A 144,179-nucleotide genomic window follows, 5' to 3' on the forward strand; every position below is an offset into this window, starting at 1 on the left:
CATTTGCACTGGCATTTACGGTGAGCTTCCCGCTAGGAGTTTGCGCTGCGGCGAAAAATTTGCCACAGCCCAAACATGAAGCAGGAAACTTACTGTAAACCTGCCTGTGTGAATGTACCCTGTATGTTCACATGGGGGGGGGGGGGGGGGCAAACCTCCAGCTGTTTCAAAACTACAACTCCCAGCATATACTGACAAACCGTGCATGCTGGGAGTTGTACTTTTGCACGGTATAGTGGTCTCAAACTGTAGCCCTCCAGCTGTTGCAAAACTACATATTCCAGCAGGCCCAAACAGCTGTCTGGGCATGCTGGGAGTTATAGTTTTGCAACATCTGGAGGGCTACAGTTAGAGACCAATGTATAGTGATATCAAATTGTACCCTCGAGATGTTGCTAGGCAACTTACAGGCTTCCGTAGGATCCAGCTGCACGACATCTTCAACCGCCGATCTCCGTCGCCCGCTGCCTCCGAATGGGTAAGTGGATCTTTGGCGCCCGGTCCCTGTCGGTTTCCCCGTCCTGCCCCGCCTATTGTGGGTGGGCAGGATGGGGAAAACGAAAGTTAAACCCCCACTTCCGATCTGCCATTGGTCGTCGCTTCTGGCAACCAATAGCAGGGATAGGGGGGGTGGCACCCCTGCCACCTCACTCCTATCCCTTCAGGGGGATCGTAGGTGTCTTAGACAACCGCGATCCCCCTTATATTCCGGGTCACCGGGTCACCATAGACCCGTAACGACCTGGAATCGTGCAAATCGCAAGTGTGAATTCACTTGCGATTTGTCGCGATCGCCGACATAGGGGGGTCTGATGACCCCCCCCCTGGGCGTTTGCACGGGATGCCTGCTGAATCATTTCAGCAGGCATCCCAGTCCGATCCTCTCCCGGCGTGCGGCGGGGGCCAGAATTCTCCATGACGTACGCGTACATCATGGGTCCTTAAGTACCAGGGTGTCATGACAAACGTGTACGTCAAAGGTCCTTAAGAGGTTAAGGTCAAAATGGGCTTGGTCCTTAAGAGGTTAAAGTCATGTAGCTTGCCACTGCTGGCATTATGGAGAGAGGAAGAGAGTCAGACAGACAGTGTGTGCAGGAGCCAGAGCAGAACGATCCTGCAAAATTAAAAGAAGCAAAAAGAGCCCTCTCATATCACAAAAACCTCCACTCGCTGAGTACAATCCCTAATCTATACATCTATACAATATATTTCACAGCAAAGTAAGCACAGTCTGGATCTGTCGGCTGACCTTAAAGGGGTACTCCGCCGCTAGACATCTTATCCCTTATACAAAGGATAGAGGATAAGATGTCTGATCGCAAGGGTCCCGCCACTGGGGACCCCGCCATCTCGGCTGCGGCACCCCAGATATCCGGTGCACGGAGGGAACTTTGCTCCGTGCCGGATGTCTGGCGGTGCTGGGCAGATCCTTGTGATGTCATGGCCACGCTCCACTCGAGCCATCACGGCCACGCCCCCTCAATGCAAGTCTATGGGAAAGGGTGTAATGGCCGTCACGCCTCCTCCCATAGACTTACAATGAGGGGGCATGGCTTTGACGGCTCAAGCCTCCAGTTTCGGCGCTGCACCTGTCACTCTATACAAACGCTGGGTGCAGCAGGGAGATCGTGGTGGTCACGCCGCTGGGGACCACCACGATCAGACATCTTATTACCTATCCTTTGGATAGGGGATAAGATGTCTAGGGGTGAAGTACCCATTTAAGTAGCTCCTGTCACTTTTTGCAGAAGCCTTATTGTGCACTACACATCTCAGCCAGCATTGTTCCAGGCACATACACATATCTTTACAACTTTGGGCTGCTTTACAGATTTAAATTGCAGTGAGTGCAGCATAGTAATCTAAAGCATCTTTACTTACATTTATGAGGTTTAAGCATGCCATTAGTAAACTAACAATGCAATAAAACGTGTGTTCATTAGTTGGTTTAATGAAAACACATGTTATATTTAGCTGGTTGTAAGCTAACAGCACAATAAAAGCAAATACATTTGTGGTAGCCCTTGGGGGGGTGTTCGTAGTGGGGGTATTGTTTCGGTAAATGAGGGGTTAATGTTAACCCTATAGCTCGTGACGCCAGGCTGAGGGCTAGTATACTGAGGTAATTCTCTGGCCTATCGTCACCCTTCCCAGTAACGATAGGTGCATGTAATAAAATGACTGAAGATCCACGAAGTAGTTGAACTTTAACTTGAAGAACTTTACTTAGATGCTTGCGGTACATCAAATGAACAATAACAGTCTCAGGCAAGCAGTCTCTATATATCTCAATGGCTGACAATTGTTGCGGACCTTGAATGAAATTAAAGTCTCTGAATTTAGGGTAATTATTGCAGATCTGTCCGGATTTAGGTGATAGATAAGGTCTGGTGATCCTGCAGAGTGCTTAGGGATTGATCCACTCGCGATTCTGAATATACCAGCAGTTGCCGCAAGGCTCAGGCCTAGCTCACTGCGATAGACAGCTGCGCAGATCCTGCTCGTTTGACAGCCCGGGAACAAGAGGGAGAGCAATGGCCGCCGCTCCCTTATATGGGTAGGGGCGGGGTGAATCTGATTGGTCCGAACATCTGTCATTCACTGTTACACAGTGTGATGGGATTGATAACGTCACAAGGACCTCGAAAGGTCCTTAAGCAGAAATACCATAGAGTTCACCTAATCACGTGACCCTCAGGTCCTGCTACGCTACAGACAGGTCATTAACTATTTATAGACATTGATATCATATTTACATGCTTCCTAAGTAAGCTATTAGTGCAATAACTATCTGGATGAGAGGTGACCAGGGGTGAACTAGACAATGGGGACCCCGACGTCCTAGGGACTCTGGCTAAGGGGACCCACACACGCAGGTACCGGATAGGATACGGTACCGGGACACCACACATTTAACACACATTAGCTTTCTAAAGCACCTGTATGTATATATCCTTGGTTTATTCAAACACACATTATATTTACCTGGTTGTAAGCTAACAGTGAAATAAAAATGCCTACAGTTAAAGTGCATTAACCTTTTTAAGCGCCTGTACATATATATTCTTAGTTTAAATAAAAATAACCTTAAAGGGGTTTTCCAGGAAAAAACTTTTTTTTTTATATATCAACTGGCTCCAGAAAGTTAAACAGGCACTGCAGACACACCTGAGGGCTCAAATACCATGCATCTAATTCCTACACCGGCTGAACAGTCCGCACAAGAGCGGTGCAACGCAGGTCCCCAAGATACAATTTGAATATATTCCAAGAAGTAAAAAAGAAGACCGTGGCACTCACCAGGATGCTTCAAACGACTTTATTCACCGGGTGACATTGCAGGGAGACAACGGATAAACAAGCAGGGTTGCTACTGGACAACGGAACCGTTTCGCGTGCTTTGACACTTCAACTGGTCCTGACGTCAGAACGTTCAAAGGTACGTATTTATAACCCCTGACCTTGGTTACCATAGTGATCACATATACAAAACAATTATCATGTGAAAAGCTAAAACATACCTTAAAAACATGAGTAGCAGAGAGATAACAATAATTATAACAGTACATTCAATTCCGGCTTATCATTATCACCTACATGTTCCGGCTTATCATTATCACCTACATGTCCCATAGCCTCCAGCCTCAATATCCACCATGCTTCTTTCCTGCACAGAACAGCTTCTTTATCCATCCCGTTCTGCGCATGTTCAACTCGTTCTAAGGCCGTGAAGCGGAAGGGCAAATTCTCTCCAGAATGGGATTCATTAATATGCTGGATGAATCTTGTCGCTCCTACCCCCGTTCTCAGCGAGCGAGCATGCTCGCGGATACGGTGAAATAAAGGGCGCTTAGTTCTGCCCACATAGAAGCGGCTTCATGTACAGGTAAGGGCGTATACAACATGATTAGAGCGACACATAAGGAATTGTCTGACATTTACAATGTAACCATTAAGATTGATCCATTTACATTTAGAATTAAATTTGCAGAACGTACAAGAACCGCCGCTACTCATGTTTTTAAGGTATGTTTTAGTTTTTCACATGATAATTGTTAAGAAACATTTTGCCAATGTGAAAAATGATAATAAAAATGTGGTGAAGCAGAAAAAAAATGGAGAAACTAGGTGTCATATTGGACCGTTGGGGTTTATGATCCCTAAAGAGTTTGATGTTATTGATGAACATAATGTTTTACTATTGTGTGATTTAACAGATACTGATCACAGTAATGAGAAGGAAGTAGATGTTACTACTTTTAAAGGAGGTAATCCCTCTATGTTTAATCCCCCTCTTATACCAGGTGGTGTTATTGACATATTCAGTCAATCAGTATTGAAAGAAGTGAGAAGTTTAATTTATCCCAAACCACATAATAATTTGTCTAAAAGAGAAAAGGCGGCTTTAGACAAGCTGAGTAAAAGAAGTGATGTCATCATAACTAAAAGTGACAAAGGTGGGTCGGTGGTCTTATGGTCCACGAGGGACCATGATAATGAAGCTGATAATCAGTTAGGAAATTTAATGACTTATGAAAAGTTAGATAAAGACCCGACCAGTCAAATTATGCAGAAACTCAGATCTTTTTTACGTAGTTATGTGGAAAAGGGGGTAATTGAGATGAAAACTGCTGAGAAATTATTACCGAGATACCCTACAAAACCTACCTGGTATCTATTACCTAAGGTCCATAAGTTGGTGAGCCAGCCACCGGGACGGCCTATCGTCTCGGGGATTGGCTCACCGACTCAATTTTGATCTAGTTACATGGATTGGATTGTTTCTCCTCTCTTGAAACACATTCCATCGTGTCTCAGAGATACAGGTGATTTGATTACCGCTCTAAGCAGTTTCCGTTGGCAACCAGGGTCTGCTTTAGCTTCTATTGACGTAGAAAGCCTGTACACCAGCATCCATCACGGTGCCGGTGTACAGGCTACACGTGAATTATTAGAAAAACGGGAAAGTCAAGAGACACCATTGATTTTGTTTCAGATGCTTTCAAACAATGCCTTTGTTTATAATGGAACCTAGTACAGACAGGTAATTGGGACTGTGATGGGGTCCCTAGCCTCATGCTCCTATGCAAATATTTTCTTGTCTGTACTAGAAAGCAATATAGAGTTTTCTACCAAAAACCCATTTATTATCAAGATTAAATTGTTTTTGAGATTTGTAGATGATCTCTTCATGATCTGGGAGGGTACTGAGCATGAGTTTGATATGTTTGTTCAGTACCTGAATAATGATAATTGTGTGAAGATGAGATTTACATCCCAGTTCGGTGGAGATCACCTCGAATTTCTAGATGTCCAAATTGTTGTTGAGGAGAACAATATAGTGACATCCATTTTCCGTAAACCAATAGCCAAGAATTCCCTCCTGCACTTTAATTCATCTCATCCACCCAGCGTTAAACGCAGTATACCTTACAGTCAGTTTTTGCGTATCAAACGCATAAACAATTATTCATCTAGGTACATGAAACAGGCTGACGAGTTAGGTATAAGACTGTCTCAGAGAGGTTACCCCATGGACATCATTAATAAAGCTAGATTGAAGGGGGATAGGATCCCCAGACAGGCATTGCTAGAACCTAAACAGAAAAAATCTGAGAATGAAGAAGGAATAGTTTTCTCCTTTGACAACACTCCACTTAACAACATCGTTCGAAATGTGATACATAAGAATTGGTATATGTTACAGGGAGATAATGATTTGGAGAAAGCTACCCAGTTAAAACCAATTATTACTTACAGGAAAAATAAAACTATCGGAAATGTTGTTAAGAGTCAAATGAGAAAATTGGAGGAAGATGAAAAATCTGGTGCATGTTGGTTAGGTGATTATAGACCAATTGGTAATTTTTGCTGCGGTTCTTGTACGTTCTACAAATTTAATTCTAAATGTAAATGGATCAATCTTAATGGTTACATTGTAAATGTCAAACAATTCGTTATGTGTCCCTCTACTCATGTTGTATACACCCTTACCTGTACATGTAGCCGCTTCTATGTGGGCAGAACTAAGCGCCCTTTATTTCACCATATGCGCGAGCATGTTTGCCCGCTGAGAACGGGGGTAGGAGCGACAAGATTCATCCAGCATATTAATGAATCCCATTCTGGAGAGAATTTGCCCTTCCGCTTCACGGCCTTAGAACGAGTTGAACATGCGCCGAACGGAATGAATAAAGAAGCTGTTCTGTGCAGGAAAGAAGCAAGGTGGATTTTAAGGCTGGAGGCTATGGGACATGTAGGTCTTAATGATAAGCCGGAATTGAATGTACTGTTATAATTTTTGTTATCTCTCTGCTACTCATGTTTTTAAGGTATGTTTTAGTTTTTCACATGATAATTGATTTGTATATGTGATCACTATGGTAACCAAGGTCAGGGGTTTTAAATACGTACCTGTGTATGTTCTGACGTCAGGACCAGTTGAAGCGTCAAAGCACGCGAAACGGTTCCGTTGTCCAGTAGTACCCCTGCTTGTTTATCCGTTGTCTCCCTGCAGTGTCACCCGGTGAATAAAGTCGTTTGAAGCATCCCGGTGAGTGCCACAGTCTTCTTTTCTTCTTCTTGGAATATATTCATATTTGTATATTACTTCTATTAAAAAATCTTAATCTTTTCAGTACTTATGAGCTTCTGAAGTTGAGACTGTTCTTTTTTGTCTAAGTGCTCTCTGATGACACGTGTCTCGGGAACCGCCCAGTTTAGAAGAGGTTTGCTATGGGGATTTGTAAGTAATTATTGGACGGGGTAGAGGACAGAACACCCCTGCCAAGTACATGGCAGTATTAGTAGCCATGTAAGCCAATGAAATGTCTCACTATCTTCCAGGGGTTTTGCGGTTTCACAGGATAGCACGGCCTTTGTGGGCTGGTTGAATCATTTCAGGTCTTCTCGAGGAGGAAGAAAAGTCTGACAATGTGACGGTGAGCCGCTGTTAATGGATTTTACATCATCTAAAGTTACATGGCACGGTGGAAATGTTTGACCTAGATCATCAATGTCTTTGTTTCCCCACCTAATGAAGGATAGCACTAGCCACGAGGAGAAGTTGTGTAAGAACTCGAGTCGATGTCATATTAGGTGTGTGTATAGGTATATACCAACACAAGATTGGCAGCTATCAATGCTATCCTTGCACGGTGACATTCCCTAAAGTCAACTATAAATATACGCCACACTACAGGTGGTTATCAGCTAGTGAATGGCGGTCGTAATATAGTAAGTTTACCAATTTTTGTTGTGCACTTTAGTTTTTTATTCAAATTCTAATACAAATCAAGTTTTAATTAGTATTCACGTCAGTGCAATATCATTTGTGAAGATACTAAGAATCCCTGGTCTATGAACCTATTGAGTGTATATCACTAATCAGTGCCATCTACAATACCCCCCCCCCTCCCCAGAGGTGGTGAGGGAATGGCCAAGCTATTGTCAGGCAAAGTGGATAATAACAAATGGCTGGAGAATGTCAAGGAGGTCTTCTCTGAGAAGGAGGTGGTGTTTAGTACACATAATGCTTCAATAAAAAGTTCATTTAAACTGGTAACTAAATTATACAAAGACCATGCACGTTCCTGGTGGGAAATTCACAGCCTTGATAACTACCTGGCAAGCGATATAGTTCCAAGGGGACTGATAATTCCCATAACCCCAACTGGGAGAGTACAAACTCCAAACATAAAAGAACGCTGGGAGAAAGAGGCTACAGCCAGCTCCTTAAGGCTGATGTGAATTTTATTGGAGGAGGAGAAAATGCAGTTAGAAAATATCACGGAGAAATTAAATACAGCGATAGAGCAGATTAACTCATATAAAGGAGATCCATCTTTCTCCAAAAAAGAACAAATATTAGAAGAGAACATATCCCGATTTGTTGCCTACTTAAAGGAGCGTGAGCACCAACAGTATAAGAGGGACGTGCAAGATTTCAAGGAGAAGAGAGAATATGAAATAATTAAAAAACAGTCGGCTGTACAACAAGAAACGGACATCTCTTCCTCTGAATGTGACGAAACAGACAGTGAAAGACCACCTCCCCAAAACCCTACAGTATATACGAGGGGGAAGGGTAGAGGTAACAACAAAGGAAATGCACGTGGAAAATGTTACCAGGCTGTTTTTTTAGGGACACCAGCAACAAAACAATACCCCCTCAGGAACCGAAAGTAACAACGCTAGAAGAAAAATCGGAAAACCTACAAATAATTAATCTTACATCACGTCAATTGAGTTAAGTAGAAATTAACTTACTCAGAAAAGGTCTATCTTATGTCCCAACAGTGAAATATAATACATTCTCATGGGTTAAAGACATCAATCTATACGCCCGAAAACTCAAATGGAAGAAATATTTTGTGCAGCATGAGGCAAGAATAGCTGAACAACATGACCTGGACATTGAGGATGTTACACTATTCCAGGACATGTTAGCACTATCAAGTGAAGATAATCAGGAACAGGGATATGGACCATTTTCTACACTCATAAAGAAAAGTTTAAGACCACCCCCTCTGGGAGATTATGCACACATAGACATGTTTGTAGAAATTGTCACTCGGGAGCTCAAAAAACTAGAGACACAGACGGTCTCACATCAGAATCTGACGTATGCTGAGAGAAGGGCATTATGTGCCCTGGATGGAGATGCCTCCCTGGTCATCAAGCCATCAGACAAGGGTGGCAATATAGCAGTGATGACCAGGGAGGCATACCACAAAATGTGTATGGGTCTTTTGAGTGATCAGGGATGCTACACAAAGTTGACAAGTGATCCAACTAAAATGTTTAGTGAGGAATTTTTAAAAATACTCCAGAGAGCTAAACAAAATAACTTACTCGATGATAGAGTTTGATTACTTAAAACCTGTTTCACCAAGGATAGCATCCTTCTACAGTACCCCTGAGGGGACGGCCGATAGTATCCGGCATTGACAATCTTACTCAGGGTCCAAGCCAATATGTTGACGGTATCCTGCGTCCATTTGTGTATGCTCTCCCCTCATATGTTAGAGATACAACAGATGTGCTGAGCCGCCTGGAGGGTCTCTGCGCCGAAGACGGGAGCTTTTTAGCGTCTCTGGACGTAGAGGCCCTCTATTCATCAGTACCACACGATAAGGGGTGTGAAGCTGTGCAGCACTTTTTGGGTATGAGGGGACTGCAATACATGGCCCATAGTACTTTTATGACAGGTAAGTCCTTCCACCAGCAACGAGGTACAGCGATGGGGAGCCCTTGCGCCCCCAGTTACGCTAACCTGTACCTCGGCTGGTGGGAGGACCAAGTGGTTTTTACCGATGTCATGTCGTCATATACCGGGCACATCAATATGTGGCTCCGGTATATTGACAACATTTTTCTCATCTGGTCCTCGACGCAGGAGAATTTTGAGAAATTTGTTGCAGACCTAAATGTTAATAATCTGGGACTGAAGTTTACCCACACAATCAGCTCTACTAATCTAGTGTTATTGGACCTAGAAGTGTGGATAGCCCCAGATAAGAAAGTGATGACGACTCTTCATAGAAAAGATACTGCTACAAATACACTACTACAGTGGGGTAGCTGTCACCCACCGGCCCTCAAAAGAGGGATACCGGTGGGACAGTATCTAAGAGTGCGCTGCAATTGTTCCACGTTAGACGAGTTCAAGATTAAGGCTAATGAACTCAGAATTACGCTGCGACATCGGGGATACCCGAATAAAACTCTCAAAAAGGCATATGTGAGAGCCCTCAAAAGTAATCGAGAATCCCTCCTGACCCCCAAAAATACAAATGAGAATGTAAAAGCTAACAAGAAGCCTGAACCCCTACGGATAATAGGCACCTACGATGAAAAGTCAGAGGAAATCAGGAGAATGATTTCCCAATATTGGAAAATTTTAAGGTCAGATGACATGCTTAAAGATCTAGTATCCGAAAATCCTCATATTACCTACCGAAGAGGACGTAATCTGAAGGATCATCTGACGAAAAGTTATTTACCCCCCATTTCTCAGCCAGGGACCTGGCTGAGTAGTAAAACGGTAGGGACCTACCCATGTACCCATTGTTCTATATGTAGATACATCAAATCTGGAAAAATATTCCGCAGTGTGGTATCTGGGTGTGAGTTCTCCAATAGACAATTTGCTAACTGCAGTACAGCAGGGGTGGTTTATCTCCTCACATGCATAAGTAAAATCTACCTTGCACCAGCAATGACAACACCAGTTGAACAATATGTCAAGGGATGTGACATTTGCAACACCTGCAACCCTGGAAGAACAGAAGTTACTCCGAAGAAACACTTGGCCAAACCTTGCTACCCATTTCAGAAAATGCAGATTGACCACATGCAAATGTCCAAATGTTGAAAGTTGAGTACGTGCTAGTAGCTAATCTTACAGCAAAGACTACTGTAAGGAAACTACTAACAGAGCTGGTATGCATATTTGGAGTCCCTGAAGTAATTGAAAGCGACCAAGGACCGGCTGTCATGAGAAATAGTGTTGAGCGGCATAGGCCATATTCGAATTCGCGAATATTCGCGAATATATGGACGAATATTCGTCATATTCGCGAATATTCGCATATTCGTAATTTGCTCGTTTGATTTTCGCATATGCGAATATTTGCGTGTGCGAAAATTAACATATGCGAAAATTTGCATATACAAAAATTAGCATAAGCGAAAATTCGCATATGCGAAAATTAGCACACCAGTCTCACACAGTAGTATTAGAGCCTTCTTACACCACATAAGCTGGAAGCAGAGAGGGATGATCACTGTGATGTGTACTGTGAAAAAAAAAATGAATATTCGTAATTACGAATATATAGCGCTATATTTGCGAATATTCGCGAATTCGCGAATATGCGATATTCGCGAATAAAATTCGAATTGCGAATATTCGCGAGCAACACTAATGAGAAACTTTAAAAAATGGTGGGAGCAGACCTCCATACCCCATATCATCACGGAGCAGTGGGAAAGTTGAAAGACTTAATGGCACCATAAAGAACAAAATCCTAAAATCCAGTAAAGAACTGTCCCTTCCATGACCAGAAGTGCTGCCCATAGCTTTGTATTCTGTTAGAAACACACCCTGACAGCCAACAGGCCTAACCCCACATGAGACACTCTTGGGGGGGTCCCTAAGCTAGGATGTTACTACCCTCAGTACCCTCAGTGCAGGAAATGATAGTTTGGTAAAGTTTGTTTTCACACTGTGTAATGAGCTGAAAGTAACACATGTTGCAGTTTTAGTCTTCCATTTCAGATCCAGACACTGAACCAGGAAATCACAATCTGCAGAGTTTGTCCTCCTGAAAAGACACATGAGGGGGCCTCTGGAACCTAGATTTGAAGGTCCTTATTAGGTTCTACTGACAACACTGACTTCGGTGAAACTGGAAGGAGAATCAACATGGATACTCCTCACACTGCAAGAGGGTTCATACACCATGCTCCTGATACATTCCTTTTTCGTATAAGTGGAGTGCAAACCCAGCAACTCAATCCAACTCCACCACACTACTGGTCTAACTTGAAAATTACCTAAGAGTTGTATCCCACGTTTTGATAACTCTTCCAGTGCCCAAGTGACTACCTTTAAATTTGACTACTGTGACATTGTTAATTGTCCCGAGGTGCCAAAACAATGTCTCATGTATGGGATGAAAATTCAATATACACATGTATGTCGGATGACTACTGGGGGAACAAATGTGACTATTGGAGAGCAGTGGGATGGAACGCAGGGACTGACTGGGACTATAGACCACAGAGTGCCAATAGAAGAAAAGACAATACCGACAAATCTCTACTACAGAGAATGACAATTGGGTGTTGCGTAGTCCCCTGTGTACAGAAAACAACAATCTCCACTGTAGAGGCCACATTTAAAACAGGGACAATGTATGTGGATATTGAAGGTAAATGAAGCAAGGTAGTCCAGCAGTCCCTTAAAACGTAGATCCTTTATTTCACTTTTCTTTAAAAATACAGAGCACACACCATCCACCTTCACCTGGTCAGCAAACAACTCCTATGGACGCGTTTCGAACGCATGCGCGTTCTTGATCACCACACCACCTGTGTGTTCCTCACCTCTTAAATACCAAGTTCAAGAGGGAGGAGCACTAGCTTCAAGAAGACTTGTACAAAACACAGTTCGTGTACCTTAAAACTTCTTACAAAAACAGGTAACTATTAAAACTTACGGTATAAGCGAGAACAGAAGGAATGGACAAATTTCAGGAAGCCATAGAAAGAGACCTCATGGACTTACAAACAGAATTAAACACAAATAGTCACAAGCACAATAATTTAAGCAAAGCACACAGATTAGCTTTAAAAGACCTCCAAGAAGACAAGTCGATTGTTATTCGAATGTCAGATAAGGGGGGCATGGTAACTGTTATGAATAAAAAGGATTACATACCACAGATACAAAAAATGCTATCTGACGACCAAATATATGGTAAATTAAGTGCAGATCCAACTGCCAAATTCACCAAGGAGTTAAACATTCTCCTAAGTGAGGGAGTAGCTTTAAAAGTGCTTAGTGAGAGAGAAAAAGAGTACCTTCTGGGTGATAGTCCTGTTATGCCCATCCTGTACACCTTACCCAAAACACACAAGGGAGTGTTGCCACCCCCGATGCTCCCTATTGTATCCAGCCGAGGATCCTTGTTAGAGAGATTATCTCTCTGGCTGGACCAAATGCTTCAGCCACTTGTCCGCCGTGTGCCGGGGTACCTACAAGACTCTAGGGATGTATTGCACAATTTGAGAGATTTGCAGTGGCAGTCTGGATGGTGTTGGCTCACTTGTGATGTGGTATCGTTATACACTTGCATACCCTGGCCGGTGGCTATGAGAGCCTTAGAACATCATCTAGATTGTCACAGCAACTATACAAGCGATTTGTGTGAATTCATTAAACAGGTCACATGGTTTTTAATGTCACATAATTTTTTCAATTTTGATAACCAATTTTACATTCAGCGCAGTGGGGTGTCAATGGGGGCGAGACACTCCCCCTCATTGGCCAACCTCACCATGCCTTACTGGGAAGAGACCACCATCTTCTCAAGCCACAATCCCTTTGCCACCCATGTACAGTGGTATGGAAGATTCATAGATGACCTTCTCCTTATTTGGAGAGGAGATATGTCTTCCATACCACTGTACATGGAACATCTGAATGACAACCAGTTCAATTTAAGGTTCACACAACATGTTGATTTAGTTACAGTCAATTTTTTGGATTTACAGCTCACAGGCATACCAGGACAGACAATACAAAGCTCCACATATCGCAAACCTACATCAGGAAACACCATTTTACGGGCCAATAGCAACCATCCCACACAAACCATAAGAGCCATTCCAGTCGGAGAACTTACTAGGTTGAAACGCAATTGCACTTCACATTCCACATTCCAGGAACAGGCAAAACAATTAAAGGACAGGCTCACAAAAAGAGGCTACAGCCACAAACAATTTAATAGAGCCATGAAAATTGTCCAAAACAAAAGTCGAGAAAATCTTGTGACAAGTCAAAAGAAAACAATGTGCAATAACACAACACAAAAACCGGTACTTGCAATCACACACAATCCACATTTTAAAAACATTCGTGGTTTAATTTACAAAAACCTGCACCTTCTAAAAGAAGACGAGATCTTGGCAGGTCTTTTGGCACAAGGAGTGGCTGTGGTGCCGAAAAAAGCTTGCAATTTAAAGGATAGTCTATCCCCGAGCCTAGTCATCTCAGAAATGCAATGTGTGAACACATGGTTAAGTAACAAAGGTTTCTTTAAGTGTGGAGCAAATCGGTGCAAACTATGCGATGTTGCTAAGGTGTGCAAAGATTTTGCTGATAGTACAGAAAACCATAGATATGACATCAAACAGTACATCAATTGCAATACGACAAATGTTGTATATGCAATTGAATGCACTGCCTGCAATTTAAAATATGTGGGATGCCCTTCACATCCATTAAAAATCAGGATCCACGAGCACTTATATGACGCGGTTAAAGTGGAAAGTAATAGAAACAAATCGGGTGCATCCACACATTTTGCACAGGCACATAATGGAAACATAAATAATTTCATAGCATATGGCATTGAGAAGGTGAAGAAACCCATAAGAGGTGGTGACATACAAAGAAAATTGTTCAACCGTGAGGCCTTCTGGCAGTACACTCTGCGTACCAGAATACCGCACGGTTTAAACATACGGAGGGAATTAATGTTGCATTATTAAAAACATTTTATTCAGTGGAAATTTTGAGAATGAAATTACATGGATTTCTCAGAACCAGTACACACAATGCGATTGCTGCTAATTCTGTTGTCGGTGTAGAACACGTATAAACTTACTGGTTGATTCATAAAATACACCAAGCAGAATCAGACAACATAGATTTTCCTCCGTTCTATTAATTTTTCATGCAATAGTAAGTTTTAATAGTTACCTGTTTTTGTAAGAAGTTTTAAGGTACACGAACGGTGTTTTATACAAGTCTTCTTGAAGCTAGTGCTCCTCCCTCTTGAACTTGGTATTTAAGAGGTGAGGAACACACAGGTGGTGTGGTGATCAAGAACGCGCATGCGTTCGAAACGCGTCCATAGGAGTTGTTTGCTGACCAGGTGAAGGTGGATGGTGTGTGCTCTGTATTTTTAAAGAAAAGTGAAATAAAGGATCTACGTTTTAAGGGACTGCTGGACTACCTTTCTTCATTTACCTACAAGTTTCAAGCCTGGCCGGGCTTGGGTCCTTGCAGACCGTGGAGGAGGTGAGCTGAGAGAACTTTATTTCTTATTCATTTGTTGTGGATATTGAACCTACTATTTCAGCTTAACTGAACCTAATTGATACATCAGACCAAAGCAGGACTGAGAGAATTCCCTCCATGAGAACAACCATCCTGTATGCCAATGGTGCAAGTGCAAACCCAACAGAGTAGGGCTAACATAGAAGTCTCAGGTGAAGGATCAGTCTGGGTACAAAGAATGAACCGCTCGTCTCATACCAGTGAAGCATCCCATACCCGTTTTTTCTTTTTATCCCACCTGAACCTGAGACTATTAGGCACAATATATTCTAGGGAGAGATGTCGTGTACGGTAACAAATATCTTTTAGGGGGGAATTGATTGGGATAACCCTTATGTTTCTAATGATTGATCAATATACTAATACTAATATTCCATTACTGCTGGAAAAATACATCTGATACATACCCCTTAACCCATATACTGTACATCAGTTTGAAATATGCTCGTAACTACGATTAAGGCCTTGCCATGATGCCAATACAACTGAGATAAGGAGTAGAAAGACAAAATATCTGACAAACAGAGAACTCTGGAATTTCCCAGTAGAGAAACTTCTGCCAAGAGATTAATGGACACTAAATATGCTAATATATACGGACACAATAATCAAACAACCAATCAAAATGTAACATGCTAATTTTGATGTCATAACTAAACCTTATTCTTTGTATAATGTAAAAACTAAATGTACTTCCTGGATTAAACATAACTCTTTGGGGCAGCTACGAGTATGCTAAGAAAGAGTGTATACCAACATCCTGCCTGGTGTATATTTCCTTATGTCGACACTTAGCAATATATGGCAGCACAGTCAATCACATTTGAAAGCCTCCCCTCAGACCATCTTTAACAATGTCACAATCATCCAAAATCAACAAAATGGTCCCTGGGGATTACAGGGCAATTGTAATCAATTAACAACATTTAAGGGGTTGCCCTCTCGCGAGGAAAACCCTTTACTAGAAAACCCCCTTAAAATATACCCCACACTTAGTTAAAATTCCAGCGACATGGGTGGTCTGTATTAGTGAGTATAGATGGTTCACTAAACGCGGTTTTGCTGTTTGGCCCAGATATTTGCTTTATGCTGGGTGCTTACTGTCTAGCCACCCTTAGCTACTGGTGCTAGATCCTCATTATCTTATGCCCCCATAGTTCGCTGTGTTAAAACTGCCACTAATAGCCTCCCCAATGTTTCGCTGAACGAATCAGCTTTGTCAAGGCTAATGCGTCCTAAGACGCAGTCTACTGCTTAAATAACCTTTCTTGTGATGTCACTTCCTGTTTTGTTTCACAAATCACCTGCTTAGACATCACCACTCCCGTCTCTCGCATTAGTTCCTTTAGCCAGTTTAGTTCTAGTATGTGCGTGTCCTCTTTGCGTGATCTCGGTCACGTGATGTAAACATAGGAGCCACGGCATCGTGAGAGTTCGGCACTGATTCCATTGCGCATGTTTCTGCACTTAGACTGAATTTCCTTCTGCTGTTACTACTGTGCATGTATTAATTCTTCATTCTATGGTGAGTAATGTCTTAATATCAGAATTAGTGCATTGCTACTGCTGTAATTGTTAAATGACAACCTACAGCTATGTTTGATGCAATTAGGATTTGTAGTTGCATATTTGGAAACATTTTTTGTGTTATTATTTGTACCATATCTATTGTTTGTGCTATAACTTTCATTGTATAAAGAGACGTAGTTGTTGGTCTGCGGGGTCCACGTCTTCCCCAATATATAACTTATTCATCCAGCATAATCACAAATATATAGGGCAAATACTAAGTGCCAGGGATGTGCTTATATAAAACTTAGCTTTTAATTTATCAAAAATGCTAAAAAAGTTATTTTTAGTGTTTAGTGATGTGTAAATGATATTTGTTAGATCACTAGTATCATTGGTCTACACTGGCCTCTGCAGGGCCCAGCCAGTCCAGTGCAACCAATCACCCTAGGCGGCACATGCACACCACAGGGTGATAATAGTTTAAACCACAACGCGTTTCTACCTGCTGGTACTGAGCAGGTGTCCTCAGGAGGTATAGACAGTGATCATATAAATAATATGCTAGAGGATTGTTATATCCCTACTAGCTCCACAATTACAGCTAAAAGAAAATTCTAGCTCAATGATCAGACCGCTATCATGATAGATAATAATATCACATAAGTTAACATGGGTGCCTGTAAAAAAGAATATTTCTTCTATCCCTACAGTATTTGCTCATTCGGAGCCTATACAGCTTAGGAACCTGTGGGGAGAAATAATATAGGCTTTCCCTAGTAGTCACACGTGGTATATAGTTGCAGTCTGGGGCAATCTGCCTCCGTGATCTCCACCTGCAAAAAAATGAGGGTATCGATGTTGAACATATTCCCTGTGGAGAGATAGACCAGTACTGTGTTCTAACAGACTGTATGCAACTCACGGTTAGTTGTAAGCAGAGTGCTTAGACGCGTCCCCGCTCTCCGCTGGGTGCCGGAAGTGTCCGGACACTCTCACCTGATGCGGTGAGATGTGGCGTCTGTCGTCACTTCCGCCGGCAGGGCTGCTTTATTCAGCGCGGCGCGCACCGCCCTCTGTGACGCAACCAGATGGGCGTGCGTAACTATTGTAAACAAACACACGCCGCGCTGACACCAATGAAAGCAGATGCCGGGAGTGACAGTTAAGTTAACAAGTGAAGTTAGTGAATCCCCAACGGCGGATCCCAACATTGGTATATCACTATATTAGATCAGGTATGCTGCATAGTAGGGACTTGAATCATTAGATTTAAGGGCAAGTTTGATGAATGATGGCTCACTATTTGTACCTGAATGTGCTAGAGAGCTCATTATATTCCAATAAGGTGTGTCAAAAAAGTAATGTTTGATTAGGTTATTAGATAAGGTATTAGGGATCAGCCAGATCACGCACCAAAGCTAATTTTGTATATATTTTGTTCAGGGTGTAATTATGTAAGCGACATGGGGGGGATGGATAGCCCTATGGGGATGTTGACAGTGGTTGATGGGGCCCTAGGGAACCTATCCTTACCCTATTATACCCTATAGAGTCGACCCTAGGCCTAGGCGGGGGGGCCGCCCTAAAAAGGGCGGTCCCGCACAGGAACCTCCTACTCTGTATCTATAATACCCTCTCTAGGGGGAGGAGGTGAGTAATTACTCCTGTCCGACCTACTAAGGTCGTCCCTAACTGCCTAGTGGTCACCTCAACAGGAACACCCATGTCGCACTATAAGAAACAAGCAAATTGTAATTGTTCATTTAACCCCCATGGTGAGATGGAATTCAAATTGTAGATCCATCTACACTTTTTTTGTAAGAGCAACCTATCAAGGTTGCCCTTTCTTTCTGAAGGGATTATTCTCTCAATGCCCACAAATTTGATATCACCGACTGCTCCTCCGTGTACTGTATTGACATGGATTGCTACTGGTGTATCACGTGAGTGCCGTATGTCACCTATATGCTCCAATATTCGTTTTTTGAAAGGGCGGATGGTTTTACCAACATAAAGCATAGGGCATGTGCATACAGCTACATAGATCACAGACACGGTGGAGCAGTTGATGAACTGTTTGATCCCATAGGTAGAAGTAGGGACCATTGCTGTCTTGCAGACATGTTGACAAGCGCGACAATGGCCACACTGAAAACAGCCTTGTGGTGGTTTCTGTTTGTTTAGCCACGTCTGACCCTGTAAATTCAGATTATCTAGATGGCTGTGTACCAGTAGATCACCCAGGCTTTTTCCTCTTCTGTAGGTGATCTCTGGCTTTGTTCCCACTATTTCTTGCAAGTCAGGGTCCATTCTCAGAATTTCCCAATGATGATTGATGATATCCCGTATTGGTGTTGCTAATTTATCATATGTGGCAATAATTCTGGCTGGTTGCATTGTAGCTTCTGTAGGTGGTTTGGGGCTAAGGAGCTCGGTGCGTGATCTGGCAGATGCCTCTCTATATGCCTGAGTGAGGATGTGTTGGGGATAACCCCTCTCCCGAAATCGTGCCGTCATGTCTCGGGCCTCTCTCTTGTAGTCTTTTGTCCTTGAACAATTCCTCCTGAGGCGTAAGAACTGCCCCTTTGGGATCCCCCTTTTGAGGGGGCCCGGGTGGCAGCTCTCCCACCTCAGGAGGCTGTTCGTAGATGTTAGTTTCCGATGTATAGTACTTTGTAATGTGTGGTCAGAATCAATGAAAATTTTTATATCTAAAAAGGCTAATTCTTTAGTCTGAATTTCATACGTGAAGAAAAGCCCTATATCATTGTTGTTTATAGATTGTACCAATTGGCCGAATTCTTCAGAGGTCCCATTCCACAGTACGAACACATCATCGATAAATCTAAGCCAAATCATGGCTGATTCACTGAAGTGTTCCTGTTCGTCGTGGAACAGGGTGGTCGCTTCCCACCAGCCCAGGGTGAGGTTTGCATAGCTGGGGGCACAAGGGCTCCCCATGGCAGTCCCCCTGAGCTGGTGATGGAAGCGACCTTGGAACAGAAAGTAGTTTCTGGTTAGTGTAAACTGTAATAATTGTAATACCAATTGGTTGTGTTCCTGGAATTGCGATCCACGTGCACTCAAAAAGTACTCCACGGCTCGCAAACCCACTGTATGGTGTATGGACGAGTACAACGCCTCGACGTCAATGCTTGCCAGGATAGTAGAGTTATTTACTGTTATTCCCTCAATCCTTTTTAGGAGGTCCATCGTATCCCTAAGGTATGAGGGAAGACTGAAGACAAATTGTCTTAAAATTCTGTCTATATAGATCCCCACGTTCTGCGTTATACTCCCCACTCCAGATACAATCGGGCGGCCTTTTAATGGAATTAGGCCTTTATGGATTTTGGGGAGTGCGTAGAACGTGGGGATCGTTGGTGAGATAGGAGACAGAAAGTCAAATTCTTTTTTGTCAATCAGTTTTTTCTGAAGTGCTGTATTAAGAATCACCATTAATTCCCTACAGTATTGTGAAGTGGGATCAGAGGGGAGAATCTCGTAAGTGTCCTTGTCGTCTAGTAATCTCTTTACCATTCTTACATATTTGGGTTTGTCCATAAGGACAACATTTCCACCCTTATCAGACGCTTTAATGACCACTTTGTCATTTCTTTGTAGTTCAGTCAGAGCACATCTTTCAGGGTACGAAAGGTTATCCCTATGTCCCGTTTTGACAGAGATTCCCTTTAAATCCCTTAACACCAGTTCAAGGAATACATCAATACATGAGGTGTCGGAGATCGGAGGAAAGAGTTTACTTTTCGGTTTTAGGGTAGTGAAGGGACCTTCACCCTCCGGATGATCACTTTCATCCAGAAGTCCAGTTAGTTGTCTAGCAACTATTAGATCCTCTTCGGAAAGACCATGATCCTGACAAGTGCGTCGATCTTTTAGTTTAAAGAACTTATGCCACTTTAATTTGCGGACAAAGAGGTTAAGATCCTTGGTCCACTCGAAAGGATCATATCTTGCCGAGGGGACAAATGAAAGCCCCTTATATAATACCTTAGTTTGAATATCAGTTAGGACCATACTGGACAGATTAATCACTTGAGTTTGAACTGAAGATGTTGGTGATGTTAATGACGATATTGGGGTCTGTGTGGAGGGGGTTCCTGAAGTTGGTAGGGGTCCCTTTCTAAAAATATGTTGTGAGGACGATGATGAGGAGGAGGGTTGGTTTGGGCCACATGTTGGGGTCTGATTATTATATGCTCCCCTAGAGTCTCCCCTTCCTCTACCTCTTCTGTTTCTACCCGTGCCCCGTTTAGGTCCTCGTCTGCGTGATTGAGCACTCGCCTCAGATTGATCTGTGTCTGAAGAGGTTAAGTCTGTTTCGGTGTCCTTTGATTGTGAGTTTTTCTCAAGTACACTGTAGACTCTATTTTCTTTGAAATCCTCCAAATCTATAATGTATTGAAAATGCTTGCGTTGTTTGAGTAAATATTGAAATTTTTCTATTTGATTCTGTAGTTGTGTCTCTTTGTTAAGAAAGTCAGGGTCTGTTTTGAAACGCAGAACAATTTCTTTTTGTTCTCGCAGTTTATTAGAAATTTGTTCAAGGTTCAGTTTTTCTGCCTCCAATAGAATTGTCATAAACCTTAGAGACGAAGCAGTCGCTTCAGTCTCCCACTTTTTAAGAACCACTGGGGTTCTTAATCTTTTGGAGGGTAATATGGGAACCCGTAGACCTCCAGGTACAATGTTGCTTTTTAGATAGCTCTCACATCCCTGGACCTCCCAGAAGGATGTAATATGTTGTTTATATAGATTTGTGAGTTCTCTAAAGGCAGACCGTAAGGACGGGGTAAACTTGGGCTGTGTAAAGCTTGCCTCTGAAAAGACGTCCCTAGCTTCAGTCATCCAGCTATTAGTATCCAATGCTGTATTGATAAAGCCCGCCATGGAGGTAATCAAATCAAAATTGTATAAAGAGACGTAGTTGTTGGTCTGCGGGGTCCACGTCTTCCCCAATATATAACTTATTCATCCAGCATAATCACAAATATATAGGGCAAATACTAAGTGCCAGGGATGTGCTTATATAAAACTTAGCTTTTAATTTATCAAAAATGCTAAAAAAGTTATTTTTAGTGTTTAGTGATGTGTAAATTATATTTGTTAGATCACTAGTATCATTGGTCTACATTGGCCTCTGCAGGGCCCAGCCAGTCCAGTGCAACCAATCACCCTAGGCGGCACATGCACACCACAGGGTGATAATAGTTTAAACCACAACGCGTTTCTACCTGCTGGTACTGAGCAGGTGTCCTCAGGAGGTATAGACAGTGATCATATAAATAATATGCTAGAGGATTGTTATATCCCTACTAGCTCCACAATTACAGCTAAAAGAAAATTCTAGCTCAATGATCAGACCGCTATCATGATAGATAATAATATCACATAAGTTAACATGGGTGCCTGTAAAAAAGAATATTTCTTCTATCCCTACAGTATTTGCTCATTCGGAGCCTATACAGCTTAGGAACCTGTGGGGAGAAATAATATAGGCTTTCCCTAGTAGTCACACGTGGTATATAGTTGCAGTCTGGGGCAATCTGCCTCCGTGATCTCCACCTGCAAAAAAATGAGGGTATCGATGTTGAACATATTCCCTGTGGAGAGATAGACCAGTACTGTGTTCTAACAGACTGTATGCAACTCACGGTTAGTTGTAAGCAGAGTGCTTAGACGCGTCCCCGCTCTCCGCTGGGTGCCGGAAGTGTCCGGACACTCTCACCTGATGCGGTGAGATGTGGCGTCTGTCGTCACTTCCGCCGGCAGGGCTGCTTTATTCAGCGCGGCGCGCACCGCCCTCTGTGATGCAACCAGATGGGTGTGCGTAACTATTGTAAACAAACACACGCCGCGCTGACACCAATGAAAGCAGATGCCGGGAGTGACAGTTAAGTTAACAAGTGAAGTTAGTGAATCCCCAACGGCGGATCCCAACATTGGTATATCACTATATTAGATCAGGTATGCTGCATAGTAGGGACTTGAATCATTAGATTTAAGGGCAAGTTTGATGAATGATGGCTCACTATTTGTACCTGAATGTGCTAGAGAGCTCATTATATTCCAATAAGGTGTGTCAAAAAAGTACTCGTCCATACACCATACAGTGGGTTTGCGAGCCGTGGAGTACTTTTTGAGTGCACGTGGATCGCAATTCCAGGAACACAACCAATTGGTATTACAATTATTACAGTTTACACTAACCAGAAACTACTTTCTGTTCCAAGGTCGCTTCCATCACCAGCTCAGGGGGACTGCCATGGGGAGCCCTTGTGCCCCCAGCTATGCAAACCTCACCCTGGGCTGGTGGGAAGCGACCACCCTGTTCCACGACGAACAGGAACACTTCAGTGAATCAGCCATGATTTGGCTTAGATTTATCGATGATGTGTTCGTACTGTGGAATGGGACCTCTGAAGAATTCGGCCAATTGTTACAATCTATAAACAACAATGATATAGGGCTTTTCTTCACGTATGAAATTCAGACTAAAGAATCAGCCTTTTTAGATATAAAAATTTTCATTACATAGTTACATAGTTACATAGTTAGTATGGTTGAAAAAAGACATACGTCCATCAAGTCCAACCAGGGGATTGAAGGGAAGGATGTAAGGGGATAAGGGAAAGGGATGTAGTTTTACAATTCTGCATAAGCTTTAATGTTATTTTGTTCCAGGAATGTATCTAACCCTGTTTTAAAGCTGTTAATTGTTCCTGCTGTGACCAGTTCCTGAGGTAGACCGTTCCATAAATTCACAGTCCTCACGGTAAAGAAGGCGTGCCGCCCCTTTAGACTAAACCTTTTCTTCTCCAGACGGAGGGAGTGCCCCCTCGTCCTTTGGGGGGGTTTAACCTGGAACAGTTTTTCTCCATATTTTTTGTATGGGCCATTAATATACTTATATACGTTTATCATATCCCCCCTTAAACGTCTCTTCTCAAGACTAAACAATTGTAACTCCTTTAATCGCTCCTCATAGCTAAGATGTTCCATGCCCCATATTAGTTTAGTCGCGCGTCTCTGCACCCTTTCCAACTCTACAGTGTCCCTTTTATGAACAGGCGACCAAAACTGAACAGCATATTCCAGGTGAGGCCGTACCAATGCTTTATAAAGGGGGAGTATTATGTCCCTGTCCCTTGAGTCCATGCCTCTTTTGATACATGACAATATCCTGCCGGCTTTGGAAGCAGCAGCCTGACATTGCATGCTATTCTGTAGTCTGTGATCTACAAGTACACCCAGATCCTTCTCTACCAGTGACTCTGCCAGTTTAATCCCCCCTAAGACATACGACGCATGCAAGTTATTAGTACCCAGATGCATAACTTTACATTTATCCACATTGAACCTCATTTGCCAAGTGGATGCCCAGACACTTAGTCTATCCAAGTCATCTTGTAACTTATGCACATCCTCTATAGACTGTACCGTGCTACAAAGCTTGGTGTCATCTGCAAAGATAGAAACAGAGCTGTTAATACCATCCTCTATATCATTGATAAATAAATTAAACAGCAGCGGGCCCAGTACTGAACCTTGGGGTACACCACTAATAACCGGGGACCAATCAGAGTACGAATCATTTACCACCACTCTCTGGGTACGATCCATGAGCCAATGTTCAATCCAGTTACAAACTAAAGTTTCCAAGCCCAAGGACCTTAACTTACCTGTCAGATGTCTGTGAGGGACAGTATCAAACGCTTTGGCAAAATCCAGAAACACTATATCCACAGCCATTCCTCTGTCAAGGCTTCTACTCACCTCTTCATAAAAGCAAATTAGATTGGTTTGACAACTTCTATCCTTAGTAAACCCATGCTGGCTATCACTTATAATACTATTATCCCCTATGTATTCCTGTATGTAATCCCTTATAAGTCCTTCAAACAATTTACCCACAATGCACGTTAGACTTACCGGTCTATAATTGCCTGGCGAAGACCTAGAGCCCTTCTTGAAGATTGGTACCACATTAGCCTTGCGCCAGTCCCTTGGCACAATACCAGACACCAGAGAATCTCTAAATATCATGAACAAGGGTACAGATATTACTGAACTTACCTCTCTAAGAACTCTTGGGTGTAGTCCATCCGGCCCTGGAGATTTGCTTACATTTACTTTACTTAACTTACCTTGTACCATCTCTACATTAAGCCAGTTCAATACATTACATGATGTGTTACCAGCACTGACCTGGCCAATGTCAGCTCCTTTTTCCATAGTGTATACAGAACTAAAGAACCCATTCAGTAGCTCCGCCTTCTCTTGATCGCCCGTGACAACCTCCCCATTATCATTATTAAAGGGTCCTACATGCTCTGTCCTTGGTTTTTTTGTATTTATATATCTAAAAAAATATTTAGGATTAGTTTTGCTTTCTTCGGCCACCTGTCTCTCATTTTGAATTTTTGCTGTTTTTATTACATTTTTACAGATTTTATTAAGCTCCTTGTACTGTTTAAATGTTATAGCTGACCCATCAGATTTGTATTTTTTGAAGGCTATTTTTTTGTTGTTTATTGCTCTTTTAACCTCATTTGTCAGCCATGCAGGATTTAGTTTTAATCGTTTATATTTGTTCCCCTTTGGTATATATTTAGATGTATAGTTATTTGGAGTTGATTTAAAGATGTCCCATTTCCCTTCTGTATCAGTATTTGAGAACACCTCCCCCCAGTCTATGTCCTGTAGTGCAGCTCTCAGCCCAGGGAAATTTGCCTTTTTAAAGTTATATGTTTTTGCTTTCCCCGTCTGTCTTTGTTTTCTACATTTTAAGTCAAAAGTAACTATATTGTGGTCGCTATTACCAAGGTTTTCCCTCACAGTTACATTACCAACCAGCTCTGCGTTGTTGGAAATGATCAGATCCAACAAGGCATCACTTCTTGTTGGGTCCTCCACAAACTGGCCCATAAAATTATCCTGCAATAAATTTAGGAATTTTCTCCCCTTTGTAGTTTTAGCCAACCCCCGGCCCCAATCTATATCTGGATAGTTAAAATCTCCCATTATTACCACTGTACCTGCCCGGGCGGCCCTCTCTATTTGTTTATACAGCCGACCTTCTATCTCTTCAGTGATATTAGGGGGTCTGTAGATTACACCAAATATTATTTTTTCAGTATTTCCCTCCTTTTGTAATTCTACCCACAGTGATTCCACCTCCTCAGAATCATCACACACTATGGCATCGTTCACACTGACTTTCATACCACTTCTTACATACAGACAGACTCCACCACCTTTTCTGTTCATTCTATCCTTGCGAAACAATGTAAACTCCTGCAGATTAACGGCCCAGTCATGCGAGGAGTCCAGCCATGTCTCAGTGACCCCAACTATATCAATATGTTCCTCCAGTATCAAGGCCTCAAGCTCCCCCATTAAGTTTTACACATATAGTCTCACTAATGGGATTTTCAGAGTTATTGGGGTTAATGTCATTTTTTGAGTTATAAGGGCTAATTGTTCTATTTAAGTTATTGGGGCTAATGGGATTTTTTGCGTTATTGCGTCTAACGTTGTTATTTAAGTTATTGGGGCTAACGGTATTTTTTGAGTTAATGGGGCTTATTGTAGTTATTGAGTTATTGGGGCTAATGGAATTTTTTGAATTATTGGGATTACAATTTTTCGGGCTACATTTATTTTTACAGCTGGTTTGTAACGCATGAATCTCCTTATCCACTGCTCTTAACCTCCCCCCACAGGACTCCTCTCCACCCGCCATTATGTCCTGACCCCTCTCTAACCTATCCATCCCACTGTCTGCTTTCTTTTGCTTTATTATCCTCCCCCCACTCACCTAGTTTAAATACTCAGCCACCCCTTCCACGATTCTCTCCCCCAGCACAGCAGACCCCCTTCCATTCAGGTGCAAATTATCCGTAGAATAGAGTTTGTACCCCAATGAAAAGTCAGCCCAGTGCTCTAAAAACCCAAACCCTTCCCCCTCACACCACGACTTAAGCCATGCATTTAACTCCCTAAGCTCCCGCTGTCTTTCCTGCGATGCGCATGGCACAGGAAGTATTCCAGAGAACACAACCTTAGAGGTCCTTCCCTTCAGCTTGGCACCTAGTTCCTTGTAATTATTCTTCAAGGACCTCCACCTACCATGTATTTTGTCGTTGGTTCCCACATGGACCACGACAGCTGGGTCATCCCCAGCCCCCCCTAGTAATTTGTCCACCCTTTCCACCACATGCCGAACCCTGGCACCAGGGAGACAGCAAACCATTCGGTTGAGGTGGTCTTGGCGACAAATTATTCTATCCGTCTTCCTGATTATAGAGTCCCCTACCACAACTAACTGTCTTGGCCTACCTGCGTTACCATCCCCCACACTACTAGTTGAGCTGTTCCCCCGGCTGTTAGGGAGACCAGTATCCACTAGGGTTGCCATCTCTGATACTGAGGCCCTCGCATCATCGCCCAACTTGGCAATTTTACTTGGGAGATCAGAAGCAGAAGTGACCTTCCTTTTCCTTGCCCCCTTTCCAGTCCCTCTAACTACATTAACCCAGCTCCCTACTTGGGCCTCCTGGCTAGTTTCTCCAACCTCCATTTCTACCCCACTAACTGCTTGCTCTGTAAGATTGTCAATCGCCCTCAATGTTGCATTTTGCTCCTCTAGATCTCTAATACGAGCTTCCAGGTGGGCACCATGCTCACATTTGTCACAGCGGTATTCACCCTGAAGCTGCTGCTCCAGAGATGTATACATGTGGCACAATGTGCACTGAAGAAAACCTCCAATCCTGCTGTCCATATCCTTGGTGACAAACAGCTGTTATTAACTATTAAGAAAAACTACTTTTATCAAGGGAGTGTAATACTTACAGTTACAGTGGGTCCTGCTTACAACTCCTGCTTTTTAAACTTCTGCTTATAAAACTTCTCAAATGTAACACTTAATAATACAACACTTTAGAATACAGACCCAGCTTCAGCTAGACTCAGTCAGAGCAGGGCTCACAGAGTTTCCCAGTTAGTTTTATACACCTGAGAGCAGTTAATCAATTAACCCCTCCCCCAGGTGTGCTACAGACAGGAGGGGAAAAAAAAATGCAAGGGCTATGCAACCGCTGGAGACACCCTGTTTGGAAAACAATGATCCACAGTATACTTAGCACATGAACTTCTGCTTATAAAACTTCTCAAATGTAACACTTAATAATACAACACTTTAGAATACAGACCCAGCTTCAGCTAGACTCAGTCAGAGCAGGGCTCACAGAGTTTCCCAGTTAGTTTTATACACCTGAGAGCAGTTAATCAATTAACCCCTCCCCCAGGTGTGCTACAGACAGGAGGGGAAAAAAAAAATGCAAGGGCTATGCAACCGCTGGAGACACCCTGTTTGGAAAACAATGATCCACAGTATACTTAGCACATGAACTTCTGCTTATAAAACTTCTCAAATGTAACACTTAATAATACAACACTTTAGAATACAGACCCAGCTTCAGCTAGACTCAGTCAGAGCAGGGCTCACAGAGTTTCCCAGTTAGTTTTATACACCTGAGAGCAGTTAATCAATTAACCCCTCCCCCAGGTGTGCTACAGACAGGAGGGGAAAAAAAAAATGCAAGGGCTATGCAACCGCTGGAGACACCCTGTTTGGAAAACAATGATCCACAGTATACTTAGCACATGAACTTCTGCTTATAAAACTTCTCAAATGTAACACTTAATAATACAACACTTTAGAATACAGACCCAGCTTCAGCTAGACTCAGTCAGAGCAGCATTGATTCTGACCACACATTACAAAGTACTATACATCGGAAACTAACATCTACGAACAGCCTCCTGAGGTGGGAGAGCTGCCACCCGGGCCCCCTCAAAAGGGGGATCCCAAAGGGGCAGTTCTTACGCCTCAGGAGGAATTGTTCAAGGACAAAAGACTACAAGAGAGAGGCCCGAGACATGACGGCACGATTTCGGGAGAGGGGTTATCCCCAACACATCCTCACTCAGGCATATAGAGAGGCATCTGCCAGATCACGCACCGAGCTCCTTAGCCTCAAACCACCTACAGAAGCTACAATGCAACCAGCCAGAATTATTGCCACATATGATAAATTAGCAACACCAATACGGGATATCATCAATCATCATTGGGAAATTCTGAGAATGGACCCTGACTTGCAAGAAATAGTGGGAACAAAGCCAGAGATCACCTACAGAAGAGGAAAAAGCCTGGGTGATCTACTGGTACACAGCCATCTAGATAATCTGAATTTACAGGGTCAGACGTGGCTAAACAAACAGAAACCACCACAAGGCTGTTTTCAGTGTGGCCATTGTCGCGCTTGTCAAAATGTCTGCAAGACAGCGATGGTCCCTACTTCTACCTATGGGATCAAACAGTTCATCAACTGCTCCACCGTGTCTGTGATCTATGTAGCTGTATGCACATGCCCTATGCTTTATGTTGGTAAAACCATCCGCCCTTTCAAAAAACGAATATTGGAGCATATAGGTGACATACGGCACTCACGTGATACACCAGTAGCAATCCATGTCAATACAGTACACGGAGGAGCAGTCGGTGATATCAAATTTGTGGGCATTGAGAGAATAATCCCTTCAGAAAGAAAGGGCAACCTTGATAGGTTGCTCTTACAAAAAGAGTGTAGATGGATCTACAATTTGAATTCCATCTCACCATGGGGGTTAAATGAACAATTACAATTTGCTTGTTTCTTATAGTGCGACATGGGTGTTCCTGTTGAGGTGACCACTAGGCAGTTAGGGACGACCTTAGTAGGTCGGACAGGAGTAATTACTCACCTCCTCCCCCTAGAGAGGGTATTATAGATACAGAGTAGGAGGTTCCTGTGCGGGACCGCCCTTTTTAGGGCGGCCCCCCCGCCTAGGCCTAGGGTCGACTCTATAGGGTATAATAGGGTAAGGATAGGTTCCCTAGGGCCCCATCAACCACTGTCAACATCCCCATAGGGCTATCCATCCCCCCCATGTCGCTTACATAATTACACCCTGAACAAAATATATACAAAATTAGCTTTGGTGCGTGATCTGGCTGATCCCTAATACCTTATCTAATAACCTAATCAAACATTACTTTTTTGACACACCTTATTGGAATATAATGAGCTCTCTAGCACATTCAGGTACAAATAGTGAGCCATCATTCATCAAACTTGCCCTTAAATCTAATGATTCAATTCCCTACTATGCAGCATACCTGATCTAATATAGTGATATACCAATGTTGGGATCCGCCGTTGGGGATTCACTAACTTCACTTGTTAACTTAACTGTCACTCCCGGCATCTGCTTTCATTGGTGTCAGCGTGGCGTGTGTTTGTTTACAATAGTTACGCACGCCCATCTGGTTGCGTCACAGAGGGCGGTGCGCGCCGCGCTGAATAAAGCAGCCCTGCCGGCGGAAGTGACGACAGACGCCACATCTCACCGCATCAGGTGAGAGTGTCCGGACACTTCCGGCACCCAGCGGAGAGCGGGGACGCGTCTAAGCACTCTGCTTACAACTAACCGTGAGTTGCATACAGTCTGTTAGAACACAGTACTGGTCTATCTCTCCACAGGGAATATGTTCAACATCGATACCCTCATTTTTTTGCAGGTGGAGATCACGGAGGCAGATTGCCCCAGACTGCAACTATATACCACGTGTGACTACTAGGGAAAGCCTATATTATTTCTCCCCACAGGTTCCTAAGCTGTATAGGCTCCGAATGAGCAAATACTGTAGGGATAGAAGAAATATTCTTTTTTACAGGCACCCATGTTAACTTATGTGATATTATTATCTATCATGATAGCGGTCTGATCATTGAGCTAGAATTTTCTTTTAGCTGTAATTGTGGAGCTAGTAGGGATATAACAATCCTCTAGCATATTATTTATATGATCACTGTCTATACCTCCTGAGGACACCTGCTCAGTACCAGCAGGTAGAAACGCGTTGTGGTTTAAACTATTATCACCCTGTGGTGTGCATGTGCCGCCTAGGGTGATTGGTTGCACTGGACTGGCTGGGCCCTGCAGAGGCCAGTGTAGACCAATGATACTAGTGATCTAACAAATATCATTTACACATCACTAAACACTAAAAATAACTTTTTTAGCATTTTTGATAAGTTAAAAGCTAAGTTTTATATAAGCACATCCCTGGCACTTAGTATTTGCCCTATATATTTGCTATAACTTTCACCCTGTGTTGATTTAAATCACCCAGTGGTGTACATGCAATATTAGTTGCCATCTATATACATCCTTATGATGTTGTTGGTACTATTTTGAACTTTGTACTGCTCTTTTCTTTTAAGTGTTAGTAATACTAATTGTCTCCATTCATGACAATAGGAATTGTATTTATACTTAACACAGCCTATAGACTATATTTAATAAAATATTTGTACAAAAGAAATGTTATCATTAGAACAATAGATGACAAAGGAACAGATATATTAGCAGAACGATATATATCTATGAAATATTCACATAACACGTCTCTGTACCAAGTGTCCTTTACTGATCACGTCAGGCTCCATCAGGATATTGTAACATTTAGGTAGAAACATGCAGATCAATATTCCTCCCCCTGAGGCCAATATGGCAAATATCTCTACAATGACCATGTGTTTCCCTGTACTGCTCAGATAGGCCGGGATGGCACCGATCCAGACACTGCAGAACACCAGCATGCTGAAGGTGATGTACTTGGCTTCATTATAGATATCAGGTAATGTCCTCACCATGAAAGCTAGAACAAAACTCACAGCTGCCAGAAACCCCATATAACCCAACATGAGGTAAAAGGCCAAGACAGACCCTTCATTACACTGAATGATGATCTTCCCAGGATAATCCAGGTTAAGCTCTTGATATGGAGGAGACAATGACAACCAGATAACGGCATTCAGGATCTGAAGAGATGAACAGACCAACACTACAGAATAAGGAAGCTTTACCCCCACACACTTTCTCCAGGAGCTGTCTGGTCTGGTGGCCTTGAATGCTATGCAGACTATGATGGTCTTGGCCAGGACAGAAGACACGACTACTGTGAAGAAGATCCCAAAGAAGATTTGTCTCAGCATGCAGGTTATATCCACTGGACGACCGATGAATAGAAACACACAGAGTAAACTGAACATGAGAGAGGTCAGGAGAATGAAGCTTAGGTTCTGGTTATTGGCTCTGACAATGGGAGATTTCCAGAATAAAGTGAATATTCCAATTATAAATACAGTTATAAGAGAGAATAATATGGAGATGATGGAGAAGACTGAAGAAACAACATCAGATTCATATGACAGAAACTCATAATCCCTCACAACACAATTGTTTCTTCCCTCATTTGGCCATTCATCTTCAGGACATCTCTGGCAATTTTCACTATCTATGGATAAAAAGAAGCATAGTTATCATTCTCTCCTCCTGGATTTATTTGCTGGATCAGCCTCATAGTCTGGTCAGTACTCCCTGATGTTACTTCCTGCTGGAACCTGTTGCTCTAGTATCATGTGTGGTTTTCCAGTTTTATATAAAACAGTGCACAGGAGACCCATGAAATGTCTGTCAATGTACTGCTCCATTGTGTGCGCTAATCTACCTGTGTCTACCTTAGTATTGCTTGTCCGGATCTCAATTTGTCTAACTATAATTCTTCTTGATGATTCCTTTGCTTGTTATTAGTTGTTGCTTTTGGAAATTTTGAGGGATCTACACTCCTTCAGGAAAGCCCATACTTTATAATGAACTTAAATTTGAAGAAGGTATAATCCCTTTGGACACCGAGCAATTTACAGCTTAAAAATGCCTAGTAGAGTGAGGAACTGCATGGTAGAGAGTCAGACAGATCCACTTACCATTGCCCAATTATCAGAAAGGTTCCCCTTTGTAGATAGTTTTTTAGACATCATACCAGACTGTTCCCATGTGCCTATGATGCCTGATGAATAGTGGGACTGTTATGCCTTAATTTTTAACCCCTAAGGAAGGAGCGTTTTTCTGTTTTGGCACTTTCCTTTTTTCTTCCTGACTTTTAAAAAATCATAACCCTTTCAATTTTGCATCTAAAAATCCATTTGATGGCTTATTTTTTTGCCACCAATTCTACTTTGTAATGAAATTGGTCATTTTACCCCAAAATCTACAGCGTAACGGAAAAAAAAATTGTTGTACAACAAAATGGAAGAAAAAACACCATTTTGTAAATTTAGGGGGCTTCCGTTTCTACGCAGTACATTTTTCGGTAAAAATTGCACCTTATCTTTATTTTCTAGGTTCATACGGTTAAAATGATCCCCTACTTATATAGGTTTGATTTTGTATTACTTCTGAAAAAAATCATAACTGCATGCAGGAAAATGTATACGTTTAAAATTGTCCTCTTCTGACCCCTAAAACTTTTTTATTTTTCCACATACAGGGCAGTGTGATTGCGCCGTGATCTGAAGTTTTTAGCAGTACCATTTTTGTTTTGATCTGACTTTTTGATCGCTTTTTATTCATTTGTTTTATGGTATAAAAAGTGACCAGAAATTAGCTATTTTGGACTTTGGATTTTTTTTGCACGTACGCCATTAACCATGCAGTTTAACTAACGATACATTTTTATACTTCGAACATTTACACACGCGGCAATAACACATATGCTTAGTTTTATTTACACAGTTTTTTTTTAATAGGATAAGGGGGACTGATTCAAACTTTTATTAGGGAAAGGGTTAAATTAGCTTTATTAACTCTTTAAAAAACTTTTTCTGCAGTGTTATAGCTCCCATAGGGGGCTATAACACTTCACACATTGATCTTTTACACAGATCACTGCAAAGCCATAGCTTTGCCTTGATCAGTGTTATCGGCTGTTGATTGCTCAAGCCTGAATTTCAGGCTTGGAGCAATCAATCGACGATCAAACGCGCAAGAGACAGGTGAGGGGACCTCCTGCTGCGTCCTAGGTTTTCAGGACATCGCAATTTTATCCTGATGGTCCCGATCAGCCCGACTGAGCAGCCGGGATGCTTTTACTTTCCCTTTTAGATGCGGCAATCCACTTTGATCACGCGTATAAGGGGTTAATGCCAGACATCCGCCCGATTGGCGATGTCCGGCATTAGCGTGGGTCCCGGTTGCTTATACAACCGGGACCCACCGGGTAAGATGCGCGCTCACCTCGTGAGCACGCATTATGGGGTAGATTTATCAAAACCTGTCCAGGGGGGGAAAAAAGTTGACCAGTTGGCCATAGCAACCAATCAGATTTCGTCTTTTATTTTTCAAAGGCCCTTTCAAAAATTAAAGAAGCAATCTGATTGGTTGCTATGGGCAACTCAGTAACTTTGCCTCTAGACAGGTTTTGATAAATCTCCCCCTATATCTGGGGATGCGCATATGTACGTTCATTAACGTCCACATGCGCTAAGGGGTTAAAGAGTACCTGTCATATCCCACAAAAAAGTTATGTTACCCAGTACCTAATCCTAATCATGTACATTTTATTTTCATGTATCTAGCAACTACATATCTTCCACAAATATCTTTTTTATGTTGCTCAATTGGTATGACATTCTGTGCCATGGAGGGGGCATACCCTAATTCTACATGACTCATCTTCCTCCCCGAGTCTGCTGTGCTGTGCTGGGTCTCTTCATCCAATCACTGCAGGCTGTTCTGTAAACCCCTTCTCTATGTTTTTAGACAGGAGTCTGATAGACAGGACAGAAGTGAGCACAGAGGAGTGCCAGACCAACATTTACTTCCTATGCTTCAGCTGGGACAAAGATCACGCTAAACCCGGACATGATTATGTTCGGAATGATATGGGAAACCCTAGTAGTCTGCTTTATTAAGCCATGCTTTCTGGGGTATTTGCTATTTAGTCTCCTGGGAAAAGCCTTGGTCAATGATATCTTGGCTGCTGGCAATTTAGATCCCTTAATGGTTCATGTGCAGTTGTAATATGGGATTGGATATAAGATGACTATATTAAATGATAATTCTGCTATAGAAAAATGGAGGTTCTTAGCATACAATCTGATCAGATAGTGTGCATCATAGAAACATAGAATGTGTCGGCAGATAAGAACCATTTGGCCCATCTAGTCTGCCCAATAATCTGAATACTAAGAATAGTCCCTGGCCCTATCTTATATGAAGGATAGCCTTATGCTTATCCCATGCAGGTTTAAACTCCTTTACTGTATTTGCAGCGACCACTTCTGCAAGAAGGCTATTCCATGCATCCACTACTCTCTAAGTAAAGTAATACTTCCTGACATTACTTTTACACCTTTGCCCCCTCTAAAAGAAGAAAAACTACCCCAAGAGGACATAGTTTTAAATTAAATATGCTCTCCTCCTTTACCGTGTTGATTCCCTTTATGTATTTAAAAGTCTCTATCATATCCCCTCTGTCTCTTCTTTCTTCCAACTATACATGTTAAAGTCCTTTAACCTTTCCTGGTAAGTTTTACCCTGCAATCCATGTACTAGTTTAGTAGCTCTTCTTAGAACTCCCTCTAGAGTATCTATATCCTTCTGGAGATACGGCCTCCAGTACTGCACACAATACTCCAAATGAGGTCTCACCAGTGCTCTGTACAGCGGCATGAGCACTTCTCTCTCTCTACTGCTTATACCTCTCCCTATACATCCAAGCATTCTGCTAGTGTTTCCTGCTGCTCTATTACATTGTCTTCCTACCTCTAAGTCTTCTGAAATAATTACTCCTATATCCCTTCCCTCAGATACTGAGGTCAGGACTGTGTCAAATATTCTATAGGGTTTTTCCGCCCCAGGTGCATTATCTTGCACTTATCCACATTAAATTTCATTTGCCAGAGTTCTGACCATTCTTCTAGCTTGCCTAAATCCTTTTCCATTTGGCGGATCCCTCCAGGAACATCAACCCTGTTACATATCTTTGTGTCATCAGCAAAAAGACATACCTTACCATTGAGACCTTCTGTAATATCACTAATGAAGATATTAAACAATATTGGTCCCAGTACAGATCCCTGAGGTACCCCACTGGTGACAAGATCTTGCTCTGAATATTCTCTATTGACTACAACCCTCTGTCTGTTACTCAGCCACTGCCTAATCCACTCAACAATATGGGAGTCCAAGCTCAATGACTGCAGTTTATTGATAAATCTTCTATGTGGGACAGTGTCAAAAGCCTTACCAAAATCTAGATATGCGATGTCTACTGCCCCTCCGCCATCTATTATTTTAGCCACCCAGTCAAAAAAAATCAATAAGATTTGTTTCACATGATCTCCCTGAAGTAAACCCATGTTGTTTTTCATCTTGCAATCCATGAGATTTTAGATGTTCCACAATCCTATCCTTTAGTAGGGTTTCCATTAATTTCCCCACTATTGATGTCAGACTTACTGGCCTATAGTTACTTTATTCCTCCCTACTACCTTTCTTGTGAATGGGCACATCATTTGCTAATTTCCAATCTTCCGGGACGACTACTGTTACCATTGATTGGTTAAATAAATCTGTTAACGGTTTTGCTAGCTCACCACTAAGCTCTTTTAATAATTTTGGGTGTATCCCATCAGGCCCCTGCAATTTATTTTTCTTCACTTTAGACAGCAAACGTAGAACCTCTTCCTCTGTAAAGACACATGCATCAAATGATTCCTTAGTCTTCCTTTCTAATGGAGGTTCTTTTCCTTCTTTTTCTTCTGTAAAAACTGAACAGAAGTATTCATTAAGGCAGTCAGTTAGCCCCTTATTCTCTTCTACATACCTTCCTTCCTTTGTTTTTAATTTAGTTATTCCTTGTTTTAATTTCCTTTTTTCAATTACATATTTGAAGAACATCTTATTCCCTTTTTTTACAGACTTAGCTTGTTTTTCTTCTGCCTGCACTGTAGAAGTTCTTATAACTTGCTTGGACTCTTTCTGCCTAGTCTTGTAGATTTCCCTATCTTCATTGCTCAGGTTTTTTTTTTATAATTACTAAATGCTAGTTTTTTGTTTTTTTATGATTTTGGCCACTTCTGCTGAGTACCACAGTGGTCTCTTCCTTTTTCTGCTTTTACTGACAAGTCTAATGAAAATTTCTGTTCCCTTCAATAAAGCGCTTTTCAAGTAGTCCCATTTCTCCTGAACTCCATGTAGTTTGTTCCAGTCTGATAGGGACTCATTTATGACTAATCTCATTTTAAAAAGTCTGTTTTTCTAAAATCTAAAGCTTTAGTTTTGTGTGGTGTGACTCCTTCACTGTTCTTATATTAAACCACACTGATTGTGATCACTAGATCCCAAGCTTTCACCAACTGTAAATCAAATACAAGATCCCCATTTGTGAATACCAAATCCAAAATGGCCTCCCTCCGGGTTGGCTCCTCAACCACTTGTTGTAGAGATAATCCTAGTAGGAAATTTAGAATATCTGTACTCCTGACAGAATGAGCTTTTTTGGTTTTCCAGTTTATATCTGGAAGATTGAAGTCTCCCATAATGATAACTTTTCCTTTCATTGTCATTTTAGATATTTCTTCAACTAGTAGATCATCTACTTCTTTAACTTGGCCAGGTGGTCTATATATCACACCTACACGAGTTACTGCATGATTATCAAACTGCAACGTAACCCAAACTGACTCTATGGTTGCCTCACTAACTTGTATTATGTTAAATTTAATGCTATCTTCCACATATAGGGCCACTCCTCCTCCTTTCTTGCCTTCTCTGTCTCTTCTGTATAAAGTGTACCCTGGTATGGATATGTCCCAGTCATTCCTTTCATTAAACCATGTCTCAGTAACAGCCACTAAATCTACATTCTCAGATACCATTATTGACCCAAGTTCATTGATTTTATTACCTAAACTGTGGGCATTTGTAGACAGGACTCTGAGCTTGTCATTTCTTAACCTCTGTGCTACTGACATGTTCTGGTATTGTTTCGGGGGGCAAGTGGATTTTCACTCTTTTGCCCCCCATCCTAGTTTAAATACCATGCCACTACTTGCCTCATGAAGAGCCCTGTCTGGGCTAGAAATGCCTTATTGTATGCGTAGCATCCTTCTACAAATAAAACTAAATGTTTTGGATCCTGTCAGTTCAGCGCCTCGAGTGAAGTCCAGTTTTTTCCTTGGTTCAATACACGCTACTGTTCTGCATTTGACTGCAATTTCTGCTGGTGATCAAGCTTCCGAACGCAGGAGGGACCAGGTGGCCGCGTTCTCTTACTACATTAAAGGTATACTCTGGTGGAAAACATTTTTTTAATCAACTTGTGCCAGAAAGTTAAACAGATTTGTAAATTACTTCTAGTAAAAAATATTTATCCTTCCAGTACTTATTAGCAGCTCTATATTACAGAGAAAGTTCTTTTGTTTTTGGATTTCTTTTTTTTTCTGTCCACAGTGCTCTCTGCTGACACCTCGCTGCTGTCCGTATCAGGAACTGTTCAGAACAGGAGCAAATCCCTATAGCAAACCTCTGCTGCTCTGGACAGTTCCTCATACAGAGAGAGGTGTCAGCAGAGAGCACTGTGAACAGAAAAACAAAGAAATCCAAAAACAAAAGAACTTTCTCCGTAATATGCAGCCACTTATAAGTACTGGAAGGATAAATATTTTTTTTATAGAAGTAATTTACAAATCTGTTTAACTTTCTGGCACCAGTTGATGGAAAAAAAAAGTGTTTTCCACCGGAATACCCCTTTAATGTTAATTCAGATGTTATGTATTTAGCATAACATATCAAGGAAGGTGCCATCCATCTCACCTTTTTTCTGGCTTACCATCTTTGATGATCTGCACTAGGTGTGCAACTTTTTCGTTTTTTCTTTTTCATATCCCACTACAGTAAGGTGACCTGATCAGATTGACTCTACACTTTAGAAATTTCTTTCTTGAGGTTGCACTAAGTCTACAAATTATAGGCATGTGGGATCCAGTTACTGCCTGCTTAACACTATCCTGGAGGATGGTAGAAGTGCACAACCAAAATGAATGCAGCCACTCCAAAACATACAATACATAAAAATTGGACAGCACTGTGGAAAGGCCTGGACTGACTTTTAGCTCTATGATGCTCTAGTGATGACTTAGTGGCTGCAGCTTACTGTTCTTACTAGACAGTACGTGATGATGCTTCTGTAACATCGGCCAGGTATAAGGGCATCCCTAGGCTATCCATAACCTCCACGATCTGCCCTAAATGACCGATTCTCAATTTGGCAATGGTCCCTACTCTCGATAAATTGTAGAGCATAACAATAAAGAAAGCAATAACAAAAACACAGTACATAAGTCATAGAGCAGGTTAGGACACAGGGGGTTAAACAGGCGCAGAAAAGGGAACAATAACAAGACACCGGGAATAAACAAACAGATAAAAAGAGGTTAGGCAAGCCAAGTCAAAACCAAGATAGGGACATGGTACAGAATCAAAAGGGTATAAGGGTCAGGTCACAAGCCAAAGTAATAAATGCAGAGTACACAGTAAATACAGAACAGGTACAAGAAAGAACCTTTATTACAGGCATTGAGGCCATTGGTTCATCGTCCTTGCCCTCTGATTAACCTGAGCCTTGTCACGGTAACAGATTATGATGTAGCTAAAAATATGAGAAGTTGAAACCAGAGGCAGACACATCTGTTGCAACTAAACTTTAACACCCTATATGTGCTGAGTCAAGTGCTTCCTGCCTATAGTTCTGCTTTCATAGCACTAAGGGAAAAAAAAATAAAAAAATAATAATAATTATGTATATATTTGTGGTCGGTGCTATAGCGAGCCTACCTAACTAAAACTAACTCAGCTAAGACTAGGCAGTCTGAATTGTGCCATATACTGCCGCGTAAGGGTACACCTTGGAAAATAAGAGGGCATACCTTAAAAAGGAATAGAAAAAGAGAGGGGAGGGCAGGGTGGGACAACGCGAGAGCCGTGGCGTACTGACCGAGGGGAGCCGCGACTTTTAAGAGTGAGTACCGCCCCTCCCACAAACACAGGTTAAATGAGTAAATCAATTAACCTTCGCACTTGTGGTCGGTGCTATAGAATAGCGAGCCTTCCTAACTAAAACTAACTCAGCTAAGACTAGGCAGTCTGAATTGTGCCATATACTGCCGCGTAAGGGTACACCTTGGAAAATAAGAGGGCAAAACTCAGATATCAACACACAAATCTTTATTAGGCATTACATTACAAGTGATTCAAAAGCATATTGCATCTCCACCTTCGGGTTAGGAACATAACGCATATACGCGCTGGACTTCCAGCGACCTAACTTCCTGATGACATGAGCAGGAACGCCATGACGAGAGGCCAATGCTGCTGCCCCTATCCGAAGCGAATGGCCGGATATAACTGAAGCATCGTGACCTAAGGATTTAACTAAAACACGTAAATAACGTACAAGAACTGAGGAAGTAAGAGCAGCATTATCAAACAATAACAGCGGGCTCCCTAGACTGTCGTGAACATGGAGAGCAAGTAATGCGTTGAAGACCAACACTGGACACCACTTGTGAGAGGTTTTAAAATATTTAACGTGCACCTCCTGACCGGGAAATGATGTCTTCGTGTCGCGCAACACGAGAGTGAAATCATCCGTGGCTCGCTGCAATTGCCCAAACTTGAGAAACGGTGCGGTGCTAGTTTTGCACGTGAACTCGCCCGGTCTCAGAAAGCCGTAATAACCTAAGAAGAGGGCTGCCTTTAGTGTCAAACTATTACGTAAACCAAACGGGGAGTGATCCAAGGCATCTGCCAGCTGCCTAAATAGAGACCCTGAAATGGGCTGCCTACCTGGAGGCTTTGGTACTCTGCTCTTAGCAACCCCTTTAAGGGCAGCCTTGACTGCATGCGATGTAAACAATGACGCCCTATCCGGGAACTTCAAGGTAACAAAGTGTTGTATGCCTGCCAAATAGATTTTTATGGTGTTATATGCCAGCCGTAAGGAGGAGTGGCAAAACCCTATAAAGGCTAAAAGAAAAGACACAGAAAGGAAGTCGTCATGCGGGTGAGACTGACAGAATTTGGTAAACAGATTAAAGGCCGTACGATAAACTTTCAGAGTGTTACGGGAAAGTGAACTATTAATCAAATCCTGACCGACAGACATATAGGCAATTAATTCAAAATCAAATCGTGGAACGCTGGAACCGTGCATCCTGACGGATCGGCCTCTGGCATCACCTGGAAGAAGAGTGCAAAATTGAACCTAGATAGTGCATCAGCAGCCGTATTTCTAACACCATCTATATGAGCACTAGAGAAGTGAAAATTATGCGACAATGACAACCATACTAGTTTACGCATCAAAGACATAACCTGTGGGGATGTGGATCTACCTTTGAGTAGAATATTCACCGTAGCTTTATTGTCAGAAACGAACAGAACTGACTTCCTAAACCATAGATGACCCCACACACCGGCAGCTGCAACTATAGGGTACAACTCGAACAATGCTGATGACCTGCTAAAACCTGGAGACAGGAATACTTCGGTTGGCCAAGCACTAGCCAACCAATGGTTTTCCCAAATAGCTGCAAAACCCACTGAGGAGGAGGCATCAGAGAAAACTAGAGGAGAGGCATTGTCGATACCAGGGGTGAACAAGGATACCCCATTCCAGTCAGCCAAGAACGTATGCCACATGGCGAAATCAGCAAGCGCGTGTTTGTCAAACATGACTACATCGTTTTGGCCAGGTACAGAATTCATAGCGTCTAACAACCTGGACACAAAACTCCTACCCTGTGGAATTACACGCATGGCAAAGTTCAGCATGCCGAGAATGGATTGGAGTTGTACCTTAGTCACCCTGGGTGAATTGGCAAGAACATGCATGGTCTGTCTAATACGTGAGAGCTTGTCAAACGGTAATCTGGCTTCCATGGCCTGTGTGTCCAGAATAATACCTAAAAAGGTCAGTGACTTGCAAGGGCCCTCAACTTTTTTATCTGACACCGGAACAGCCAGTTGCTGAAATACTGCTAACGAGGTCTTCAAATCTCTGGGGCACTCATTACCCGGTTCAATAAACAAAAAGTCGTCCAAGTAGTGGATAACATGGGAACAGTCGAACCTGTTTTCCAAGAGCCAGTGTAGGGACTGTGCAAATTTATAAAACAACCAAGGACTGCTTCTAGCACCAAAAGTTAATTTCACAGCAAAATAATACTTATCACGCCACCTAATACCGTGCCACTTCCATAACTGAGGCAAAATGGGCAGGAGCTTAAAGGCATCAGATATGTCGATCTTGGACAGCCACGTGTTACCGCCCATGCTCAGGATGACCGCTATTGCCTCATCTATGGAAGCATATTTCAAGTAAAATTCTCCTGCGGGGATAAGAGAATTTAAGCTAGGTGTGTGTGAAGAGTAAGGGGTGGACAAATCATAAATTAAACGTAGTTTATTGCTGAATTTCCCAGCCACCAACCCTAGTGGACTTACTCTCCAAACGTCAAAGGTGGGCTCATCAAACGGACCAATGACAAAACCCTTGTCTACTTCTGCTTGTAACAGGGTATCTACAACCATAGGGTCCCTTAGAGCAGAACGTAAATTGTCACACTCATACGTAGCAGAGGGTAAAGTAACAAAACCTGTATGGAAACCTGACCGGAAACCATTAAGCAAAAATTGAACAAAACTCTTATCTGGGTGATCAGCGGGAAAATATTCTAAACAGAAGACATCTATCACAGCTAGTCATGCTTTCGACTTTTGTGAACAACTGGACTTAGGATGGGCTCTGAAACAGACTGCGCAAACATGTAAAAGTCTACACTGGTTATAATTGCAAGACCCCAAATTGTAATTATTGCAGATTTGCGATTTACCGAGATATTTAATGGGTCTACCTAGTTTGTCAATCAAGCCGGCCTGTTTCTGATTCCTAGGCTGAAATGTGGGTGAGGACGTACCGGGAGTCACTTCAGCTGGGGAATTAACGGTATTACACCACTCGGTGGTATGGGTGATGGATTGACACCGAGAGCAAACTGGGACTTTAAGACCTGCAAAATGATTGCAAAAAATCTCGGTGTCAACCAACGCCCAATTGACTGTGTAGTTATACTGTACTAGAGCAGCCGCAGCCTTAGCTGAAAGCAATTTATGATAATCATAAAACGTGGACCCACCATATTTATGAGCTAATTCTGTTACTTTGTACAGATACATATCAAGCTCTTCACGTCTCTCTGGCCTGACTGAGCACAAGACGTCACGATAGATGGCGAACGCCATACTGAATTCAGCTAGTGTAAGCTTGCGACTTAACCTAACGTCCTTAGCTTTCAGGATCACTGACACCTCACCACAAGCAATAGTCTTGTTCTCGGAAACATTGTGAAATGCAATAAGCAAGGAAGCGAGGTTAACGTGCTTACCATCGAGAATGTCCTTCTTCAGATTAGCCGGAATGAAATGAGCTGGTGCGATATATTAGGCACGAGCATGTCAGGTCCAATCGGTAACACTGAAACCTGTGGAGTAGCAGGAACCTGAGGGGGAACGGACGTCTGCGTAACGGCATGAACCGAACCAACTACTGGGGCAGAAGCGGGAACTTCTGAATTCTTGCACTCCAAAGTGTCAACTCTAGAACACAGCGAGTTAATTAAAGTATGCAACTGCAGGATGGACGTATTAAGTGTCTGCATGGACACTTCTCCGCTGCTAGTGCCTGCTTGATCACAAAGTCCTGACTGCTCCGAGACCAATAAACAATAAAGTTCCGCCTTGCGGGCAGTGGCCGGGAACGAGATGCCTTTGCGGACGAGTTCAGCCGTCAGCTTGGGAATAGTCCAGTTGCGAAGTGAGGGGACGCTTCCCAGATCCGACGTTCTAGCGACGTTGACCAGAACAGAGGCTGCATCTTCAATGTCTGAAGCGTGAGACATTTCTGAAAATTAGACACATAACAATCAAACCCTGACACCGGAAGGCAGCAGCCCACCACAGGGAAATTCACCTATCAGCGCAAGACCAACTTGGAACCAAAGCCACGGATGCCACACAACAGTAGTGAAGGAACTAAGTCTAAAACGTAATTAAACTAGAAAGTGAAGGGTGACGTGTAGTGACGAAAAGATGTTAATTGCATGCTACGTGAGAGTCACTCGTGACAAACGAAGCCCTGGCCCAGAGACGTGGTGGGTAGGGGGTAAAGGCATACCCAAGGACGTGATGGGTAACAACTAAAACATGAATACCTGTGCTTCTCAAAGTTCCAAACAGACTGTGCCTAAAAGAAAAAGCAATAAGATCCGCGATCCTACTTAAGACAACGCCTGGAGGAACAGTTTACCAACCTTGATTACTGAGCGACGTAGGTCAACCTTGACACAAACAGAGCGCTGGACCAACGTAGAGGCTAAAGCGAGAAAAGACCACCGGAGTGAATACTGTGGGCTGAAAGGAAAGTCGTACAAAGAGAACGTCTATCATAACTCACCAACAGTGTAGACTGCACATACCTGTACGAGGATGGATATGCTAACACGACGTAGATGACAGCAGGCGTCAAGCCACTAGAACGAGTGTGGACAACTGCTGGATAAAACACACAGGCATATAACTAAACACCAGCTAACACAGACCCACACGAAGACCCAAGGACGAGTTGAGTCAGTGGGAAGGAAATGCACCGAGCCCCAAAGGCGAGATGGGGAGAACAGACCAAGCTGCACGTTAACTAATACCTTTATTTATTAACCCCCTTTTTTTTTTTTTTTTTCATACCTTCAAAGCGACCGAGCCAGGGACAAGGGAGTAACGGACTCACGAAAAGACGAACTTCGAGCCTAGACAGCTACACAACCAATGCTGAATGAAAAGATGATGCTCTAATGTAGGAGGTAGACTTCTGATAAATATACTGAAACAGAAAACATGCGTAAACTCACAGCTTGACCTAGACAAAATTATAAGGGACAACTGCATGTAGGCAACCACAAGTACCAAGGATACTTGCGACTGGGGAACTGAACACGACGACGATTAAGAACACAGCGAGGAAAGCGAAAATTAGACTAGTGAGGAAAGTGGCAGGAGCAACAAGACAAGTACTAGGTACACAGAGGGCGCCTAATTAGACAGCGAATAAGGGCTAGAGGGGGAGAAGCGAAATAAATGTATAGAAACAAGACAAGGTAAACAAACCACATGACTAAAAAAGAGCCGGCGTGGACCGTCACCCAACAGAGCATACCGGGAGACCATGACAGAGATTTTTTTTTTTTTTAGGCCAGCAGACATAACAAACATACTTAACCAGTTAACAGCGAATATCATTGCAGTACAGATACGGCCCACGTGCAATGCATCTTGGTGACAAGGCTACTAGCCGACTTAGCAGAAGAACGAATATGGTAACTACTATGACTAGCAATAAACGCCATAAGGAGACCAGACCATAACAACGAAGTAAAGCAGCAAAGGAAAACCAACAATGTGAGTTATAATATCATACCAGCAGTGGAGTAGTAGTAGTGAATCAGCAACGTATGAAGTGGGAACGTAACCTGGGAAGCTAAGCACACGGTGATTTACTAGTGAGAACTAACCGTGAACTAAGAAATGCAGCAGGGAAATGAAACCACGATATACAATTAAACTGTATAGATCAATGAAACTAGACGTCCACTATTCCACACCCCTCTATTTATATATATATATATATATATATATATATATATATATATATACACATATATATATATATATACATATATATTTTTTTTTTTTTAACAGAAGCCCCCCCCCCCCCACACAGGGAACCAAACATCATTAACAACACCTACTCTTTACTCTCCCCCTTTATTTTATTTTTTACCAAACTACAGGCACAGACTAACAACCGCAGGAAGACTCATGAGCTATAACTAAACGATTAAAAGTTAGTAGCAAGCAGCAAGAGAAAAATACATGAAATGGGAAATAGCATGGGATTTAAGAAACAACTGGGAAATAAATAGTATGAATGGTAGAATATACAGGAACGAGGCAGAGTTAATTTATAAAGGCGAAACACAAACATGTGGTAGCGACTAGCATTAGCAATAACGAGCACTGTTATCACAACATAACTGAGAAAACCTACTGAGGCTAGAAGCAACAAGCAGCGTAAAACAACAGAGACAGGAGGTAACTGCGGAACCCCATTAAAGACCTGAGCTCCAAAGACACCTCCATCTGAACCGCCCCCCCCCCCCCCCCCCCGACGTGCAGAGCCGAGCAGCCGGAAGCGTGCGACATCTGACATAAACCCAACGTGGCCACTAAACAATAAACAGCGCAGGCATGCGACAGGCAGGGTACCCAGGCACCCGACAAACAGCAAAGACATGCCCCTGGAGTGCAGAGCTATGCAGCCGAAGCGAGTGCACATAACAGCACGGGGGGTCACCACGGAGCCCAGCGAAACCTGAATACCAGCGGTAACCCTCCGCCGACACCCCCTAACCCAGCGCCTTTTACTAACCTGCGACAAAGCTTCGACAGGGGAACTTCCTCTGGTGTCTGACCTCACGGACCCAAACAACGCGAGAGCCGTGGCGTACTGACCGAGGGGAGCCGCGTCTTTTAAGAGTGAGTACCGCCCCTCCCACAAACACAGGTTAAATGAGTAAAACAATTAACCTTCGCACATATATATATACACATATATATATCAACCTGAATGTATTGTAAATTCCCCTTCTGGACATGGAATACAGTCATATTAACAGATGTAATATCCTTCTCTGAGAACTTTTCGGGTTCCTGGCAGACAGGACTCACTGCACCGACCTTTAGGGATCTAAGTGTAAGTAAATAGATAGATATGAATTTAATGTAAATTTTCTTATTTAACATTTTATGTACAAATGTATTGGATAAAAGTGAAAACATTAACAATTGTCCAAATAAAATCCCCTTCGTACTATGAAGCACCCAAAGCCTCTGCTCTGACTTATAAAGGGTCCAGAGTAAAGGATTCTAAGACACCAATGAGTCTGAGTAGATGGATTTCCACCTACAGTATGACAACTCCCAAAAATGTTTATAATAAAATGGCTCATAAACATCCCAAAAGTTAAAATATTTTCATAGTATATATTAGTAACCAAATTTCCTAGTCAATTAAAAAGAAACCAATGACAAAACTTCTGGATTTCCCAGGAGAGTAACCAAACAAATTTACAAGGGGAGAGGGGGAGAAGAACCCTACATTAATAAAAAAGAAAAGTATTTATTAGAGAAGGAGATTACAGGAAATCACCTGAGTATCACCTGCTCCAAAGTATCAAAAGTTTTTTGAGAACCAATGAGGACACTAGTCAACTTATCATTGGCCATTTTCCAATTCAGCTTGGATCTGACCAAATGTAAAGCAATAGACTGAGTCTTCCAACTTGTGGCTATGGCGATCTTGGCAACCAGGAAGATAAGATAAATACGTTTTCAATTCCACCTAGATGTCACCTGTTTTGGGACACATTCAAAAATCTTTAACTCACATGAGTTTCTCTGTGTCCCCAGTCAGAGAGATCTAACTGACCCCCTGGCTTCTATTAAAGGGGTTATCCAGGTTTTATTTTTATTTTTTATCTTGTGTGTGATGCCAAGTTATAACTTAAGCACTTTACTTGCCTTACATGTGTAAGATGGATCAGCTGCTTTTTGTACTACATGGTCCTCCCAGGTTTAGCATTTCTCCGACATCTGGATGACTTGGCTTTTTCTTGTTTTCCCTGACAAGCCAAGCCTCTGTTGACCTGTGTTGTCCAGCTGCATGTTCCGCCTCGCTGACCTTCGATGCATACCCCGCTGTCGCATGATCTCAGCAGTCTGTAGACAGTGGGGGCACAACGAAAGTTGACATGGGGGCCCATACAGCTGGACTGCACACATCATCAGGAGGCTGGCTTTTCAGGGAAGAAGAGAAAAAGCATTTTCCAGGATCCTGTTTGGCTCAAGACAACAGTCACCCAGACACTTGAGAAATGCTGAACCTGGGGGGATCATGAAATCACAAAAAAGTGGTCGATTCACCCTACACATATAAGGCAAGTAAAGCACTTAGGGCATAACTTGGCATCACAGATACAATAGTCAAAAGTTAATAAAACTTAGATAACCCCTTTCAATATCAACCCTCTGATCACCTAAATCAATTACCTAGCAGGTGAGCGGATCTGCTGTCACCTCACATAAGAGAGGAATCTAGGTGACATATATCTCCCCCCCCCCACAATCAATCCTGCATAGGTGTCCTCAGGGATTATAGGCTATATCCAAGGCCCTAGGGGGGATGGGTGGGGTGCAGATTAAGAATTAGAAATCACCTGCCCTGAATGCTGTAGCCAGTGCCCTTGTGTTGGTTGCTAGCAACAGGTTCAAGAGAAGCTATCAAGGAGAAAGGTAGGTCTTCCTAGCAGGTAGGTTATTTTCCGTTAGGTAAAAGCCCCTAATAGATAGGTAATTTTTTCCCAATTAGTTAGATTCCCCAATAGATAGATGGGGGATGCCTTCAGTAGGTAGATAACCCCCATTAGGTAAATATCACCTAGATAGGTAATTTCAGCCTGACAATAGATGCCCATAGTAGGTAATTAATTTGCCCCAGGATGCCCCATATAGGTTCATTATTTCTCACCTTCAAATAATATAATTCAAACTAAACTAGTTTCCTTTTAATCCTCTCCTTGCCAGTCATCTTGAGCGGCACAGGACATCTCTTGCAGACTGAGTGCACTGAAAATACATAATTGAATGTGGCCCACACCCAGTGGCGGATCCAGTGGGGGGGCAACGGGGCAATTGCCCCCCCCCCCCCGAGATTGCTGCCCCCCGCTCCCTAGCATGGTGGAGCCGAAGCTGTAAGCTCCGGCTCCACCATTCACTAACCTTATACACACGCTGTGCACAGTGTGTGAGCTGCGGGGATGAGATCCACTAAAGGCCGGCGCGATGGCGTCATATCATCGCGCCGGCGCCTGGAGGACCCGTCCCCGCGGCCTGCATACTGTGAGTAAGGGTATGCTCAGGGTCCAGGGGATTAGGGAAACAGGATATGCACCACTCGTAGGAGGAGGGGGGTCAGAGAAAAGCAAATATTTAATGAGGGTCTGCAGGGCAAAGCACAGGGGGCATTATATATGAAGAGCACATGACAGGGGGGCCCCCTGTCCTGTGCCCTTCACTTATAATGTCCCCTGTGCTGTGCCCCTCACATAATGCCCCCTGTGCTGTGCCACATATATAAATTATATGTGTTGGGCACAGCACAGGGGGCATTATATGTGTGGGGCACAGCACAGGGGGGCATTATATGATATAATGCCCCCCTGTCCTGTGCCCCTCACATATAATGCCCCCTGTTCTGTGCCCCACACTTATAATGCCCCCTGTGCTGTGCCCCTCACATATATTGCCCCCTGTGCTGTTCCCCTCACATATATTGCCCCCTGTGCTGTGTCCCACACATATAATGCCCCATCATGCGCCCCTCATATATAATGCCCCCATCATGCGCCCCTCACATATAATGCCCTCTGTGCTGTGCCCCTCACATATAATGCTCCTGTCATGTGCCCCTCACATATAATGCCCCCATTCTTTGCCCCTCACATATAATGCCCCCATCATGCGCCCCTCATATATAATGCCCCCTGTGCTGTGCCCTTCACATATAATGCCCCCATCATGCGCCCCCACATATAATGCCCCCTGTGCTGTGCCCCTCACATATAATGCCCCCATCATGCGCCCCTCACATATAATGCTCCCATCATGCGCCCCTCACATATAATGCCCCCTGTGCTGTGCCCCTCACATATAATATTCCTGTCATGTGCTCCAAACATATAATGCCCCCTGTGCTGTGCCCCTCACATATAATGCCCCCTGAGGGGACAGGACAGGGGGCTTTATATGTGAAGGGCACAGCACAGGGAGCATTATATGTTTGGAGCACATGACAGGAACATTATATGTGAGGGGCAAAGCACAGGGGGCATTATATGTGCAGGACGCATGATGGGGCATGATATGTGCGGGACGCATGATGGGGGCATTATATGTGCGGGACGCATGATGGGGGCTTTATATATGAGGAGCGCATGATGGAGGCATTATATGTGAGGGGCAAAGAATGGGGGCATTATATGTGAAGGGCACAGCACAGGGGGCATTAAATGTGTGGGGCATATGACAGGAGCATTATATGTGAGGGGCACAGCACAGAGGGCATTATTATGTGGGGGGAACAGGACGGGTCATAATTATTATATGTAGGGGCACAAGATGGGGCATTATTACTATATGTGAAGGCACAGAGTGTTTTGCCTTTCAGAAGTATAGTGTATATTATGAGGAATTTCTGGGGTGGTACGTTTTTTAGGGGCCACAATACATTACGGTATTTTACTCAGAGGGTGCACTGCACAGCAAGTTACATTCAGAGAATGCACTGTGTGGTAGTATTAGATTTAGAGGGCACAGTGTGTGGTAGTACTATATTTAGAGGGTGCAGTGTGTGATAGTATTATATTCAGAGGGTGCAGTGTTTAGTAGTATTAAATTTAGAGGGCACAGTGTGTGGTAGTATTATATTCAGAGGGTGCAGTGTTTGGTAGTATTACATTTAGAGGGCACAGTGTGTGGTAGTATTATATTCAGAGGATACAGTGTGTGGTAGTATTATATTCAGAGGGTGCAGTGTGTGGTATTATTATATTCAGAGAGTGCAGTGTGTGGTAGTATTATATTTAGAGGGCACAGTGTGTGGTAGTATTATATTCAGAGGGTGCAGTGTGTGATAGTATTATATTCAGAGGCTACAGTGTATGGGGGTATTATATTCAGAGGGTACAGTGTATGGCGGTATTATTTTCAGAGGGTACAGTGTGTTGTATGTTCAGGGGGTACTGTGTGTCAGAATTATATTCGGAGGGTGTGTGCCAGTATTATATTCAAAGAATACAGTGTTTGGCAGTATTATAATAATTATTGTTTTCATATAGAGGATCAGAATGCACTGACATAGTGAGGAGACATCTGGGCATCAAGTTCTGCAGAGAGAAGATTTAGCTGGAACAAATCCTGGCGGTATGTACCAGCTGAATTAGATAAGGAAAGACTATAGACGTCACCTGTAATCACTGATATCATTGTGTATTCTCCTCACTGTAGAGAAGACGTCACCTGTAGTCACGGATATCATTGTTTATTCTCCTCACTATAGAGAAGACGTCACCTGTAATCGCTGATATCATTGTGTATTCTCCTCACTATAGAGAAGACGTCACCCATAGTCACTGATATCATTGTGTATTCTCCTCACTATAGAGAAGACGTCACCTGTAATCACTGATCTCTATACTGAGGAGAATACACAATGATATCAGTTATTACAGGTGACGTCTTCTCTATAGTGAGGAGAATACACAATGATAAGACGTCACCTCTAGTCACTGATATCACTGTGTATTCTCCTCACTATAGAGGAGACGTCACCTGTAATCACTGATATCATTGTGTATTCTCCTCACTATAGAGAAGACGTCACCTGTAATCACTGATCTCTATAGTGAGGAGAATACACAATGATATCAGTGACTACAGGTGACGTCTTCTCTATAGTGAGGAGAATACACAATGATATCAGTGATTACAGGTGACGTCTTCTCTATAGTGAGGAGAATACACAATGATATCAGTGATTACAGGTGACGTCTTCTCTATAGTGAGGAGAATACACAATGATAAGACGTCACCTGTAGTCACTGATATCACTGTGTATTCTCCTCACTATAGAGGAGACGTCACCTGTAATCACTGATATCATTGTGTATTCTCCTCACTATAGAGAAGATGTCACCTGTAATCACTGATATCATTGTGTATTCTCCTCACTATAGAGAAGAGGTCATCTGTAATCACTGATAACATTCTGTATTCTCCTCACTATGTCCCATCAGAGCTGGAGTTACTTGTTAGTTCTGCAGTTATGATGGGTGAAAAAACAACTCCCAGCATCCCCTCACCACTGCTTAGGTCATACTGGGAGCTGAAGTTTTAAATGGTAAAAATTTCTTTAGCACTTTCCCATTCTGTGGCAATTGGTATGTTTGATTATTATTCTGACATATGAGCACGGCCTAAGAGTCTTAAACAAGGTTAGGACTGTATGATACATTTAATAATATTGTAAGTTCCGTGAGCAACATCTTGTTTTCTGTCCGCCAACACAAAATACTCTAATAGTGCCCCTCCCGAGACTCGACTCTGTATCCGCCCCTGCCCACACCTTAGTCTTACACTGTCATAGTACAGTACAGGAGCAGGGAGTCCTAACTGGATTGGAGTCCCCACTCGTGTACGTACAATACATAGTGTGTACCGGACCGGGGATCACCGCACTCTCTGCTCCTGTACAATTTTGAGTGGCAATGTTTACATTTTATGCATCATCACTGACTTTTTAAGGGCATACAATTTGATAATCATTTGATTGTCAGACTTTGTCCCACTAAGGATTTTCCGCCTGGGACAACAGACCCATTCACCACCCACACTATGCCACTGCCTACATCTGTCATTCCGACACTTCATGTCCCTGCCCATCACTGCTTCTTTCTGGTTCTGGTGATGAATCATCCCCGCAGGAACTGCCTGTTTAGCTAATCTTTGATTATAGTGATGTCCGGTCTCAAACAGTGATTTTCTGAGCAGGTAGTTCTAGAGGGGACAATAGGTCAATGGAAGCAAGAGGAAGCTTTTACTAAGCAGCTGTTTGAATGGCAGCTGAGCCTTTCCCTGTCCTTGGCCCTACCTCACTCCCGACACAACCTGCTTCTCCCAGCTCTGATGTGGAGCTGAACCTGGGAGATCTTGAAGCCTTCCCACCCCTGCTGCTGCCCCGCTGGTCCCTGCCGACTTATCTACAGATGCAAACCTCAGGTACCCGCTGCAGTGACAACCTCGGAACAATCCACGCCGCATAGGATGCCTCACAACTGTCTCTCCCTCCTCCTGCTAATGGTCAGTTATCCTCCCTCTATAACATTTGTAATGGTACTTGGCAGGGCTGTCCTTTGTCATCTTTCCTTTATGCTGTCCGTATGAAATATGTCCTTGTTGCCATCAGGCAGAACCCGGACATCATTACAAATGTTCTGCATCCGCTGACATCCTGATTCTTTTTGTCTCTTCCCTTTAATCTCCCTTTCTTCTCCTTTCACACCCTTACAATGTTTTCCTCTTATAGCAATTACAAGCTGAATCTTTCTAAAAGTGCGGCCCTTAACATTACCCTATTTGAGGAGACTGAGTTGCAGTTTTGAGATAATTACCCCTTTATGTGCCTAATTCTCTAAAATAATTGAACGTTCTAGTCCCTTCCCATTTTCGGACACTTTTCAGATTTTTTCCCTCCACTCTTACACTGTATTAAATCTGACCTAGCCAGATGGGAGTACAGAGGCTTCTCATGGTTTGGGAGGATTAGTATCCTAAAAAGGAATGTTCTCCCTCACTTCTTTTATTTGTTCTTTAGTATTTCAATATGTATCTCTATCTCCTTCTTCCATAGTCTCTCTGCACTCTTCTCTGGCTTTGTTTGTTTCCTAGACATCCTTGCATTGTTAGACATGTCCTTATTAGACGGAAGAATGACAGAGGCTTGTCTCTCCCAGATTGTCTTTTGTATGACTTAGCGGCAGTTTTGTCATGTGTACTCAATTGTTTCCACCTTTACAGTATGTGCATAATCTATGGGTCCACTCATGTGACACTCATGTAATCCTGAACGCAATACTTTGGATGCCTTCCATAGTGTCTGTGACGGATGCCTGCTAGCGATGCTGAAACACAGGTGTTACCATGTCACATATTTGGCTGACCTGTCCTACACCTAAGGGGAGAATGGTTATCTCCTGTCTGTGGCGGTCCCCTCACCTACCAACCCTTTCGAACTGGCTCCAGGAATGGACATATTTGCATAGGACGGAGGAGCTCATGGCAAACTCTAGAAATCTGCCAAACGCTATAAACTTTGGAGACCATGGCTCGAATTTCTCTGGTCTGAATACTTCCGATTCTTACACCTTTCCACCTAAGCCCCGTTTCTATTGAGAATGCTGCCCCTCTTTTTGCTTCCACCCTCATTTTGTTGCCCTTGAGTTTGTCTCTTCCATATAGGAGTGCTCCAGTTTGCAAGGTATCTGCAAGGATGTATGTCAGTTGTCTCCCCTCTCCTGTCAGTTCTCCTCCTTTTCTACCCCCTCTCCTTTTATCTTCCCTTATGTTTTGATTATCCCTTTCTTCACTTTTGCTCTTCCTTATTTTTCTTTTTCGTACTTTGTCTAGGAACTGTGTTGTACCTTTATTGATGATTTCCTTACCCATCCACAGACGGGCCGCTGCTATCTCCTTACAGTTTGGTATTTGTTTTTAGCCATAACCTTTGTAACACACTGGGGGGGATTTATCTAAGCTGTCTATTTCCTGCTTCAATATAGACCAACCTACAGAGGATTAGGCCGGTCTATTGTGCTCTTTATTTATGAAAAGTTGCAAGGCTCTTGATAAATTCTGGGCACGGACTTCGGGATCTACGGTTTAGATTTCTTTGCACTTTCGGCCAATGTGACTTTTCGCTATTGATAAATTCAGCACCAATGCATTTTTTCTTCTAAAATAGACTAGAATGCATCATGTTCTAAAAATCCTCTTAAGCTAAAATCGCAAAGAAAAAGTTGCACGTATTTAGACTGCAACTTTCTGTGCGACAAATTTAGATGGGAAAAACTGTCAAAGTCCTTTGATAAATCTCCCCCACTGAGTCCTTTTTCATTTTGGTGACTTTTCCTATTCTTGTTTATGAAAATGAAATAAACTTTTACTTTAAAAATAAATAAATAAAATAAACAAAAATGATTACCACTACACAACCCCTTTAAATGATCATAAAACATGTTATATACTGGTAAAGCGCTTCATGGTAACTTACTGAGTTCTGTCTCCACGTTATTATCTGGGGATTAATATCCAGCTGTTTATCTTCGAGAAAAGATGCATCAAATCTTCCGACAACCATTTCAGACGTTTTTCCTTCTGTTACCCAATTCTGAATATCTAGTCGTGTTATCCAATCTTCATTTTCACTTAAAAAAATATTTTCTTCTTTTATATATTGTGATAGCTTTAAAAGATAAACCAGGGTTGTGATATCAGTAGCAATGAATATTCCAATCTATTGATCACACAGGGTATGAATACTAATATTCACCTTTAGGCTGGGTTCACACACAGGATATCAATATGTCTTTTTCTGTCTTTTTAGCAAATAGCTAAATAGGTGAAATACAGTGTGATAAGTTAAACTCCCAAGTACAGGTCACCTGTCTAACCCAGGAAGAAGTACAGTGCCACCTACAAAAAATCAAAATAGACAAATCACCAGGTCCAGATGGCATTCACCCCTGTGTTCTAAAGGAATTAAGTAATGTTATAGACAGACCCCTATTTTTAAAGGGGTACTCCGGTGCTTAGACATCTTATCCCCTATCCAAAGGATAGGGGATAAGATGCCTGATCGCGGGAGTCCCGCCACTGTGGACCCCCGGGATCTTTCACGCGGCACCCCGTTAGTAATCAGTCCCCGGAGCGTGTTCGCTCTGGGACTGACTACCGGCGACTACAGGGCGGGCGGCGTGTGACGTCACTTCCCTACCTTCGTGTGATGTCACGCTCCGCCCCTCAATGCAAGCCTACGGGAGGGGGCATGATAGCTGTCACGCCCCCTCCCGTAGGCTTGCATTGAGGGGTGGAGCGTGACATCACACGCGGGCGGGGGTGTGACGTCACACGCCGCCCGCCCTGTAGTCGCCAGTAATTAGTCCCGGAGCGAACACGCTCCAGGGACTGATTACAAACGGGGTGCCGCGTGCAAGATCCCGGGGGTCCCCAGAGGTGGGACTCCCGCGATCAGGCATCTTATCCCCTATCCTTTGGATAGGGGATAAGATATCTAAGCACCGGAGTACCCCTTTGATATTAAGGGACTCTATAGTGACAGGGACTGTTCTCCAGGACTGGCACATGGCAAATGTTGTGCCAATATTTAAGAAGGGGTCAAAAGGTGACCCCGGGAATTATAGACCTGTTAGTTTAACCTCGGTTGTATGTAAATTGTTTGAGGGTTTCCTAAGAGATGCTATTTTGGAATATCTTGATAAAAATAAATGTATGACCCCTTATCAGCATGGATTTATGAGGGATTGATCCTGTCAAACTAACCTGATCAGCTTTTATGAAGAGGTGAGCTCCAGACTGGACCAGGGGCAATCGCTGGATGTCGTATATATGGATTTTTCCAAAGCATTTGATACGGTTCCACATAAAAGCTTGGTGCATAAAATGAGAAGGTTTGGACTGAAGGAGAATGTGTGAAAGTGGGTAAGTAACTGGCTCAATGATAGGAAACAGAGGGTGGTTATTAATGGTACTTATTCTGATTGGGTGACTGTTACTAGTGGGGTACCACAGGAGTCCGTTTTGGGTCCTGTCCTATTTAATATATTCATTAATGACCTTGCAGAGGGGTTGAATTGTAAAGTAGCAATCTTTGCAGATAACACCAAACTCTGTAAGGTTGTAAACACTATAGAGGACAGTGCACTGTTACAAATGGATCTGGATAGGTTGGAGGTTTGGGCTGGGAAGTGGCAGATGAGGTTCAACACTGATAAATGTAAGGTAATGCACATGGGGAAGAAAAATCCGGGCTGGAATTATGTATTAAATGGGAGAACACTTGGGACAACTGATGTGGAAAAGGACTTAGGAGTCTTAGTTAACAGTAAATTTAGTTGTAGTGACCAGTGTTGGGCAGCTGCTGCCAAGGCTAATAAAATCATGGGGTGCATCAATAGGGGCATAGATGCCCACGACAAGGAAATTATTCTACCGCTGTACAAATCACTAGTCAGACCACACATAGAATACTGTGTACAGTACTGGGCACCAGTGTACAAGAAAGATATAGTGGAGCTGGAAAGGGTTCAAAGACGGGCAACCAGGGTAATACGGGGAATGGGAGGACTACAGTACCCAGAAAGATGATCAGAATTAGGGTTATTTAGTTTAGAAAAAATAAGGCTTAGGGGAGACCTAATAACTATGTATAAGTATATCAGGGGGCAGTACAGAGATCTCTCCCATTATCTATTTATACCCAGGACTGTATCAATAACAACGGGGCATCCTCTACGTCTAGAGGAAAGAAGGTTCCTACACCAGCACAGACGGGGGTTCTTTACTGTAAGAGCAGTGAGAATGTGGAATTCTCTCACGGAGGAGGTGGTCATGGTGACCTCTGTAATAGAGTTTAAAAAGGGGCTGGATGTATTTTTGGAGAGTAAGAACATTGCTGGTTATGTATACTAGATTTATAGGGACAGAAGGTTGATCCAGGGATTTATTCTGATGCCATTTTTGGAGTCGGGAAGGAATTTTTACCTCTAGTATGAGGTTTTTTTTGCCTTCCTCTGGATCAACTCAACTCAATAGGGACTTATTAGGGTTATAGGTTGAACTTGATGGACTCTGGTCTTTTTTCAACCTTATGAACTATGTTACTATGTTACCAGGAGTAAACTTGACACAGAGAAAACTATGAGGAAAAGATTTGTAGCCTTTTCTGTGTGTTGAACCCATTCCTGGTTTTACCTAAAAATACTGACCAAAATACTAAGTATGAACCGAGCCTTAGGGGGCATTCATACCACTTTTGTGCAATACAGCCGCCATATCAGATTTATTGCTGGACTAAAACCATGGCAGACCACAGTTTTCAGGCCGGCAACAAAACCGGATATGGTCCAAAAACGAGCCGACCGGAGTCAATATCAGACTCTGTTTGGCTCATTCAAATTGATGGTGTATGGCGCCTGTCTGACGGGGATATGGCAGCGGACATTTGTTTTTTATTTAATTCCCCCAGTGTAAGTATTGCACAAAGTTGGTGTGAATGCACCCTTAAACATATTTACATTGTCATAACCAAAATGTATCTAGTTTATCTGTATATACCTATTGCTGGGTTACTGCTTTTTACCAGTGACAATGAAACTATGACATCTCTGGTGTTAGCTATAAGGCTAGGTTTGTATTGTGTTTAGTTTTTTTGTCACAGTGATCCATGGGCATTACGCTGGTAACACAAAGCCTACATATACTATGGCATAGAGCATCAGTTGTCGTTCATTTCACTGTCCCGAAAGGAATCACCTAGTGGCCCCAATCTGGCCGTAAGTATTATTTTAGTCAGATCAGACAATGCAGCAGACCAAGGAGTCCCTTTTTGACTCTGTTCAGGTCATTGAAATGAACAGCACCTGTTGCTCTATACCACAGTATATGTTTGCATCCCATCCCGTGACACATAACTGTAACAGAAACACTAAACAGAATGTAAACTTAGCTTAATAGGGTGACATATGACATAAGAAATGTAGTTTTTTTTAACATACTGTCAAGTCCTCTGACTAAACCTAATACCTTAGTAAAGTAATATATTTTTTAATCCTAGCAATGACAGGTAACTGGTAACAGTGATCTTAAAGTGGACCTCTCAATCGGATTTTGATGTAAAACTAAGACCATTGCTATATAAGGGCTTGTGACCCTGAATCCATTTATAGCTTTGTTTTAATAATTGACCCCTCCAGCACCTAAATATCCCACTTTCAATTGATATGCAAATTAGCCTAATAAGCCCAGGTGTGGGGGGGTTGGTGCGTTCCCTTGGCACCAAAACACCAGCAGTTCATGCCATCCACATGTTAGTGTCAGGAACCACAGAACCAGATGGAGACAATACAAATCCAACCTTTATTAAAGTAATAAAAAAAAGTCATAAAATAACAAGCTAACAGAATGTAGGGTCTTGGTCTATCACAGCCAGTGGTCAGGAGTCAAAGTGGATACTCAGGAATAACTGAAGTCAGGATATCAGAACTTAGAACCAGGATCAGGAACCAGAGGGAATGTCAGCAAGGCCAAGGCTATACACGGAAATACAGTCAGGAACCCCAGGAACACTCTTGGATAGGATGCAAGGGAAGAGGCAGAATGAATTGTAGCAGTATAAGGCAGGACGCAGCAGTAAAGGGGCTGGCAAGTTATCAGGTACCCAGGGAAACGAGGAGCAGCTTACTAGTATTAGCTGAGATGTTCCTTTCTGCTGAGAAGTAGTGGAGCAGAGGGGGGGGACCCTGATAGTTAGCAACACCTATCGGGCCTGTCAATCATGGTGGTGGAGAAGTTTACAAGCTGCCCGAGAGTAGGTTGTTTGAACTTTGCTGGGATTTTGCTACCCTGGGAACACTTCCTGAGCTTTTTTGAATATCAGTTAAAAGAGTGATATCTCAGCATTAGAGGGGTCAAAACAAAACCAAGGTATGCACGGATTCAGAGTCATAGGGGGAGATTTATTAAAGGATTTATACTTTTTTTCCCCGTCTAAAATTGACGCACAGAAAGTCGCAGTATAAATACGTGCTACTTTTTCACAACTTTCTGTTTAGAGGATTTTTAGTACATGATGCATTCTAGGCTATTTTAGATGGAAAAATTAATTGGTGCTGAATTTATCAATAACAACTTTTTGGCGAAAATTTGCATTGTGCGAAAGTACGCTGAATTGTCAGATCATACTGAAGCAGGTTTAAATACAGTCTAAATTGTAGATCCCGAAGTCCGTGCACAGAATTTATCAAGATCCGTGCGACTTTTGATAAATTAGGCACACAATAGACCGGCCTTACGCTATGTAGGTTGGTCTATATTGATCTGGAAAAAAGACAACTTTGATAAATCCCCTCCCCCCATAATCCCTACACAGCCACGGCCTTAGTTTATACACTGGATATACCTGCTGACAGGTCCACTTTAAGACCTTTCCTACTTAAGAACACAAATAAATACAACTTTGAGATATAAGTTTTTTCTTAATTTAATTTAAGTTTTTTTTCTTCCCTTAACAGCAAGCATCATGTAAAGAGAAGGCCATGTATTGCAGTATGACTCCTTAGATCAATTTGTTATTATTGATGCACAAAGGAATTCAAGATCAAAATGCAGGAGTCTTGGCACAGTTTGCAGGTGATAAAACATCTACAAGTGCAATTCTAGTTATTGATCAGGAATTATTAATTATGTTTAAATTTTGTTTTTTCTTATGTATTGGGGGAAGTTTATTAAAACTTGTGTATAGGAAAAGTGGTGCAGTTGCCTATAACAAATAATCAGATTGATTTTTGCATTGAAGAAGCAAATTGATCGGTTGCTATGGGCATTATAATCCCCCCATTATGTTATAGAAAAGTTTTTTCTCTATAAATCTTTCTTAAAAGTGAAGTTTAGTTTGTGGTAGCCCTTGGGGGGGGGGGGGTCGGTGTTGGTAATGGGGGGCATTGTTTCGGTAAATGAGGGATTAATGTTAACCCTATAGTTCGTGACGCCAGGCTGAGGGCTAGTATGCTGAGGTAATTCTCCGGCCTATCGCCGCCCTTCCCAGTAACGATAGGTGCATGTAATAAAATTACTGAAGATCCACAAAGTAGTTGAACTTTAACTTGAAGAACTTTACTTAGATGATTGCGGTACATCAAATGAACAATAACAGTCTCTATATATCTCAATGACTGACAATTGTTGCAGATCTTGAATGAAATTAAAGTATCTGAATTTAGGGTAATTATTGCCCACTCATCCGGATTTAGGGGATAGATAAGGTCCGGTGATCCTGCAGAGTGCTTAGGGATTGATACACTCACGATCCTGAATATATCAGCCGTTGCAGCAAGGCTCAGGTCTAACTCACTGCGATAGACAGCTGCACAGATCCTGCTCGTTTGACAGCCCCGGAACTAGAGAGAGAACAATTGCCGCCGCTCCCTTATATGGGCAGGGGCGAGGTGAATATGATTGGTCCGAACATCTGTCATTCACTGTTACACAGTGTGATGGGATTTGACTACGTCACAAGGACCTCCAAAGGTCCTTAAGCAGAAATACCATAGAGTTCACCTAATCACGTGACCCACAGGTCCTGCTACACTATAGAGAGGTAATTAACTATTTATAGATATTGATATCATATTTACATGCTTCTTAAATAAGCTATTAGTGCAATAACTATCTGGATGAGAGGTGACCAGGGGTGGACTAGACAATGGGGACCCAGAGGTCCTAGGACTCTGGCTAAGGGGACCCATACATGCAGGTACTGGATAGGATACGGTACCGGGACACCACAAACCCCCTTACTTAAGATAAGTCGACCTAGACGCCTGTCCCCTAAGACAGAGGGACTAGGACAGGATGATCTATAACTTTGCTATACATCCCAAGTAAACATTGAACACATCTACATTCTCCGATACTCCCACCAGTATCTGGATCAGACAATAGAAATCCATCTAGACATTGGTGCCATCTAGACACAAATGCTATCTAGACATTAACAAAGCTATCTATCCTTTAGTCTCCTGCCTCTCAGACACTTTCACCAAGCCCGCTATACATTCCAAGCCTACCAGACAACTAGGCAGCCATCCGACATATAGTCGCCAGCTCCTAAGACACTTTTATCAGCTCCCTACACATTCTTGGAGGCTAAACTGAACATTAATATAACTCTCTATACATGAGACTATCTAGACATTAGTTCAGCTCTACATACCTTTAGCGTCAAGCTGACTAGAAATTTTTATTATCTCACACATTTTATTTCTTTGCCAACAATAAGTTACCTGTAAGTACACATAAGGTAATACTGGCCAGCCGGAAGCTAGGTCACAGTAAGGGTGGCTGCTAGGGTCTAACGGCTACACTCTACTTACCCCTAGAGCACTTTCAAAACAACCTAACTAGGTTATTCTTAGAATTATGTGCTTAATTCTGTATTAGCAAGAGCACCTACTGGCCAGGCAGAGCATCCCACACACGCAATGAAAGAGAAGAAGAAGTGTACCTAACAGTGGCAGTAATTGGGTATCAATATGCTACAATTCCTAAGTGTTTTCTTAAGTGAGATATTTATTTTGATGTATGTACTAGAGAAACTTGAGGTAGTACATTTACGTTAGTAATCTAGGGTACTGAAAAGTGATTGGCAGAGCATTGAAGTGGGTTATCAAAGGTACTATGTGTGCAGGTACTAAATGTGAGTCCTGGTACCTTATGGGTAGTTTGCCCTGTGTAGTCCTTTGAGATCGCCGCAACACCACCTCCGAGTCATCAGGAGTTTCTTCACTTGAGGATTCTTCAAGAACTTCAGTCCCCGAGGGACCAGCTGGAGGGCTGAAAACGGAAGCAACATCTTCGGTTGAACTGAGGGGTTCTCTTAAGACAGGTGGAGTAGTGGTATCAATATCTGGAGCAGTCACTGGAGCAGAACTGATGTTGGGTGTAGCAACCAATGGTGGTTGACAGGGAGCAGCAGCTACTGGCAACTGACTGGGTGGTGCAACCAGTGACGGCTGGCTGGATGGAGCTGGGAATGGTACACCCCAATACATGGTAGGCTGCTGAGATGCGAACAAAGGAACGTCCATAGTGGAATGAATTCCTTCTCCCGGCACATATTCTCTTATTGGCCTTGGTGGAGGTGGAGTAGAAGTAGCAGGAGGATCAGGAGGAGATGGGCAAAGCATATCTTCTTTCAGGCACACTTTTATCCTATTCCGGTGGACCACCTGTGGCTCAAACCCATCTTTTTGTATCTCGTACACGTCCGTTTCAGGATAAGGAACCGCAGTAATGGTGTATGGCTCCGTTTCCCACAAGGAGTCCAATTTATGGGTTCTAGGAAATTTTCTGAGCCACACTTTATCTCCAAGCTGCAAGGGCTGAGCCGAAGCATGTCGATTATAATCTTTCTGCTGGCCTTCATGAACTTCACCCATTTTCTTCTTAACAATGTACTTGGCTTCCTCAATTCTTCGTTGATGCTCTGACACCCAACCTTGGGAAGCCTGAGGAGAATTGTTGAAAGGTGCCTGTAGCCCGAAGGTTCAATCTTTTGGCAATTGGCCGTGTCGGCCCATCATCAAGAAAAAGGGCATATACCCCGTAGAGCAGTGGAAAGTGTTGTTGTAAATTTCAAGTAGTTCAGGCAACAGCTGAGGCCACTCTTCGTGCTTTGAGACAGAGGCAGCTCTGAGCATCTGGATGAACACTTGATTGATCCTCTCGCAAAGCCCATTCCCTTGGGGATGGTAGGCCGTTGTCTGGAGCTTCTTGCAATCATGCAACCGGCAAAGTTCCTGGAACAGCTGGGCTCCAAAGGAGGTTCTCCGATCCGTGAGGACCGATTCGGGACACCCCAGAGGTTGGATCCAATGTCGATAGAAGAGCTGAGCAGCAGTCTTGGTGGTAAGATCCTTGACAGGGACCACGACCACCCACTTGGAATAATGATTCACCATAGTTAGAGCATGACAATAGCCAGATCGAGTGGGGGCCAGCTTCACATGATCCAAGGCAACAATTTGATTCGGCCTTTCTGTACAGATGGGATGCAAAGGGGCTCTTGCGTCCCTCCGGGGGTTCTTTATCATGTTGCACATGGAGCACTCGGCACACCATTTCTCGATGTCTCCCCGCATCCCAATCCAGTAAAATCTCCTTCTGACGGTGATCTCTGTCTTATGGACCCCGAAGTGTCCGGATTGATCATGATAGGCATTCAGGACCATGGCGGCATCTCTTCTGGGAACCACAATCTGATGTATGCGGTCTCCGGAAACTGGGTACAGGGAATTTCGGTAAACCAGCCCCTTGTGCAGGAACAGGCGATTCCTCTGCCGCCACAACCACTTCAATTCGAAGTCCCCGTGGGCCTTGCGCACCCGAGCGGGCACTTTCTTGTGGAGGCAATAGTATAGGAGGTCCCCTATAACCCTGCTTTCATCCTGAAGTGTCTTCCAGGTGGACAGATCTTCAGGGACTTTGGGAGATTCAGGTCCGTCACCCGCCTGGGCAGTTAGAGCATTCTGGCTCACGTACCTTCGGTAGAAGGGAGGTATTTCCACATCTTCCCACACATCTTCAGCAGGAGGTGCTTCTCCCGGGGCCATGCGAGAAAGTACGTCCGCTTTAATATTGGTTTTCCCGCTGCAATACTTAATGTTGAAATCATAGTTGGCCAACCGAGAGGCCCAACGCAGTTCAAGAGCTCCCAACTTAGCAGTGTTCAAATGGGCCAAGGGGTTGTTTTCAATGTAGACCATGAAGGGAGTAGCAGCCAGATAGTCTTTAAACTTCTCAGTAATGGCCCAGACCAGGGCCAGGAGCTCCAGCTTGAAGGAGCTATAGTTGGCATCATTCTTCTCAGCACCTCGAAGATGCCGGCTGGCATAGGCAATCACCCTCTCTTTGCCATCTTGCACTTGAGATAAAACCGCCACCAGACCTTCAAAGCTAGCGTCTGTGTATAAACGGAACAGCAGGCTGTTGTCAGGATACGCCAAAATGGGGGGTTCAGTGAGGAGATACTTCAGGGCTCGAAAGGCATCTTCTTGTTCTTCGGTCACTGTATGGGAAGCCTCCCATTATAATTATCCCGGGCAGTCCCTCTCAGCAATTCGGTCAAGGGTCCAGCAATTTGAGCAAAATGGGGTATCAAGCGCCGGTAATATCCAGCAAACCCCAGGAAACTTCGGACGTCTCGCACCGTCCTGGGTGTAGGCCACTCTTTCACAGCACTCACTTTGTCTGGATCAGGCTGGACTCCTTGAGCACTGACGACATGTCCCAGATAGTGCACTTGTGGCTTTAGCAAGTGACATTTGGAAGGTTTAACCTTGAGTCCATGTTGGATAAGGACTTGGAAAACTTCTTTCAGGTGATCCAGGTGTTCCTGATATGTCCAAGAATAGACGATGACGTCATCTAAATACAACAGAACTCTCTGGAAGTTAAGATGCCCCAAGCATCGCTCCATTAGGCGTTGGAAAGTAGCTGGTGCATTGCATAGTCCAAAGGGCATACTTTTGAACTCGAAGAGACCCATAGGAGTCACAAATGCTGTCTTCTCTCTATCCTCTTCTGCCATTGGTACCTGCCAGTAGCCGCTCGTCAGATCCAGTGTGGAAAAGTAGGCGGCCGATCCCAACACAGTCAAGGATTCTTCGATGCGAGGGAGAGGATAGGCATCCTTATCAGTTATGTTGTTCAACTTCCGGTAATCCACGCTAAAGCGGATACTCCCATCTTTTTTCTTCACCAGGACCAGAGGTGCAGCCCAAGGACTCTGGCTTTCCTGGATGACATCGGCCTCTTTCATCTCCACGAGAATTTTCTTTATGGTCTGATACATCCCAGGAGCCACAGGGCGATGTCTCTCATTAATGGGTGGATTGTCTCCCGTGAGAATCCTATGTTAGATCATGGTGGTCCTGCCAAAGTCTGTGGGGAACTTGCTTAAAGCTTCTTGATATTTCTTAGCCACCTGGATGACTCCTTCCACCTGTTCCTTGGGGGTATCTTCTCCTCCTATCTGTAGTTGACTCCACCAAGGTTCCGCAGAATTCTGGTCAGGTCCTCTTTGAACCACTAGTGACTTTGAGACCACATCTCTGACGTCTAAATGGTGTAGAGTAGCCACTGGGGTATACTTGGGTAATTGGACCGCAACTTGAAAGAGGTTAATAAGTCTCACTGGAACCTTCCCATTACGTACGGTTACCAGGCTTCTAGCGGCTCACACCAAGGGACAGTCTTCCAGTAGAAGGGGTTCCAAGAGCGCTTGGTAATCTTGATTTTTCACCCCGGGTCGGGCATGGCACCAAATAACTGTCTCCGTCTGTGGCTGTAGACTAACGGCTCGGATATCTTGAATCCTTACTCGACAGATTTCTACTTGATGATTCAAGAATTTATGTTCTGCTTGAAGGATTTTGAGGTGATGTTGGGTAACTCGCCGGCCTGGGGGTGACAGGTGAGGAAGAGATGCATGCAGTGCACAGACAATGTCATCAAAAGAGTGCCTCATAATATTCATGCCTAAAATGAAATCAGCTGCCCCCTCATTCCTAACATTGGTGACAATCACCTTCCTAACACATGTTTTCCCACCTGCACCGTGGGCTCCCAGTAACCATGCCTGGGTACTGGTTTCCCGTTCCCAGCAATTACTCTAAACTCCGCTTCCTGAGGGTCACACAGCCTTCCCGGGCCCCAGTACTTATAGAAAACCCCTTGCGATATAGTGTACACCTGAGACTCCGTATCTATCAGAGCTTGTAACCGGATACCTTCAATCATCACCTGTACATAAGGACAAGAAGCTACATACATAGACAGTCCCTTCTTGTCACTGGTTGATTCTGGACCTTCAGCCTCTACTCCTGGGGTGCGGTCCTCTACCCCAGGGGACGCCCATTTAAAGCCCAGCATTGGCTCTTCCAGTGTCCATTCTTGTTACAAAAACTACAGACAGGTCTCTGACTTCCAGGTGGTCTCACAGGAGGGGTACCAGGTGGACCAACAGGGCGAGGGTCAGCCTTCTTAGGTGGTGGTGTTGCAGATCTAGAAGGATTTGGCCGTACCGCCATTTCTTTAAAGGCCTTGGCTAATTGTTCAATGTCCTGTTTAATGTCTTGTAAGTCAGCTGACCAAGGGCTAGAAGAAGGTGTTGGCGGGGAAGATTGAGAAGGGACAGGCAGCTGGGGCACGGGCCCCGGAGATTCGGTACCGGGGACACTAGTTCGAGTACTTTAACCGCGAGTCTCTTAAAGGCTGGGAAAGCCATATCGGGATTTTGCTCGGCCAGCATCCTAAGTTGGGCCTTGCCCATTTGTTCAGTGCCCCTTCTATAAAACGGCCCATCAGTACTCGATTGCCCTGATCGGGCGTGATGCCGTCCAACTTTTGTACCGCCTCTAATGCGCTCTGCAAAGCCACTGCATATGCTCGGAGAGTCTCACCTGGCTTCTGGCGCCGTTCATAGAGTCGGAGGCATGTCCCACTGTAGCTTTATCAGCCACTAGCCAGGTGCAAAGTTCTTCCAAGGCAGGTCCCTGGAGCTGTCCCAGAAGCAGCTGTACCTGTTGATGGGGGGAAGTGCATAAAATCCAAAGAGGCTGTAGAATTTTTCTTTAAAGTCTCTTAATGTAAAAGGGTCACCATTGTAGGTGGGGAGCACAGGATTCCTGTCACGATTCGGCTTACAGGTTGTGGATCCACTGTGTCAGCGAGGGATTGGCGTGGACCGTGCTGGTGGACCAGTTCTAAGTGGCTACTGGTGTTCACCAGAGCCCGCCGCAAAGTGGGATGGTCTTGCTGCGGCGGTAGCAACCAGGTCGTATCCACTAGCAACGGCTCAACCTCGCTGACTGCTGAGAAGGTGTGGGACAGAAGGACTAGGCAGAGGCAAGGTCAGACGTAGCAGAAGGTCGGGGCAGGCGGCAAGGTTTGTAGTCAATATGGATAGCAGGAGATCAGGTAACACAGGCTTGGACAACACTAAACGCTTTCACTGGCACAAGGCAACAAGATCCGGCAAGGGAGTGCAGGGGAAGTGAGGTGATATAGCCAGGGAGCAGGTGGAAGCTAATTAAGCTAATTGGGCCAGGCACCAATCATTGGTGCACTGGCCCTTTAAGTCTCAGAGAGCTGGCGCGCGCGCGCGCCCTAGAGAGCGGAGCCGCGCGCGCCAGCACATGACAGCTGGGGACCGGGACGGGTAAGTGACTTGGGATGCGACTCGCGAGCGGGCGCGTCCCGCTATGCGAATCGCATCCCCGCCGACAATGTCAGTGCAGCGCTCCCGGTCAGCGGGTCTGACCGGGGCTCTGCAGGGAGAGAGACGCCGTGAGCGCTCCGGGGAGGAGCAGGGACCCGGAGCGCTCGGCGTAACAGTACCCCCCCCTTAGGTCTCCCCCTTTTTTTGTCCGACAACTGCTTTACCTGGGACGAGGACACCGGGAGTGAATGTAGGGTTTCCTCAAAGGCAGGCAGTACAGCAGGAGTGGGAATGGGGAGGGAGGGCAGAGGGTGAAGCTTGGCACGGGGCAGTGTGTCACCAGGACGGGGGCCAAGAGGAGGCAAGGTACAGTCCTGATAAGCCTTGGGGAGACCAGGTGTAGGAGGAGGCACTGAGGCTTGCTTGACGGGACTGGGAGGGGGGGAGAGGCATTTCTTATGGCAAGCAGAGTCCCAGTTCTTGATCTCCCCGGTGGTCCAGTCAAGGGTGGGAGAATGAAGCTGGAGCCATGGCAGACCGAGGAGGACCTCAGTAGTGCAGTTGGGAAGGACAAAAAATTCAATCAATTCGTGATGGGGTCCAATGCACATTAAGAGGGGTTTTGTGCGGTAACGCACGGTGCAATCCAATCTAACTCCGTTGACCGCGGAAATGTAGAGCGGCTTGACGAGACGGGTCACCGGGATGCAGAATTTATTCACCAAAGAATCCAAAATAAAATTCCCAGAGGCACCAGAGTCCAAGCAGGCCACGGCTGAGAGGGAGGAGTTGGCAGAAGGAGAAATCCGCACGGGCACCGTGAGACGTGGAGAAGCAGACTTTGAACCAAGAGACGCCACACCCATGTGAGCTGGGTGCGTGCGTGCGTTTCCTAGACGTGGAGGACGAATAGGGCAATCCACCAAGAAATGCTCGGTACTGGCACAGTACAGACAAATATTTTCTTCCCTACGGCGATTCCTCTCTTCCTTGGTCAGGCGAGACCGATCCACTTGCATGGCCTCCTCGGCGGGAGGCCCAGGCGTAGATTGCAAAGGATACTGTGAGAGGTGCCCAGAGATCTAAGTCTTTTTCCTGGCGGAGCTCCTGATGTCTCTCAGAAAAACGCATGTCAATGCGGGTGGCCAAATGGATAAGTTCTTGTAGGTTGGCAGGAATCTCTCATGCGGCCAGCACATCCTTGATGCTACTGAATATGCCTTTTTTAAAGGTCGCGCAGAGAGCCTCGTTATTCCAAGATAATTCGGAAGCAAGAGTACGAAATTGGATGGCGTACTCGCCTACTGAAGAAATACCCTGGACCAGGTTCAGCAGGGCAGTCTCGGCAGAAGAAGCTCGGGCTGGTTCCTCGAAGACACTACGGACTTCAGCGAAGAAGGACTGGACTGTGGCTGTGGCAGGATCATTGCGGTCCCAGAGCGGTGTGGCCCAAGACAAGGCCTTTCCTGAAAGAAGGCTCACTACGAACGCCACCTTAGACCGTTCTGTAGGAAACAAGTCCGACAACATCTCCATATGCAGGGAACATTGAGACAAAAATCCACGGCAGAGTCTAGAGTCCTCATCAAATTTGGCCGGCAGGGACAAGCGGAGGCTAGGAGCGGCCACTCGCTGCGGAGGAGGTGCAGGAGCTGGCGGAGGAGATGGTTGCTGCTGAAGCAGAGGCAGAAGTTGCTGTAACGTGGCGGTCAACTGCGACAGCTGCTGTCCTTGTTGGGCAATTTGCTGCGATTGCTGAGCGACCACCGTGGTAAGGTCAGCGAGACTTGGCAGCGGCACCTCAGCGGGATCCATGGCCGGATCTACTGTCACGATTCGGCTTACAGGTTGTGGATCCACTGTGTCAGCGAGGGATTGGCGTGGACTGTGCTGGTGGACCGGTTCTAAGTGGCTACTGGTGTTCACCAGAGCCCGCCGCAAAGCGGGATGGTCTTGCTGCGGCGGTAGCAACCAGGTCGTATCCACTAGCAACGGCTCAACCTCGCTGACTGCTGAGAAGGCGTGGGACAGAAGGACTAGGCAGAGGCAAGGTCAGATGTAGCAGAAGGTCGGGGCAGGCGGCAAGGTTCGTAGTCAATATGGATAGCAGGAGATCAGGTAACACAGGCTTGGACAACACTAAACGCTTTCACTGGCACAAGGCAACAAGATTCGGCAAGGGAGTGCAGGGGAAGTGAGGTGATATAGCCAGGGAGCAGGTGGAAGCTAATTAAGCTAATTGGGCCAGGCACCAATCATTGGTGCACTGGCCCTTTAAGTCTCAGAGAGCTGGCGCGCGCCCTAGAGAGCGGAGCCGCGCGCCAGCACATGACAGCCGGGGACCGGGACGGGTAGGTGACTTGGGATGCGACTCGCGAGCGGGCGCGTCCCGCTATGCGAATCGCATCCCCGCCGGCAATGTCAGTGCAGCGCTCCGGGGAGGAGCAGGGACCTGGAGCGCTCGGCGTAACAATTCCCCAAGAAGACAGGTGCAGCAACAGGGGCTCCCAACACATAGGGAGAGACTGAAGGTGGACTTGCTGGGTCCTGCTCCGCCTGTGCTGGAGGTCTTGCAGGAATCACACGCAGAGCACATCCTTGTGAGGTCAAAAGTGTTGGTGAAGGCGGCAACACCCTTCTGGCTTGGGGTGGAGACCCCGTTGGTGGGGCCACTGGAGCATCGCCCCCCTGCTGTTCAGATGGGGACTGTGGGGCTGCAGGTTCTGACATCTCTGTATTTGGTATGCTGGCCCTTTAAATAGGTCTTGAATTCCTAGGTCCTAAAGAAATACGCAGTTGTTCTCTAATCTGGAACTTGAGAGCGTAGATTTGAAATTTGAGAGCGACGACCTGAAACTCAACAACCTTTAATTGAAATTTGAGTGCGTTGAACGGTAGCTGAAGCGACTCTATGTAGGACTTCAATTCGGCAATCTGATGTCTCAGAGTCCCGTACTGTTCCGGCTCCTCACAGCTTCCAGCCCGTTGTCGTACTCTGCGCCTTTTCCCGCGCTGAACTGTCTCTCTTTGTTGGTTTCTGGCACTAGACTCCAACAAAATGGCCACCACGGCACCGAGGGCTTCGGTGGGCGGGGTCTCTGGATCACGTGCGCAGGGATGTCCCGCGCTAACTTGTAGCTCCGCTGTACTGTTCGCCTCCCCCTTACTTTACATGCGCACTTTCTCCACACAGCACCGTGTGCGCAACCCCTTACTCCGAAGTATAAGTCACAGTACATAAATAAAGTTCTTTTTCTGGGGGGAAGGACACTTTCACTAATGGCGACTGTAGTAGGCACACACTCGTATCCTGTTCGTGCAATGTCAAAAAGGCTTTGTGGTAGCCCTTGGGGGGGTGTTGGTAATGGGGGTATTGTTTCGGTAAATGAGGGGTTCATGTTAACCCTATAGTTTGTGACGCCAGGCTGAGGGCTAGTATGCTGAGGTAATTCTCCGGCCTATCGCCGCCCTTCCCAGTAACGATAGGGGCATGTAATAAAATAACTGAAGATCCACAAAGTAGTTGAACTTTAACTTGAAGAACTTTACTTAGATGATTGTGGTACATCCAATGAACAATAGCAGTCTCAGGCAAACAGTCTCTATATATCTCAATGACTGACAATTGTTGCGGACCTTGAAGGAAATTAAAGTCTTTGAATTTAGGGTAATTATTGCAGATCCGTCCGGATTTAGGGGATAGATAAGGTCCGGTGATCCCACAGAGTGCTTAGGGATTGATACACTCGCCATCCTGAATATATTAGCCGTTGCCGCAAGGCTCAACCCTAACTCACTGTGATAGACAGCTGCGCACATCCTGCTCATTTGACAGCCCAGGAACAAGAGAGAGAACAATGGCCGCCGCTCCCTTATATGGGCAGGGGCGGGGTGAATCTCATTGGTCCGAACATCTGTCATTCACTGTTATACAGTGTGATGGGATTGATAACGTCACAAGGACCTCCAAAGGTCCTTAACCAGAAATACCATAGAGTTCACCTAATCACGTGACCTGCAGGTCCTGCTACGCTGTAGACAGGTAATTAACTATTTAAAGATATTTATATCATATTTACATGCTTCCTAAATAAGCTATTAGTGCAATAACTATCTGGATGAGAGGTGACCAGGGGTGAACTAAACAATGGGGACCCTGAAGTCCTAGGGACTCTGGCTAAGGGGACCCACACACACAGGTACCGGATAGGATACGGTACCGGGACACCACAAGTTTCTCTACTAAAACCTTTTCACATGTAGAACTGTTCCATTTTGTAAAAGAAGCAGCTTGTTGTATCTGTCTATCCTAAACTATATTCTAACCATATTTACAGAAGCGGCTCTTCCATCAGGCAACTTAGGCCACCGCCTAAGGCCTCCTGATGGTGGGTGCCTTGCTCCAGCCCCCAACCCTTCAAGTATCAGCCCCTCTGCTGCTTTAAGAGATGTGCTACATTCAGGCATGTCTACTTCTTCTCACCAGAGAGGTGCGCAGGGGAGAAAGGAGGGGTTACCCGTTTCGGTATGTCGGTGCATTCATGCTTGGCCTCAGCTCCAGCTTCCATTGCATCTGCTGTTGCTGCCGGCAAGAGAATATTACCGGGCAGCTGTGTAAATACTATGCCCTGGCCCATACTATGCCTTACTATCCCCTACCCTGCCATGTAACCCCTATACTTTAATGTCACTGTGCATATTAACCATGTAGTGTGTCTTCACTGTGCACACTATCCCTGTACAGTACAGGGTTAATATGTGCAGTGATATTACAGTACAGGGTTAATATACACAGATATGTCACAGTACAGGGTTGACATGTACATTTTTGTCACAGTACAGGTATAATTCACACAGTGATGTCACAGTACAGTAATGATACATTCAGTTGTGTTACAGTACAGGGATAATGCACACAGTGATGTCACAGTGCAGGGATAATACACTATGATGTCACAGAACAAGGATAATGCACACAGTAATGTCAAAGTACAGAAAATATACACAGTGATGTAGCAATACAGAGATAATACACACGGTGATGTGCCAGCACAGGTTTAATACACACAGTGATGTCACACTACAGGGATATGAATACAATTATGTTAAAGTACAGGGATAATACACACAGTAATGTCAAAGTACAGAAAATATACACAGTGATGTAGCAATACAGGAATAATGTGACACTCACCGGAGAAGACTGGAGGTGGATCCGCTGAGCACCGCGTGGCAGATGTAGAGAGCCGCACCAGGGAGCGGAATCTAAGACGCCGCTGGTCTTCACCAGAGCCCGCCGCGAAGCAGGATGGACTTGCTGCGACAGGCGACGTCCAGGTCGCTTCCGCTGGTACGACTCGAACACGCGGGCGGCCGAGGTGGTACTTGGCACAGAGAGGAGTAACCGGGAGGTAGGGAGCGGGCAAGCTGTCGGGCTGATGGTAGGGCTAAGGTCAGAGACTGGAGACTGGGTGCGTAGTCAGGGACGTGGCAGAAGGTCAAGGGCTGGCGGCTAAGGTACGAAGTCGGGGACGTAGCTTAAAGGTCAGGTAGCACAGGTAGTCAACAGTAGTGGTACGCTTTCTCTAGGGCAATAGCACAAAGATCCGGCAGGGAACAAGGGAAGTGAGGTGCTTAAATAAGGTGGGACCAACAAGTGACAAATAGAAAGGGTACTGTCCCTTTAAATCTCACAGAGTGGCGCGCGCGCGCCCTGGGGGAGAGACGCGCGCGCACCAGCACTGCAGGAGGATGCACGGGAGACGCGCCGAGAGAAGCCCACGGACGCGGCTCCCGTGCGAGCGGGACGAGGATGCTGCCCAGCTGGAGTGACAGAGGAAGAAGGTAAGTGGCGGGGAGGAGAATGCCGGGGCACGGGCACACAGGAGCGAGAGAGGAGGCGCAGACGGCCCCACGCAGGACACCGGGACACGGAGCGGGCCGTGACAGATAATACACATAGTAATGTCAAAGTGCAAGAATAATAAATACAGTGATGACACAGTACAAGAATTATAAATATGGGGATGTCACAGTACAAGGATAATACACACAGTGATGTCATAGTACAGGGATAAAACACACAGTGATGTCACAGTACAGGGATAATACAGACAGTGATGTTACAGTACAGGGATAAAACACACAGTGATGTCACAGTACAGGGATAATACAGACAGTGATGTCACAGTACAGGGATAATACACACAGTAATGTCACAGTACAGGGATAATACACACAGTGATGTCACAGTACAGGGATAAAACACACAGTGATGTCACAGTACAGGGATAATACACATAGTGATGTCACAGTACAGGGATAATACACACAGTAATGTCACAGTACAGGGATAATACAGACAGTGATGTCACAGTACAGGGATAAAACACACAGTGATGTCACAGTACAGGGATAATACAGACAGTGATGTCACAGTACAGGGATAATACACACAGTGATGTCACAGTACAGGGATAATATACACAGTGATGTCACAGTACATAGGGCAATATACACGAGGAGTTTGTAAAGACCTGGGGATGGTGCTATATAAAGGAACCTAAATTGTTTGTCTGGACAATTTAGCAGTTACACTGCTCAAAAAACATAAAGGGAACACTAAGATAACACATCCTAGATCTGAATGAATGAATGACCTAATCGTGAAATACTTTCGTCTTTACATAGTTGAATGTGTTGACAACAAAATCACACAAAAAATTATCAATAGGAATCAAATTAACCCCTTAACGACGCAGGACTTATATTTAAGTACTGCGCCGGCTCCCGCGATATGAAGCATCACATCACGTCGGTCCCGGCGCTCATCAACGGCCGGGACCCGCAGCTAATACCACACATCGCCGCTTCTAAAGCGAAAGTGAAAGTATCCCGGCTAGTCAGTCGGGCTGTTCGGGACCGCCGCGGTGAAATCGCGGCGTCCCGAACAGCTTACAGGACACCAGGAGGGCCCTTACCTGCCTCCTCGGTGTCCGATCGACGAATGACTGCTCCGTGCCTGAGATCCAGGCAGGAGCAGTCAAGCGCCGACAACACTGATCACAGGCGTATTAATACACGCCAGTGATCAGCATAGGAGATCAGTGTGTGCAGTGTTATAGGTCCCTATGGGATAACAATGATCAGTATAGGAGATCAGTGTGTGCAGTGTTATAGGTCCCTATGGGACCTATAACACTGCAAAAAAAAAGTAAAATAAAAGTGTTGATAAAGGTCATTTAACTCCTTCCCTAATAAAAGTTTGAGTCACCCCCCTTTTCCCATAAAAAAAAATAAAACAGTGTAAATAAAAAAAATAAAATAAAATGTGGTATCGCCACGTGTGTAAATGTCCGAACTATAAAAATATATCATTAATTAAACCACACGGTCAATGGCGTACGCGCAAAAAAAATCCAAATTACAAAAAAGCGTATTTTGGTCACTTTTTATACCATTAAAAAATGAATAAAAAGTGATCAAAAAGTCCGATCAAAACAAAAATCATACCGATAAAAACTTCAGATCACGGCGCAAAAAATGAGCCCTCATACTGCCCTGTATGTAGAAAAATAAAAAAGTTATAGGGGTCAGAAGATGACATTTTTAAACAATTTTCCTGCATGTAGTTAGGATTTTTTCCAGAAGTGCGACAAAATCAAACCTATATAATTAGGTACAAACAAGTAGAACCAGCTCCACCCCAGGCTTCTGCGCACGGACAGGACCAGGACTGGGTCCAAACATGTGCAAGAAAGGAAGAATGTCCAGCGCACACACGTATAAAAACCGAGCTGCTTTATTGCATGGTTGCCATAGGAAACATCGGACACTCAGGTAACGTGATGCGTTTCGGCCAGCAAGCCTTAGTCATACACATGTTACTAGCACTTAGATCATTTATATATGCAGGGTGGTTGTGTCCTGGGCGGCGCTAAGCCCCGAAACATGTGACATCCCGACTGCACATATAATTACAAACAATGATAAAAGGTATGTACCATATCTTTATTTCATCACACTTATAACAAAATTTTTTGTATAAAAGAAAAAGAAAAGTGAAACATTGTAAAAATAAGTCTTATGCACTAGTTGTATATATCTGGTTCAAAACCTAGAGAACCGGACTCCATCCTTTAAAAAATATATCAGACGGTAATAAACAACTAGCACTAGGACCTAAAGAATTTCAATGCTGATCTTGGAGAAAGGTTATGTACCAGAGCAAAAAATGCAGTTAGTCAAAATACCATGATAAAGACAGATTACACAGAAAAATTATAAACATTATTATACACCTATGTAAATATGAAAAAGGATACTGAACAGGTTACTGGAAAGCATAAAGCAACCAAGACATACATAGTAATATTTGGATTATTAGTGTTACGGTCATTAAAACCAACTCATTCAATAGTGCAAGATCGTATCCAGTCTCCTGTTCAGACCTAGCGGTTTCCTCGTCTCAAGGGTGAGAATCCAGTATATTTCACGATCCAACACCTTCTGTCTCAGGTTTCCACCTCTCAGTGGTTTGTCCACCCTCTCAATACCTTGCACCACCAGACTAGAGGTATTTCCACCATGTACCTCAGCACAATGCTTGCTGACCATTGATACGTGCCGTGCCTGGAAATGTGCAATATCTGATAGATGTTTTCGTACTCTGATTTTTAGCGGGTTGATAGTGCAACCCACATATTGCACATTGCAGGCACGGCACGTAAATAGATACACGACTCCAGCTGTATTGCAATTAATGTATTGCCTGATGTTGAATGTTTTGTTATTACTTGTAGATGTGAATGATGCTGAATTGTTCATGTAATTACAGCATATGCATTTTCTAGATCCACATTTATATGTACCTTGGCAATTAAGCCAAGTGGAAACTCTTTTCGGATAGGTAGAGAAGAGGCTAGGGGATAGTGTCTGGCCCAAAGTTGGGGCTCTCCTGGATACACACCTAAAGCCCCCCTTCAATGCCGTCTGAAATTCTGGATCTGTATGTATAATCGGCATATTCTTTTTAATAATGTTGCTGATTACGTTAAACTCAGTACTGAATTGAGTAGAGAAGACCACAGGTGAACTAAGACTATGAGTCTTCTTGCTATGGGTATTTTCTTTTATTAGATCAGAATGACCCTTCCTAATAGCAATATTCTGCGCCTTTTTAATAGTCCATTCAGGGTAGCCACGTTGCTTCAGTCTGTTGCTAATAGCAACCACTTCGCTCGAAAAATCCTCATCGAGCGAGCAGTTGCGGCGTGCCCTGATCCTTTCTCCTGTGGGTAGGTTCTCAATTACGTGTGAGGGGTGACAGGAACCGGCATGCAGAATGGAATTTACTGCATTACTATATAATTAAACTGCATTTACTGCATTACTATATAATTAGGGTATCATTTTAACTGTATGGACCTACAGAATAAAGATAAGGTGTCATTTTTAGCGAAATATGCACTGTGTAGAAACGGAAGCCCCCAAAATTTACAAAATGCTGTTTTTTCTTTGATTTTGTCGCACAATGATTTTTTTTCCGTTTCACGGTGAATTTTTGGGTAAAATGACTAATGTCCCTGCAAAGTAGAATTGGCGACGCAAAAAATAAGCCATAATATGGATTTTTAGGTGGAAAATTGAGAGGGTTATGATTTTTAAAAGGTAAGGAGGAAAAAACGAAAGTCCAAAAACGGAAAAACCCTGAGTCCTTAAGGGGTTAATCAACCCATGGAGGTCTGGATATGGAGTCACACTCAAAATCAAAGTGAAAAACCACACTACAGGCTAATCCAACTTTATGTAATGTCCTTAACCTCTTCAGGACGCAGGGCGTATGGATAAGCCCTGCATTCCAAGTCCTTAAGGATCCATACTTAAGTATCCATATGCCCGTGGGAATTCCGGTCCCCACCGCTAGCCGGTTGGGGACCGGAGCCGGATGCCTGCTGAAATCGTTCAGCAGGCTTCGTGGCATATCGCCCAGGGGGGTCATTATGTCCCCCCATGTCGGCGATGGCTGCAGATCGCTGGACAATTCAGCACAGCGATCTGCGGCGATTCCGGGTCGATCGGGTCTCCAGTGACCCGGTGACCCGGAATTACTGGCTGATCGGGGCCGTCTCTGACGGCCCTGAACAGCCATAGCGAGCAGGGGTGAGGTGGCACTGGTGCCACCTCACGATCGCCCTGATTCGTCGGGCGGTTTACCTGCTGACCAATCCGGGCACCTGCTGCGGATGTCACTCCCGCAACCCGCTCTGCTTCTCTTCCGGAGGACGTGAGCGGGTGCGGGACGTGGACCCCGGCATTTGGGGACCCCGATCCCCGGGGTCCCTGTTGGGATCGGGGCCCCAGGAGCGGCAGCGAGGGACCTGTGTGCGGTAGCGTGGAGCAGCAGTTGGAGGTGAGTGACAGCCTCCTGCTGTTGCTTAGCAACAGCTCCCAGCATGCAAAAAGGGCAAGTGTACCTTCAGCTGTTGTATAACTACAACTCCCAGCATGCCCGTTGGCTGTCGGTGACTGCTGAGAGTTGTAGTTTTGCAACAGCTGAAGGCACACTGGTTGTGAAACTCAGAGTTTTTTTTTACCTAACTCAGTGTTTCACGACCGGTGTGCCTCCAGCTGTTGCAAACTACAACTCCCAGCATGCACCGTACATGCTGGGAGTTGTAGTTTTGCAACAGCTGGAGGCACACTGGTTCTGAAACACTGAGTTAGGACTCAAACTCAGTGATACATAACCAGTGTGCCTACAGCTGTTGCAAAACTAAAACTCTCAGCATGTACAGTCTGTCAGCGCATGCTGGGAGTTGTAGTTTTGCAACAGCTGGATGCCCCCCCCCCTCCCCAATGTGAACGTACAGGGTACACTCACATGGGCGGAGGTTTACAGTAAGTATCCGGCTGCAAGTTTGAGCTGCAGCAAATTTTCTGACGCAGCTCAAACTGCCAGCGAGAAACTATTGTGAATCCCGCCCGTGTGACTGTACCCTAAAAACACTACATTACACTAACACAAAATAATATAAAAAGTAAAAAACACTAGAAATACACATACCCCTACACAGCCCCCCTCCCCTCCCCAATAAAAATTAAAAACGTCTGGTACGCCACTGTTTCCAAAACGGAGCCTCCAGCTGTTGCAAAACAACTACTCCCAGTAGTACCAGACAGCCACTGACTGTCCAGGCATGCTGGGAGTTTTACAACAGCTGGAGGCACCCTGTTTGGGAATCACTGGCGTAGAATTCCCCTATGTCCACCCTTATGCAAGTCCCTAATATAGGCCTCAAATGCGCATGGCGCTCTCACTTTGGAGCCCTGTCGTATTTCAAGGCAACAGTTTATGGTCACATATAGGGTATCTCTGTACTCGGAAGGAATCGTGTTACAAATTTTGGGGGTATTTTCTGCTTTTACCCTTTTTAAAAATATAAAATTTTTGGGAAAACAAACATTTTAGGTTAAAAAATGTAAAATTTTTTTTTTACATATGCAAAAGTCGTGAAACACCTGTGGGGTATAAAGGTTCACTTAACCCCTTGCTACGTTCCCCAAAGGGTCTAGTTTCCAAAATATCATGCCATGTGTTTTTTTTTTCTGCCCAGGCACCATAGGGGCTTCCTAAATGTGGCATGCCCCCAGAGCAAAAATTGCTTCCAAAAAGCCAAATGTGACTACTCCTCTTCTGAGACCTGTAGTGCGCCAGCATAGCTTTTTTCACCCCCATATGTGGTGTTTTCTGAATCGGGAGAAATTGGGCTTAAAATTTTGGGGGGTATTTTCTGCTATTACCCTTTTTAAAAATGTAACATTTTTGGGAAAACAAGCATTTTAGGTAATTATTTTTTTATTTTTTTTTTTTACATTTGCAAAAGTCATGAAACACCTGTGGGGTATTAAGGCTCACTTTATCCCATGTTACATTCCCCGAGGGGTCTAATTTCCAAAATGGTATGCCATGTGTTTTTTTTTTTTTTTTTTGCTGTTTTGACACCCTAGGGGCTTCCTAAAGGTGACATGCCCCCCAAAAACCATTTCAGAAAAATTTTCTCTCCAAAATCCCCTTGTCGCTCCTTTCCTTCTGAGCCCTCTACTGCGCCCGCCGAACACTTTACATAGACATATGAGGTATGTGCTTACTCGAGAGAAATTAGGCTACAAAAAAAAGTAAAATTTTCTCCTTTTACCTCTTGGAAAAATTCTAAAATTGGGTATACAAGAACATGCGAGTGTAAAAAATGAAGATTTTGAATTTTCTCCTTCACTTTGCTGCTTTTCCTGTGAAACACCTAAAGGGTTAAAACACTGACTGAATGTCATTTTGAATACTTTGGGGGGTGTAATTTTTATAATGGGGTAATTTATGGGGTATTTCTAATATGAAGACCCTTCAAATCCACTTCAAAACTGAACTGGTCCCTGAAAAATATCGAGTTTGAAAATTTTGGGATTTTTCACCCAGAAAAGATGCAAGTTACCATAAAATTTTACCACTATGTGAAAGTATAATATGTCACGAAAAAACTATCTCGGAATCAGAATGATAACTAAAAGCATTCCAGAGTTATTAAGGTGAAGTCCTTAAGGTGAAAAAGGGCTAAGTCCTTAAAGAAGTTGTCCAGTGGTGAAAAACTTATCCCCTATCCTAAGTATAGGGGATAAGTTTGAGATCGCGGGGGCTCCGACTGCTGGGGCCCCCTGCAATCTCTCTGTACGGGGGCCAGGCTCTCCGGCCAGATAGCGGGTGTCGACCTCCGCACGAAGCGGCGGCCGACACGCCCCCTTAATACATCTCTATCGCAGAGCCGGAGATTGCCGAAGGCAGCGCTTTGGCTCTGCCATAGAGTTGTATTGAGGGGGCGTGTCGGCCGCCGCTTCGTGCGGAGGTCGACACGCCCCTTTCCCACGGGCTGTCGGGGCCCCGCACAGCGGTCGGACCCCCCGTGATCTCAAACTTATCCCCTATCCTTAGGATAGGGGATACGTTGTTCACCACTGGGTTCACCACTGGACTACTCCTTTAAGGGGATAAAACAAGTCACAATGAGGCTAAGTAGTGTGGGCGGCCTCCAAGTGCCGATATGACCTCCCTACAATGCCTGGGCATGCTCCTGATGAGGTGGCCGATGGTCTTCTGAGGGATGTCCTCAGGGGTCAAGTCCTGGAAAAAAAGATTTCTAATACAAGCCCCCAGTTTGCGAAAAAAAACTAAACAAATGAAAATGTCCAAGCAAAAACTTGACATCCTGCACAGTTCCAGGATTCTTACAGGCCACAGGCATACAGCTGCCTACGGAGTATAACAGTGACACATTGAAACAAACCTACTCCTCATGTAATCTCCTTACTTCTGGGGTGACACACTGTAACAAACCTCCTCCTCATGTAATCACCTTACTACTGGGGTGACACACTGTAACAAACCTCCTCCTCATGTAATCTCATTACTACTGGGGTGACACACTGTAACAAACCTCTTCCTCATGTAATCACCTTACTATTGGGGTGACACACTGTAACAAACCTCCTCATCATGTAATCTTCTTACTACTGGGCTGACACACTGTAACAAACCTCCTCATCATGTAATCTTCTTACTACTGGGGTGACACACTGTAACAAACCTCCTTCTCATGTAATCTCCTTACAACTGGGGAGACACACTGTAACAAACCTCCTCCTCATGTAATCTCCTTACTGCTGGGGTGACACACTGTAACAAACCTCTTCCTCATGTAATCACCTTACTATTGGGGTGACACACTGTAACAAACCTCCTCATCATGTAATCTTCTTGCTACTGGAGTGACACACAGTTGCCTGATGAAGCTGGTTATCCAGCGAAACGCGTTGCATGCCGGGTAAATAAACCATTTTACCTTTGAAGTCTTGTGCGCTGCCTTTATCCTGGGCTGTTCCTTGGAGGGATCTGTCTGAGTGCTTCACCTGTATTACCAGGAGCGGCTGCCGTTCTTCGCCCGTTGAAGGGTTATTCCACGCTTTTACCATAGTTGTACTTGGTCGTAGTACAACTATACTTGGTGAGCAATTCTACTTGTTTGTTCATTTCCTCTTCACATTACGTTATCACACTAGGAGCGCTCTCCTTGTTTGTATATTGGTGTTGTGCAACTTGGGGTTGATGGATGGAACGAGAAATGATGTCCCAGATGTGCTCTATCGGATTCAGGTCTGGGGAATGGGTGGGCCAGTCCATAGCATCAATGCCTTCCTCTTGCAGGAACTGCTGACACACTCCAGCCACATGAGGTCTATCATGGGAGGAACCCAGGGCCAACCGCACTAGCATATGGTTTCACAAGGGGTCTGAGGATCTCATCTTGGTACCTAATGGCAATCAGGCTACCTCTGGCAAGCACATGGAGGGCTGTGTGGCCCCCCCAAAGAAATGCCACCCCACACCATTAGTGACCCACCGCCAAACCAGTGGGGGATGCTGGAGGATGTTGCAGGCAGCAGAATGATCTCCACGGTGTCTCTAGACTCTGTCAAGTCTGTCACATGTGCTCAGTGTGAACCTGCTTTCATCTGTGAAGAGCACAGGGTACAAGTGGGGAATTTGCCAATTTTGGTGTTCTCTGGCAAATGCCAAACGTCCTGCACGGTGTTGGGCTGTAAGCGTAACCCCCGCCTGTGGACGTAGGGCCCTCATACCACCCTCATGAAGTCTGTTTCTGAACGTTTGAGTGGACACATGCACATTTGTGGCCTGCTGGAGGTCATTTTGCAGGGCTCTGGCAGTGCTCCTCCTGCTCCTCCTTGCACAAAGGCAGAGGTAGGGGTCCTAATGCTGGGTTGTTGCCCTCCTACGGCCTCCTCCATGTCTCCTGATGTACTGGCCTGTCTCCTTGTAGCGCCTCCATGCTCTGGACACTAAACTGACACACACAGCAGACCTTCTTGCCACAGCTCACATTGATGTGCCATCCTGGATGAGCCACTTGTGTGCATTGTAGACTCCGTCTCATGCTATCACTAGAGTGAAAGCACCACGAGCATTCAAAAGTGACCAAAACATCAGTCAGAAGGCATAGGAACTGAAAAGTGGGTTTTGGTCACCACCTGCAGAACCACTCCTTTATTGGGGGTGTCTTGTTAAATGCCTATAATTTCCACCTGTTGTCTGTTCCATTTGCACAACAGCATGTGAAATGAATTGTCAATCAGTGTTGCTTCCTGATTGGACATTGTGATTGACTTGGAGTTACATTGTGTTGTATTAAGTGTTCCCTTTATTTTTTTGAGCAGTGTATATTTCTATCTACTCCTGGTCCCTAGCTGGTCTTGCCACTGCTCTGGTTATTCTTTCTTCAGCCCCCACCACTCATCTCTTCAACAGGCTTCCTAGCACTGGGGCAGCATCTTCCAGCACCTCAGCTAGTAACTGTAGTGGTGTTTCATCTCGATCACTGGTTGGCTAAGTAGAAAGGTGTTGCTCCTAGTGCTTATCGTGGACGCTGGTAGATGAGGCAAGTGGTGGGGGACCAGAAGAAGAAGCATCACATCTGTGGTGGGATTAGTAGACGACCAGCGGTAGGTAAACACATAGATTCATTTTTTCTATTCTCCCAGGGCCTCAACACTGTATTATTTTATCTATAGCGCCTGAATACCCCTTTAACCCCTTAAGGTCCAAGCATTTTTCTGTTTTTGCACTTAAGTTTTTTCCTCCTCACAGTTTTAAAATCATAACCCTCTCAATTTTGCACCTAAAAATCCATCTTAGTGCTTATTTTTTGCGCCACCAATTCTACTTTGTAATGAGATCAGTAATTTTACCCAAAAATCTACGGCGAAACTGGGAAAAAATCATTGTGTGACATAATTGGAGAAAAAACACAATTTTGTAAATTTTGGGGGCTTCCGTTTCAACCCAGTAAATTTTTCGGTAAAAATGACACCTTATCTTTATTCTGTAGGTCCAAACAGTTAAAATGATACCCTACTTCTGGAAAAAATCATAACTACATGTACGAAAATGAATACATTTAAAATTGTCATCTTCTGACCCCTATAATTTTTTTTTTTTTCTGCGTACGGGTTGGTATGAGGGCTCATTTTTCTGCACCATGATCTGAAGTTTTAATCGGTACCATTTTGTTTTGATCGGATATTATGATAGCTTTTTATTCCTTTTTTATGGTATAAAAAGTGATCAAAAATACGCTATTTTGGGCTTTGGAATTGTTTTGCGTGTACGCCATTGACCGTGCATTTTAATTAACGATATATTTTTATAGTTTGGACATTTATTCAGGCGGCGATGCCACATGTTTTTTTTTATTACGTTTATATATTTTTTATATGGAATTTGGGAAAAGGGGGGATTTTAACTTTTGATAAGGAAGGGGTTAATGTGTGTTTTTAGGGGACTTTTAGGATGAGTCATTTGATTCCTCATACAGATCAATGTGGTTCAATAGAACCACATTGTTCTGTGTGCTCTGCGCTCGATTGATAAAGCCCAGTCCTGCCAGGCTTTATCATTCTGAGTGCCGGAGCCAGCATAGGACATGAGGTAAGCCCTCCGGCTACCTCCACAGTGGATCGTCCCCCCACGATCGCGCTATAGGGGGGGCGATCCACCCCACTGGACCACCAAGGATGGGATAAAGGCACCCTTAGACGCCTTTGTCAGCTTTGACAGAGGCGATCTAAAGGGTTAATAGCCGGCCGTGGCGATCGCCGTATGTCGGCTATTAACGCCGGCCCCCAGCCACAGGAATCAGCTGGGAGTCAGCTGGTATGACGCGGGCTTGAGTCTGGAGCCCATGTCATACCCCATTAAGGGCACATGGATGGGTTAATCATCGATTTTACAATTTCTTTTTCATATTTTTCTCCTTCCAGTTAATGTTTATATAAAAATTATGGAATATAGAGATGTTATAATACTCACCCTTCTTTTATAGTCATATATGTTTGAAGTATTATTTTTTTTTTCATCAATAAAAATTTTCAGTTTGTGCAAAGCCTGAGCCATGATATAGACGGCAATATACACTTGGTAAGGAGTTGTGTCTCCAGAAAAATTATACTCTATATTGAGTTTCATCTCCTCAGAACAATTACTATATGGATATAGATCTGCTAATGGCATAAGAAAATCCTTTAATTTATTTCCTGTATAGCAATGGAATATAGTCATCCAAATATCTTCCAGCAATGGATCAGAAGGTTGGTTGGATAAATGAACAACATTAAACATCTCTTTTCCAGTGATATTGTATGTGGGGATGGAGAACACTAAACTACAATTACCAGGAATTACATCTCCAGGAAGTATAAGGTCTGTTGCCAGTGACCATGAACTTGGAAGTATAAGAGTCTTGTTCTTTAGAAAATGAGCTTCATGGTATAAAAATTTGATGTAAGTCAGACTATAGGAGCCACAGATAATAATAACATCAGTAGATGAAGCGGGATGGATATAGTCGTGATTATCGAGAGATACAAGAATAGTAAATTCTATACAAATCTGATGAGATGTAAATAGTTTGACCAACGCCTGTAACTCTCGCCGTCCACTGTCATCATTTGATGTGATGATCCCAACCCAATTCCACTGGAATCTCTCCAATAGCTTCACATATGCTGCATATTGTATCTTGTCATCAGGTACAGTTCGAAAAAAGTTTGGGTAAAGCCTTTTATTACTGAGAAGAGGATCTCTGGCCCCATAACTGATCTAAGATAAGGAAAAAACAGCAGTATCCATACTGTGACCATAAATGAGAAATGATTCACCATCAAAAAGAAGAAAAAGACACTTAACAGTACAATAATATGTAAAACAGCCAACATAAAACTGAACAAATAAAAATAACCCCAAGAAATTAACCTAAACCGATCAACATTTAACCACATAGGGACCCAGGGCGTACAGGTACGCCTTTGATCCCTGGTGCTTAATGACCCAGGGCGTACCTGTACGCCCGTGGGAATTTCGGTCCCCGCTGTGCGCCGGGCGGGGACTGGCCCAGGGTGACTGCTGATATCGATCAGGAGGCACCCCGCGCAAATGCCCAGGGGGGTTATTAGAACCCCCATGTCGGCGATCAGCGCAAATCGCAAGTGAATTTACACCGGCGATTTGTGGCGATTACGGGTGCAACCCCTCCTATCCCTGCTATTGGTCATCAAGACGCGACAACCAATAGCAGATCGGGGGCGTTAACTTTTGGTTTCCCAGTTCTGCCCACCGACAATAGGCGGGGCAGAACGGCGAAACCGACGGGGACCGGTGGCAGAAGATCCAGTTAGCCATCCGAAGGCTGCAAGCGACGGTGATCGGCAGGCGGCGATGTCGTGCGGCTGGCTCCCTGGATCCTACTGAAGTCGGTGAGTTGCCTAGCAACATCTGGAGGGCTACAGTCTGAGACCACTATACAGTGGTCTCTAAACTGTAGCCCTCCAGATGTTGCAAAACTACAACTCCCAGCATGCCCAGACAGCTGTTTGCTGTGTGGGCATGCAGGGATTTGTAGTTTTGCAACAGCTGGAGGGCTTCAGTTTAGAGATCACTGTGCAGTGTTCTCTAAACTGTGGCCCTCTAGATCTTGCAAAACTACAACTCCTAGCATGCCCACACAGCAATTTGCTGTCTGGGAATGCTGGGATTTGTAGTTTTGCAACGTCTGGAGGGCCACAGTTTGGAGATCACTGTGCAGTGGTCTCTAAACTGTAGCCCTCCAGATGTAGCAAAACTGCAAATCCCAGCATGCCCAAACAGCTGTCTCAGCATGATGGGAGTTGTAGTTGCGTACCTCTAGCTGTTGCATAACTACATCTCCCAGCATGACCTTCGGCGATCAGTAAATGCTGGGAGTTGTAGTTTTGTAACAGCTGGAGGCACACTGGTTGGAAAATAGGTAACTTAAGGTTTTCCAACCAGTGTGCCTCCAGCTGTTGCAAAATGACAACTCCCAGCATGCACAGTCTGTCAGTACATGCTGGGAGTTGTAGTTTTGAAACAGCTGGAAGTTTGCCCTCCCCCCCCCCATGTGAATGTACAGGGTACATTCACATGGGCGAGTTTACAGTTAGTTTTCTGCTTCAACTTTGGGCCGCGGCAAACTTTTTGGCCACAGCGCAAACTCCTAGCGGGAAACTCACCTTAAATGCCTGCCAGTGTGAATGTACCCTAAAAACACTACACTACCACAAAATAAAGGGTAAAACACTACATATACACCCCCTTACACTGCCCCCCCCCCCCCAATAAAAATGAAAAACTTATCATACGGCACTGTTTGCAAACGGAGCCTCCAGCTGTTGCAAAACAACAAATCCCAGCATTTCCGGACAGCCACTGACTGTCCAGGCATGATGGGAGTTTAGCAACAGCTGAAGGCACCCTGTTTTTGGAATCACTGGCATAGAATACCTCTATGTCCACCCCTACGCAATCCCTATGTAGTCCTCAAATGTGCATGGCGCTCTCTCACTTCGGAGCCCTGTCGTATTTCAAGGAAACAGTTTAGGGCCACATATGGGGTATTTCAATACTCGGGAGAAATTGCACAAAACATTTTCGGGGGCTTTTTCTCCTTTTACCCCTTTATGAAAAGGAAAAGTTGAGGGCTACATCAGCCTGTTAGTGTCAAAAAAATTTAATTTTTTACACTAACATGCTGGTGTTTCCCAAGCAAAAAAAGACCCCCAAAATCTGTAACACAATTTCTCCTGAGTACGGAAATACCCCGTATGTAGGTGTAAAATGCTCTGCGGGCGCACAACAAGGCTCAGGAGTGAGAGCGCACTATGTACATTTGAGGCCTAAATTGGTGATTTGCACAGGGGTGGCTGATTTTACAGCGGTTCTGACATAAACACAAAAAAATAAATACCCACATGTGACCCCATTTTGGAAACTATACCCCTCATGGAATGTAACAAGGGGTATAGTGTCATTAAAGTTGGGTGGAAAAATAAAAATAAAATAAAAAATTCACTAAAATGCTGGTGTTACAATAAATTTTTCATTTTCACAAGGGAAAATAGGAAAAAAGCCCCCCAAAATTTGTTACCCCATTTCTTCTGAGTAAGAACATACCCCATATGTGGATGTAAAGTGTTCTGCAGGTTCACTACAATGCTCAGAAGAGAAGGAGCGAAATTGAGATTTTGAAGAGAAAGTTTGTCCAAAATTGAAGATTACAAGTGTTTACAAAGCCCCCATTGTGCCAGAACAATGAATCCCCCAACATGTGACCCCATTTTGGAAACTACACCACTCACATATTGTAATAAGGGGTACAGTGAGCATTTATGCCCCACAAGTGTCTGACAGATTTTTGGAACAGTGGTCCGTGAAAATGAAAAATGTAATATTTCATTTGCACAGTCCACTGTTCCAAAGATCTGTCAAATGCCAGTGGGGTGTAAATACTCACTGCACCCCTTATTAAATTCTGAGAGTGGTGTTGCTTCCAAAATGGGGTCACATGCTGGGGGTCCACTGTTCTGGCGTCAAGGGTGTTTTTGTAAGCGCACATGGCTCCACGACTTCCATTCCAAACAAATTCTATTTTAAAAAGCTCAATGGCGCTCCTTCTCTTATGAGCATTGTAGTGCGCCAGCAGAGCCCTTGACGTCCACACATGGGGTATTTCCATACTCAGAAGAAATGGGGTTACAAATTTTGCAGGTCATTTTCTGCTATTACCCCTTGTAAAAATGTAAAATTTGGGGGAAAAAATGCACTTTATTGTAAAAAAAATGTTTTTTTTATTTACACATCCAACTTTCACAAAAAGTCGTCAAACACCTGTGGGGTGTTAAGGCTCACTCTATCCCTTGTTACGTTCCTTGAGGAGTGTAGTTTCCAAAATAGTATGCCATGTGTTATTTTTTATTTTTTTTTTTTGCTGTTCTGGCACCATAGAGGCTCCTTCTCTTCTGAGCATTGTAGTTCGCCCGCAGAGCATTTTCCGTCCTAACGTGGGGCATTTATATACTCAGAAAAGATGGGGTTATAAATTTTGGGGGGCATTTTCTCCCATTACCTTTTGTAAAAATTTTAAATTTTGGGAAAATAGCTGCACTTTAGTGATTTGTTTTTTTCATTTACACATCCGTTTTAATGAAAAGTCGTCAAACAACTGTGGGGTATTAAGGCTCACTGGACCCCTTGTTACATGCCTTTAGGGGTGTAGTTTCCAAAATGGTGTGCCATGTGGGGGTTTTCAGCTTTTCTGGCACTATAGGGGCTTCCTAAATGTGAAATGCCCCCCAAAAACCATTTCAGCAAAATTCACTCTTCAAAATCCCATTGTCTCTCCTTCCCTTCTGAGCCCTCTACTGCCCCCCCAGAACACTTGACATACACATATGAGGTATTTCCTTACTCGAGAGAAATTGGGTTACAAGTTTTAAGGGGCATCTTCTCCTATTACGCCTTGTAAAAATTCAAAAAGTGGGTCAGCAAGAACATTAAAAAAATTATGATTTTTTTATTTTTTCCTTCACTTTGCTGCTATTCCTGTGAAACACCTAAAGGGTTAACAAACTTTCTGAATGTCATTTTGAATACTTTGGGGGGTGCAGTTTTTATAATAGTCATTTATGGGGTATTTTTTAATAAGAAAGCCTTGAAATCCACTTCAAAACTGAACTGGTCCCTGAAAAATTCCGATTTTGAAAATTTTGTGAAAAATTGGAAAATTGCTGCTGAACTTTGAAGCCCTCTGATGTCTTCCAAAAGTAAAAACATGTCAACTTTATGGTGAAAATATAAAGTAAACATATTGTATATATGAATCAATATATAATTTATTTGGAATGTCTGTTTACCTTACAAGCAGAGACCTTCAAAGTAAGAAAAATGAAACATTTTCAATTTTTTTATCAAATTTTTGATTTTTTTCCAAGAACTTATTCAAGTATCGGCGAAAATTTACCACAAACATAAAGTAGAATATGTCACGAAAAAACAATCTCGGAATGAAAAGTAAAAGCATCCCAGAGTTATTAATGTTTAAAATTACAGTGGTCAAATTTGCCAGGCCGGGTCCTTAAGGTGAAAATGGTCTCGTTCCTTAAGGGGTTAATGGCGACTATCGCCAGATATATAAGTCAGCAAGTGCGCAGCCAGTTCTTAAAACTAATTTGTAGAAACAGAAAAAATGGCAACCATAAAGACCCTGGGGGCTTCGAAAAGGGATTGTAATCGGTAGATGACTTAAAATATCTCCAAATAGCAAATCTTAGTTAACTTAGGTATCTTAGTAAACAATGATAAATGGATAGTCTAACTGATAACATCCGTCGTCTATACTATTCCGCATTTTGATATTGGAAGGTGGCTGCTCCCAGCTGGTGAAGACGGATATATACATATATATCTACATGCCCGTAACAGTGCTATGCCTGTGGTGCAACTTCACCAGATAAGCACACCTCTTGCCTCTACTACCCATTTCTACATCCTGAAAGGGTACCTGCACTAGATAGCGTCTTTTTTCTCTTCTTTTTGACATATACTCTGGATTCAGCTTTACATGGAGCAGCGAGTCATACAAGCGAACCATCATAAATTTTTTGTCTAAGGAACTGTGTCATTATTTTCCAAATTAATTTATAAAAGTGACTTTAAAACTAATTCAGATTTCCACACAAGTCCTCAAAGTAGATAAAGGAAAATGTCTAATGTCTGTAAGTGGAGAAAGTGAACTTTTGCAATTAGCAAATAATTCAAAGATAAAATTGGAGTTTTGAATCATTGGAATGACCATCAGATATGACCTGTTTTATTTAAAGAACAGGGATTAAGTCTGATCGTCACAACACATTTGTGAAAGAGATTAATGGCATAAAGAAGATTTCCGAGGACCTTTAGAAGAAGATTTCTTGATGTTCACCTGGTTGGAAAAGTTTACAAAACCCTTTCTTAAAGGGATATTCCAGTGAAAAAAACTTTTTTTTTTTTTAATATATCAACTGGCTCCAGAAAGTTAAACAGATTTGTAAATTACTTCTATTAAAAATCTTAATCCTTCCTGTACTTATCAGCTACTGTATACTGGAGAGGAAGTTGAGTTGTACTTTCTGTCTGACCACAGTGCTCTCTGCTAACACCTCTGTCCGTGTCAGGAACCTCTCCTGGTCTGGACAGTTCTTTATATGGACAGAGGTGTCAGCAGAGAGCACTGCGGTCAGACTGCAAAAAACAACTCAAATTCCTCCGTAGTATACAGCAGCTGATGGAAGGGACTGGAAGGGTTAAGATTTTTTAATAGGAGTAATTTACAAATCTGTTTAACTTTCTGGCACCAGCTGATTTGAAAAAAAATGTTTTCCACCAGAGTACCCTTTCAAATACTGGTAATCCCTTGTGTCAACTGGTCCCTTCAACACTCCCTTAATGTATTTGCTGGGTGCAGATAGGTTTCTGGGGAAGCCTGTGGCCTTACCTGTCCCTTTGTGTCTTCCATGGCCTTTAATAGGCTGCAGCAATTGAGCGCCGAGAGCATAGATCAATGTAATGCAATAGCATTACATGTATCTATATAAGCCAATGAAGGCTTATGATAGGCCCCTAGGAGGGCCAGAAATGTGTAAAAAAAAAGTTACAACAATGTTTTGAGAAATGTTAAAAAAAACAATCCCCCTCAATAAAAATTTAAAGGGGTATTCCAGGCAAAAACTTTTTTTTATATATATCAACTGGCTCCAGAAAGTTTAAAAAATTTATAAATTACTTCTATTAAAAAAACTTAATTCTTCCAATAGTTATTAGCTTCTGAAGTTTTCTGTCTAACTGCTGAATGATGATGTCACGTCCCGGGAGCTGTGCATGATGGGAGAATATCCCCATAGGAACTGCACAGCTCCCGGGACATGAGTCATCAGAAAGCAGTTAGACAGAAAAAAACAACTCAAATTCAGAAGCCAATAACTATTGCAAGGGTTAAGATTTTTTAGTCGAAGTAATTTACAAATCTGTTTAACTTTCCGGAGCCAGTTGATATATAAAAAAAAGTTTTGGCCTGGAATATCCCTTTAACTTTCCCCCCTTTTCCCACTTTTCAAATAAAACACTTTAGAAAAAGTAAAAAAAAATAAGTAATAGGTATCACGCGTGTGTAATTGTCCGAACTATTGATTTATTACATTCTTAATTCTACACAGCCAATGGCATAAACACAAAGAAAATCCAAGCAAAATTGCAGATACATTTTTGTTACATAAAATTCCAGAAAAAAATGTAATAAAAAGTGTTCAAAAAGTCAAAACCACATATATGTGGTACCTTTAAAACACTACAGCTCATGGCACATAAAATTAACACTAACACAGCACACAAAGTTATTGGGGGTCAGAACAGGGAAATTAAAAGATTATTATTTTTTTTTTTTTTTTAAGTTTCCCGTTTAACCGTATAATGAAGGCCCAAAAACTTATTGCCACAAAAATTTGCACATTTCATCCTGGACATAAACTTTCACAGGATGTAAACATGCTGTGACAGTAAGGTGACATAAGCTGTCATAGACAGTTGACCGTCACTAATGCCGATTGTGGGACCCCCACGGCTGACCCCACCCCCCCGATCGGCACCGCTCTGCCGGTGCATCAAAGTCCCGTAGAGCGGGTGCTATAAATGATGCCGTAACACTGACTGCAACATCTATAGTGTGAAAGAGGGAGGAGGCTCACTCTGCTCTTCATCGGCATCCTGCAAAACGATTGTGGGGCATCAATTTTGTTTTGTTTTTTTTATTTCCTTACACATAATATTTCTTTTGGGTTGCAGCAAACTTTTTATGGTAAAATGAAAGGTGTCATTGCAATGTGCAATATTATGACTCTTAAAGGGTCAGGAGGAAAAAACAAAATGAAAATTAACAGTGTCCCTTAAGGATTTTTTTTTTTGGGCAGACCAGATGGGCCAAATGGTTCTTATCTGCTGACACATTCTATTTTTAATGTGGACAAGATAGAATTACCAATGGTCAGATTATCTCACCAAGTAAACTATCTCAGATAGACATAACATGTGTATCAATAATAAGTTACAAGTTGTAAATGGATTCCAAAGGAGCCTAGGTAAATCGGGAAGGCTTAGGACACTATTCGCGGAGGTGAACGACCACGAACCACAGAGTAATTAGATACAGAGACAGTATGCACATTTTTACACTTAGATACTTTCTGTACTCACATGTGTATATCCATATAAGCTTAACAGCTGGGCCATAGGGAGAGTAGTACCAGACTGTAAATCTCCAATAAAACCGACCACTGCATCATTCTCCATACAGGAATAGTTTGGAGCTGTCACTGTGTGTCCAGACAGTATCTGCAGAACATCTTTTATAACTTTATTCACATTTCCACAAGAGTCATATATGTGATATCCCAGGGTGACATTGGGAAGGATATCTGAACTATTGTTTTCTATAGCAAAGAGAAAAGCCCTCAGATGTGTATATTCTCTGGGGTGAGCACTATGGAACAATACAAGACAACTGTGTAACTAGATATATACAGCAGCAATTGTGTTATAAGAAGGAAGAATAAACTATAGGGGGGGATTTGTTATTTGAGCAAAAAAAAGCAAGAGAACACATAACCTTGGTCTAATCTGCTGTTAGAAAACTCTTCCACCCTTGTAAAGCTTTGTATGACACCAAGCAACCAACTTAAAGGGGTACTCCTCCCCTAGACTTCTTATCCCCTATCCAAAGGATAGGGGATAAGATGTCTGATCACAGGGGTCCCGCCTCTGTGAACCCCCGAGTTCTTAGTAGTGGCACCCCGCCATCATAACAGCACAGACGGCCATCACGCCACCTCCCATAGACTTATATTAAGGGGGCGTGATGTGATGTCAGGAGCGACCGGAGCCATGACGTCACAGTGCTCCAGCCTCTTTACCGCCCCGTCATCATGCGCAGAGATTTTCCTCTGTGCTGTGATAACGGCGGAGTGCAGCTACTGAAAGCCATCCTTTGGATAGGGGATAAGACGTCTAGGGGCGGAGTACCTCTTTAAACCAGTGATTTCCAGAATCTCCACTGAAGTGTAGACTCATTAAACGTCATGAAAACAACTGACTCTATCATTCTCTTAAAGGGGTACTTCACTGGAAAACATTTTTTTGTAAATCAACTGGTGCCAGAAAAGTTAAACAGATTTGTAAATTTGTTTATTTAACTATTATTAAAAAATCGTAATCCTTCCAGTACTTATCAGCTTCTGGATGATCCACAGGAAGTGCTTTTCTTTTTGAATTTCCTTTCTGTCTGACCACAGTGCTCTCTGCTGATACCTCCGTCCATTTTAGGAACTGTGCAGAGTAGGAGCACATCCCTATAGAAAACCTCTCCTGCTTTGGACAGTTCCTAAAATGGACAGAGGTGTCAGCAGAGAGCACTGAAATCAGGCAGAAAGGAAATTCAAAAAGAAAAGTACTTCCTGTGGATCATACAGCAGCTGATAAGTACTGGTAGGATTAAGATTTTTAAATTGAAGTCATTTACAAATCTGTTCAACTTTCTGGCACCAGTTGATTGGGAAAAAAAAATGTTTTCTAGTGGAATACCCCTTTAAGCTCTCTCTGTGATTCAATCAGTCTGCGGTACAGTTGTGCTTAAAAGTTTGTTTAAGGCAGAAATTGTGACATTTTGCCATTGATTTAAACAATATGATAAAACCTGCATTTTTTATAAAGAAAGATAAACATATGAAGCCATTTCTTATCATATATTCGGTTAGTTCCTTTTTAAATCATAATGAGAACAGAAATCGAATGGCTCTGATCAAAAGTTGCTCTCTCATGGATGCACAGAGGAGACGAGACACTGAGTTATGGGGAGCAGAAAAGAACAGTCAAAAGATCAGTATACAAGATAATGGAAATTTATAATGATGGAAAAAGATATAAAAGTATTTCCAAATCCTTGAAAATGCCAGTAAGAACTGTTTTATACCTTATGAACAAGTGGAAAATCCAGGGATCTCTTGATACCAAGCAAAGGTCAAGTAGACCAAAGCAGATTTAAACAAACAACAAAAAACGTGGTCTCAAATGGCTGGAGGTGCTGAACCCCAAATGCGGTAGTGCATTTATACTGTTGGAGCAGATCCTGCCCTTGTAGTATCCTGCCCTTGTAGTCCATTGCTAGGGGCGATCCCCAGCATAAAAATGCATACAATGGAGGATGCCTGCAGCGGACTACAAGTGCCACAATAGAATCCTACACCAGAATCTGGTGTAGGATTCTATTGTGGCACTTGTAGTCCGCTGCAGGCATCCTCCATTGTATGCATTTTTATGCTGGGGATCGCCCCTAGCAACGGACTACAAGGGCAGGATCTGCTCCCCCAGTATAAATGCACAACTGCATTTGGGGTTGAGCACCTCCAGCCATTTGAGACCACGTTTTTTGTTGTTTGTTTAAATTTTATACTTGGAGGTGTGTAAACTCCATAGTTAATGCACCTTGAATATCTCCCAGGCAGCATTAGGGTAGCACCTGTGAGGCCATGCACCTATATTAGCCAACTCAGGTGGGGTTTGCAGCTTGCCTCCCTCCTCCCATTGTATGTGTGCTCAGTCACGCTGGAGGGTACCTGGGAGGAGGCTGTGAGTCGACCGAATGCTACCGTAATTGCCCACTGGTCCCTGTTTTGCTTATCACGCACAGGTAGGATTAGCGTTAGGTCCTGCGCCATTTTGAGAAACGTTGGCGTTGGTGTGTGGGCTCTGGTATGTCCTTCATATAAGGATACACTGGCGAATGTCTCAATTTTAACATCAGTGTTGAGGGATAGCCAATGTCATTGTATACATCTACCACAGTAGTGTACCTAAATTCTTTTATTGTATTATTCAAAACATATTTAAGCCACATCTGCCAGAAGAAATGTTTTGGATACAAAGAAAAACACACCGGAGAAATTTATGGCCAGATACCCCACAATTGAAAAAAACAACCCATGCACATAGACAAATGTGTACATGAACAAGAAACTTTAAAAACAATAAAAATGATACCCAAACTGGTGCATCAGACTACAGAGTTTAACCAAGAATATGGGTCATGATTAGCAACCACCATATATGACCTTGCTAAACAGCAACACACAGAGCCCAACATGTTTCGCTACTATCCTCACAGCTTCATCATCACCCCTGACAATTACCCCTGACACACAGTAGGTCCTTTTTGGAGTCAGATTAGCAGCAGCATAAAAGACACATAAATCATAGTTATCAGATGTGTAGAAGAGTGATTGTCCACTAGAAATAGTTATTTGTATTATTATTTTTTATACTATAGCTCTTTATTTTATATATACTGATTTCTACTTACCCTATACACATCCGGTTATAGAAAGTTCTTCCTTTCTGCTTCCACAGTCTCACCCAGCAATGCACAGTGAAGATCCCTCCGATAATTATATCTCCTTCGTGAGAATATTTGTAGTCAAATGTATAATTCTTCATTGTAAGATGACATTGAGCTGCAGGATTCCGGATCTCAGAGATGCAGAAGGTCACACAGAGAACAAACAACAATAATAACATGGTTAGTACAAGACAACAGAAGATGTATACAGTGTGCACCCTCCGATGTCCCAGCAGATGTATCAGGACCAACAGCACAGACACACAAGGATTCATGCAGCTCTACTGCAGAGGTTGTAGCAGGGAGAGGTTTATATAACTAGATTCAATGTATTTAATTTTAATATAAATAAAATACAGAATATTGATATAAATCATAACATAAAAAGAAAAAAGTCACAACCATTTGGGAGCACCGAGCACTGAACCAGAGCAGCAAGGATTTACATTTTAAATAAACCAATTCCTATCTGATTTGAAGAATAAAAAGTAACCTTAAAATAATATGAAATAGAGTTGAGTGAACTTTTTAAAGGGGTACTCTGATGGAATTATTATTTTTTTTTTTATCAACTGGTGCCAGAAAGTTAAACAGAATTGTAAATTATTTCTATTTAAAAATCTTGATCATTCCAGTACATATCAGCTGCTGTATGCTCCAGAGGAAGTTATTTTCTATTTGAATTTATTTTCTGTCTGACGACAGTGCTCTCTGCTGACACCTCTGTCCAATTTAGGAACTGTCCAGAGTAGGAGCAAATCTCCATAGCAAACCTATCCTGCTCTAGACAGTTCCTGACATGGACAGACAGAGGTGTCAGCAGAGAGCACTTCCTGTGGAACACAGCAGCTGTTGGGTGTGTCTGACTTCCAGAGTTTTCCAGAGAGAGAGGATTGAAGCAGTGTTTCCTACAGCCTTTTCCCCAGGAGGGTGGCAGCTTCCTTGGGAGAGCCTCCTGCTATGGAGCCCCAGACTTCCACCCCTTAAACTAGGCCGGCGGGGGGTGGGAGTGAGAGAGCTACGGCCGATTCACAGGACAGGGTGAGAAGATCCAGCAGGCTCCGCAGTAATGTGGAGCCCACTCCCCCATCCGTCGCTGGAAACCGCAAGGCGTCCGGTCAGAAGCTTATGATTATGTCTTCGGGGACTGTGTCTGATATTATGGAACCCCAGAAATGGGGGGTGAAGGGTCCCAGGGAGTCGCTAGCTACTTTCGGTTCCCGCATGCAGGCAAATCTAGTAGAATATGAGCAGCTGGAAAAAAAGCTGAAAATCATAAGGGAAGACCTGAAGTTTGCTCGCTTCTAAACAGATAACTCTGCCAAGGCCATGAGGGCTAAGTTTGCTGCCAGGGTGTGTGAGCTGAAGGCAGAGGAGCACGAGGTGGTGAGAGCCCGAATGCTGATTGTAAAGGGAGCAGGCATGTTTAAAGAAAAATTAAAGAATGAAGACCGCTATAAAACCATGAGGACCCCTGTGAAGGAGGAAGAGGATAGTCAGGGGGAGGAAGAGTGCTTGTGTGTCACGGAGGAGAAGATGGAGGAAGGTGGTGAGGGAGATGGCAGGCAGTGAGGGTGATGAGAGTGAGGTGGATGTGTGTGATACCCCGTGTACCCCTAAGACCTCTGTCACCCTGAGTACGGATTACATTAACCCTGCCCAAGTCGCCTTACCAGCCACCTCTGAGGAAAGTGACAGCAATGATGGCAGTGGACTGGTCTGTGGGGGGCTCCTGTGGGCCATAGTGATGCAGGAGTCACCCACCCGTCTGGAAAATGTCAGTTTTGGCCAGGACCTGGGCCCTGAGGAGAGGAAGAGGAAGAAAAAAAAGAAGAAGAGAAAGGCTGAGGAGCAGATAAAGTTTGTTTTCTCTCCTATCCAGCAGTCTGGGCCACCTGAAAAGTTGGTTCAGGCTGCTGGGCCCCCCACCCTGCCAGATCCCGCTTCTGCTATGGAACGGGACCAGCACGGGGGGTACAGTGCTGCATCCAACATGGCCGCGGGTGCTACAGTCACACGTCCTGCTGGTAGGGAAGAGCAGGACGGGCTAATAGTGGGCAATAGTTATGCGGCAGTTTGCAAGGGGAGTATTCCCCGAGTATTGTGGGCAATGTTACTAGCCCTGCGGGGCACTTCCCTGAGAGGGGGGGGGAGTGTCCAGGCGCCTGAGGTCTGTGGTGAGATCTTCTGCTTGGGGGGCGGTCCCCTGGGCGCTGCTAGTAGTGTCGTTGCTGCGGGGCACTCACCTGAGAGGGGGGCAGTGTCCAGGTGTCAGAACCTGCTGTTGAGCCTGTGCGGTTGGGCGCAGTGTGTGGCGCAGGCACTGCAGGGATCTCCCATGTGAGAGAGGGGAGTCCCTGCACATCAGTGGCAGGAAGAGTGGTGGAGGTGCGCCCGGAGGGGCAGCCTCAGCTTCGGGAGGTGATGTCGGCGGTGACATCTCGAATGGAGGAGGAGTCAGCGTCGCCGACAATGGCAGCCGCCGGTGACCTGAGAATGTACAAAAAGGCCAAGCTAAAGCATGTCCAGGCCAGCCCAGAGGTAGTGGATGAAGCAGCTGCTGATCTCAAAAATACTGTCAATAAAAGCAATGTTAATACAAGGTGTGTGAAAGATGGGAGTGGTAGTGCTGTGGATGAGAGGGGTGTATGTGGCAGTGGTAGTGGTGCAAATGGGAGGAGTGGTAGTGGTGCAGATGGGAGGAGTGGTAGTGGTGTTGATGGGAGCAGTGGTAGTGGTGTAGATGGGAGGAGTGGTAGTGGTGTGAATGAGAGTGGTGATAGTGGAGTGAATGAGAGGAGTGGTAGTGGTGCAGATGGGAGGAGTGGTAGTGGAGTGATCGGGAGGAGTGGCAGTGAAGTGAATAAGAGTGGTGATAATGGAGGGAATAGGAGGGGTGGTAGTGGTGTAAATGAGAGGAGTGGTAGTGGTGCAGATGGGAGGAGTAGTGGTGTGAATGTGAGTAGTAGTAGTGGTGTGGATGGTAGGAATAAGAGTGGCTTTTGTGGCAGTACAGGTGGCCTAGGCGGGGATCTAGGGACAGTGTCTGGTCCGGCTGCCCCCCCGGTCGTCAGGAGTTATGCAAGTGTGGCAGCTGGGGGTTCAGTAGGATCTTTACCTCCTGCATCTGGTGAAGGTCAGTTGCAACGGCGCCTCCTGGAGGCACTAAAGAGAGGAGAAAGGACGCTCCAGGTAGAGGGAAAGGAGATGGACTTGTCTTTTTGGGTGGAGAGACATGGTCTGGGAGCGTTCCGAGAGAGGAATGGGGAGACCGTATGGTCCCTCCAGACACCCGGGCAGGAGGTAGGTCACAGGAATGTGGCCCGTTTGGTCTGGAAAGGCAAAGATGCGTACCCCCAAAGGGGCAAGGTGGTGGAGCTTCTTTTCCAGATGGGTTTCAGGGCTGGGGACATCTTTGGCCTGATTCACCCCTTCAGCTACTCCGAGTTTGACATCAGCTTTGTTAGGCTGGAAGGACTAGACCTCTTTTGGTCTAATTATGAGCTGATGAAAAACGAGCCCGGATGGCGAGATTTCGCTGTAAAAGCGGTATCTCGCCAGAGTATGGTAAAGAAAGTGACCGTTTTGACCCGTAACGAATCACTTTCTTGTTATGACATTATGACCTGGCTGGGCAGGTACGGGGAGGTGACGGACGTCCCCCGGAAGAACTTTGACGAGCACAATATATGGTCTGGGGCCTGGACGTTTTCCGTTCGTCTCAGGCATTCAGGGAACACGGTCACCCGCATCCCTTCGGCCGCCTTTCTGGGAAGCGACAGGATTCAGATCTTCTACCAGGGGCAACCGAAGCTGTGGTGACCCAAACCACTTTAGTGCCAACTGCACTCAGCAGATATGCGCCCTCTGCTGTGGGGAGGGTCATCTGGCGGCCACCTGTGGGCAGATTCGGTGTAACTTGTGTGGTGACTTAGGTCACCCGTTCAGCCGGTGTCCACGCTCGTTCTCTAACACTGTGACCGCCCCGGCTGGGGAGAGCCTAACGGTTGCCCCAGCGGGGGAGGGGACTAGTGGAGGAGAGGGGGCACCAAAGCCAGTGAAGGAAAAACATAAGACCCCCTCTATGCGGAGGCGAGAGGAGAAGCGCAGGTTGGAGAGGGCCCTTGAGAATGCCCAGGTGCCAGGGGTGGCTCGGGGTCCCACTCCAGACACTGGCTCAGAAGGAGGTCAGAATAACTCTGAGGCTTTGGGTGGGGCCAAACTGGATGAGGAGATAGGGAGACTGCGTAGGGAAGAAGGTCAAGATGCTCCTTCCTCCAGTCATGCCTCTGAATCCGAAACTGTGGATGAGGAGGAGAAGGAGGGGCAGACAGTAAATGGTGGCCAGGAAAAGAAGAAGAAGAGGAGGAAGAAGGGTAAGAGTAAGGCAGCGCTGTCCTCCTCTTCAGTTGTAGCCTCAGACCATAGAAGGAACAACTCAGTCTCTGACCCTCTGATCGTCCTTTCAAATCGATATGAGGCCCTTGGGGATACCATCTCCCCTCCTCTTCTCGAGGGTCCGGAGGCAGGTGCCGAGCCTCCTTCCTCTGGGGCAGTTTCCTCAGGGGCTGAGGTAACACCAGATGCTGGAGGTCAAGATCCTGGGATGGATATATCCCTGAGTTTAAAAAGAGGCAAAGGGTCTTCCTCCGATTCAGATGGGGGTGGAGGGAAGGAGAGGAAGAAGGTTTAAGGGGTGAGGCCATCTAACTCAATCACCCAGGATGGCGGCACTCACCCCACTGACGTTGGCATCCATTAACTGTGCCAACATAAAATCAGATACGGCTAGATTCGCAGCCGTGTTGAAGCCGACATTTTCTTTTTACAAGAGACCAGGTTGTCAGATCTAGCCTCTCTGGTAAAAGCCAGGTGTGAATGTGAGTAGTAGTAGTGGTGTGGATGGTAGGAATAAGAGTGGCTTTTGTGGCAGTACAGGTGGCCTAGGCGGGGATCTAGGGACGGTGTCTGGTCCGGCTGCCCCCCCTGTCAGGAGTTATGCAAGTGTGGCGGCTGGAGGTTCAGTAGGATCTTCACCTCCTGCATCTGGTGAAGGTCAGTTGCAACGGCGCCTCCTGGAGGCACTAAAGGAGAGGAGAAAGGACGCTCCAGGTAGAGGGAAAGGAGATGGACCTGTCTTTTTGGGTGGAGAGACATGGTCTGGGAGCGTTCCGAGAGAGGAATGGGGAGACCGTATGGTCCCTCCAGACACCCGGGCAGGAGGTAGGTTGCAGGAATGTGGCCTGTTTGGTCTGGAAAGGTGAAGATGCGTGCCCCCAAAGGGGCAAGGTGGGGGAGCTTCTTTTCCAGATGGGTTTCAGGGCTGGAGATATCTTTGGCCTGATTCATTCCTTCGGCTCCTCCGAGTTTGACGTCAGCTTTGTTAGGCTGGAAGGACTAGACCTCTTTTGGAGAGGAAGAAGGTTTAAGGGGTGAGGCCATCTAACTCAATCACCCAGGATGGCGGCACTCACCCCACTGACGTTGGCATCCATTAACTGTGCCAGCATAAAATCAGATACGGCTAGATTCGCAGCCGTGTTGAAGCCGACATTTTCTTTTTACAAGAGACCAGGTTGTCAGATCTAGCCTCTCTGGTAAAAGCCAGGAGAGAGTGGAGGCACGGTCCCTCCCACTGGTCTCTAGCGGCTGAGCCGTATAGTGGGGTGGCGGTCCTTTTTACCGCACCTGTTGAATGCAGACGAGTTATTGAGTTAGAAATGGGGAGGTGCCTGATCTTAGATGTCTTCATGAAGGGACAAGAGCTCCGGCTCATTAACATCTACGCCCCTCAAACTAAGCGGGGCCGTAAAGATCTCTTTATGAGGATTAAGCCCTTTCTTTTTACGAGTCGGCAAGTGATCTTTGGAGGGGACTTCAATAATGTCACGAGGTCCCAAGATAGGAGATTAGCATAGCTAGAGAAGCTCGCCTAGAGGACGCCCACATCCGGAGCCCCTCAGGCCACACGGGTTTCACCTATCATCAAGGTAGTCGCAGGTCTAGGATAGACAGGTTTTATTTAAAGGAGGAAGCTGTCTCTTCCGCAGTGTCCGTGGTTGAGGTGGAGTTCTCCGACCACTGTATGATTTTGTTTTCCCTGAATGTCAGAGACCCCCCGGATGGGAAAAGGTTATTGGAAGCTGAATTCATCCCTCCTGGAGGAAGCGGAGATAAGACAGTCCTTTGAGGATTTTCTTCAGAGTCAGGTACCTTTACTGGGCCTATGTAGTAGTAAGTCAGAGTGGTGGGAGATATTCAAGAAGCGGGTTGCGGGGTTCTTCCGCCAGCTCTCGAGCCTCAGGTCCCTGAACAGGTATCGCCTGTATCAGGGTCTGAGGAGGAAACTCGAGCTTCTTGTCTCGACTGGAGGTAGCCGTGAGGATATCTCCAGAGTGAAATCCTTGCTGATGGGGTGTCAGTACGATAGGCACGCATCTTTGGTTTTTGAGAGGGATTTCGGGAAGTACCGCTCGCCCGACCCTTACAGAAACTGTAAGATGTCAGTGAGTAGTAAAGTCATTTCAGGACTGATTGATAGTACAGGATCTCTGAATCGGTCCAGATCAGGGATCTTGGAGGTCGTCAGATCCTTCTACTCGCACCTCTTGGGGAGGAAGGATCTAGATCGAGACAAGATGTCGGCTTTCCTGGCTGAAACCATTCCTGAGCCAGGGGTAGACCCCTCTCTTGATGTTTTGGCAGAAGAAATCAGGGAAGAGGAAGTGAGACTGGCGATCGAGGGGCTCGCCCCTAAGAAGTCGGCAGGTCCGGATGGCTTAACATCCGAGTGGTACAGGACCTTTAACCCCTTAAGGACACATGACGTTCTCATACGTCTCCATTTCCGAGTCCTTAAGGACACATGACGTATGAGAACGTCATGTGTTTTACCGGCCCCCCGCAACCATCTGGAGCGGAGCCGGTCCCCGATGCCTGCTGAAATCGTTCAGCAGGCATCGGGGCATATCGCCCAGGGGGGTCATTATGACCCCCCATGTCGGCGATGGCCGCAGATCGCTGGACAATTCAGTCCAGCGATCTGCGGCGGATTCCGGGTCAATCGAGTCTCCAGTGACCCGGTGACCCGGAATTACAGGCAGTTTGGGGCCATCTCCGACGGCCCCGAACAGCCAGAGCCAGCAGGGGTGAAGTGGCACTGGTGCCACCTCACGATCGCCCTGATTTGTCGGCCGGATTACCGGCCGACCAATCAGGGCGCCAGCTGCGGGTGTCACTCCCGCAAACCGCTCCGCCCCTCTTCCGGAGGACGTGAGCGGGTGCGGGACGTGCACCCCGGGTGCTGGGGACCCCGATCCCCGGCGCCCCTGTTGGGATCGGGGCCCCAGGAGCAGCGGCGGCGGCGGAGACGACGAGGGACTGACCTGCTGCCGCGAGGATCGTTGGAGGTGAGTGACAGTCTCCTGCTGTTGCTTAGCAACAGCTCCCAGCATGCAAAAAGGGCATGCTGGGAGCTGTAGTTATGCAACAGCAGGAGGCAGACCACCACAACTCCCAGCATGCCCTTATGGGCATGCTGGGACTTGTAGTTTTGCAACAGCTGGAGGCACATTCTTTCTATGGAAAAGTGTACCTTCAGCTGTTGTGTAACTACAACTCCCAGCTTGCACAATCAGCTAAAGTGCATGCTGGGAGTTGTAGTGGTGCATCTGGTGGTTGCATAACTACAACTCCCAGCATGCCCGTTGGCTGTCGGTGACTGCTGAGAGTTGTAGTTTTGCAACAGCTGAAGGCACACTGAGTTAAGTAGCAAACCAGTGTGTCTCCAGCTGTTGCATAACTACAATCCCCAGCATCCCCAGCCAAAGTAGTATGCCTCCAGCTGTTGCATAACTACAACACCCAGCATGCCCTTCCGCTGTCCGTACATGCTGGGGGTTGTAGCTTTTGCAACAGCTGAAGGCACACTGGTTGCAAAACACTGAGTTTGTTACCAAACTCTGTGTTTCACAACCAGTGTGCCTCCAGCTGTTGCAAAACTACAACTCCCAGCATGCACTGATAGACCGTACATGCTGGGAGTTGTAGTTTTGCAACAGCTGGATGTTCCCCCCCCCCAATGTGAACGTACAGGGTACACTCACATGGGCGGAGGATTACAGTAAGTATCCGGCTGCAAGTTTGAGGTGCGGCAAAATTTCTGCCGCAGCTCAAACTGCCAGCGAGAAACTACTGTGAACCCCCCCGCCCGTGTGACTGTACCCTAAAAACACTACACTAACACACAATAAAATAAAAAGTAAAAAACACTACATATACACATACCCCTACACAGCCCCCCTCCCCTCCCCAATAAAAATGAAAAACGTCTGGTACGCCACTGTTTCCAAAACGGAGCCTCCAGCGGTTGCAAAACTACAACTCCCAGCAGGCACTGATAGACCGTACATGCTGGGAGTTGTAGTTTTGCACTGATTCCCCCCCCCCCCCAATGTGAACGTACAGGGTACACTCACATGGGCGGAGGATTACAGTAAGTATCCGGCTGCAAGTTTGAGCTGCGTCAAATTTTCTGCCGTAGCTCAAACTGCCAGCGAGAAACTACTGTGAACCCCCCGCCCGTGCGACTGTACCCTAAAAACACTACACTACACTAACACAAAATAAAATAAAAAGTAAAAAACACTACATATACACATACCCATATACAACCCCCCTCCCCAATAAAAATGAAAAACGTCTGGTACGCCACTGTTTCCAAAACGGAGCCTCCAGCTGTTGCAAAACAACTACTCCCAGTATTGCCAGATAGCCGTTGACTGTCCAGGCATGCTGGGAGTTTTACAACAGCTGGAGGCACCCTGTTTGGGAATCACTGGCGTAGAATACCCCTATGTCCACCCCTATGCAAGTCCCTAATTTAGGCCTCAAATGCGCATGGCGCTCTCACTTTGGAGCCCTGTCGTATTTCAAGGCAACAGTTTAGGGCCACATATGGGGTATCACCGTACTCGGGAGAAATTGGGCTTCAAATTTTGGGGGGTATTTTCTGCTATTACCCTTTTAAAAAATGTAAAATTTTTGGGAAAACAAGCATTTTAGGTAAAAAATATATATATTTTTTTACATATGCAAAAGTCGTGAAACACCTGTAGGGTATTAAGGTTCAAATTACCCCTTGTTACATTCCCCGAGGGGTCTAGTTTCCAAAATAGTATGCCATGTGTTTTTTTTTTTGCTGTCCTGGCACCATAGGGGCTTCCTAAATGTGGCATGCCCCCAGAGCAAAATTTGCTTTCAAAAAGCCAAATGTTACTCCTTCTCTTCTGAGACCTGTAGTGCGCCAGCAGAGCACTTTTCACCCCCATATGGGGTGTTTTCTGAATCGGGAGAAATTGGGCTTCAAATTTTGGGGGGTATTTTCCGCTATTACCCTTTTTAAAAATGTAAACATTTTGGGAAAACAAGCATTTTAGGTAAAAAAAAATATTTTTTTTACATATGCAAAAGTCGTGAAACACCTGTAGGGCATTAAGGTTCACGTTACCCCTTGTTACGTTCCCCGAGGGGTCTAGTTTCCAAAATGGTATGCCATGTGTTTTTTTTTTCTGTTCTGGCACCATAGGGGCTTCCTAAATGCGGCATGCCCCCAGAGCAAAATTTGCTTTCAAAAAGCCAAATGTGACTCCTTCTCTTCTGAGACCTGTAGTGCGCCAGCAGAGCACTTTTCACCCCCATGCGAGGTGTTTTCTGTATCGGGAGAAATTGGGCTTCAAATTTTGGGGGGTATTTTCTGCTATTACCCTTTTTAAAAATGTAAAATTTTTGGGAAACCAAGCATTTTAGGTAAAAAAAATATATATTTTTTTTACATATGCAAAAGTCGTGAATCACTTGTAGGGTATTAAGGTTCACTTTACCCCTTGTTACGTTCCCTGAGGGGTATAGTTTCCAAAATGGTATGCCATGTGTTTTTTTTTGCTGTCCTGGCACCATAGGGGCTTCCTAAATGCGGCATGCCCCCCAAAAACCATTTGTCGCTCCTTCCTTCTGAGCCCTCTACTGCGCCCACCGAACAATTAACATAGACATATGAGGTATGTGCTTACTCGAGAGAAATTGGGTTTCAAATGCAAGTAAAAATTTTCTCCTTTTTATCCCTTGCAAAAATTCAAAAATTGGGTCTACAAGAACATGCGAGTGTAAAAAATGAAGATTTTGAATTTTCTCCTTCACATTGCTGCTATTCCTGTGAAACACCTAAAGGGTTAATACACTTACTGAATGTTTTTTTGAATACTTCAGGGGGTTTAGTTTTTATAATGGGGTCTTTTATGGGGTATTTCTAATATGAAGACCCTTCAAATCCACTTCAAAACTGAACTGGTCCCTGAAAAATAGTGAGTTTGAAAATTTTGTGAAAAATTTCAAAATTGCTACTGAACTTTGAAGCCCTCTGGTGTCTTCCAAAAGTAAAAACTCATAAATTTTATGATGCAAACATAAAGTAGACATATTGTATATGTGAACCCAAAAAATATATATTTTGAATATCCATTTTCCTTACAAGCAAAGAGCTTCAAAGTTAGAAAAATGCTAAATTTTCATTTTTTTCATCAAATTTTGGGATTTTTCACCAAGAAAGGATGCAAGTTACCATAAAATTTTACCACTAAGTTAAAGTAGAATATGTCACAAAAAAACAATCTCGGAATCAGAATGATAACTAAAAGCATTCCAGAGTTATTAATGTTTAAAGTGACAGTGGTCAGAATTGCAAAAAACGCTCCATCCTTAAGGTATAAAATGGCCTGGTCCTTAAGGGGTTAAGGAGTCTTTAGCTCCCCTCTTGACTGAGGTATTCAATGCGTGTCTCTCCTCGGGCACTCTGCCAAATTCAATGAGGAGGTCAGCCCTGATTCTTCTGTCAAAGGGTAAAGATCACACCCGTATTGAGAATTGGAGGCCCATAGCTCTTCTCAATACGGACAGGAAGCTTCTGGCCAAGATACTGTTTAATCGGCTAGTGAAGTTTGCACCCCGGCTCCTTTCGGGAGCTCAGCACTGCTCTGTTCCAGGCCGAAGCACCTTAAGTGCGGTCCTTAGTGTCAGGGAGGCAGTGGAGCGGAGTAGTGCGGGTTTCTGGAAGAGGTACTTGCTGTCCCTGGATCACGCCAAAGAGTTTGATCGGGTGAACCACGAGTACCTCTGGTCCGTCCTTCTGAGATATGGCTTACCGAGTACTTTTGTTAATTGGCTTAAGATCTTGTATGCAGGGGCAGAGAGTTTCCCACTGGTGAACGGTTGGTCTGGCCGCTCTTTTGAGGTGGGGTCCAGAGTCCGTCAGGGTTGTCCTTTGAGTCCGCTTTTATACGTGTTCGCAATCGATCCCTTCGTCCGGAAGGTAGATTGTGTGCCGTTGGCGGGAGTCGGGATGAGTCAGGCGGAGCTGGATGTCGCCCAGAGAGTGGTGGCGTACGCTGACGATGTCACCATTTTCGTGTCCTCGCGAGAGGAGGTCGATGTGGTGATGTCGGAAGTGGACCGCTACTCGGAGGCATCTGGGTCTAAGATCAACCGGGATAAGTGTGAGAGTCTCTGGCTGGGAGGGGGAGATCCCACGTTTGATCTCCCGGACACCCTTCCAGGGCCCCAAGAGTCAGCAAAAGTTGTGGGCATCATATTCGGCCAGGATGATTATCCCACCAAAAACTGGGATGGTAAGCTCCAGGATGCCGCTCAGAAGGTGGACCAATGGAAGGGTTGGTCTATGACCCTCAGGGAAAGGGTACACTTGATCAAATCGTACCTGCTCCCCTTGTTTATCTATCTGGGCAGTGTATGTATCTTGCCAGAAGCTTACTACACTAGGGTCTACAGCCTGTTTTTCCAACTGTTATGGGGAAACAGGATGAACCTAGTCAAGAGGGAGGTTACGTACCGCACGAGGAGACTAGGGGGTTTATCTATGGTAAACCCTGTGGTGTTCTTAACCAACACCTTCTTGAAAGCTAACATCTCAAACCTCTGGTCAGAGAGGGCTTCTCCTTGGGTACTCTCCTGCAGGGAATGGTTTCGGCCTTTCTTCCAGGAATGGGAGACAGGAGGGCAAGTGAAGGACCTCCGTACGCCCCATGGATATCTTCCGGCTTACGCTACCCCGACTCTGAAGGCGATACGTCGGTGGGGTCTGGGAGTGTGGGAGATCAGGACCCAGTCAAGGCAGTTCCTTGACAAACGGGTTCTGTTGACCCACTTCCAGAAGCCTCTGGCGCTCAGGGACTGCCCAGGTCGGGATCTGAGGGTGGGGTTGTACCTTTTAAACATGAAAAGGATCCCCCAGAAGTTTTGGGACTTGGCTTTTAGGGGAAGCTATATGTGAGGGACAATTTGAAGTGTAGGAACTCTGATGACCGGGGATGTCCCCGAGAAGAGTGAGGGGACACGCTGGAAAGCATGGACCATTTCCTGCTTCATTGTCCCTTTAATATAGGGGTTTACAACAGGGTGGGTGCTTCCATCGGCTGGAGTCAACTTACCGGCCTTACCTATCAGGAGTGGGCTTATGGGACATTCAGGAACCTGGGTGGCCGAAATCGGGGCACTTTATTTTTAGTTTGCTTAGTGGTTAGGTACTACACGTGGAATGCACGGTGTTTAGTGTCGACCCAACAGAAAATCCTCTCCAAGGTGGAGGTCTGTAGGAACATCACCGGTGACCTTGGGAAGATCAGGTCTTTGGAGTATGGCAGTCTTGGTAACAGTAGGGCTTCTCTCCTATGGAGAGGGTTTTCTTTTGATGTGCCCTAGGTACTAGACCTTTTAGGTAGAGTACCTTTATTTTGGTTAGGGACAGTGTTATAGGGATAGAGATAGGATGAGAACAGGGTTAGTTTGAATGGAGGGATAGGATTAGGGAGAATTGTAGGGGGAGTTAGGGAAAGAGTGTAAAATTATTTTGGATGTATCAAGTCTGCCATCCTTCTCCCTGGTGGTGGGCTAATGCATGTGCACGCTAGCTTTTTGTTTTGTTTTTAAGCTGATATGGTATGAAGGGCTTACAGGCGACCAAACTTGGGCCTAAAGTGGGTTGCGGTTCAGTGTGTATAAGTTTGTGTATAAGTTGGTTGGGAGGAGTGTTAGGTGGGGAGGGTGTGCTTGTGGGTGGTGGTGTTCATCTTTGGGGGACCTGACATGGGTCAGTTAAGGACTGGACTTTGTGAACTGTAAGAACGGTATGGACTCTGACCCATGTTCAGGAGGGGTGGTGTGGGTGAGGGTACAGTTTTAGTGTAGGGTTTTTCCTAGGGTTTTCTATTGATTTTGTAGGTGTTTTCTGTAGTGCATATATTTTGTTTATATTATATTTTATTTATATAGTATATTTAGTAATTTTGTACCTATATTGTGTTATATCTATATTGTTTCATATTGTTTCATGTTATAGCGTTATGGTAGCCGGACCAGTTGTTGTGTTGATATGTGGTTTATTTAGTTTATTTCAGTTATTTGGTCTGTTTTATGTTTTCGTTGGTATTTTCATTAGTCCCGGATAGAGGATCCAGTTAATTTGGACATTTTGTAAGTTAATGTATGTGTGATATGATTATTTTGATTATTATTATTATTACTATTTTTTTTAATAATATATATATATATATATATATATATATATATATATATGTATATATATATATATATATATATATATATATATATATATATATATATAAAGATTAAAAAAAATATAAAAAATGAAAAAAATAAATAAATAAATATATAAAAAATAAAATGTAAAAAAAATGTAATAATATATATATATATATATATATATATATATATATATATATATATTTTTTTTTTTTTTTAGGTGTGCTTGCTACGTTTCTGTTTAGTTTTCTTGTTGCATGTTCCCAAGTATGGATGGTTTTGTGTTATAGTCGGGTAATGATAACTTTTATGTTTATATTTTGACAAGCCAAGTTGTGCTATTTTATTTATTTATTTTTCTTATGTTCATTTTCGGTAAGCGTGTGAGTGTTTGATTAGATATTTTGGGCATATTTTAATATCTTAGTATTTTAGTATCTTAGTAAAGCTGGGCTGGCCGGTTAGGCAGGGTTTTGTTTATGAGGTTTTGTTTTTGGTTCTAGAGCATTTCTTATTTATGTTATAGCTGATTAAGCTTGCTTTGTGTTTTGTATTTGATAAGTTTTGTATTTTTCTAATAAAAAGATTGTCAGCAGAGAGCACTGTGGTCAGACAGAAAGGAAATTAAAAAAGAAAAGCACTTCCTGTGGAGCATACAGCAGCTGATAAGTACTGTAAGGATTGAAATGTATTAAGCGAAGTAATTTTCAAATCTGAAAAAACTGTGTGTGCAGCTCACAACCGGATATTCGAGGTTAATGTGGATAAAAAAATCGGTCCCCACCGATCAAATAATGGAAAATCAAATACACAGATTTAACCACACCTCAAGAATATCACCCTACTGGGTACACAATGAATAGATGATGAGACAGATGGTTTTTCAAAAAATGCAGATTTTTAATAAAAAACAGTAATGATATAAAACTAATTATTAAAAAAATCTGAGCATTAATGATTAAAGTAAACTGTCATTGGGCCCTAATGACAGAATGCATGAAAAGGCATCTACCTAATAGGACCTATATTGGTCTATAAACTGTCAGTAACAATGGTCCGGAATGGACCGTTAGTCCGGCAATAGAAGTTCCAATGATGGATAGCACGGTTACTTAAAGTGGCATAGAATAGATCGTGCACAGTCTTTGTAGTAATAGATTACTACAAAGACTGTGCACAATCTATTCTATGCCACTTTAAGTAACCGTGCATCTATTACCATTACTGGTCCATTGCTGTTCTATTGCTGGACTAACAGTCCATTCCGGACCATTGTTACTGACAGTTTATAGACCTATATAGGTCCTATTAGGTAGTTGCCTTTTAATGCATTCTGTCATTAGGGCCCAATGACAGTTTACTTTAATCACTAATGCTCTGATTTTTTTAATAACTAGTTTTATATCATTACTGTTTTTTATTAAAAATCATTTTATGAAAAACCATCTGTCTCATCATCTATTCATTGTGTACCCAGTAGGGTGATATTCTTGAGGTGTGGTTAAATCTGTGTATTTAATTTTCAAATCTGTTTAACTTTCTGGCATCAGTTGATTTAAGATTGAAAAAAAAATTCCAGCGGAGTACCCCTTTAACTGTTCAGCAGATACACCGAAAGTTTGGCCCTTGCCGAACAGGTTCTTCCCAAACTGGCAATGCAATAAGCCTCAAAACACATGTATAACACTGTCTAAAATTTACTTTATCCCTTCTCCAGTGTAGCATCATAGAGAGCGTCTAGTGCAGGGGCAGCATTGTCACCCCTAAGAGAATAAGATTGTCTGCCAGCCAAGTGGAAAAACTCATGTTTGTTAAAATGAATCATGTACGGAGCAGTGAGGTATTATAAACTCCTGTGCCAGATTTAAGAATTTTTTTGGTTTTCAACTAACAAGTTCTTTGCAAATCAGCAATAAAATAAGCCTGAAACACGTGTATAACACTGCCTAAGCCCTGTATAACACTGCTAGGGTCACCTAGGAATGTGTTCAATTAGTGGAACGTCCGACCAATAACTGCCGGCAGAGGAGGGGTTAATGTCCCTCTTACTCCGCTCTGCCTGTCAACCCATCACAGTCGGCTGGCAGAGTGAGTGAAGGAGCCAGGGACTCCCCTCTGAGAGATCTGTGTCCATCAGGGCACTGGCAAGTGGAATCCAGGCACTGTTAGAGCAGGGACAGATTGTCTTGAGGGACAGGTAGGGGGTAAAAAATTTAAAAAAGGTAAAAAAAAATCTCCCTGACCTCCTAATAGGTGCCCGAGGATCCACAGCACAGTTAGCGGCATGACCCAGGTCCTATTGGGGCATCAGGACGCTACCGTCTGCTCCCTACATTTTTGGGGGCGCAGACTCCTTTTTATTTATCTTTTTATAAAATAATGGTGTGTGATTTATAAATTACACAGTTATTTAGTTTACACCAAGCAAGCACCCCCCCTCCACACACACACACTCTCCCTCTCCCCAGCCACCATAGAAAAAAAATATATAATGGCTCATCGGACATTCTCGGTGAAGGTGGCATATGCCTTAATTGCCTCCGACACGGAATCTGCCAGTTAGGGTGAAGAAGACCCCACTTTCTTGTGGTCTTCCTCATCATTTAGTTCTGACGATGAGCCACCTAGAAGGCCACAACCCCCCATGCTAGTGACCCAGTGCCCCACACTTGTACGAGCGACCCTGCCGCCCGTACTAGGAGTCCGACCCCTAAACAATTCTACCGGAGCCCCCTACCGATGAACCTGTATTGAGAGCCTTAGAGGACTTGGATTCTTGGATTTGTTGGACACGCAGGGATCCAGATTGACCTAGTCAGGGTACACTGAAATGGACTTTTTTCGTTCTTATTTCAGTTAATACTTTGTCAACCTAATGGTGGAGCAGATGAACCTGTACGTTGAACTACTACCAGACACTACCCAGATTAGTCAAAAAGCCCTGTGTCATCAATACTGGAGTGGGAATGTCCTGTATCAGACCCCAATCTACAGTATGGCCATGACACTGGGACGGTTTGAGGTCATACAGAAATGCTTGCAATAAACCGATAATGCAGCATGTCCCCCCCAAGGGGATCCTGCCTATGACCGCCTGTACAAAATCATACTGGTCATAGATCACTTTGGATCTACGTACCCCAAAGGGAGGTCGCTATTTATGAGTCTCTTATCACTTTTAAGGGGAGACTCAGCTTCTGCCAGTACATTCCCACTAAGCAGGCAAGGTATGGCGTGAAACTCTACAAACTTTGCGAGAGTACCTTAGGGTATATGAGGGAAGGGATTCCTGTATTAAACCCCTAGAATGTCCCCCTACTCAGGGTGTTAGCGGAAAACTCGTGTGGGACCTTGTGCACCTGCTGCTGGATAAGGGTTAGCAGCTTTACCTGGATAACTTTCATACCAGTGTCCCTCTGTTCAAATCCCTCGCAGTCAGATCCATGTCCGCTTGTGGGACCTTGTGGAAGAATCAGAGAGGTCTCCCTACAAATTTTCTCCAGACACCTATGCCCAAGGGTGAGTCCTGTACCCTTACCAGTGAAAATCTGTTGCTGGTCAGGTATGAGGATAAGGGGGATGTCCTTATGCTGACTACAATTCATGGTAACGGTAGCACCCTTCTCCCTGTGCGAGGTACCACGACATCGGTCCTCAAGCCCGATTGTATTGTGGACTACAATCGGTATATGGGGGGAGTTGATCTCTCTGATCGAGTCCTTAAGCCATATAAGGCCATGGGGAAAACACGTGTATGGTATAAAAAATTTGCGGTCTACATGGTCCAAATTGCCATGTACAACTCTTTTGTACTGTCCCAGTACGCTGGCAACACAAGGACATTCCTTCAGTTCCAGGAGGAAGTCCAAAAGGCCCTGATCTTTGGCGACCAGGAAAGAGAAAGACGGAGTTCCCTTGGAACAGGACATGTAGGTTGCAGGATTGTCTCAGGCCAACACTTTCCAGGTGAGGTCCCCCATACTGGAAAGAAGGGACAATCCCAGAAAAACTGCAGAGTGTGTCACAGGAGGGGGATAAGGGAGAACACCACCACTCAGTGTGACACTTGCCCCGATCATCCGGGTCTCTGTATTAAAGATTGCTTCAGGGAGTACCACACTTTCATGGAGTACTAAATTTCTAATCCTCTTACCCCATTTTAATTTCCCATAATTTGACCCCAATGTACCAGTCCAGAGTACATTCCAAATTTTAAACCCATAAACCACAAAATTGCCCAAAAAACCCTTTCACAAAATAACTCTGATAAGACCTCTTGGGGGATTTTTTCCAAAAATTCGTCATGAGTCACTGAGTCACTAGTATCAGGAGTGTGCATGTTGCCTCAAATGCCCAGTGCTCTCTCCATCTGAGCGGTGTGCGCATTTGAGGCAACAGGTTAGGGACGGCCACACAGAAATCATTCCCAGAATGATGATTCAGAGCATAGGGTTTGGGGTGGGCATTTTTACTTTTGGCTATGCTCTGGATCATCATTCTGGGAACATAATTGGCATATCAGTAGTAAAATTGCAATTTTCCTTGTCCCCAAAATACACCATCCATTCCTGGAAAATAAATTTATGGAACACCCGTCTGTTCCAAATGTTCCCTTCACCCCTATACACCTTTCCCAGGGGGTGTACTGTCTGCAATAGGCTCACATATAGGTCAATAAGAAATATAGGCCTCAAATGTGAACAGAGTTCCCTCTCATGTACCCCATCATATTTCAAGGCAACATTTTGGGGGTCACATGTTAGTTGTTCACAAAATGATGAAGCAGACCATAGGTGAAAATTGCAATTTTGATTTTCCCAAACTAAACTTCATCCATTCCTAGAAAATACATTTAGGAAACACCCATGCATTCAAAATGTCATTCAAACTTTACCCCTATACTCATTCCTCAGGGGTTGTACTTTCTGTAATGGTGTCACATGTGGGTATTTTTTTGTTTTATTTTCCTCTGAATGTATGTAACTGTCAGCTACTGATATGCCATAGGCCTCTAATGCAAACATAGCTGTATGAATCTTGAGCACTGTTATGTGCCCGCACAGCATGTTACATCCACATAAAGGGTATTTCCATACTCAGAGGCAATGGGGTTACCAAATTTAGAGGGCATTTTCTCCTTTTTCCCCTTGTGCAAATAAAAAATTAGGGGTAACACCAGCATTTGTGTGAAAAAAAAATACAAAAACGATTTGTAATTTTACAGCCCACTGTTCCAAACACCTGTGGGGTTTAAATACTCACTGTACCTCTTGTTATGTTCCTTGAGGGGTGTAGTTTCAAAATTATGGCACTTGAGGGGGGTCCTGCGGTTTTGGCACCATGGGAGCGCTGTAAAGGCACATGGCCCCCGACTTCGATTCCCGCAAAATTGTCTCTCCAAAATCCGAATGGCGAGATATTTGCTCCCATTACCACTTGTGAAAATGAAAAATTTGGGGTAATCACAGCATTTTAGTGAAAAAAATATATATTTTTTTCCTTTTCACATCCCACTTTAATGAGCATTTATCAAACCCCTGTGGGGTGTTAAGGCTGACTGTACCCCTTGTTAGATTCCTTGACGGGTGTAGCTTATAAAATAGTGTGCCATGTGGGTTGTTGTTTTTTTTTTTCTTTTTTTCTTTTCTGGCACCATAGGGGCTTCCTAAATGTGACATTTCAGCAAAATTTGCTTTCTAGAAGCCAAATGTGGCTCCTTCTCTTCTGAGCATTGTAGTGCGCTCACAGAGCACTTTATGTCCACACATGGGGTAGTACCATACTCAGAAGAAATGGGGTTACAAATTTTGGGGGGCATTTTCTCCTATTTCCACTTGTAAAAATGAAAACTTTAGGTTTTTGAAGCCCTCTAATGTCTTCAAAAAGTAAAAACATGTCAACTTTATGATGCCAACATAAAGTAGACACATTGTATATGTGAATCAATATATAATTTATTTGGAATGTCCATTTTCCTTAAAAGCAAAGAGTTTCAAGAAATTATGCAAGTATTGACAAAAATGTACCACTAACATAAAGTAGAATATGTCATGAAAAAACATTCTTGGAATCAAATTCATAAGTGAAATCCTCCCAGAGTTATTAATACTTAAAGTGACAGTGTAACTGCAAGCAAGAGTTTCAGTAGTCCAGCTCACTCCCTCAGCCCGTCGCGCCAGGACCGGCGTGGGAAGCACCAACTGAAGACAACGTACAAAGCCAAGGTGTCCAGCGCGAGTATCAGAAAACAGGATTTTTCATTCCAATAAAAGCTACAAAGACCAGGAGAACCTGACAAGGGTGATGCGTTTTGGTCCTAAGACTGGACCTTAGTCATACACAAACATAATATGAGTAAAAACCTTATATAGATGGCCCATCAGCCAACGACCAATAATCCGGCCACGGCAAAATTGGGCCCTCCTCCCCTTTCGTGACGTGGGTGACATGTAAAGCCCGGAGAAGGGGGAAAAAAAGTCTCTAATGTCTTCAAAAAGTAAAAACATTTCAACTTTATGATGCCATAGACATATTGTATATGTGAATCACTATATAATTTATTTGGAATATCCATTTTCCTTACAAGCAAAGAGTTTCAAGAAATTATGCAAGTATTGACAAAAAATTACCACTAACATAAAGTAGAATATGTCATGAAAAAACATTCTTGGAATCAAATTCATAAGTGAAATCCTCTTACTTAAAGTGACAGTGGTCAGATTTGCAAAAAATGCTCCCATCCAAGTACCGCAGTGGGAGGAGAGCGGGACGTCACGTCAGTGCGACGTGGTCCCGGCAGGCCAACAGAGAACAGCGCACGGGAGATGCACATGCACCCTCCTCAGTCTGCCTTATCGCCAAATCCTGAGCTGCCCGGTGAGTTGGGGCCCGCACCTGCCTTATTTTTTAACCCTAAATCCCCTCCTGCATCATACATGTCCTGGTCGGCAGTCACTAAAAAACAGGGATCTTCTCACACAACATAATGGCAGTGACTGCCCGACCAGGACCTACTCTGTACCTTATGAATGCTGGAGGGAGTGATATCTTTGAAGACCTGTGGTGATGTCATGATCATGTGACTTGTGGGGGCAGAGCTAAAGATCCCGGAGAAGTCATGAGAGTAGAGTGAAGTGATGAGCGGCAGGAGCCATATTCGAATTTGCGATATTTTGCGAATATATTGATGATTATTTGTCCTATATTTCGGAGATTTGCATATTTGCTATGTTCGTTCAACTTTTTGTTCCATGCGAAAATTCTAATTGAACATTTGCATGAAAATGTGCATAAAAATTTGCATGTGAAAAAACAAACAATATTCGTCATTACAAAGATATAGCACTATATTCAAAATATTGGCAAAGTCGCGAAGTATCGATATGCGCGATAAAAATTTGCATTACGAATATTCGTGCTCAACATTAGTAGAGTGTACCTGATGAGTTTCTCTTGCAATCTGCTGTGGTGCTACTGTATACAGCAGTGTTTCCTAACCAGGGTGCCTCCAGCTGTTGCAAAGCTACAAGCATGCTGGAGGCAACCTGGGTGGAAGACACTGATAAACAGTATATACATGTGAGCTCCAGAGCACCACTCACTATTCTGCTGGTGGGGTCACTGAGTACAACAATGTTTCCCAACCAGGGTGCCTCCAAGTGTTGCAAAACTACAACTCCCAGCATGCCTGGACAGCCAAAGGCTTTCCAGGCATGCTGGTAGTTGTAGTTTTGCAACATCTGGAGGCACCCTGGTTGGGAAACACTGTTGAACATACATTACATTACTTATCCTGTACTGATCCTGAGTTATATCCTGTAAATCTTTTATTAAAATTTTAAACATAACAATAAATAAGTACAAAACATAAACATACCATATCTGACAGAACATATCAATACAATGAATCATAAAAACAACACCGTAGCATAAAATACAACACCGGTCCACCCCACACTCATTCCTCCACACAAACAAATATATACAATATTTACATGACATTTTCCTATAATACCCATACCATACTAATAAACTATATACACTACTATTAAATGTGAATTCCCTGGCCCAGTTGCAATATCAAAAACCAAATAATTAAGCAAAACCCAATACCAAAATGAATAGCAACAACAAAAGCAATAATATATACATACAAAAATAATACAAACCAACACAAACCAGAGAACACTACATTTTTTTTTTTTGGCCCTGAGCTGGTCCCACATCCCATGCCCCCAGTACATGTTACCAGACGTCCTTGAACCAGTCCAGGATTTTCGATATACATAAAAGTCCCATAGAAACCCCCTCCCCCCTTTTAACCCATCACCCAACCTAAACTAAACCCAAACCCCAAGTGGTATCACACAATATATACAATATTTATAGTACATAAAATATACGCAGACTAACCATATATACAGTACATAAGTATACATTACAACAAAAAATACCATGACAAATACATATAACACTAAAAACCAAACAACAGAGAGGCTTTTCAGCCACACAAACCCCTAAAGCTCAAGTTCAGTGCCTGCAAGCCCTTTATTACCATATACCTACAGCACAAAACAAAAAGACTAATGTGCCAGCATCAACCCACCACCAGGGGGAGACAACAGGCTAAGGCACTTTAACCTGTTCAGGACGCCGGGCGTATGCATACACCCTGCATCCCGAGTCCTTAAGGACTGAGGGCGTATGGATACGCCCGTGGGAATTCCGGTCCCTGCCACTAGCCGGTTGGGGTTGGGGAACGGATCGGGATGCCTGCTGAAATCATTCAGCAGGCACACCGGCACATCGCCCAGGTGGTCCTGAGACCCCCCCCCCCCCCCCCCATGTCGGCGATCGCATAAAATCGCATGTCAATTCAGACATGCAATTTTCTGCTATTCCGGGCTGATCAGGTCTCTGGTGACGCGAAAATATTGATGATCGGAGCTGTCAGGGACAGCCCCGATCATCTTGAGGGCTAGGAGTGAGGTCGCAGAGCTGCGATCTCCTCCTATCCTCTGCCATTGGTCAGAACTGATTCTGACCAATGGCAGAGCGGGACAGTGGGTTGCCATGGCCCACCCCTGGATGTCGGGGGGATCGTGGGAAGAAGATGGAGGCCGGTACCTGCAGGAGAAGATGCCTGGGGACCCGGATCTTCGCTGGAGACTGCTGGATACTGGATCAGGTAGGGAAGCGACGGTGGTGGGGGGGAATTGAAAGTGAAAATAAAATGATCTTTACTGTGGCAACCACTAGGAAGGCCAAACTGCAACTCCTAGCATGCCCATACAGCCAAAGGCTGTCTGGGCATGCTGGGAGTTGTAGTTTTGCAACATCTGGAGGGTCACAGTTTTGAGACCACTGTTACAGTGGTGCCCAAATGGTAGCCCTCCAGATGTTGCCAAACTACAACTCTCAGCATGCCTGGACTTCCCAGGCATGCTGGGAGTTGTAGTTCTGTAACATCTGTCCCTTCAGATTTAGCAATTTTCATGAATTTTTTTAAAATTGCTGCTCTACTTTGAAGCCCTCTAATTTTTTCAAAAAGCAAAACTATGTCCATTTTATGATGCCACCATAAAGTGGACATATTGTATTTGTGAATAAAAATAAAATTTATTGTGAATATCCATTTTCCTTACAAGTAGAGAGCTTAAAAGTTAGAAAAATGCTAAATTTTCAAAATTTTCATGAAATTTTGGGATTTTTCTCAAAAAAAGGATGCAAGTAACACCGAAAATTTACCACCAAAATAAAGTAGAATATGTCACGAAAAAACTATCTCAGAATATTCGGTAAAAGCGTTTTCTCGTTATTAATTCGTAAAGCGACGGTGGTCAGAATTGCGAAAAAGGACTCAGTCCTTAAGGTAAAAAAGGGCTGCGTCCTTAAGGGGTTAAAGGCAGAGCCCCTCCACAGACGAGAATCCGTGGCAGAACCCAGCCTCTCATACTCAAGAGAACGCACCTTCACCAGGTCACCCAGTATGTTCCTAACCACCTCATCCACAGGGAGGATTTTACGCTGCGTCGACACTAAACACCGTGCATTCCACGTGTAGTACCTGACCACTGAGCTAACTAGGAATAAAGTGCACCGGTCCCAACCTCCAAGGTTACTGAATGCCCCATAGGCCCATTCCGCATAGGAGAGACTGGCCAGCCTAGGCCAACCAATGGAAGCGCCCGCCCTGTTGTAAACCTCTGTGTTAAAGGGACAATGGAGCAGAAAATGCTCAATGCTTTCCAGCATGCCTCCACACTCTTCGCGGGGACATCCCCGGTCCTCAGAGCTCCTGCACTTCAGATTGTCCCTCACACACAGTTTCCCATGGAAGCAGCGCTAATTCAAGTCCCAAAACTTCGAGGGGATCCTGATAGAATTCAAAAGCCCTAAACCATCCTCAAGATCCCAACTTGGGCAATCCTTGAGCGCCAATGGCCTCTGGAAATGAGAAGACAGAACCCTCTTGTCAAGGAATTTCCTCGACAGAGTCCTAATCTCCCACATCCCCAGACCCCACCGACGAATAACCTTCAGAACCGGGGTAGCATAAGCCGGGAGATGCCGTGTGGTGTGCGAAGATCCTTCACTTGCCCTCCTGTCTCCCATTCCTGGAAGAAAGGCCGAAACCATCCCCTACAGGAGGATACCCACGGAGGAGCCCTCTCTTTCCAGAGGTAAGTTGGCAATATTGGTCTTAAGAAATGTATTCACTAGGATTACCACGGGGTTGACCATACACAACCCCCCTAGTCTCCTCGTATGGTAAGTAACCTCCCTCTTCACTAGGTTCAGTCTATTCCCCCATAACATTTGGAAGAACACACTGTAGACCCGGGTCCAGAGAGGTTCTGGCAACATACAGAAGATATATCAACAAAGGGAGCAGGAATGTTTTGATCAGGTTAACCCTTTCCCTGAGGGTCAAAGACCAACCCTTCCCCTGATCCACCTTCTGAGCGGCGATCGTGAGTCTGCTGTCCCAGTTTTGTTTGGGGTAATCCCCTTGGCCAAATTCAATGCTGAGGACTTTTGTAGATTCCTGGGGCTCTGGAAGGGCGTCCGGGAGATCAAAACCCCTCCCAGCCAGAGACTCTCGCACTTATCCCGGTTGATCTTGGACCCGCATGCCTCCGAGTAGCGGTCCACCTCTGACATCACCCATTGGCCCTCCTCTTGTCAGGAGACAAGCACGGTGACATCATCAGCATACTCTACAGCCCTCAGAGCCGAACCCGACACCACCAGGTCTATTCTCACCCCCGCCAATGGTCCACAATCAATCCTCCTAAGGAAAGGATCAATTGCAAACACGTACAGCAAAGGGCTCAAAGGACAACCCTGAAGGACGCCAGACCCAACCTCAGAAGAGCGGCCAATCCAACCAATTACCAGTGAGAAACTCTTTGCCCCTGCATACAAGGTCTTAAGCCAATCAACAAACCCCCCCCGGCAGGCCATATCTCAGAAGAACAGACCAGAGATACTCATGATCAACCCGATCAAATGCTTTCACCTGATCCAAGGACAGCAAGTACCCCTTCCAGTGGCCAGCCCTACCCTGCTCCACCGCCTTTTGGACACTGAGCACAGCACTACATGTACTGCAGCCCGGAAAAGAGCAATGCTGAGCCCCCGAAAGGAGCCAGGGTGCAAACTCCACCAGCCGGTTAAACAGCACTTTTGCCAGAATCTTTCTGTCTGCATTGAGAAGTGCTATGGGACGCCAATTCTCAATGAGGGACGGGTCTTTACCCTTTGACAGGATGATCAGCACTGACCTCCTCATTGACTTCAGCAGAGTGCCCGAGGATAGACACTCATTAAATACCTCGGTCAACAGGGGAACCACAGTGTCCTTAAAGGTCTTATAGAACTCAGATGTTAAGCCATCTGGACCGGGTGACTTCTTGAGGGCAAGCCCATCAATAGCCATCCTGACTTCCTCTTCCCGGATCATCTCTGTCAAAATGTCAAAAGAGGGATCTACTCTTGGTTCAGGGACGGTTTCAGCCAAGAAAGCTGATACCTTATCTCGATCTAGATTTTCCTTCCCAAGAGGTGCGAGTAAAACGATCGGACGACCTCCAGGATCCCTGATCTGGACCTTTTCAAGGATCCCGTACTATCAATCAGTCCTGAGACTACTTTACTATTCACTGACATCTTGCAGTTTCTGTAAGGGTCGGGCGAGCAGTACTTCCCGTAATCCCTCTCAAAAACCAAAGATGCGTTTCTGTCGTACTGGCACTTCATCAGCAAAGACTTCACTCTGGAGATATCCCCTCGGCTACTTCCAGTCGAGACAAGGTTCTCAAGTTTCTTCCTCAGGCCCTGGTACAAATGGTACCTGTTTAGGCTTCTGAGGCCTGAGAGCTGGTGGAAGAATTTCGCAACCCTTTTTTTGAAGATCTCCCACCACTCTGACTTACTGCTACAAAGGCCCAGCAATGGTACCTGGCTCTGAAGAAAATCTTCAAAGGACTGTCTTATTTCCGCTTCTTCCAAGAGAGACAAATTCAGCTTCCAATAGCCTCTGCCCATCCGGGGGGTCTCTGTAACATTCAGAGAAAACAAAATTAAACAGTGGTCGGAGAATTCCACCTCAACAACAGACACTGCTGAAGAGACGGCTTCCTCCTTTAAATAAAACCTGTCTATTCTAGACCTACAACTACCCCTATGATAGGTGAATCCTGCGTGGCCTGGGGTGTGCCGGATGTGGACATCCACCAGGCGAGCCTCACTCGCTATGCTATTAAGGGCGATGCTATCATAGGTCAGCTTGTCTCTGGAACCTCCCCTGTCTTGGGGCCTCGTGACAGCATTAAAGTCCCCTCCAAAGACCACCTGCCAACTTGTAAAAAGATAGGGCTTGATCCTCATAAAGAGACACTTCCAGTCCCACTTAGACTGTGGGCCGTAGATGTTAATAAGGCGAAGTTCTTGTCCCTTCATGAGGACATCTAAGATCAGGCTCCTCCCCATTTCTAACTCTATAACCCATCGTCATTCTACTGCTGCGGTAAAAAGGACCGCCACTCCGCTATACTGCTCTGCCGCAAGAGACCAGTAGGAGGGCCCATTCCTCCACTCTCTTTTAGCCTTATATGACATGTCATGTATGACATGTCTGTAAGCCTGGTCTCCTGCAAAAATTAAATATCAGTATAAATATGGGCAAAAAAATCATAGGCCGCAAATCGAGCCGTATCTGACTTAATGCTGGCAATGTTAATGGATGCCAGAGTCAACAGATAGAGTGCCGCCATCAAGGGTAATTGAGTTAGACAGCTTTCTTTTTCCCACCATCCTTCCAATCCACCCCATCACCCTCCTCATCAGATGATGGTTTACCCGTTTTTAGGGAGATGGATGTGTCCATTTTCCCTTTATTTACATTTTCCTTGTCCCCTGACTCTGGGCCAGTTCCCCCCCCCCCCCCCCCCGAAGACATAGGTTCCCCAGGGGGAGAGGACTCATCGTCTCCTATGGGCCCCACCGCAACATCCAGGACCTCCCCCCAGCCTCCTCCTCCAAAGAGGAAATGTCGCGGAGGGCTCGGAACCTGTTGGAGAGACCAATCAGAGGGGGGTCAGTTGTACCTTCCTTTAGCATCTGGCGGGTGGGAGAAGATCTTAAATCTCCCTTTTTCTTATTCCTCCGAGTACCCCACTTTGTTTCGGCCCATCTCCCACTGTCCTCATCCGTGCTCTCACTATGGGAGGACAGCGAGGAGACAGCCTACTCCTCTTTGTGGATCCTTCCAGTCTCCTCATCCAGTTCACTATCCCCCAGGGCCTCAGCAGTAAGACTGGTCGCAGGGACAGGATCAGAAGTCACCTCAGTTGGCTGATGCTCCTGCGACTCCCAAACCTCCCTATCCCTTTGACGCTTCTTGAGACACCTCAGTTGGGCAGGCGTCTTCTGCTTACTTTGATGGCAGCGACTGAATGATGGCAGCGACTGAATGGGTAACCTAAGTCCCCACACAGGTGACACATAATCTCCACACAAGATGCAGCGAGATGGCCTATTTCCTCACATCTGTGACAGAGCTTCGGCTGACCCTGGTAGAAGATCTGGATACGATCCCTTCCGAGGAAGGTGGCAGATGGTATATGGGTAACAGTGTTTCCTGTAAGCCTAAGCTTGACCATAAACGTCCAGGCCCCTGACCAGATGTCATATTCATTCCTGTTCTTTTTTGGGACCTCCACCATCTCTCCATACCGACCTAGCCACGTCATGATGTCAATACAAGAAAGTGATTTGTTACGGGTTAAAACGGTCACTTTCTTGACATTGTTTTGGCGAGACAGTCAGGCTCGTTCTTTACCAGCTCGACCAGAAGAGCTCAAGCCCCTCCGGCCGAACAAAGCTGATATCGAACTCAGGGGTACCATAAGGATTGTAACAGTGAGCGCTCCAGTCCCCTCCTCTGTACTGGAGCGCTTGCTGTCCCTGCCTTCGTCTATTGTGTCCCGGCACGTCCCGGTCAGACACACATTCCGCCGGCAGGGATGCAATTAGCGTGGCGGCTGATTCCCGCACACGCGCTGCATCCCGCATCCTCTCACCTGCAGCCCTGTCTTCCTGCGCTGCCTGTCTCCCTGCGCGCCCGGCCCCGCTCCTTAGGGTGCGCGCACGCCGGCTTCATGAAATTTAAAGGGCTAGCGCACCATTGATTGGTGCCTGGCCCTCACTGCCCATATAAATGTCTCCTGCCCCTTCCTGCCCTCGCCGGATCTTTAGTGCCATGTGCCTAGTTAAAGCGTTCTTATTGTTCTGTGTTGCCCGTACCTGTTGCCGACCCGTTGTCCGTGACTACCGCTAGTGAACCCGTTCTGCCTGCCCTGACCTGTTGCCTGACTGTCGCCTGTGAACCTGAGGCTCGCTGGTCCTTGTTCTTTGCTCGTTTTAATTTTGCGATTCATTTTCGTCCTGCGAGCAAGAACATCCGGGCTGATGCCCTTTCCCGCTCTTCCGACGTGCTGGGCGACGAGGTAACTCCTCAGCATATAATTCCGCCTGAGCGCCTAATTGCCGCTGCTCCAGTGGAACTGCGCTCTCTTCCCCCAGGCAAGTCCTATGTGCCTCCACGTCTGCGTCTACGAGTCCTCAAGTGGGGCCATGCCTCTTTATTCGCATGGAGTACAGAAGACTCTTCAACTTTTCTCCCAAAGATACTGGGGGTCTACTATGGAGAGAGATGTCTCGGATTATGTCCAAGCTTGCATGATTTGTGCTCGGGACAAGTCGCCTAGCCAGAAGCCTGCTGGTCTCCTCTTGCCTCTCCCTATTCCCGATGGCGATGTGGAACAAAGGGGGGGGGGGTACTGTAACAGTGAGCACTCCAGTCCCCTCCTCTGTACCGGAGCGCTCGGTGTCCCTGCCTCCGTCTATTGTGTCCCGGCGCGTCCCGGTCAGACACACTGACCGAGAGCGCGGGGATTCCGCCGGCAGGGATGCGGTTAGCGTGGCGGCTGATTCCCGCACATGCGCCGCATCCCGCATCCGCTCACCTGCAGCCCCGTCCTCCTGCGCTGCCTCTGTCTCCCGGCACGCGCGGCCCACCTCCTTAGGGCGCGCGAGCGCCGGCTTCCTGAAATTTAAAGGGCCAGCGCACCATTGATTGGTGCCTGGCCCTCACTGCCCATATAAATTTCTCCTTACCCTTCCGGCCCTCGCCGGATCTTTAGTGCCTTGTGCCTAGTGAAAGCGTTCCTATTGTTCTGTATTGCCCTTACCTGTTGCCGACCCGTTGCCCGTGACTACCGCTAGTGAACCCGTTCTGCCTGCCCTGACCTGTTGCCTGACTGTCGCCTGTGAACCTGAGCTGCCTGCCCTGACCTCTGCTATGTCTGACTACGCTTCTGCCTGCTCCTACTGTACCGCGACATTCTCAGCTACCAGAGGGGTCGAGTTGCTATCGGGTGGAACGACCTGGGGGCTACCTGCCGCAGCAAGACAATCCCGCTTTGCGGCGGGCCCGTGTGAAGACCAGTAGCCCCTTAGACTCCGTTCCCCTGGTACGGCCAACGTCATCGCCCCTCTGGTTCAGTGGATTCACCTCCTGTCACCTGACCGGTACGTTACAAGGATGTATCAAGGCGAAGATGTCAGCTGCCTTAAAGCCCAACTTCAGCAGAAGCTCAACAACTTTAGATCTTGGAGGATATGTATCACTGCCTCCCCACCTCAGCCGGACCACATTCCTTCGGAGACCACTTGACCTGGCAGCCGGGAGGGACCACACAGTATTTCCCCCTCTTTCCTCTCGGAAGTCCGAAAGACCATGTCTTTCTATCCAAAAGGATAGATCAACCTCCCTACCCTCTACATTGATTGATCTCTCCCCTCTCCTTAAGGCCCCCAGGAGACGCTGCTGCAAATTGCTCTTCTCAGAGACAGAAGATGAGGAAGGTGCCCCCTCCCCCCCAGCGGCGATATTTGCGCAGCTGCGTACTGGTGCTGCCACTGCTCTGTTTTTATTGGTACCCTCCGCCTCATCAGTACTTGAGTTTCCTGCTTCTGGGCGCCGCTGATCTGAATAAGCGTTGTCAATACAAAATAGGGGTTTAAGTCCAGTCTTTCTGGGAGGCGAAGACATCTTAGCCCCGGCAGCTCCTCCACGATGACACCGCTGCTCCAAAGGAACAGCAGTGCTAATGCTCAGAGCCACCGGAGCTCCCGCAGCCGACTCTGGCACAAAGTCGCCCCCCCCCCCCCCGTTAGGGAGCAACCCAATGTGTCAGAGCCTTTACTGCCCATCGCTGGGCAAATATCTCTGTCCGACCTCACAGCCGATACATTGTCTGCTCCACCACTGTTATTGCAAACAGCTATGGAGCTCACCGCCACACTAGACTCCATACTCTCCCCACTCTCCTGCACTGAGTCCACAGCAGAACTCAGGCTGGGCTGAGAAATGGGGTTCATACAGTGAGCTGACCCTGTGGCCAGCCTGGGGTGCTCAGGGAGGGGGGTTTATACAAATGTTACCTGCTCCTGGAGCTTGGTCTTCTTTGACTTCTTCTTTTTCCTTCCCCCAGGTGCCTCCTCTGGTAACTGATTCCCAAACGTGAAGTCCTGGAGGCGACCTGGGGACTCCAGGAGCTGGATCTGGGCCATCAGCACCCCTCCCTGGTGACTGGTGCTGCTCTCATCCCCCAAACTGCCATAGCTATGGCCAGATGACATTGCCACTTGCCCTGCAGGGAGCCCACTGTATGGGGTCAGATGGTGCAGACCCCCGGGTGGATTTGGCTCAACATTATCAGCCTCCGCAACATCTCCTTCCTCCTCCACCCGTGGCTGAAGCCCCCTCAGCTTTCTTTGCTTCTCTTTCTCCATTTCTGCAAAGCGATCTTCATTCTGAAGCTTTTCTTTAAATGGCCCGCTGTTCTCCAAAATAAACGTTTTCCTTTTCTTTAGATTGCTGATGCTGGCTTTTAGCTGTTTAATCCTTGCTGACAGCTCAACATTTTGGCGTTTTAACACGATTTCTAATAAGGCTTTTGCCTCCTGTACCTCCTCCTGGTACCTATACAAGCTGCTCCTTGCTTCTTTATATCCCTGAAGTATCTCTGCCACACGGGATCCATAGGGGGTTCCAGGCTCCTGGGCCCTTGGCATTGCCCAATCCTCCTCCACACCTCCATGGACATTTGGCTTTGCTCCAGGAGGAGTATCACAGTCCATAGTACCTGTAGTACCTTTTGTTGGAGCAGCCTTGCGGCTACTTTTCGTCTCCATGGGCTCAGGAGGTGCTGGAGATACATCGCTGCATCTCCTGGCAGAGGGCCTTAACCCAAAGACCTCTGGTGCAGTTCCTGACGCTGGTCCCTCTGCAACTGGTTGCTGGCTCCCCCTGCCCACCGCGGACCTACTTCGGGGGGCAGGTGTTGGGGTTCTCCGCTCCTCGCGCATACCAGGAAATGAACCCTCCTTCTGGGGAAAGGAAGGTCGCTCCTGGGAGACAGATGGATCACTCTCAAGGTCGAGCACACCAAACGCTCACAGGAAGCCCAGACAGGAAGATGCTCCCTCTAGTGGCCAGACTCCAGAGCTGGACTCACTATTAGGTCACTGTGTACATACATTACATGACTTATCCTGTACTGATCCTGAGTTATATCCTGTATTATACTCCAGAGCTGTACTCACTATTCTGCTGGTGGGGTCACTGTGCACATACACTACATTACTTAACATGTACTGATCCTGAGTTATATCCTGTATTATACACCAGAGCTGTACTCATTATTCTGCTGGTGGGGTCACTGTGTACATACATTACATTACTTATCCTGTACTGATCCTCAGTTATAGCCTGTATTATACTCCAGAGCTGTACTCACTATTCTGCTGGTGAGGTCATTGTACATACATTACATTACTTATCCTGTACTGATCCTGAGTTATATCCTATATTATACTCCAGATATGTACTCATTATTCTGCTGGTGAGGTCCCTGTGTACATACACTACATTACTTATCCTGTAATGATCCTGAGTTATATCTGTATTATAACTTTTGTTATTTATTTTTTTTATTTTTGGGGGGAGCACAATTTTCTGGACTTGCCTCGGGCACAAAAGGAGCTAGCTACAGCTCTGGTCTGTGCTAACATATACCTGAGGAGCTATGCCATCGTGCACATGACATAGAGAAACACGTTGGATGTAGTTTGGTTTTATATTATGTGAGTTTATTATTATAGTTATTTGTTTTGCAACCATGGTTTTGTGTGGGTGTAAGAGGAGATTTACATGTTGTCATGCTAGCTATTTGTAGTACTTTCCCCACATGATATGTATGTTTATTACTTTTGCATAGCTAATGTAGGTCCCCTTATATGTTAAGTTCCTGCAAAAGAGGGTTTCCCCTAGTGTAGGGATAGACAGCAGCCTCCTACATGGGATTGCCCTAATTTGGGTGGTAATCTTGCAATAGTAGGTTGGAGGTTAAGGGGCAGTTAGGGCCGTCCATAGGGCTCCAAGAGTTATATCGTATTTTCAAGAGCTATATTACTAGCTATCTTTAAGAGTTATACTACTATCAAGTTGGTGTAAATAGGGAGGACTAGCCTTGATAGAATTCTTCATTTTTTTTTCCCAATAACAATTTTATTATTTCATTAAAAGAAAAGCAAGAACATATGTATACATATCAACATACAGGTACATGTTTGTTACAATATCGCTTAGAAGTATACACGAGTCATCTTCACAGTATTACTCAATCAAACATCCATAAATGAGCAGAAGTGTATGGACAAGTTACCTCACTCCCCCAAATGAAAAGAAAAACAGTAGCAACTTCCCGAGGTCAGCCATGTGAACTTAGCAATTCAGTATAACCAAACCATAAATAACCACCAAACATAGTCCATGTGAGTTTGACTGACTACAATAATCCCTGGATAGTCTCCAGCAGAACAAAAATATCACATGCGGTCTCCCTACACCTCAGGCAGAGGCCTCGTTCTCAGTCCACTGCTAAGTTGCCTAGAGTCCCCTTAAGTGATTCCAATGCATACCATTCAGTTGATCTAAATTTGAGCATTAGGCACCGTCTGTCCCCATCAGGCATCAATTTCATAATGGCCACTTTCCATTTTTTAAAGAAAGATTTGGCATATCTATCTGGATCGTTAAGCGTCTCTCTGCATTCCATATCTAATAAATGCAGGAACGTGACCGTCACCTCCGAAATATCCGGAACCTTGTCTACCAACCAGTGTCGAAGTAAACACCCACCAGCAACAATAAATGAATATCTTTGGCCGCAAAGTGGATTCCGTGCCCGAAGGTGTTGTGATAGGAATGTAATGAAAAAGATAATGTAGAGGAAGCAACTGTATAGATCTGTCCCATGTCCATTGTATAAGTGTCTGAATGGACTGCCAATATGGTGTAAGTTGCTCACAGTGCCAGAGGCAATGCACGAGGTCAGCCTTATCCAATCCGCATTTAGGGCATGCTCTTAAATAGTTGGGAGGTACCTCCCAATGGGAGAAGTTAAATGTATAAGTTGCCCCATGCAGTATTTTGAAGTGCATTTCTCTCCATTCATCCCCCATGACCGCACCCCGTACATGTCCCAAGCCCTGCAGCATCCTTTTGGTAACGTCATCTTGAAGCACAACCGGAGCCCAATGATCGAACATCCGGGAGGCCAGGTTGAACATATCCCGGTCCCTCAGAATTTTATAGAGATAGGATAGGGAGTGACAAGTAGTGCTCAGTCCTAACAAAGATGTGATGTGCGCTTCCCCAGGTAAGTTATCAAGTTATCAAATTGATCTGTATAACATTCGCATCTGGTAATATTGCAATATCTGAGAGGAAGGAAACTTGTATTTGTCTCTAACTTCGGGCCAAGACAGCAAAGTGCCCCTCGGTGGCATGAGCAAGTCCTTAACCTGATGAATACCCCCATCTCTCCATTTATCAAACAACTTGTTATCAGTCCCAATGGGAAAAAGGGTGAGCCCCAAAAGGGCATCACTGGTGAAATGCTATAAGGTAGGCCGTAGATCTTTCTGACAGTCTTCCAAGCAGCTATCATATCCCTAAGCAAAGCACTCTTTTTGACATCACCCGGGAGTTCTGAAAATTTTGCATGAAGTAAGGCTGCAAGCCTCCAGGGAGATGCCAACTGTCCGTCAAGTGTTAAGTCTGAGTAGTAAGAGCAGTCCAGAACCCAGTCCCTAGCATTGCGCAGGAGAGCAGCTAAATTATAAGTGCGGATACAAGGCATTTTTAAACCTCCCATACGTTTACCTACTTGCAGTTTCTTGTAAGCAATTCTAGGTCGTTTCCCCTTCCACAGGAATTTAATCATTAAGGATTGCAAGCTACAGATATCAGTATGCTTAATTAGTAGGGGGATCATTTGTAACGGATATAACAGTCTGCCAAAACACATCATTTTCACCAAGTGGGCTCTCCCAGCAATAGACAAGGGTAAAGAAGCCCATCTGTCAAGATCTCGTTTAACCTTTTCAAATAAAGGTAATTCAAGTTATATAGGTCAGAGGTGGTGCACACCATTTCGATCCCTAAATAGGTCATCTTAGTCGATGTGACCATTACCCCCACATGAGGAAGTCTCGGTATAGCTCCTGACCCCATGAAAAGTAGTTGGCACTTAATTGGGTTAATCCTGAACCCCAAAAATGCACCAAAATGGCTTTGCTCCTCCAACACCGCTTCCACATGCTCACCCGGAGAGTCCAAAAAAAAATAGCAGGTCATCCGCAAAGCAGGTAAGCTTCAGCTTACGGGACCCTACCTGGATACCTCTCCATTTGTCTGATTCTATGAGGCGGCGCGCCAGGGGTTCCATCGCCATATCAAACAGCAGGGGGGAAAGTGGGCACCCCTGACGCGTCCCCTTTTGTAACTGTATGGGCTGCGACAAAAATCCCAGGGTATATACCTTTGCTATTGGAGCCCTGTAAATAGTGTTGATGTAATTACGGAATGAGCCCCTGATCCCAAATCTATCCAGGACATCCCCCAACCACGTCCATCTAATGTTGTCAAAGGCTTTTTCAGCGTCAATCACTAGCAGGGCCGGGGGTGTCCTGGAGGGATGTAAACGTCCTGCTATATCCTGTGCTGCTATCACCGCCCTAATATTGATGACAGCCGACCTACCCTTCACAAACCCAACCTGATGCTGTCCTATTAACCCCGGCAAAAACTTGGACAATCTGTCCACCAAAATCTTCGATAACAGTTTGCAATCTTGGTTAATAAGAGATATTGGGTGATAGGAAGAGGCAGCATCAGGTGGTTTACTAGTCTTGGGACAAACCTTGATATAAGCTACGTCCCCCGTAGGTAACATCACCTCATCAGTCAAAATAGAGTTGAACACCTGCACCAGTGAGGGAGTCACCTTCTTCTACAACATCTTATAAAAGTCAGGTCAATACCCGTCAGGGCCTGGCGCCTTCACACCCGACAGGCCCTTCATGGGCCGCCTAACATCGGATAAGGTCATCGGGGCATTAAGGGACGCTAGATCTGAATCAGTGATCTGAGGCAATTTCAGGGTGCGTAAGTAATCCAATCCCTTCTCTCTGTCCAGCCTGTCTCTTGCGTATAACTGTTGATAAAAATTCCCCAGTATTTTGTTAATTGTACGAAGATGTGAGTGGAGTTCCCCTTTGGCATCCCTTATGGCTCGAATATCCGTCACAGGTCTCCACCCCTTTGCCAAATTTGCCAGCAACTTCCCCGCTTTATTCCCATACCGGTAAAAAGTCGCAGCCCATAGATCACAAAATAATGAGTCAACCCTCTCCTGTTGTTCTACAAAGTCATCCCTTGCCTTGACCCATAGTTCCTTGTTTCCATCAGTTGGTTTGTCTAAGAAAGAAGTGTAAGAGGAACGTAATGTTTGTGTAGCAGTTTTGAAAGCCAGAGTCACGCTGCGCTTGTGTGTTACATATGCCATGATTCTCCCCAAAACAGCCTTGGGTTGGCAGCATGTGTAGCATTTGTGGAGCTATACTCCATCCACCAGGCTGTCAGGTGCACCTGAAAGTCAGCGAATTTGGCTACAGCCGAGGGGAATCGCCACAGAATATCATTGCCTTTTGGTGTAACCCGGGAAATTTCCAACTGGATAGGTTCGTGATCAGAAATAGCTATATCCAATATTCCACCCTCTCTATCCTGTGCAGTAGAGATGTAGATACTAGAAAGTAATCAATGCGCGACCATGCCTTCCACACTGCCAAGTAAAAACTGTACGCCCGCTCATCCGGGTGTTTGTACCTCCAGATGTCAACCAGGTCCGTGCAGTCCAAAAAGTCAGTCAGCCAGTGCTCCCCGTTTCGTCGTTGACCTCCCTCCCCAGTAGTTCGTTTCCTGTTCTCCACAACCGAGTAAAACGTATTAAAATCGCCCCCCATCAGTATAATGTGTTCTCTGACAGTATCCTGTAATGTGCAGAAAAAGGGAGTACGCTGATCATTAGGAGCATAGATGTTATAGATACTCAGCCGTCCCAAAGCAGAGTCGATCACAATGTGACATAGTCTACCCTCCTCATCAGAGTGTTGCGAGACCAGTGTGTGTTCAAATGTCTTCCTAACCAGAATGATAACACCCGCCTAGCCATGAACAGCTGCCGAGCCATAAACTGCTCCCACCCACATTTGTCTTAATCTAAAAAAATCCCCCGCCTCTAAATGTGTCTCCTGTAATAAGGCTATCGTAGACTTAAGCTTATTTAAGTGGCACAACACCATACATCATTTGTCCGGGGACTGCAGTAGGCGACGGTCATTTCACTATATAGACAATTAGACTTTTGACAAAACTATACCTGAGGACAAACAGCGCCTGCCCACCAAGACGACTTGTTGCTAGAGCCCACCATAGACCATTTACAGTGATGACAGAAATTAGCGTAGAATCACATGGAAGAAAAACAATAAAAAAGAAAAAAAACGTTAAACACCACATTCTGTGGAACCTAAGAACATTTCGTGCAATGCCTAAGTATCTGATGGCTTCACTTTTTTCGCTGACAGAAGTTGGTGGGGCATTGAACCACCCAAAAATGATGCCCTTAACTATTCTTAGACACCCCACCCCCACCCTTTTGTACAATAACACTTTCTAAGCTGGTTGTGTGGTATAGTTTCAGCCAGACCCACTACTCTCAAATTGTTCCTTCTGGACCTATTTTCAAGGTCATCCACCTTGTCTTGTAATGCCTGCTGTGCCTTAGACAAAAGTCTCATCTCCCTGGTCACTGTGTCCATCTCATTATCCATGTGCACATATTTATGCTCCAGGTCTCTGATCTGCGCTGTGTGAGAGGACACCTCCACTTTCAACTGTGCCACAGCTGCTGCAATGGATGATTCAATTGTGGCTGTGATTTGTGGGGATAGCAGCTTTGCCATTTCCATGGCGTATTGTCTGCTTGTCATCCCTAGAGAGGGGATCACAGAGTCCATTACCCCACTTACTTGGCACTCTTGGGGGGGTCAGGGGAGTAAAGCGCTGGCTGTCGGTTTCCTGCTGCGTCTCGCTCGCCGCCATCTTAGTGGCCGCACTGTCGCGGTCCTGAGGAGAAGAGGTCGGCTGTGAGGAAGCGGGTGACAAATTTTTCCATCTGAGGCACACTGGAGGAGACCTCGGCAAAGATCCCCCCGAATGTCCGGTGTACAGTGCGGGTATAGCGGCGGTTAGCAGGGTGGTGTGACGGAGCTCCTGCTCGTGCGACTACTCCATCAGCGTGCCAGAACCGGAAGCCGTCGATAGAATTCTTCTTGACTACATTATGTGTCTTCACACAATTATTTTTCCTTTTTGTTTGGGTGACCTTATATACTTAATACTGTATCTATTTTATTGATTAAATAAAGGTTAAATTTAAGGGCATGTCAGTCTCCAATGAGGGGAAACAAGGAGCCCAAAAAGTTTATGCAGAGAGGAGTGGTGGGTGCGATGAGGAGGCGTTTGATGATGTCGACAATGTAACGTTGGACAGGATGTGGGAACCAATTGAGGAGGAGGTGACGCCTTAAGAGCAGAAGGGTAGTGGCAGTGAAAAAGAGCTTAGTCGAAGTAGGGGCAGAACTCATGTCAAAAGTCACAGACATAGACCTGCTGGTCTGATCAGCTCAGGTGATGACTACGCTGCTTCCTCCGTAACTTAAAAAAAAAAAAAAAAACTTCAAATGATGTGCTCATTCTGATGGTGCAGTTCCTGTCTGGTATTCTATAACCTACAAAAATGTGCCAATAATTTCCAATGCACAATCACGAATGTTACAAAGATGACTCTTTATTGAAAAGGACACATTAACAACCCCCCTAAAATACATGCAAACAAAAGACATAATTAAAATGAAGTGGTAGGGAAACATCATAGAAGGAGATTTATCAATTTTTTCACACGGCTATGGCTTTTATATGACAATATTTTTTGAACTTACATTTGCTTACGTATGACTTATTTATCAAATAGTCACACGACCTTGATAAATAAATCACATGTAAGCAAAAACCGGGAATCCCACTTACAAAAGTATTTTTTAAAGCAGAAAAGTTTTCCCTTATGTTAATAGCTGAAGTTCTTTATCTACCCTTTATTACCAGTAGCGTTGCTAGAGAGTGCATGCCCACACAGCTAAATGGCTGATAGTGGTTTGTGGGTGTCCGTGCACAGGGACAGACCCAAAAAACTACTTGTGTGCTGCGCTTCAGGACGCAGCCCTTTTTCACAATTCTGACCACCGTCACTTTACAAATTAATAACGCGAAAACGCTTTTACCGAATATTCTGATTCTGAGATTGTTTTTTCGTGACATATTCTACTTTATTTTGGTGGTAAATTTTCGACGTTAATTGCATCCTTTTTGGGTGAAAAATCCCAAAATTTCATGAAAATTTTGAAAATTTTGCATTTTTCTAACTTTGAAGCTCTCTGCTTGTAAGGAAAATGGATATTCCAAATAAATTTTATTTTTCTTCACAAATACAATATGTCCACTTTATGTTGGCATCATAAAATGGACATACTTTTGCTTTTTGAAAAAATTAGAGGGCTTCAAAGTAGAGCAGCAATTTTCAAAAATGTCATGAAAATTGCTAAATCTGAAGGGACAGATGTTACAGAACTACAACTCCCAGCATGCCTGGGCAGTCGAGGCATGCTGAGAGTTGTAGTTTGGCAACATCTGGAGGGCTACTGTTTGGGCACCACTGTAACAGTGGTCTCCAAACTGTGACCCTCCAGATGTTGCAAAACTACAACTCCCAGCATGCCCAGACAGCCTTTGGCTCTCTGGGCATGCTGGGAGTTGCAGTTTGGCCCCCCTAGTGGTTGCCACAGTAAAGATCGATTTACTTTCACTTTCAATCCCCCCCCCCCACTGTCGATTCCCTACCTGATCAGGATCCTGCAGGCTCCAGCAAAGATCCCAGGTCCCCAGGCATCTTCTCCTGCAGATACGGCCTCCATCTTCTTCCCAGAGCCCCTCGACATCCAGGGGCGGGCAGAACGGGGGGTTGCCATGGCAACCCCCTGTCCTGCGCTGCCATTGGTCAGAACTCCGTTCTGAGTAATGGCAAGGGATAGGAGTAGATCGCAGCTCTGCAATCTCACTCCAATCCTTTAGGCTGATCAGGGGTGTTGCTGACAACTCCGATCAGCCCTATTTTCCAGGTGATCGGGTCACCAGAGACCCGATCAGCCCGGAATTGGAGAAAATCGCATGTCTGAATTGACATGCGATTTTCTCTGATCGCCGACATGGGGGGGTCTCAGGACCCCCTGGGCGATGTGCCAGGGTGCCTGCTGAATGATCAGCAGGCATCCGGCTCTGGTCCCCAACCGGCTAGCGGTGGGGACCAGAATTCCCACAGGCGTATGGATACGCCCTGCGTCCTTAAGGACTCGGAATGCAGGGCGTATCCATACGCCCTGCATCCTTAAGAGGTTAAACAGGCGATTTTGGCAGAGATGCTGTGTAAACTTTTTATTTCTGAATGTACTGTGGTAACAAGAGCAATATAAGTTACACAGGTTCAGGACAACACATTGCTATAGGGGATTCCTCTCTTCGTCAGGTCCATTTAATTAGTGTAAGTTGCAAGTATTTATACAGTGTGGGGGATTCAAACTTTTCAAATTTTGGCGGGTAGCTGAGGTTACTGGGGGCTGGGTTGTGACATCAGTCCCCCGTGACCTCAGGTATAAATGCTGAGTGCTTCAGCTGGGTTTATCTATATCATTTAGAAATTTTCCTCCTTTAGACATATTTTTGGCTACGGCAGAGCTGGCTGGCTTCACGTTGAAGTTGAGCAGCTTTAGGTCTGGCTAAGTCTTGGATGGGAGACCAGAGTGTATATTTAACTCTGAGTGACAGCAAATGACAATAGGTTAACTAGATAATGGTTGAGATGGAAGTTATAACTATACTTTGTGGTTACATTAGAACTTTCAGTTAATTGTGATTGACAGATGTGGGAAGTTATTCATAGACTTGTGGTAACAGTAGATTAAAGGGGTACAACCGTGCTGACAACTTATCCCCTATCTAAAGGATAGGGGATAAGTTGTCTAATCGTGCCGGGTCCTGCCGCTGGAGACCCCCGCGATCTAGCATGCAGCACCCTGCTCTCATCAGGCCCCGGAGCGAAAATCCGCTCCGGGTCTGATGACGGGGCCGGTGATCGTGACGTCACAGCTTCGCACCCTTTCTGTCCCATCGCGGGACGCACCTGCATTCGAATATCAGCCCGTTGTCCTGTGTCTATGTTCCATGTGTTTCCGCAGCTTCGGTGCACATGCCTCTGCCTTATAGGGCACGTGCGCACCAAAGCTTACTTTCTTAACCTGTTAAGGACCAAGGGCGTACAGGTACGCCTTTGCTCCCTGGTACTTAAGGACCAAGGGTGTACCTATACGCCCATGGAAATTTTGGTCCCCGCCATGCGCCGGGTGGGGACCGGACCGGGGTGACTGCTGATATCGATCAGCAGGCACCCCGCGCAAATACCTAGGGGGGTGTGAAGGGAAGCGTCATATAATCATATTTATATCAATCTATCTCACATCAACTATGCCCTATATAAGACCTTTGTAGGATAGAAATGTTGTACAAACAGGACATGACTTGGGGCATGTCATAAAACACAATATAATGGCCATTAGACCAGGGGCATATTTTGGGATGTTGTATAACATTCCAAAATATGGGCCCACCTAACCTGTTCCACACACGTATCATGGTAGCCTTGGGATATCTGGCCAGGTCATAGAGAGTCCAAAGCACAGGTGGCATTGTCTACAAACATTCTCCGGTATGTGCCCACCAAACCTGTGTTGGTGCCTGGGGATATCTGGCCAGATAGGAAGGTCTTAGGACATTGTATAACATTAGATATATATACCAAGCTGAATGGGAGGGAAATAAGTCATCCTGAGACAGCAGTCACCAACACAAGGAGGGAGCAACTCCATGACGCAGTGAGGATCCACCATCAGACTGCTGTCCTGCCTCACATTCCAACACTCTTATAATCTGCTAAGTATCACCCTCTTTCCTCCCTGCAACCTATAGCTTTGCCCCCAACTTCTCTCTCTTAATAACCTCCTCTCTCTTGACTTCCACAGTCACATCCTATCCTTCCCATAACAAGCCTTTCCACTCCTCTCTAATAAGACTCATTAACCCCTTCCATCCCTGTTAACTGTATATCACAAACTCCTATAGCCCTAGGGACAGAAAGCTGTTCTGGATTGAGTGCTTGTGTATTGGTGTATAATTAGGTGGGCGAGTAAGATATTGCAGTGGGTCTAATTGTAATGTAACCAGTATAATGTTAATGTATTGAAGTTACCATTGTTGTATACACTGAGATACATTGATATTATACGGATATATATATATATATATATATATATATATATATATATATATATGTTAGCTAAAGTTATATAGTGTATTAGTGAATAAACCTTTGTATTATTAACCCAGTGTTGGGAATTACTTAAACTGTACAATCTACAAAGGGAAACAAGAGTAAGTTGTTAACACTTGGAAAAGGAAGGAAGGAGGAATAGTATACAATATTTATATCAATATTTATATATCCTATATTAGTATTATATGCGTTCCTTATATCCCCTTCATCATTAGGATACCCTTTTATAAATCCTTTATCAGGGGGTCATCAGACACCCCCATGTCGGCGATCGGCGCAAATCACAAGTAAATTCACACTTGCGATTTGCGCAATTCCGGGTCATTACGTGTCTATGATGACCCGGTGACCCGGAAAATAAGGGGGATCGCGGTTGTCCAAGACACCCACAATCCCCCTGAAGGGATAGGAGTGAGGTGGCAGGGGTGCCGCCCCTCCTATCCCTGCTATTGGTGGTCTAGACGCGACCACCAATAGCAGATCGGGGGCGGGGGGTTTAACTTTCGTTTTCCCCGTTCTGCCAACCTACAATAGGCGGGACAGAACGGGGAAATGACAGAGGACCGACGCCGAAGATCCACTGACCCTGCAGGCGAGGCTGCGGCTGACGATCGGTGTCGGTGATCGGCACGGGCGGCATGTCGTGCGGCAGAAGAGGACGGCTCCCTGTATCCGACGGAAGCCGGTAAGTTGCTTAGCAACATCTAGGGGAATATAGTTTGAGACCACTATACAGTGGTCTCTACACTGTTGCCCACCAGTTGTTGCAAAACTACAACGTCCAGCATGCCCAGACAGCTGTCATGCTGGGATTTAAAGTTTTGCAACATCTGGAGGTCACAGTTTGGAGATCACTGTGCTGTGAACTGTGGCCCTCTAGATCTTGCAAAACTACAACTCCCAGCATGCCCACATAGCAGTTTGCTGTCTGTGCATGCTGGCATTTTTAGTTTTGCAACATCTGGAGGTCCACAGTTTGGAAATCACTGTGCAGTCGTCTCTAAACTGTAGACCTCCAGATGTTGCAAAACTGCAAATCCCTGCATGCCCAAACAGAAAACAGCTGTCTCAGCATGCTGGGAGTGGTAGTTGTGTACCTCAAGCTGTTGCATAACTACATCTCCCAGCATGTACTTTGACGATCAGTACATGCTGGGAGTTGTAGTTTTGCAACAGCTGGAGACACACTGGTTGGAAAATACTGAGTTAGGTAACAGAACCTAACTGAAGGATTTCCAGCCAGTGTGCCTCCAGCTGTTGCAAAAGTACAACTCCCAGCATGCACGGTCTGTCAGTGCATGCTGGGAGTTGTAGTTTTGAAACAGCTGGAGGTTTGCCCCCCATGTGAACGTACAGGGTACATTCACATAGATGGGTTTACAGTGAGTTTCCTGCTTCAAGTATGAGCTGCGGCAAGCTCACTGTAACACGCCTATGCGAATGTACCCTAAAAACACTACACTATATTACACTAACACATAATAAAGGGTAAAACACTACATATACACCCCCTTACACTGCCCCCCCCCCCCAATAAAAATGAAAAACGTATTGTTCAGCAGTGTTTCCAAAACGGAGCCTCTAGCTGTTGAAAAACAACAACTCCCAGCATTTCCGGACAGCCACTGACTGTACAGACATGCTGGGAGTTTAGCAACAGCTGGAGGCACCCTGTTTGGGAATCACTGGCATAGAATACCCCTATGTCCACCCCTATGCAATCCCTAATTTAGTCCTCAAATGCGCATGGCACTCTCTCACTTCGGAGCCCTGTCGTATTTCAAGGAAACAGTTAAGTGCCACATATGGGGTATTTCTGTACACGGGAGAAATTGCACTACAAATTTTGGGGGGCTTTTTCTCCTTTTACTCCTTATGAAAAGGAAAAGTTGGGGTCTACACCAGCCTGTTAGTGTAAAAAAAAAAAAATTACACTAACATGCTGGTGTTGCCCTTTACTTTTTATTTTCACAAGAGGTAAAAGGAAAGAAAGACCCCCAAAATTTGTAACGCAATTTCTCCTGAGTATGGAAATACCCCATATGTGGGCGTAAAATGCTCTGCGGCGCATAACAAGGCTCAGGTGTGAGAGCGCACTATGTACATTTGAGACCTAAATTGGTGATTTGCACAGGGGTGGCTGATTTTACAGCGGTTCTTACATAAACGCAAAAACATACATATCCACATGTGACCCCATTTTGGAAACTACACCCCTCTCGGAATGTAAAAAGGGGTATAGTGAGCCTTAACACCCCACAGGTGTTTGACGAATTTTCATTAAAGTTGGATGGGAAAATAAATTAAAAAAACAATTTTCACTAAAATGCTGGTGTTACCCTAAATTTTTCCTTTTCACAAGGGAAAATAGGAAAAAGCCCCCCACAATTTGTAACCCCATTTCTTCTGAGTATATAAATACCCCATATGTGGATGTAAAGTGCTCTGAGGGCGAACCACAATGCTCAGAAGAGAAGGAGCGCCATTTGGATTTTGAAGAGAAAATTAGTCCGGAATTGAAGGCCACGTGTGTTTACAATGCCCCCACAGTGCCAGAACAATGTACCCCTCCCACATGTGACCCCATTTTGGAACCTACACCCCTCACGTAATGTAATAAGGGGTACAGTGAGCAGTTATGCCTCACAGGTGTCTAACAGTTTTCTGGAACAGTGGTCCGTGAAAATGAAAAATTTAATTTTGCATTTGCTCAGCCCACTGTTCCAAAGATCTGTCAAACGCCAGTGGGGTGTAAATACTCACTGCACCCCTTATTAAATTCTGTGAGGGGTGTAGTTTCCAAAATGGGGTCACATGTGGGGGGTCCACTGTTCTGGAACCACGGGGGGCTTTGTAAACGCACATGGCCCTTTACTTCCATTCCAAACAAATTCCCTTTCCAAAAGCTCAATGGCGCTCCTCCTCTTCTGAGCATTGTAGTTCGCCAGTAGAGCACTTGACGTCCACACATGGGGTATTTCCATACTTAGAAGAAATGGGTTTACAAATTTTGGGGGTCATTTTCTCCTGTTACCCCTTGTAAAAATGTAAAATTTGGGGAAAAACCAGCATTTTAGTGAAAAATTTTATTTTTTCTTCATTTACACATCCAACTTTAACAAAAAGTTGTGAAATACCTGTGAAGTGTTAAGGCTCACTGTACCTCTGTTACATTCCTTGAGGGGTAGAGTTTCCAAAATAGTATGCCATGTGTTTTTTTTTTTTTTTTTTTTTGCTGTTCTGGCACCATAGGGGCTTCCTAAATGCGACATTCACCCCAAAAACCATTTCAGCAAAATTTGCTTTCAAAAAGCCAAATGTGACTCCTTCTCTTCTGAGCATTGTAGTTTGCCCGCAGAGCATTTTACGTCCTAACATGGGGTGTTTTCATACCCAGAAGAGATGGGGTTACACATTTTTGGGGGCATTTTCTCCCATTACCCTTTACAAAAATGGTAAATTTGGGGGAAAAACTGCACTTTAGCAAAAAAAAATTTTTTTTCATTTACACATCCGACTTTAACGAAAAGTCATCAAACACCTGTGTGGTGTTAAGGCTCACTGGACCCCTTGTTACGTGCCTTGAGGGGTGCAGTTTCCAAAATGGTAAGCCATGTGGGGGGGGGGGGGGTTCTGCTGCTCTGGCACCGTAGGGGCTTCCTAAATGTGACATGCCCCCCAAAAACCATTTCAGAAAAACTCACTCCTTCCCTTCTGAGCCCTCTACAGTGCCCGCCGCACACTTGACATACACATATGAGGTATTTCCTTACTCGAGATAAATAGGGTTACACTTTTTGAGAGGATTTGTCTCCTTTTACCTCTTGTAAAAATAAAAAACTGGGTCTACAAGAACATGCGAGTGTATAAAATGAAGATTTTGAATTTTCTCCTTTATTTTGTTGTTATTCCTGTGAAATACCTAAAGGTTTAACACACTTACTAAATGTCATTTTGAATACTTTGAGGGGTGCAGTTTTTATAATGGGGTCATTTGTGGGGTATTTCTACTAGGAAGACCCTTCAAATCCACTTCAAACCTGAACTGATCCATGAAAAATTCTGATTTTGAAAATGTGAACATTTGGAAAACTGCTACTATACTTTGAAGCCCACTGGTGTCTTCCAAAAGTAAAAACATGTCAACTTTATGATGCAAACATGAAGTAGACATAATGGGGGAGATTTATCAAAGTATTTAGACTGGTTTTTCTTGTCTAAATTTGTCACACAGAAAGTCGCAGTCTAAATATGTGCGACTTTTCTGCGACTTTTGCTCTAGAGGATTTTTAGAACATGATGCATGCAAGTCTAGTTTAGACTTAAATGCACTGAAAAATGCATTGGTGCTGAATTTATCAAAAGCGACTTTTCAGCGACAAGTCGCATAGGCTGAAAGTACGCCGACATGTCAGACCATGTTGGAGCAGGTTTAAATATAGACTAAAGCATAGATCATGCAGTCTGTTTACAGAATTTATCAAGAGCCGTGCGCCATTTGATAAATTAGGTGTACAATAGACCAGAATAGCCCTCTGTAGTTTGGTCTATATTGATGCCGGACATAGACAACTTTGATAAACATCTCCCCATGTATTTGTGAATCAAAATATAATTTATTTGGAGTGTCTATTTTCCTCACAAGCAGAGAGCTTCAAAGTTAGAAAAATGCTAAATTTTCAAAATTTTCATGAAATTTTGGGATTTTTCACCAAAAAATTATGCAAGTATCGACGAAATTTTACCACTAACATAAAGTAGAATATGTCACAAAAAAACAATCCCAGAATCAGAATGAAAGGTAAAAGCATCCCAGAGTTATTAATGCTTAAAGTGACAGTGGTCAGATGTGCAAAAAACGCTCTGGTCCTACAGTGAAAATTGGCCTGGTCCTTAAGGGGTTAAAGGACCAGCACCCAATTTGTTCTAGCACCTGCACCTGTTTCCTGGGCTATAAATATCTGCCCCTCCCTGTTCCCTGGGCAGATCTTTGGTATTCTTTGGTATTCCTTGGTATTCCTTGGTTGTCTATGTCTTTGTGAAGTCCTGTTTCCCAGAGTCTGTGTATCTGTTCCAAGTTCCGCTTTATCCTGTACCTGTGTTTCAGCCCTGTTCTTCTGCCATTCCGCACATCCTGCCAGCCACGTTCTGCCAGTCCCTGTCAGTGTCACGTCACCCCTCAGCTACCTGTGGACAAGTCGTGCCAGGGGTAGCGACCTGGGTGCCACCTGCCGCAGCCAGACCATCCCGCTTTACGGCGGGCTCTGGTGAAAACCTGTGGCACCTTAGACCCCGCTCCCTGGCACAGCTCAAGTCTCCTTCCACACAGGCCCAGAGAATCCACCACCTGCTGTCCACCTGCCTTGATTCCTAACACTGCAAAAGTCAATGTCACCTGATAAAGGGCCTAATGCCAATGTAAACAATGCTATATATACTTAAGTGTATATATATATATATATATATATATATATATATATATATATATATATGTATATAACCTTCACAGTTCACAGACCTATGGATTTTACATAAATTAGTGGTATGACGTCCGCTATCATAGATATACAACCCTTGCTTGTGCACAGAATGTTAAATCCATAAACACCTAATGTAACATCCACTATAAGGTAGAATAACAGCTAAATGAGGTATGCTATACAAATATAAGGTGCATGCATAGGTATGACACAAGAAAACATAGGTATACAGACCAATAGACCAAAGAGCTGTAGCCAGGATGTTCCCCCACCTCACACTCTGACGCATTTCACCTAGCTTTATCTAGGAGTCCACTCTACTAGGCGAAATGCGTCGGATGTGAGGGGGGGGGGACATCCAGGCTACAGCTCTTTGGTCTATTCGTCTGTATACCTATATTTCCTTGTGTTATACCTATGCATGTGCCTTGAATTTGTATTGAATACCTCATTTAGTTGTTATACTACCTTACAGTGGATGTTACATTACTTGTTTATGAATTTTACATTCTGTGCACAAGCGAGGGTTGTGTATTTATTATAGTGGATGTCATACCAGTAATTTACGTAAATCCATAGGTCTGTGCACTGTGAAGGTTATATATATATATATATATATATATATATATATATATATATATATCCTCTTTAGTATGCATAGCATTGTTTACATTTGCATTAGGCACTTTATCAGGTGACATTAACTTTAGCAGTTGATTAACCAGTTATATTTATCATGGTACAAGAGCTGCTGCCCCACACTATGTAAAGATTATGATGTTCCCCCACCACCTCATTTTAATTATGTCCTTTGTGTGTATGTATTTTAGGGGGGATGTTAATGTGTTGTAAATAATTTAGGGTCATTTTCAATAAAGATTCATCTTTGTAACATTCGTGATTGTGTATTGGAAATTATTGGCACGTTTACCTTGCCATTCGGATACTAGTATTGTTTTGGTAAATAATTGGACATGAAGTGTCCTATGTTTTGTAGGTTGATCCTTTTGGGCATTCTTCTGTGTGGAAATTATTTTTTTTACCTTACTAGATGCAGAAAATGGGGCACTTTGCCGTCCC

At 44.5% G+C, this 144,179-nt stretch overlaps 1 protein-coding gene across 4 annotated transcripts; it reads right to left on the reverse strand.

Annotated features, from left to right (window-relative positions):
* Positions 1-30,785: 30,785 nt before the first annotated feature.
* LOC130320731 (extracellular calcium-sensing receptor-like) lies at positions 30,786-95,748 on the reverse strand. 4 transcript variants are annotated; one of them, XR_008866713.1, is made up of 5 exons: positions 95,495-95,738; positions 92,338-92,475; positions 54,399-54,590; positions 46,079-46,202; positions 30,786-31,796 (listed from the first exon to the last, which is right to left on the reverse strand). XR_008866713.1 is itself a non-coding variant. In XM_056553030.1 (5 exons), the coding sequence occupies exons 2-5, from the start codon at positions 92,431-92,433 to the stop codon at positions 31,728-31,730; spliced, it is 1,146 nt and encodes a 381-aa protein (XP_056409005.1). In that variant the 5' UTR covers positions 92,434-92,475; positions 95,495-95,748; the 3' UTR covers positions 30,786-31,727. The 4 variants fall into 4 exon arrangements, 1 of the variants encoding a protein (XP_056409005.1); XM_056553030.1 differs by lacking the exon at positions 46,079-46,202 and adding an exon at positions 84,073-84,861 and having other exon boundaries at positions 95,495-95,748; XR_008866810.1 differs by lacking the exon at positions 92,338-92,475 and having other exon boundaries at positions 95,495-95,743.
* Positions 95,749-144,179: the final 48,431 nt, after the last annotated feature.

Source organism: Hyla sarda, chromosome 1 (assembly GCF_029499605.1).
Source record: "Hyla sarda isolate aHylSar1 chromosome 1, aHylSar1.hap1, whole genome shotgun sequence".
Taxonomy (NCBI): Eukaryota; Metazoa; Chordata; class Amphibia; order Anura; family Hylidae; genus Hyla; species Hyla sarda.

Excerpts from the sequence above, each read along its gene's own strand:
- LOC130320731 (XM_056553030.1), bottom strand. The coding sequence starts at position 92,433 with ATGGAGAATGATGCAGTGGTCGGTTTTATTGGAGATTTACAGTCTGGT. Across the intron at positions 54,591-84,072 it reads TATATGACTATAAAAGAAGG|CTATCACAATATATAAAAGA; the intron begins GTGAGTATTATA and ends TATCTTTTAAAG. Across the intron at positions 31,797-54,398 it reads TAACGTGGAGACAGAACTCA|ATAGTGAAAATTGCCAGAGA; the intron begins GTAAGTTACCAT and ends TTTTATCCATAG.